The sequence below is a fragment of the Malaclemys terrapin genome, chromosome 6 (genome assembly GCF_027887155.1).
Source record: "Malaclemys terrapin pileata isolate rMalTer1 chromosome 6, rMalTer1.hap1, whole genome shotgun sequence".
Taxonomy (NCBI): domain Eukaryota; kingdom Metazoa; phylum Chordata; order Testudines; family Emydidae; genus Malaclemys; species Malaclemys terrapin.
Window position 1 is genome coordinate 70,624,650 of NC_071510.1, and position 144,179 is coordinate 70,768,828.

Genomic DNA, 144,179 nt, shown 5'->3' on the forward strand with positions numbered 1-144,179 from the left:
CAATGCTTATACTCTTTCACGGTGAACAACACTATTCACATTACATAGCACATGTGATTTCGGTACAAGGTCACATTTTGCATCTTAATATTGAGTGCCTGTGGCTTTGGTGTTAGACATCAGACGCAGGTCTGGACAACAGAATTCGGCTTGCATACGGCCATGGTAAGCCATTGTCTTTTGGCTTCTGCAGCCTTAAAGCAGCGCCCTCCTTTCCCACATACCAAGCAAAGCCCATTGAGTGCTGCAGTTTTCCTGTTAACGTGCAGCAGCAGAAACCAAACTAACCCCCGCCCCCCATCCAATTCTCTGGGATGATCGCTTTATCCCTCTCCCCCCACTGCAGGGCTGGTATCAGGGAAGATCCCTGCTAGCCAAACGCGAAAACCTCAGCACCAATGTCCCCCCGCCCCCCTCCCGCTTGGCTAACTGCAGGGAAGGATTCCTTTTCAGACACAGGCAAACAGCCCAGTAGGAATGGCCACCTCAAAATGAGATGACGACTGAGTGTAATAAGATGCTAAAAAGGAACTTTAAGACTATTTACTCACCCAACTATTTTTAAGAGAACTTTGACCAAACTACATTCTGGCATTTAAAGAAAATGAACCATTAATGTATTCAAATCAAACAACTGACAAACATGTTAACAGTAAGGATTCCTCTCATCTTGTTTTTTATCATTATTAAATCATATTAAGGCTCAGTTGTGCAAATTCTTATGCACATGCTTAATTTTAATCAGTTGAGAGTAGTCCCATAAGAATATATTGATTATAAAGTATTTCTTTAAAATAAACTTTTTTCTTTCTTACATTTCAGAAAACAATCAATCAACCAACTAAAGCAACCACCCTAACAACAAGCCCAATGGGAAAGCAAGCAGCTTTTGATGCTTTAACTGAAACCTTACAAGCAACAATTTCAAACTGATCTGTAAAATATAATGTTCAAACCTAACTCCAAATTATTTTCTAGTTAGTTGACTCTGTGGGGAAATCTGCCTTGAATGACTAGTTCCTGGAGACAAAATTGCTCTTTTTATTGTTAAGATTTTTGCCGAGAAAAGTTGGTGTACGGGATTTGTTAAGCAAACAAATGCATTTGTCCTGAACAGTTTATAGAGCTTGAGAAAATTCAGTAATGGTTGTAATGGATTCCTTAGGCATGTGTTTGACAGGTATAAGAAACTAGCAACTACTGAACATTTCTTACACTTGACATCATCTGTTAATGGCAGTTCCCTGAAGCTTAGCTGCTGAAAAGCCATCCACTGTAGGCAATATGAAATTCAACAATTCCTGATAGAAATCTAAATGAAGCCTTTAATACTAAAGCCTGACTTAGCTCAGCTATTATTGGATGCTGCATCTGCTCTGATAAAATTTCATTTTGCAGTTTAGTCTCTCTTAAATGTGGGCAGCCAGTTTCAAAAATAGCAAATTTAGTGTTCATGACAGATGCTGATTTGACAGCCTGGAGGTCAAAAGGCCAAATTCTGCTTCATTATACCAATGTATATCGAGAGTAACTCCATTGACTGTGGTATAACTGTGAAGAGTTTGGCTCTCAACTATTTTGCATAGCCACAGCATAGATGCAGCATAGACAGTTTTTCTGCAGCTGCCTGCATGGTAGGTGTTTAATTGGTTAATGTTAAGTCTCCCTACAGCTAGAAGTAGTGCTGACTCTCTATTGATTTCAGGTTCTCTTCAATAAAGCACTTTTGCTAAAACTGCATTGTCTCTTCTTGCTCCTTGCTTCTGCTTGCAACCCAATATGCATCAGCCTGGTTTTGGGACATCATTTCTATGGGTGAGAAAGTTGTTAGTGAAATAGGCAGGAAAAAAGATGAGACATGAAGATTCTGGGTTAAATAGTGTCCAATGGAAGTGTGGTGCAGATGGGGTCCAGCTTTCTCAAGACAACAGGGAAGTCTCTTAACAATTGCAGGAGTTAATTGGAACCATGCAATTAGCGGGATGGGTTCACAAGGCATAATTTTGAGGTGGTCTTTCATAACTTTTACCAACACTTTCTGGAGTAGCAAGAAAAGAGAAATGGATCATTATCATAGCTTATTGTCCAAAAATGCAGCCAAGATCTGGTGTTACCACTTACCTCAAATATTCGTCAGGAGTACAGGATGTTGACACAGGGCACTATATAGTGTTCAAGTGTTTGCCTAGGCTCTCCACATTCACATTTGGGATCAATCCTCAGCTTCCACTTGGTCATATTTCACCAACCTTTGCAATCTCTGCTCTCATTTTTCATTTGAAGTCAGTGTCTGGAGGGACTTGTATTGAAGGAACCAGGTTATTCAAGATCATGGGCATTTCCTGCACTTTTGTTACTCTAGCTTTCATGGTGGTTTTTTGGAGTGAAGCATTTTCAGAGGCAAAGCTCTTTCTAGATTTCTGCCTCTTGGGTAGAGGAATGTGCTCATGTGATGAGTATCTTGGATCATGAGCCTGTATTTGAGGCAAATGGATATTGTGTTTGGGGATACTTCTAATGGACAGCGCAGTATGAAAGCCCCATATGGATCAGAACACCTCTAAATTTTGGGGAGATTTGGATCTGAATCCCAACTTTGCTGCCTGGGCCCATGTTTATCCCTATTGCAGTCTTGCATGACAATTCATAAAGTATTTCAGAGTCTTGTGCTTTAGAAGGGTAACAAGCATATCTAGCTCTCAATTTCCACGGAGATTAAAGTTTTTGAAAAAAATCTCTAGACTCACTGAAGCTTCTTGCACCTGCTTTTGTTCCTTGACAAACTATTGGCTACCACCTTCCTTATTCCCAAATCATGCTGAGCACTTAGAGACTTTGTACTTTGCATAGCATCCAAACTTTATGGGCAGATTAGTCCTCCACTCAGATATGGGTTCCCCATTTTGGTCAGGTTAAACCTGTATGGTACTGTTATGTGATAGAATCTGTGTGTGAGTGTTTTATATTACTTCAGTGGAATGGTAGCATCAGTAAAGTTTAAGGTTGCATCAGGTCGCCATTTTAAGAAGAGCTGAAAAAGGTCTGTAAAAAGGTCTATAAAAGTCTGTGTCTTGAATTAGAGGATCAATTCACATTTTTGTTATACTTCATGAACTACTTGTGTTTTCTATGGCAGTTCACGTTGGGGCATGGGGAACAAGGTTAATTATCATTGGTTTTAAAAGTGCCATAAAGAGATGTGTGTGAAATTAAACGTACCTCAAACTGTCCTGTACTAACAGATTGACACATCTGTTGCTTAGTCCTTTCTTTTGGAGAGTTATTCTGTTTTAACATTGCTGATATCACCATTAAAGTTTTTCATGATAAAGCAAATTGGATGAGATGAAGTAAATGTTCTTTTCGAGTATGTGTTGGAGATGTAAGTGAATAATTTTGAAGCGCATATCAACAATGTTGTAGTTGATGTGAAAGTTTTATTTAAAGTATTTGAATTGGTGAGGCTAGTCCTGATGCAATGGTCACTGTCATTAAACATAGCTGGCTGTTAATATATTGAGAGCTGTCCACAAGTTCTAGCTTGTTTCTGCTTAGTACAACCTCTGACAAATATTAACTACACTTCAACTAGTGAAAGGTTGCTTCCCAATTGTTCTCCCTGAATCTAGTAGGCACTTCTGGATGCCCTGTAATAAAGCATATTGTAGCGATAGGACAGTTTGTGACTGGTTTTGAGGCAATAATGGGATTATCTAAGTAAATATGCTTTTTTTTTTTTCATAGCTTGAGAATATTGATGAATAACTGATTTCAATACCATGATAAATATGTTTGGGAGACTGATAAATAAACTAAACACCATTATTTGCAACTGATACAATACTCTTTGGAAAAAGAAGAGTAGCAATTTTTGTAGTTTGGATGTATTGAATAATCAGACTTTTTTGAGGTCTGTTTTTTGCAAGGGTATATCCTGTGTAAATATGGCATTTAAAGATCTTTAGGTTGGCTCAAGGGATTATGACTAAAGCTGGTTGATATGATCATATGTTAAGACTGTAGTTAAGATTGCGTAAGCATTTATTCCAATGTGGAATGAAAACAAATGTCAAAACTTCAACAGTTGCTGTGAAATAGAATTATTGTTCTCTAGTTAGCTCCAGTTATAACTAGGAGTAATTAGATGAGATTAATGAATGGGAAAATTATGTTTAATGTCAAGGAAAAACACATTTCCAATAAGATGTACTAAACTCTAGAATATTCTGGACACTTCAGGGAAACTACTGTAGTGTTTACTCCTGCATTGTTAGAGAATGAACTGGATTACCTAATGTGGTAGGTCTCCTCTCTTTTATGTATGAGTATGAGATTGTATATAAAGCCTTTTGAGGTGGGCCAGTAAAGCAAGAGATCATAATATGGGTTAGTGGTTTGAGATCTTAAACTGATCAGTAACCCCCAATGGATATGGGGCCCACAACATTGAGCTTATCTAAAGACACCTGGGATGCCCAGATTTATTCCTCTTTTCTACTTTAATGTGAGTGGTAACAATTGCCATAGTTAAGATTGTGCAAATATTTCTATTCCTCTGCATTTAGTGGCTAAAATTTTTCATGCTTGGTCTCTGTCCAGAATCTTGAAAATGTATGTATTTAATAGGCCTGCATCCTAAATGTCTGGGGAATAATACTTCAAAGATGCCAGGGAAATGGAAGTTTTAGATTTTTGAACTTCAGTAAAATTTCAGTGAGCTCTGTTTTTTTTTTTTGTTTGTTTTTTTTTTTTTGGTTTGTGCTTGGCTCATAAAGTTAACAGCTAAATGGGAACTGTTGTGCTACCCTAGCATATACTTAAAACTTGTCTGAAGATGTACATGGGCTGAAGAAAGGTGCTTCATAAAAAAACAAAAATTTCTATCACAGAGGATCTGTTACTGTACTAGTCAATGTGAGATGTTGTTTGGGTGTGTTTAGATATCCAAACAGCATTTTCAGTATTAAGTGGATTCTCTGATTATTCAGTAGCATGGGTTTTTACAGGAAAACTGAGATTTCTACATTTTCTTCACATCCCAATGATCTTTAATTCTTAGGGCAGATTGTCAGCTGAAGTAAATTGGCATAGCTCCATTCTCTTTAATAGAAATACATTATTTAAAACAACTAAGAATCTGGCACAAGTTCTGTTCACCCTTAACAAAATAGGGCAAACAGCAAAGCTTCACCTTCAGGGCTTCTGCTAGAACAGCTGTGTCCCAACTCTTTTCACTTCAGCTCATTAGTGTGACTCTGCATATTGTGCATACTAAAGGTCCTGTGTTCAGGCCTGAAGCCACACCCTTGTACTCCAAATCCACACCTCCATGACCACATGATCTCCTGCATATAGAATCTACATAGTATGGAGAGTGCTGGTATGGGACTCTTATCCAGCTTGAAGGGGGGTTGAACACAACCTTAGCCATTTAGTTGGGTGTAGCTTCAGTAATCAGTTTGTCAAATACTGATGAAGTAAATCTGGTCAGGGATCTTCATGTAATGTGAGGCCTAGGAGTTCAAAGGGCTATATGGACTATGTGCCAGACAAGAATAGACTTTGGGGACAATGTGTGAAGAGGATTTCCTGGGGAAATAGCTAAGGAGAGATTGATGATGGGGAATTTGCATTAATTATGCCAAAATCCAGCTTTTTAAGCTATGCCCTGAGGAGTGGGCCATTGTCTGCTGATTACCTGTTCCCAAAAACTTAAAAAGGCCCGCTGTATAAAGAAGCAGCAAACTGCCCAGTTGGGGTTTTGGTTCTGAATCTGAGACCTTTATTAACTTGTAACCAAAGAGAGAACCTAGTTTCTGGGGATTTGAAGGACTGACACCTACCAGAGCCCAAGGTTGGAGTTGGGGCAATCTCTGGTAAACTTTCTAGCATGTGTTTAGGTTCTTTTATTGGTTTTTAATGTTTTTCTGTAATACTTTCACCTTAAGAATAAATATACTTGCTTAGAGAGAGCTGTGTGGTAACTGGTAACTACTGGAAAATTCGCTGTTCATAGCCTCTGGAGAGGGAGCAAAGCATAGACACTGGCCTGTCTCGGCAGCCTGGCTTGCCAGGGAATATCACAATGTAGGCAGAGGACTGTGCAGCCTAGAAAAACCTTAGTCAGGAGAGAGTGAGATGTGGATCTTTGCTCAAAAGATGGGAGTTGGAAACCTTTACCAGGTTGCCCTTGAGAGACCACAGAGGGGGAAATACAGGTGCAGTTACCCAGAATTGTTTCATATATGAAATTAGAGAGTCACCCACCCCAGAATAGCCAATAGCCTGTTGCTTATGGCCAAGTCCCTACTCTGCCTGATTCATTCTGTGGCAGTCTCTCACTGCTGTTGTTTGAGCTGATAGATTGCAGTGTAAACATACTCTTACATTCAGTCCTTTTAATGGCAGGTTTCATAGTAAATATTCATACCTCAAACAATACATTGTACTTTGCAGCCACTTCTGTCAGAATAGCTGAACAAAAATTTTTTTTTTTTTTTTTTTTTTGCTATTTTGGCATTGCTGATTCAACCAGGTGTTTTGGCATGCTCCACATCTTCAGTGGCAATGATATATCGAATTAATACTATGGAATTACAGGAACATGGATACATTCTTAAATTAGTAAAATTTCTCTGATTTCACTAGGTGTTTCCATGCTGCCTATCTTCTTCATTTGGATGCAAAACCTCCTCTTCCTGAAACAGTGTATTTTACCCACATAATGATAGACAAATACTTGTAAATATCTAATATTGATATTGCAAATAGATCATTTAAACAAAAGCTGTTTTTATTTTGGGTACAATTATTGAAAAGCAAAATATTTTAAGTTTGTGAGTAGCTCATCACTCAAACTGGCTTTAAATGAGTTGCATGACTAGTTTCTTTCAAACAGATTCCTACACTGATGGCTGTTTCGAGGGAACAAAGTGTAATTTTCTTAGACTGATTTGAGTTGCTTCTCTGCTTATATTGCACCATATCTTGTCTGCAAGATATGGCTATCAAAAACAATTTCTACCAATTTTACGTACTGCTTTCACTCTTCCTATTGCTGAGCAAACTTCACTGACATAAGAAACAGTTAAACAGGTACTAAAAAACTTTACACTAATTTGTTCTGCTTATACACGGATGGGATGCTGGAATACTTGAAGAAATATCTGAGATGATGTTGACTTGTTTAATGTTTTTCTTTGTCAAAATCAAGCAAAATACATAATTCAGAACTCTGGCAAGCAGTATGGTTATACCAGAAAATCTTCTATTCTTTAACAATATCAGCATCATTTCCTTAGCACACTTCAAAGACATTTCAGTTTATTATAGTGGATCCTAGTCTATGGATTCACTGAAAGGAGAAAGTAATTTTGCCCCCCATAATGCACTTAAGGATCATTACAAATGAAGAAGTGGCATTGAAAGATTCAGATTCTTTACAGAGTAAAGAACAGGCTTATGTTCTGACCCAATTGTAGCTTCTTTGGGTGAAAACAAATGCTGTAGAAAGATTGATCTGTAATATGTAGTATTGTCTCTTGATGTGAGGATTACCTGATCTGCTGCATTTATATTCACATTTTTCTAAATAAACAATTCAAAGGATTGCTTTATCAAACTGAAAAACATCTAAATAGTTTTGCTTAATTCATAAGTTTACAAGTGAGGTACTCAAAACATATAATAGCATGCTATGTCTAACTAAGCAAAAGATGAAGATAAAAAAATTGGTACAGACAACTGGAGGGAGAATAACTAGATCTGTTCCTATGGAATGGCCCATATGAAGTTAAAACATTCATAGAACACCAGACCAGAGTTCTCAACCATCTTCCTCATTGTTAGATTTCAAAATACCGGCTAGTGTCACTACTACTTGTTAGTCTGATAACCACCTCAAATATGAAAATAATTTCAAAATCTCGATGGTCTCAAATTCAAAAACATATTAACCAGTTTTGCTCAAATTTCCCAAATGTATTCTTTTTGGCTGAAATAAAAGTATGGATTCCCCCCCCCCCCAAAAGAAAAAGGAGTTACTTTGAAAAAACTATAAGTAACTGAAAAGGAGTTGAAAGGGATGTTGGAGTTCAATTTAATTGCATTGTGTGCTACCACACCAACTATAATTATTTTAAAGTGGAGGACAATAGTTTCCTCCTCCCTCCTTTGCAAAGAGTTAGAAAGTTATAATAAGAGTGTATAGCTTTCAATCAGTTTGAGGCTTTATTGTAGAAGGGGAAATGGAAACTGAAAATGCATAAAGGATTTCTTTCAGTGTCTATCAATCCTGCATATTCATTAAATATGAACAGAGACATCACATTTGTCTTGTGTTAGGAGTGTTGATGTCAATCACATCTGTCACTATGTTGTACAAAGAGCAATATAGTCCTTCCATTGCCACATGACAGGTGATATGTAAGAAGTAAAACTTTATTGGGTGCCCTTGGATTCTGTTAATGTCCATTGCCTCCAAACACATACAGATGTAGTGCAAGATGTGGAACAGCAGCAATTAGTAATTTGTGCATTTGTTAAAGTTCCCATCAGACAACTTAAACATCTTTTGAAGCAGATGTATCTTTGTCAATTCAAATATTTCATGGGAACTATCAACAGTTCTACAGTGTTCTTGCGGACCTTTGGGTTTTTTGGTTTTTTTTTTTTTTTTTTTTTAAAGTAGATGAAGGTTCTAAACCAAACAGAAAACTTCCTGGGTTTTTATTTTGTTAAAGGTTTTTAAATCCGGCACTTGCTAGAAAAATGCTTAATTGAAAATCTCACTTTTTTTTCTTTTTCTCTTTGCTTCCTAAATAACAAAATTAGTCATTTCATTTATGGCTGTAACACTTCATGATTTATGCTCTCTGGTGATAACTGTTACTTAAACAAAATAGTATACCAAGCATCTTCTATTTTTTTTCTTTGTGCTCAACACTACCATATTTTTTATATGTGCACATTAAAACTTCTAATAGTTTCTTAACAGAAACACCATATGGCTACCAGCATTTCCGAAGAAGCAATAAATCATTAGGCAAGGAAGCACTTGAGAGCATTTTTAATATTGATGGATACATACATCTTGTACTATTTTAACTATAAACCCCATTAACATAGCAGACCACAGATCTAATACTATTGCAAAAGAAAACTTTAAAAGCAACATCCATTTAATAACAATTTATAAACATCTGTCATTCATTTGATATCATTTGGAAAACAGACATGTTTATGGGTGGCATTTAAAGGCTTCTGCGTTGTGATGTATGAAGGGGGGTAGGGGAAATTAGAAAGGGAAAACAATTTATGTACTTGTGACTGGTATTTTCCACAGCTGCCTCTTCAACACAAAAAGTTGCACAAGATTTGTTTCAATAGAATTATTGAGCTACAAAACAGCAGACAACATCTCAATAAATCCTCAGCATAAATCAGATTCCTTTTAAAAAACAATTGATTTACTAGAAAATCCAACAAAAGCTTATTTAAACTAGGTGGAAAAACTCTATTTTGGTAGAGACAGGAAGGAAATAATCTCCCACTGCATGTGCATTTGTGTGTTTATGTGCACACAGGTGCATGTATTCAGAAACTGCTTTAGTTAAAAATCTGACTGGGTTTTATATTGCTGAGGCAAACTAGTTCCAAAGAGAGAGGTTCTCATTGTACATGGTTCTGTACTAAAACTGAAATGTACAGGTCCCTGTCCTCACAAACCAAGTTTAATAGGACATACAGTGTTATACAGTATAAACACAGAATGGAGTATGGCAGAAGCCAATATGGAGAGCTGGGAAAAATGGAAGAAAGTGACAATTGTCAATTGTTGTTTGGATGTATTGGATGAGGGAAAGATAGTAGAGGGGGATTCTGTAAAGAAGGTCAAAAAGGGAAATTAGGGCATAGAAAGAGGACTGGAGAGGAAGGGTTACTGTGTGTGTGTGTGTGTGTGTGTGCGCGCACGCGCAGGGGTGGGGATGAGGAGCAGCAGAAGAACAATAGGTTTTTCTACATTTGGCGTCTGTCAAATATTTTGACTTGAATTTTAAAAAAACACACAGGCAGTCTCTAACTTCTGAGAAGTTTGGATTAGAGCAACTTCTCGTCTCACAGTGGCAGTCTGACTTCCTAATGGCACACTGACCTCACCAGGAGCATGGAATGGAATACCGACCTGACCAGAAGAGCTGAAGTGAACCTTTAAATCTGATCGTTAAAGGTTGACGGGTTAAGAAGAAATCTACCGTGTGATGTTTATATAAGTTGTAAATTACACGTCTTTTAAAAAGAAACAGGCTCCCTTCTGTTTCTGTGAGTGGAGGGGTGACACCAGTCTGAGCTCCTACAATGGGAAGGGTAAGGTGGTGGAGTTTGCCACCTTCATTGTTGCATTCCCTGACCCTATGCAAGACTGTCTAGGTGTCCTGTGGTGTTCTCAGTGCCTGGAAGGGGAGCAGGCAGAACAGGGGTGGGAGAGGCTGGAGGACTACCAGAGCTCTGCAGAATCCTCTGCCCCAAACCCAGAAGGGAAACCCCAGTGCCAAATTATTGTAGACAGCAGTAACTGATACTCCTTTTCTCTCCATGCACTGGAACCCTCCGGCCTTCACCAAGTGGGGTTCCAAGGGAGTCTGACAGCAATAGGAAGAGGCCATGTTAACAGCTCCAGCAAGAGTTGTGGGATCCAGGGGCCACAACATACCAGGAAAGCATCTGTACTGCTGTTCCTTGACTGCAGTGGGGATCCCCTGTGTTTCATATGGATCTCAATTTTCCCCAGATCCATACGAATCTAAGGAAATCCATGGGGACAAACTTCTTTCCCCAATGGAAGAATTACCAAGACATGCATTTTGTCCTCCTCTATAGAGATTATTCACCCCCTGTGAAGGAGGCCCAAAGGAGGATCTTTCAGTGCATATGAGAGACAAACTGCATGTGTCACTGATTTTTGTTATGATGTGGCAGAAAGAAATTCTGTGTGCGTTTATTCAAGAGTGTTTGTCTGGTTTTACCCACATAGGCATCAAATGACCTAACAACAACTATCACAACATGTGCATGTGGTGTACTTCGACCAGTGCATCAAATGCACCAACAACCATGTGGGTGAAAGATGGCAATCACTTTGTTTTCTAAAAACTGATGAAAGACAAAAACACCCTGTTACCTGTAGGTGAACTGTTTTCACAAAACAATCACTCCATATCTGATCTCTGTCCTCGTCCTCAAAGGAAACTTGCACAACACCTTAGAAAGGCAAGCCTGGGACCTTAAATTCATAAGGATGCTGCTGGATGTTAAAAGCCATGCGCTTAACAGGGATACTGGTTTCAAGGCTTATTACAACAATCTGCCTGTCCACTTCAAACCCCTTTGCATAACAATCTAACCCTTACTGCCCACTCCTCTCAAGTGACCTTCTACAACGTTTGTTACTCCTTATGCTTAGCTATCTGTCCCAATTGTATTTCTTTCCCCAGCTCGGAAGAATCCTGTGTAGTTCTAAAGCTTGTCTCTGTCCCCAACAGAAGTTGGGACAATTAAAAAAAAAAAAAAAAAAAAAAAAAAATTACTGTACCTACATTATACCTCTTGTATGGCTGGGACCAACATGGCTACAACAACACCGCAAATAATTTTTATACTATCACTTGTGCACGCATAACATTTAAACCCCATTTGTGCATGCAAATTGAGTGCAGCCTTTTGTTTGCATATATGACTTATAACTTAAAGTACCCTGTGAAGGAGCAGAGAGACTTCAGCTGGGCACAGCAAGGGTTAAAGAACACCTGTGGGTTCAGCTAGCCCCACCCTGTTATACTTGCAGCCAATGCCAGGTCTGGAGGGGGGGAGAAAAGAAGGGAGCCTGGCTCAGTCAAGGGCTGACTGGTGAAGAGGCAGGAGCTCTCTGTATGCCTGCCTAAAGGCACAGACCAGCAACCTGCCTGCCAGCGCAGCCACTGGAGGCAAGTAAGTCTTCCCCTGCCAAGGGGAGCCTTCAGACAAGCCCCAACTGTGGGGAAACTGGACTAGCAGCACTACGCCCCAAACTAAAAGGACTTGCATAGTGAGGAGCCCAGGAAAACAGGTCTTAAAGCCCATGTCATGGCTGGGAGCAAGGTCCATCTCCCCTGTTTAGGGGTGAGTGACACAGGACACGGTGCCAGGACCTGAGGGAGAAGGAGAGGTCAGGTCCCCCTTCAGCCCTCCCTAACCAACAATCTAGCCACTAGGCTTCCCGACCACTGAAAGCCATATCACATGCCCCTTCATCATTTAGCAAAAACTCTACACATTTTAATTTTGTGTCCCTAATTTATCTCTCTCTCTCTCTTGAGTACAATCCCACAGTACACAAAATATCACATGGAGCACAATATCACAATACAGTAATCGTTCTTGAATATTTCCTTTTGTTTCAGGGTCTTTCAATGTGAAGCATAACTTTTGCCAGCTCAGTGTTACATCTTTATCTCTTTTGGGTTTTGTCTTCATTGAAAATTTAATATGGTTATTCGACCTTGCAAATAAAAGTGAGCTGATAGTTGGTAAACTTGGAGGGGTTGGGTCACTTGAGGTTATTGGTGGATGTGACAGAAGATTTTGTTCCTAATTTATAGATTTTTAAGGAAAACTCTGCTTAGCTGTCTCTCACTTTCTGTGGAAAATAACTGTATTTAAGAATACTGAACAATTACTTATAAACCAGTAGATAGCTGCATAGCTAAACTGGAGGGTGGAGGAATGAAGGTGTGTAGAATACCCCTTTCTGTTTACCATCTTCTAAAAGATGGTCCAAAGCTGAATAAGGAATAGCTCCCTATATCAGCAATAATGCAAGGATTCAAATATTCCGAATATGAATAACTTATCCTTGCAACTTTTGATGTTTTAGGTGGTATTCCATATTTAAACAGTGAACTTCTATCCCTCCTAGTGGTATTTATAGCAATGTTATTGAGAGGTGTGTGTATGCTTAACTTCATGTTCTCTGAATCTTTCATGTTTTACTGAGAAGGCTTCCTTTTAATTTCAACCTGAATTGGGTACTAGTAACTGTTAAGTCCTTCTGTACTCAGGGTGGGAGCAGAAATTGAAGAGTAGCTAGTGTAGGCTCTTTGTCAAAGGCCAGGTTTATAGTAAGGGGAGTTTAAGAAAGTGCCCTTTCCTCATGCTTCAGGGAGTTTTGCTCCCCTAGAATTCTCTGACCTCAACATACAACAGTCCCATCTATCCAGCGTATGGAGATCTGAGGTTAGCACTTTCTCTTATTGGATGTGAGCAGAAGCAGAGTGATTGCTCAGGTTCCCTCTCAGGCACTGCTTAAAGCAGTGGTCCCCAACGCAGTGCCCGTGGGAACCATGGCGCCCGCTGGGGCATCTATATGCGCCCGCGTACTGGCCAGCGGACAAGCATCTGCCGAAATGCCACCGACAAGCAGCGTCATCCATAGGTGTCGCCACCTCTGGATAAAGCTGCTTGTCGGCGGCATTTCGGCGGTGACGCCTATTGACGTTGCCGCTTCTCAGCGTCATTTCGACGGATGCTCGTCCACTGGCCATGGTCCGCGGTGGCTCATCATCTGGCGCCCGCCAGACGAAAATGGTTGGGACCACTAGCTTAGAGGATTACAAAACAAACGCCAAGTTCCCACCTGGAGGGAAGAGATCATTAAACTGTACTCCTCCCGAGTGATACTGTCTGCAAACAGTTCTAGGTCACTCTAACTATCAAATGCTATAGCATTCTAGTTCTCATACATAAAGAAAACTGGGGCAATAAATGGTTTCCTTTCATGCTATTGGTCTTTATATATTAAAATGGATAAATAGGGCATGTTCATCCGCACTCTGAAGTGGTACATCAAAAGAGTTTATTAGAATATTATTAAATGTCAAGTTGAGGACACTAAACCAATCAAGAATTTGAAATTCCAATGAATTTAGACTCTGACAACTTTGAGATGCATTAGACAGGAAGGCATAAAGGTTTCTTTCTGGAAGGAGACCTCTTCTAGCAGGGACTCAGCCCTGAAGAGTTATTGATGTAACCCTTGAATGATATCAAAGTAAAATTGAACAAGATATAGCATCTTGTTGGATATTTCCATATAAGTATCATTATAATAAAATGTGTTTTTTATCTGGCTTGCCACAGAATAACTTTTCTGATGTAATAGATCTGTTTCTTACTGCACCACAAAGCTTGTGACCAATAGATGTGTAAGTGACCTTGGTCTTTCAAATCTATCAAATAAGGATCAAGAGTCATTCAGGTTGCTTGTTTGTCTTGTGGAACTTACCTGAGCATGTGCTTTTACCAAGCCCATAGATGGTGTGAGAGTGTCAGTTACTTTTTCTTTTGATTATTTTTTTTTGGTGGAAATATACAAAATTTGCAATTTTGCAGAGCCAGTAACAACAACTCCAAAATTGCAATGCGAAAGGTGAACGATACAGGCATGCACTCCATATTATACGAGGCATTGAAGAGAGGGAAATGGGATTTTCAAGGCAGAATAACCACAACTAGTGCATGATTTATTGGCTGGCCAACCCCCAGCCTGTGCAAGGGTAGGGAGGGGGCAAATTTCCATGGAAAGAAAGAGGTGCAGATATCTTGTGGGCTTCCCCCAAACTTCCCCCTGCAGAATAAAACCACTTTGTTTCCATTGTGGTCACAGCCCTCTGTGGCTAGTGAAAAAGTGGCAGGTGTACAAACTCCCTTATAAAATACAAAATTACCAGCAGAAAGGCACCAGCTCTAATATGCAGGAGGCCTTCCTATATGATGATGTGCATATTATCCGTTGTCTGAGTCCCTTAGTTAGCTTTTATTCTATGTGAAAGAGTTCCTATCTGAGCCAACTGGAGTTAATTTTGGGAGCACATTTTTGTAACGTGATACTAAATGCTTTCCTGAAATGAAAATATATGACATCTACTTCATTCCCTTCATTAAATGGATTAAAAGCTGACTCACTGATAAATGTCAAAATGTAATTATAAATGGGGAATCATTGAATGGGTGTGTTTCTAGTGGAGTCTCGCTGGGATTGGTTCTTGGCCCTACACTATGTAACATTTTTATTAATGACCTAGAAAAAAACATAATCACTGATAAAATTGTCAGATAACCCCAAAACAGGGGGAGTGGTAAATAATGAAGGGGACAGGTCACTGGTAGAGGTTTGGATTGCTTGGTAATGTGGGCACAAGCAAACAATACGTGTTTTAGTATGGCTAAATGTATACATCTAGGAACAAAGAATGTAGACCATATTTACAGGATGGAGGACTCTAGACTGGGAAGCAATGATTCTAAAAAAAAAAAAAAAAAAAAGATATGGGGTTATGGTGGATAACAAGCTGAACCGGAGCTTCTAGTGTGAACCTGTGGCCTAAAATGTGATCTTGGGATGCATAAACAGGGGAATATAGAGTTGGAGCAGAGAGACTATTTTACCTCCATATTTGGCAGTGGTACGACCACTGCTGGAATACTGTGTCCAGTTCTGGTCTACACTTCAAGAAGGCCCCCCACAGATATAGGCAGAGGATGAGCTAGGAGTGGTGTTGGTGGTGTACTGTTTTCCTCAAGGTTCTTGTTTCCGGAAGGTTCTTCCTTCATGCAAGTCAATGGGAAAAACCCCACCTTTCTTCACTGATGAACTGAGCCAGCTCATTCTCTAAATCTCCCAGCTGCCTTCATCTCTCCAGCAATGTGTCTTACCAGCCTCTAGGAGCCCACATGCTTTTTAAAGTTTGGGACGCTCAGACAGCTAAAATGGGTGAGTTATCCCCGCTTACTCAGCAACTTCTAATTACTCAAAACCTGTACTGGTCTGACTTCAAAGGGCCCTGTTTGAGTTCAGGCTAACCCACCTAGCTGAAGGGGAATCTTGCCCAGACAGTCAGCAACCAAGCCTATGCTTCAAACCGTGCAAACCATCCCAGAGTCCTAACAAACTTGATAGTGAGTTCCCAGTACAGAAAAGTGCTTTCTTCTTACCCCTCAAGGTTAGTCAATAGCAAAAAGGCATAATTATCCCAGAGATACTCACCCATTGGCTCGCTCCCTGTGTCTGGCAATATTTATTCTTTGTAACCTCAGTCTGCTCATTTATTCATGGTTCTCTTATCTTCTAGGACCAACTTCAGGCTACTCCTGCAAATGGAGGAGAAAGTACATGCACTTCTTTTCTCCTCCTTCTCAAGGGAATGACAAAAATCCTATGCTCCCTAATTCTCACTCCCAGTAAAGCTGAGACTGCACTAAAACAGAGGAGGGCAAAGATGGCTGTAGTTAGAGCAACCTACTGTAACTTACTGTGCTGCAATTGTATTCTATGGGCCTTTGCAGCAGCCTGGAATAGCTGGAACTAACATATCCGTGATCTTAAAGCCAAGATACAGGCCTTTAGTTGTCTATAGATTCAGGACTCTAAGGCCAAAAATAAATGGTTGGTTTACGATTTAGAGTCAGAAGACATTACAGTACTCAGGTGTAAGTTATAGAACAGAATGCAGATGCTTTAGAAAAATCATTGCAGCTTTCCAAAGATAAAATGGATTTTAAAAAAAGCTATTGTATGTCACTGATCATGGAAACTGCTTCCTTCTTAGGAAAGAGGAAAACTCTATGGCCAATAAGAACATATGGATATTTAGGTTATAGAGAGGAACAGACAATTTTCAAATAAAAAAGATATTGAAATGTTGATGTCTGAGGACTTTGTCTTAATCTAGAGATACCTGTTCATTATGAAAAGACATTATGCATTCCAAATAAGCAGCCTTCGTTGTCAAGTACATACATTACTTAATCAGGATTATTTGCTCACTGAACCAAACATGTGACTCTGAAGCACCAATTACAAACCAGAAACCTCTGCCTAGTAAGCAGCTTAATTGTATCTTGCATTTCAGCTACAGAAAAGAGAGGATTAAGGATGTGGCTAGGAGGAAAAAAGATATTTATTCCAGAGCAAAGAGATTAATTTTTTTCTTTACTAAACCTAAGGTGAGCAACTCAGAATATATATGGCAACATTTTGTCTTTCTGAGGAATAAACTGAGATGTGTATGAGCAGAAGTGTCAATTCTATATCTTGCAAGTTAAGTGTGATCTGTAAGCCAGATGAAATATATCTGCTGTGACTTTGATCAGGTCCTACTTAAGGGTATGTAAGCAACTGGGAGAAACTTGACTCCAATATTTATGTGCCTAGAGGGAGTATTCAGAACTCCACTTAATTTTAATAGAGACTTTTTAGAATTAGATATGGTACTTATTGTCTCCCTCCTTTGATTATCTCACTGACATCTTGAAGGAGCTGAAAGTTTGTTTCTGTAGGACATTGCATTGCACTAATTGATAAAATTTACCAAAATATCAAACTATTATTTATCTTTTCCCTCAATCCTCATTTTATTTTCTTATTTTTTTTGCTCCTTATTTCCTTTTCTAGGGGTTTAGAACACATGATTATATGTTCTATTTCTGTTCACTTCTGCTCTTCTACTTCTCATCTGTTAAAAGAACAAGTTTAACATGTTGATGTGTATTTCATCATTTAAAAAAAAACATTGGTCCTCCAAGATTCACCAGTTAAAGCTATGACAAGTTTGTAGGAAAAGCTTTGCAGCATTATTAAATGTAAGATGCACGATAAACAACCAACAACAATTCTGAGTCACTCTTGGCCTTTGGTAATAAATTTACTTTCTTCTGTTAAGGCAATCACTTGACACTGACAGACTCCTGAGCTAAGCTTGAGAGTATTTTAAAAAAAATTTCTATGCAACAGTAGTGATAGGGGACCCCAGTCAGCATTGAGTCCTCATCTTGGTTGCTGTACTAATATAAAATAAAGACAGTCTGTGCTCCAAAGAACTAATAACCTAAATCGGAACAAAATCTGATAGGTTTATGACTGTTCAAGCCTCTTTGGAAACAAACCTTGGTCAAGGAAAGTTCTGGTCATGACAGGCTGAGTATGCAGCACCTGCATTGGGAAAAGAAATGGCCCAAACATTGAAGATGCATCTTTTTCACAGCACAGTGGAATGACAGCCAGCTACTGTGGTCTCCTGTAACAAATAGTACCTACTGATAACTACCTTAATCTTAATCATCTTGAAAAGAACTCTCTTTTAAACAAAGCTATTTAGGTAATATTTACAAACAGGATTTGACACTACTTTGGCTATTCATGCCTTGATGGCCATCCCCTGGATGAAACTGTAGCAAATAAATCCAAATGTAGGGTAAAATTCATTCTGTTTTACTCCATGTATATGAAGTATGTAAGCAAGCTTCTATAGCCTGCTGAGTAAGGATCTTGTGGTTCATAGGGTGGGTGAGGTCACAAGTTAGGCAGGAACTAAAATCTCTTAGGGCTTGTTTACCCAGTACTGCAAGTGAAAACTAGACGGGTGGGAATTGAAGAAAGGTCTAACATGCTGTGCTTTAACTGCCCCATGTAGACCCTGCTTGCATGAATTAAAAGGTAACTAGTGTGTATTAACGTAATCCTGTTTGAAACTGCCCCGCAATCCAGGTAGAATGATAACCGAGCAAGGAGCTTGGTGGGATGGTAGACACCAGAAAATGAATACACATGCCAGAAGAATAATTCCTTCCGCTTTACTGGCTAAATTCATTGGCCCCTGTTATGCAGGAGATCGGTCTAAATGACCATAGTGGCACCTATAATCTAAGAATTATAAACATGCAACATTTTTAAAATTTGTTTTCTCATTTAACTATAATAATTGGTTTAACAGTGAAATAAGAACATAGAGATGTGTGTGTATAGATTAAATTAAGTTTCTATACATGGTATATGTATTCAGAAGTACCCAAATCTCCTCTGCCCACTTCAGATTCTCACCCTGACACATTTTAAAATCCATGCATTTAATCTACCTTCACCATTCTCCAATATGTTAAAAAATTCCCTTCATTATCCTTAATGAACATATCCATTAACTACTTCCTAGCATCATTATACTCCCTGAGCAAGACTGTAGCATAAATTAGGTCTAGCTACTGGTTCAAATGATTGTGTTCAAGAGCTTACAGGACCAGGAGCTTCTAGCATCTGTATTCAGTTTATATTTATTGGAACAAAACACTTTGTATGTGAAAGGGCAAATGTAAATGATTAGTCATGCTTGTTTTATAGCATACACACTTCAGTTTTGTTGCCCTGCTTTGACAGTTCACTTGCTTTACGGAGTAATGCAGCCAAATCAGAGCTCTCTGTCTAGTCTCTGCAGGGGTCTTTCTTGTTTCACACAATGTGGAGCATTATGCCAAAAGGGAATTTTATCACGATTCAATTTTTATTACCAGCAGGTATTTCCTATGATGTGGATTTTAGAGAAATAAGCTAAGGGAATTTAAGCACAGTGAAATTTTCAGAGGTATCTGTTAGCCAGGATAGAAATAGACCGATAAAGGAGGAGGTTTTGAAGATGGACTTTTATCTTTATTCGTGTTTCTTTAGGGACACATTCTGTAGGATGCTTGCTTACTTTTTACAGTCCATCATGTGCCTAAGTATAATGTCCACAGTGAAACATTGGTTTCTGTTTTTTTCCTGAAACTATTATGTTATCTGGGTAGGTCCATTGAGAGACTATTCCATGACACAATAATGGAGGTGTCTGGCTTGCTGGAGCAACTCCACCAAAAACATGAAATATCATTTCAGGGACATCATGAGTTATAAAGAGAGTAAATCCAAGGCTAAACTATTTAAATTTTATTAACAAGGGACCTGGCTTGGTACCAGATTACATCCTTCTCACAAAACATATAAAAATAAACACAAAAACCTTTAGAAATCTCCTTTTTTCCTTCAGTTGGAGCCATTTCTGTGGCTATATTGTTATGTGTGTCTTGTTGTTCTGTGAGGGTTTGGTATTATGCCTATTTTTCCTCATTAAAAAGAGCCAAGAGCCACTGTTTCATTAAATTAACTGGAAAAATGTACAGTATTTCAGAAAACAGAAGATGTACCAGATCATCTCAAACAGAACATGATCCTTAAGCTTTCTGTTAGAAGATCGTTAATCAAAACAAGCCGGTTTTTGTTTTGTTTGTTTTTGTTTTTTCTTACTTAGCCTTTCTGTACAAATAGTTTTTGTGATGCCTTAACAGATTATTCACATATGGCCCTTGGTATTTTTACTTTAAAAAATTGTTTTTTGCTACCATTACGCTGAAAAGCAAATGGAAATCTTTGCAATCAGTTCTCATAAAGTTAGAAACAGAGCATTTGGTCCTCTTCAGCCCCCGTCACCTGTTCCTTCTCCTTGTTACAGCAATGGTTTGTTTTTGAGATTAAGCTTGTGGAGGAATAGAGGTCAACTTGGGTAATGCTCATAACTGAAAGGCAAATTTGGTATTACATTAGCAACTTCAGCAAAATTCAGGATAAATATTTCATATTGGCACCAGCCCTATGAGCATGGAGAGAGGAAGGGGGAAATATATCCAGAATGGGAAATAATTGCTAAAATATGTAATGCAATTGTTCTTCTAGAGACAGATCCTGTTACCTCTTCAACTCACAGTTCCATCTAAAGGTAACTTCCTTGATACTATCTTAAAGTAATAAAATCATGACAAGGAATAAGCACCACAACATTGAGACATTATGGGCCATTCAGACGCAGCCAAATGCCAGTTTATGGAATAGCCAGGGCTCTGGATTTCCTCCTCTCCAAAGGCAGTTAATCACTCCAACAACTGAAAAAGAAACTGCCAATTCTACTGACAGGGTTTCCGCTATGAGGCTCAGAGAAACTATGTAATAAATAAATCAAAATACACCTGTTCAGTTTGACAGTATTTATAGTCAAAATGGATCTAACCTGCAAAATTTTGGATCCAGATCTGCATTTCAAAGTTTGGTAGAGTTTGGATTTAAGGTTTTGGTTTGATCCACTGTAAAGAGATGGGGGCCATTGGCAAAAGTGGACTTGGAGCACTTGGTTCAAATTTCAAACCCATGTCCCCCATTTCCCCAAAGTGTTCAGATTGAGATTTTGGTTCCATGCCATTTCTCATTTTACAGGAGGAATATTCTATAGTCCAGGTATCAGAAAGTAGCTGCAGTTGCACTCTTACTAACCCTGAACACAGGTAAGATTCTGCTAGGAGTTTCTTCTTTGCAGTTTGAGGGATTTTCCCAGAACTTCTTTGGAAACCAAGCATGAAGCATCTCCTTTAAGCATCTCCCATTTATGATACTTCACAGATTTTCCCATTCCAAAGCATTGCAATTTTTTTTATTTTGTACTGTTAGTTCTGTAGCTCCATCTGATGATCTCAAAGTTCTTGACAATTAATTAAACTTCACAACATTACATGAGGTAGGGAAGAATTATCATTCCCAAACTATAGCACAGAGAGGTCAGTGATTCACTCAGTGGTGTGCAGCAAGACAGGTAGCAAGGCTGTGTTTACACTTAAAATGCTACAGCGGCACAGCTGGAATACTGCTGTATAGATACTCACTACAGTGACAGGACGGGTTCTCCCATGGCTGTAGTTAATCCATCTCCCTAAGAGACTGTAGCGCTGTGTACAATGGGGATTAGGTTGGCTTAACTATGTGGCTCAGGGCTGTAGACTTTTCAAACCCCTGACTGACATTGCTATTCTGATGTAAGTTTTCATTGTTGACCAGCACTAAAAATAGAACACATCTCCTAACTCCCAGTCCCATTCTTGAACCATTAGACCCTCTTTGCTTGTTACTAGAGTATACTCAGAGCTATTTTCAAATCTATCATGCTTCCTGCTCTGCCTCAACTATGCCTTTGTTGCTGTTAATATCCATGAAAAAGCATAAGCAATCCAGTGATAAACGAAAGTGCCCAATACAGTGAAGTGCCGAGCCGCTCCTGCAAAGTGCCCAGTGCTCTCAGCACCTGGCTGTAGGTGCTCATTATCTTAGCAACACACTCCAAAGTGCCTCCAATCCTGCAAACTTTACTCCATCTGACTAGTCCTTTCTCACATGAGCAGTCATTTTTGCTTCAGCCCCTTCAATTGGAATTTGGATCCTGAATTTCAAACTGTAAATCACTTTCTACTGAATGTATTAGAAGTATCAGGGAGAGACTGAAATAAATTCACTTTAAGATCTGAGAACTCTGACTGAAGTACAATAAATGATTTTACTGGAGACAACTTACGCAGTTTAAGTTGGAAGAAGCATATTTACAGGACACCCAGATTCTGACATCTAGTCTCATTGGGTTCTTTGCATTTATTCTAATACATCTAAAGTGCCTAGGTGAGCACCAGTGCAGCTCTTAACTCAACAATAATTTCAGTAACTTTGATAGGATAGACGGTGTGATCAAGTGGAGGGAGCACCAGAGTGGGAGTCAGGAAACTTGGATTTTATTTTAAAAGAAGCTTGAATGTTTTCTAAAAGATATGCTCTGGTTCAAACAGGAATTTTTGGCCTGTTATTGCAGGAGGTCTGACTGACTAGGATCAAAATAGTCCCTTCTTGCTTTATAATTTACCAAATTCATGTCCATAAAAAATGCGTCATTGACACTGAAATCTGGTCTTTTGTGTGCTTTTACTCTATACTACACAGATTTCACAGGGGAGACCAGCATTTCTCAAATTGGGGTTCCTGACCCAAAAGGGAGTTGCAGGAGGATCACAAGGTCATTTTAGGGGTTCACGGTGTTGCCACCCTCACTTCTGCGCTGCCTACAGAGCTGGGCACGCCATCCTTACTTCTGCACTACTGCTGGCAGTGGCTCTGCCTTCAGAGCTGAGCTCCCAGCCAGCAGCCGCCGCTATCTAGCTGCCCAGCTCTGAAGGCAGCGTTGCCGCCAGCAGCAGCGCAGAAGTAAAGGTAGCAGTACCGCAACCCCCCTACAATAACCTTGCAACCACCTCACAACTCCTTTTTGGATCAGGACCCCTACAATTACAACACTATGAAATTTCAGATTTAAATAGCTGAAATCATGAAATTTACAATTTTTAAAATCCTAAAATCATGAAATTGACCAAAATGGACCATGAATTTGGTAGGAGCCTATTTATAATCTATTCCCAGCTCCATCATTGTCTTGCTGTATGATCTTGGAGAAAGTTACTCCATTCTCAGTGCCTCAGCTTCTCCATCTGTAATACGGGGATAATAATGCTTAATCACCAGCCAACCAAAAGGAGCTGAATGTCTTTCCTCTTTCTGACAGTAATATGCTTCAGGTACAGTGATTTTATCATTACACTGAGTGACTGTGTTGCTGTGGGCTGCTGTTAGCGCACAGGATGTGGGATGGCAGACTGACTGCCAAAGTGGATAGGACCACGAGTGATTGGATAGATCCCAGTCACATGCAGGAAAAATAAATCAGTCCTCGTAACAGAGTCTCTCCCAATGATACCCTCTGGGATATGCTGCATATGAGTTCCCTCTCCTTTATTACTGAATATGAAGCATATGATGCAGGAGTCAATACAATCTCACAATACTCTTAGCTTCTTGTAGAAGTATGAAACTGAACTCATGTTTGCCTCTGTGTGTGTGTGTGTGTGTGTGTGTGTGTGCACGAGGGAGATCTGTATGTACATATAATGCCCATCTTTGTAGACATCAATATACGCACAGTATCCTCACACTTATAGAATATTGCATTATTTAAATAGGAGTCAATGAAGACAAAAACTTCCTAATCTGTGTTTACATGTCCATCATTATATCTTGTAATGTGAACTTCAGAGAATTGAGAAGAGTGCACTCAATAGCTTAATTCATCTAAAAATATCCCCATTTAATATGATTTTGCTGTAAGTCTACCCTACAGAAGCAGCTAAGATTCAAGAGAGACAGAAATGAAATAGAAGCTTATATGCATACTTCACATTTTTCTATAAAAATGAAACAGAAAATTGTAAACAACGCTGTATTATACATAATTACATCTGGGTTCTGATGACTTCATAAAACAACAAAGCTTTGATCTTGTGGTTGATTAAGATCATAACCCTTCCCTGTAGTCCCAGCTACCACTCATTTATTGTAGTGTTGCTCTTGCAGCAATATTGTTTATAGCTCAGGTGGCAGTATCATTATAAGCCCTCATTATAGGTACTTATAAATGTTTTATTAATTTTTTTTTAATTACTGAAATTACTCATTTGTGTGTTCAGCCCAAAGATGTGTTATCTTTTGTTTTTAGAGAGTGTGGTAAAATTCATTTGACTCTTTTTCAGTCCTTTGAGATGCAGGATGGTGGTGGTTTTTTAACTGTTATAAAACATTTTTCAAGAGCTGCACTGTGCTTTGTTAACTCGGAAATGGACTATTTTTAAAAATTCAAATGTAGTGGTTTTAATATCATGAAAATACAATGGTTGAAAAATAAGTTTTGCCTTTGAATGTATATTATTGTTGGCAGTCTTCGGGATATTACAGTGTTTGTTTGTTTTTTCTACAGACAGCATGCACTTTTAAAAATTATTTCCAGCTTCAAAATCCTGAAACACCATTAGGTAAAGCTTTAGGTAGTAATCCTACAACCCTAACTCATGTGAACAGTTCATGTGGGTTGAGATTATCCACAAGAGTAACAGATATAGAACTGAGGCTTTATTTTGTACCATACTGGAATCAATCATCCAACAAAGTTTTTCTCCTGTGCAATTAGGTCTAATGGATTTCCACTGTACTTTGTTTGACATTGTATGCAGCTGGGAACGGTTTTTTTTTTTGCCACAAATTAATGGTATCCTGTAATTCTTCTATGGCTTTCACAGTTCAAAACTACAGAAATGGTTGCATTAGTTATCTTGTAAGTTCTCATCAGATTAATGTGCTGTGAAATATTTTTTTCGCTATTTTGTGAAATGCTCCTGTGAATTTTGGGTCCAATGTGAGCTCTTCCTACATTTATTTAAATCGGAAGTAGTATTTCTGAGCCTGAACAAGTTAGGGTGGCAGGACAGATCTTTGGCTTCAGTTGAGTTAGGCAGGAGAGTAATACTGTACAATGTTTTATTATATATGTAATATATATTAAATATGTAGAAACAATATTTTCTAGTCAGTCTTCTCTATGTACTTCCTATAGCCTGAGAATCCTCTAGTACAACCTAACAGATACTGTGGGGGAAATGTATTGAGAGAAAAAAAACAAAACAAAAGAATCAGCAAATTCCAGTGTTGAGGTTACCTTCAAGCTCCACTACCTCTTCTTCTGTTATCTGACACTTTTCAAGTTTACTTGATGCATAATTCTTGAAAAATCGTGTTCATCTTTTGACACTGCTACTAAAAATCAAGTATGACGAAGCAAAACATCTTTCATGTTGCAAATTCCCCAGGTAGAGTCTAACCTCTCTTCTTTCCTTATTTCTAAATTTGGCTTATACCTTTTAAAACTATTATGGACAAAATCTTTATTAAAAAGAAAATACACAAAATATTATGAAGAAATATACAGAACAAAAAATATATAACATGATCTACTGAGGCATCAACTATTGGAGACACTCATTAAATTGAGATGGAGAGGAGGGTGAGGAGAAAAAAATTCCAATAATTATATAATATGACATGCTCAAAAAATGAGGAAAATAGGAATTCAAATTATTCTAAGATTCTATCTGCATTGTCATTACAATTAACAATATATGTTCAGGCCAGGTTGTGGCTCATCCTATATGACAGTAGAAGGGACAGGAAGGGAGCATAAGTGATCTCATATGTACCTTGTGCTCACTAATCATACCATGGGTAGCTCTGCACAGAATAGAGCAGCACTATGTGCCTCTCTACCCTAAGAGGACAGGGGGGGAAGGACAGGAAGTGAGCTGATCCCTGACTTGACTCTCTCCAAGGCCTCAAGAGACATACATTGTGGCAGGGATAGGGCTGGGGCAGAGACAATCCCCCATAGAGCGGGAGGGAATCGGGTCCCAGATTGTGGGGTCTGCTTCTCCAGGCACCCTCACAGGGTAGCACAACTATACACTGCCCTATACATCGGGCAGAATGTACAGTGACAATCTTGCCCTTTACTATGAGGAATCATTTTATACAAATCTACTGAAGAAGAGTGGAACATGGTGCCACATAGTTTTAGCCAACTTCTTTTTCTATCCAAAGACAAGTAGGAGCTTTGTAACATTTATTTTATGTACTCATACCATATCTGTGCATAGCACTTTGAAGTAATTTTATTTGATTAATGGGAACTTTGGAAGTTTAAGAATACCATTATGTTACTGTGGACTGCTTAGATGAGTAAAAGTTTACAGGATCAGACCATTGGCACATAAATCAAATGTATTATCCATTCTCTCCTATTTGGTTTCTGTAGTTGCCATACATGTTTTCAAACAGATCTCTAGTAACAATACATTAGAAGCAAGAGGAAGACCAAGGAGATCCACTGCTCAGTGAGGAGGGAGAAACAGTAACAGGAAACTTGGAAATGGCAGAGATGCTTAATGACTTCTTTGTTTCAGTCTTCACCGAGAAGTCTGAAGGAATGCCTAACATAGTGAATGCTAATGGGAAGGGGTAGGTTTAGAAGATTAAAAAAAAAAAGTTAGTTAGATGCCTGCAAGTCACCAGGGCTTGATGAAATGCATCCTAGAATACTCAAGGAGCTAATAGAGGAGGTATCTGAGCCTCTAGCTACTATCTTTGGAAAATCATGGGAGACGGGAGAGATTCCAGAAGACTGCAAAAGGGCAAATATAGTGCCCATCTATAAAAAGGGAAATAAAAACAACCCAGGAAACTACAAACCAGTTAGTTTAACTTCTGTGCCAGGAAAGATAATGGAGCAAGTGGTTAAGGAAATCATCTGCAAACACTTGGAATGTGGAAAGGTGATAGGGAATAGCCAGCATGGATTTGTAAAGAACAAATCATGTCAAATCAATCTGATAGCTTTCTTTGATAGGATAACGAGTCTTGTGGATAAGGGAGAAGCAGTGGATGTGGTACACCTAGACTTTAGTAAGGCATTTGATATGGTCTCACATGATATTCTTACCAATAAACTAGGCAAATGCAACTTAGATGGGGCTACTATAAGGTGGGTGAATAACTGGCTGGATAACCATACTCAGAGAGTAGTTATAAATGGTTCCTAATCCTGCTGGAAAGGTATAACAAGGTGGGGTTCCACAGGGGTCTGTTTTGGGACCGGCTCTGTTCAATATCTTCATCAACGACTTAGATATTGGCATAGAAAGTACGCTTAATAAGTTTGCAGACGATACCAAACTGGAAGGGATTGCAACTGCTTTGGAGGACAGGATCATCAAAATGATCTGGACAAATTGGAGAAATGGTCTGAGGTAAACAGGATGAAATTTAATAAAGACAAATGCAAAGTGCTCCACTTAGGAAGGAACAATCTGTTTCACACACACAGAATGGGAAAAGACTGTCTAGGAAGGAGTACGGCAGAAAGGGATCTAGGGGTTATAGTGGACCACAAGCTAAATATGAGTCAACAGTGTGATGTTGTTGCAAAAAAAGCAAACGTGATTCTGGGATGCATTAACAAGTGTGTGGTGAACAAGACACGAGAAGTCATTCTTCCGCTCTACTCTGTGCTGGTTAAGTCTCAACTGGAATATTGTGCCCAGTTCTGGACACCGCATTTCAAGAAAGATGTGGAGAAATTGGAGAGGGTCCAGGGAAGAGCAACAAGAATGATTAAAGGTCTTGAGAACATGACCTATGAAGGAAGGCTGAAAGAATTAGGTTTGTTTAGTTTGGAAAAGAGAAGACTGAGAAGGGGACATGATAGCAGTTTAAAAGTATCTAAAAGGGTGTCATGAGGAGGAGGGAGAAAACTTGTTCACCTTAGCCTCTAAGGATAGAACAAGAAGCAATGGGCTTAAACTGCAGCAAGGGAGGTTTAGGTTGGACATTAGGAAAAAGTTCCTAACTGTCAGGGTGGTTAAACACTGGAATAAATTGCCTAGGGAGGTTGTGGAATCTCCATCTCTGGAGATATTTAAGAGTATGTTAGATAAATGTCTATCAGGGATGGTCTAGACAGTATTTGGAACTGCCATGAGGGCACGGGACTGGACTTGATGACCTCTCGAGGTCCCTTCCAGTCCTAGAATCTATGAATCTATAACTTGAGAATAGTTGTCCCCGCTCCCTCCCTAAGAATATTTGGCCCTGTGTGTTTAAGAAAGATGAGCAGTGGTATTCACACCTGGCTTCCCTCCAAGTCTACCTGTCTTATGTTTCAATATATATAAATATTTTAGGTTCTGTTATTGCTGCTCTTGTTTTTGTTCGACTCTTATTTGGTGTTCTGTAATAGTATTTTATTTTAGTTTACTATTCTGCTGTGCATCACTGTAGTAACTGAGCATATATAATTCAGTTTTATAATAATCTGCCATATGATCTAGGCCTTTAGTAGCCATCAATATTACATTTTGTTTTTTTCCTCCTACCTAATAGTTCTGAATGGCCAGAGAAGATTGACCTGGAATCTAAAGATTCAGCTGGATTAAGAGACCAGAGACTTCAGCTGTGGTATTCTCTTCCTGAGGAGATATGACTTATAGTCCATGATATAAAGCCTCCTTATTTATTGGGCTTGCCACTGACCATTTCTTGGCTCTGTTTTTTGTTCCCACTTTATTTATTACTGACACAATGGTGAAGAATGCCAGAGGTCACCAGAGCTTTGTCTGTGCTCGGGCTACCACTGGTTCATCTTACTGGTGGTAGCTTGTGGGGGTATTTTTTTTCTAAAAATCACCACTGCAAACAGTCAGTGGTGGGACAACTGAGAAAAACACAGGTGACTTTTTCTATTTCAAGTTAAATTTTGATTGGCAAATTTAACTTGTGTTCTTTAACAACACAGAATGCAGCAACAGAAATCAAGATAGAAGAAACTAAAAATATATATTATTCCAAAAGTGCAGTCTGCAATATATTTTTTACTTCTCTTGTACAGTTGCAGATGACAACTTGATGAGTTTTCATTATAGCTGAAACTGAAGAAGTGCAGAGTCAGTGCATATAGAACTGTATGATTAGAATACATAATTTGATACTATGTTTCCTCTGAATAAATACAGTAGTTTTTTTTTTCTTGAGTGAAGGTGAAGACAGCAGCTCATTCTGCGTTAGCTTGTTCAGTAGTTAAACAAAGGTAAAACCCAAGTTAAGGGCCACAAACTTCCCCACTCCCCCCCCTTCACATGAATCAAGAGCTACAACTTTTAAGAGTATGTAATTGATGACTTGTCTACCAGGGGATTGCTGGAATGCATTTTCAGCTGCATACTCTATTTATAGGCAATAAATAAAGCCCACAAAGAACCCTATTTGTTGATATTAAACCCATGTTTCTCCTCCGGTATGTTAAAAGAAAACAAAAAAATCTCAGTCAATAATTCTCTTTATCCTGAACAAATTGATGTGTAACAACTCATAACACATGGTTGCCTGCAGATAAAAGTCCAAATACTTTCTTGAAGAGTGAGGGAATAAACTGATAATGATAACATCTAGTTAGCCTGATATTCATGAAATTTCAAGAGAAACATAAGATAATTAAACAGGCATCTCTTTTCTCTACTGTTTTTGGTGTTGTTTACTAAAACTTAGGGCCCTACCAAATTCACAGCCATGAAAAATGCATCACAGACCATGAAATCTGTCTCCTCCTGTCAAATCTGGTCTTTTGTGTGCCTTTACCTTATACTATACAGATTTCATGGGGGAGACCAACATTTCTCACATTGCAGGTCCTGACCCAAAAGGGAGTTGCAGGGGGCGGTTACAATGTTATTTTAGGGGTGTCATGGCATTGCCACCTTTACTTCTGTGCTGCCTTCAGAGCTGGGAAGCTGGAGAGTGGCATCTGTGGGCCAGGCACCCAGCTATGAAGGCAGCACCCCGCTAGCAGCAGTGCAGAAGTAAGGGTGGCAATACCATATCATGCCATCCTTACTTCTGTGCTGCTGCCTTCAGAGCTGGGCAGCAGGAGCATGGCGGCTGCTGACTGAGGACCCAGCTCTTCAGGCAGCAGCGCAGAAGTAAGAGTGGGGGAGAGGGATAGCTCAGTGGTTTGAGCATTGGTCTGCTAAACCCAGGGTTGTGAATTCAATCCTTGAGGGGGCCATCTAGGGATTTGGGGATTTAGTTGGGGATTGGTCCTGCTTTGAGCAGGGGGTTGGACTAGATGACCTTCTGAGGTCCCTTCCAACCCTAATAATCTATGATTCTATACCTTGCCATTCTTACTGCTGGTGATGGCTCTGCCTTCAGAGCTGGGCACCCAGCCAGCAGATGCCACTCTCCAGGTGCCCAGCTCTGAAGGCAATTCCACTATCAGCAGCAGCAGCACAGAAGTAAGGGTAGCAGTACTGCAACTCCCCCTACAATACCCTTGTGACCCACCCCCAATTCCTTCTTGGGTCAGGACCCCTACAATTACAACACAGTGAAATTTCAGATTTAAATAGTTGAAATAATGACATTTATTATTTTTAAAACCCTATGACCGAAAATTGACCAAAATGGACCACGAATTTGGTAGAGCCCTCTTAATACTTGTTATCACCATGAGAAATCTGTACTATGGTTTTGGTTTAATTTACGCAATTGTCCCTATATTGTTCTATTTTTTTTTCATATTATTTAGTATCAGTTACTTGTTTGTTGATTCCTAAATGTCACTTGACAATAATGAATTATTATTGCAAAAAATCACTTGTATTCAAGGGCAGATGCATTAAGAAACATATTTAATATCCTTGGAAAATAATTCAGAATGAACGGAGAGACTTCAATGGCAGATGGAATGATTAAAGTTATAGTGGCAGTTGAGTTCTTACGAATCAGTAAGAGGATGCACTGAAAAAAAAAACACACCTGTGTCTTATGTGAGACAATTATATTGTCTAGTATAAGACAAAAACAAAGTTTAAGTACCTTCTATGACAACAAAACACTCGATCTACTGTTCATCTTGCTTTAAGATTGTGTATTTTTATCCTCTTATTTATATTTTTTTAACAGTGGAATAATACTGTGCTGAATTATAGTGATGTTGTGATGCAGCATGCTTCAAAAAAAGAGAGGTGACTCAATTAAGTTGGTGGTTTATAAAACAACTTCCAAATAAGTTAACTACTTCCCATTCTCATTACTCTCTTTCTCTCAAGAGAAAGATTTTAGAATTTGTGTTTCATTGCTTTTTGAATTATTGAGCTATTTTGACCCTCTTTTATTGTGTTTGAATCTTATAATTAAATTTTCTTTGCAATTTGATTTTCTTTCATGTGGAAATCTCCATTAAAGTGAAGCAGTAGTTAAGATAAAAAGAAACAGTTATGAAGAGTTGTACTGAATAAGTTTGGTATAATGCTCTCAGATAATAATGTGATAAACCTATGCAAACATCCGGATTCTGCACCACAAACTCTGGAAAAGCATTTGGTCAAACATAAATGTAGCTCTAGAAAGAAATGAAAAAATCCCATTCAATATGTATATTATCACAAAAGAGCCTCACTGAACCATGATTTGTATAAGCTAACAAAATTGTAACTACTTTTCAAAATGAAAGCTTGTATCTATTTCAAGCTTTGACACTTAAAAAATACCAACTCCCGCCCTTAGAATAATTGATGTAAATACTGATTCATCTAATAACTTGAAAACTATGTCTGCATTTTGGACCTCATTCAGCAAGGTACTTAAACATTCGTGTAACTTTAGACATCTGAGTAGTTCCACTGACTAAAGTATCTTGATGAATCAAAGCTGTGCTTAAGGATTTTGCTGAGGAGACACTTTCAGGGAAGAATAGAGGTGAAGGTGGGGAGTTGTTTTTCTACCTGGTACTATGCAGTCAATATTTTAGCAAGAGACTCCCACGAAGCTATACTGTCTGAGCCTGCCATAAACACCCCATCTCAGGGGTTTGTGTGCTGCACAGAATAGGGATGCATGACTGAGAATCTATTTCTTGGTGCCTTATTAAAATGAGTCACTTTTTCACATAATCTGTAACCAAGTGTTTCTGGTATTGAAAACTGGAGTATATGGATAGTATTGAACAGTCTTCTGCTTGCATAATTTGAAGGGATGTGGGTTGGGTGCCTAAGGTGAATAGAAATCCAGGGATATCTTCCACTGTGAATGTATTTGAAATTCTTGTCATTTGGTGCAATCTTCTCTTGACAAGAAGCAACATTTTTGCTCCTTTAAAGTATTTTCATGACTCCCAAGGATAAGTCATCTCTGGCAAGCTGACAAGGATGATTTAGCAACATCAGAGAGGGGTGAACTGACATACATTTGAGGCAGAGAAATCATCACAGCCTGCCTTTCAATTGGGCGGTAGAATTTTAATAAGGGGCTCTTCTGAGGATCACCAACATCCCCCTCCAACACATCCCTGTTTCCTCAACAAAAGCTGTGAGGCAAAAGAGCGAACAGTACAAATATGTGCTGCAAGTACTGACCTACTAATTTTTTTTTTAAGTGCAAAAAACCCTTCTGCACACTCCATCTCACTGAAAATGTAAAGGCTCACAACCAACGGAACATGATTGAAACTGCTCTAACAAGCCATTTCTCTTTCTTCCTGCTACAGGCATCCACATCAGTTACTGTGTGAAATGAAAAACATGTAATGCAGTTCTGGGTTTCATTTGCTCAGTTGCCTATATTAAATATGAATTCATTATGAAATGTCAGGGATGATTGCCTTGTCTTACAGGAATTCAGCTTTTCTTTCTTTCTTAGACTAAACCCATTATCAATGATGCTAAGCATGAAAGTGAGACATTAATAGAAATCCTAGAATCTTAAAAAACCCAATACATTCTTAATAGTAGGAGGAATCTTGGGATGGATTGTTTCTGCATGCATACCTACTTATGTCATTTGCAGTAAATTTCAACTACATTTTCATATTTAGTTGAGTCAAGGGGAAAATTATATCTCAAAGATGACAAAGTTAGGTCACTCTGAAAGGGTCACCATAGATTAGAACCGGGAATAGACCAAGAATGATAGCAATGTCAAAAAGGAATAAGTCTCTCTCCAAGAAATAATAAGAATAATACAGATCCATGGAGACAACCAGGCAGTTAAAAGCAAAAGGGTCAATTCACAAATATAATATACTGCTGGCTGTTGCTGTTTATGCTTTACATTAAAGTTGCTTTGCTGACAGTCCAATAAACATGGCAACCTAGAGTGGCTAATTGCTATATACATTTTCTTTACCTCAGTGTTAACTATTTTGTTACTATTACTCAAAATGTGACGCTTTTGTAAGAGTGACTAAAACTCATTATTATCTTGTTGGCTGTTTAGTACCTTTGGTGAAACAAATTGGTCTAGGTCCACATCACAAAAGCCACTACCATATGTGGCACTCTGCTGCATAGTCTCAACAGAGATGTTAAGGACTGAATAAGCATCAAATTGCTCCCTGGAAAGAGATCAGTCTGGAGGATAAATGGCTGGGCAGCTTGTACTGCTGCTGCCTGTGTTGTGTTGGTTCTGTGAGTACATAAGGGCTTCTTTTTCTAAGACTGCCAGTCTGGCACCTCTCATGAACACTAAATCTGCTTAACAAACATAGAAACATTAAAATTAAAGTCTGGCCTTCTGATTTTTCTCACAATGCATCTCCCACCCTTGGTTACAGAGGGTGAACCCTCTAATGGTTCAGATCCTCCTTTCTTAAACTTAAACAACAAAAAGTTGGTCTAGCCCTTTGAATCAATCCTTTGGATGGTAGTGGTTTGCAGAATTTGAGGATCTTAAACATTTGTCATACCATTGAAAGCAAGAGGTACTATATTATTCATACACTCAGTGCTTTCCCCTTTAAACCCTGAACATCTGAGCTGAGAAACAAAGATTTATACTAAATTGCTTCCAATAATTCTAAAAGTTCTGTAAATCTCAGAGAGGCTATTATGCAAATTGTATTTGTTTATCTCTCTGTGTAGATATTTCTGAGTTCTGGCCAAGGTAGTATTTCTATTTTGTGACTACTCCTAGAAAGTGCTTCATCAGAAGCCACCAATTTAGCAATATTTTCTAAAAGTTAGCCTGCTTCTAATATGAGCTTTCTTCTTCCATGAACTGAAAATGATTGTATTATCCACTATATATATATTTCCACTATGCAGAAAAATGGCACCAAAACATTTCATTCAATAACATATCAACAAAAGAGACTAGAAGATTGGCTTAATTAATGCCATATTAGTGTATGGAGCAATAATTAAACCCAACAGCAAAGTCAGATATTAAAGTCCTTACATATAAATACTATGAGCAGGGATATACATATATCAGTGGTTGCCATTTTCCCCATAGTTACCACACAGTAGTACATGAGATTGCTGTATTGTCCTATCCTTAATAAAGGCCTGTTCCTGCCCCCCTGCTAGATCAATATGGTAGATTAGACTGAAGCCAAAAGGAGTTTTGATATTATCCTTGCTCTTTATTTGAACACTGATGCCGTGCTTAGCACTGTACAAGACACACACTCTCATTCCCCCATTGTGAGACCTATGGAGGAGTGTCTGACCTTTATTAGCATCGTGTGGGATTACAATTGTCGGATAATTAAATTAGCACAAACCGGATAATAATTAAGCTTTAATGGCAATATCTCCAATACCACCATGTGTTAGCTATGGGTATATATTAAATCTTTCATGGCAACTGAACCATTCTCCATTCTTTTGATACACGTGAAATTTTTAACGTTACTAGATCTTTATGTAAATAGATTCAGGGTGAGTATATCTTTATATCTGCTTGGGTGGCACAACGCATGCAGATTGTGGAAGGGAAGGAAGGTATTGGCAATCCAACTAGTTCAACCCACAGTTATTGTGCACTCTAATGGCCGGTCTTACATTTCAATGAAACTGGTGACAGTGTGACAGAATTCTCTTGAATTTCCTGCCATAACCTCACAGTGTTTCATCACTGATTTAGGAAATCATTGGGCTTAATATCATTCTGACTGTCATCTTTCCTCCCTAAGAGTGCATCGACAGGAATAGTGATTCACAATCAATGGGAAATTCTGTAATGAAAGGTTTTTTTTTTTTGTTTTTTTTTTTGGATGAGGCTAGAAAACTCTGCTCCAATGAAGCAATCATATCTGTCCTTAGATGTCCTTAACATGGTCTCAACAGAGAGAGCAGAAGAATTGCATTTAAAAAAAATTCCATTTTTATCTTCATTCTGGTAGGTAATGCACTGAAATATAATTAAACACTTTCAGGTGCTTTTCGTTATACAGCACACAATGTGTTCATGGAAACAGCACTTGTATGAACCCACTGACATAATCACAAAGAGGATGTGATGTCCTTCAAGATGCTGCAACAGTGATTTTACCATTTCTAAGGCTACATTTCTCCACTCCCTGCTCTTAAGAAGTTACAAAATGTTAAAAAATATGAATTAACACGAAAGCTATTTTTTCTAATACAATTTTCTAACACAATCAACTACTCAGAAGAATGCCTAGATCTTTTCACGATTTCCTGTTTGCTATGACTTTGGAATGTTTTTACTGAGTGTTTTTTTTCTCTAATATGTGGGGTTTATTTAATCCAAAAAGATTCTATTCATATCAGTCCATCTCCTGTGGCAATGTTCTTGTCATATTCTTTACATGCTCTAGTAAGCTATTCTCTTTCTGATTTTGTGCCCTGATAGATAACTTGTCCTTGTATTTTTTTAATTTTTTTATTGAGTTATTGAATGCCTAGAGTGTATTTATTCTGTATGCCAAATTTACCACTGATCAGTGAATGTGACGCTGTGTGGTGTTTCTGTAACAACAAACACACTTCTAAGTACTTTTATACCCAGCAATATATTCCTTTCAAAACTGGATATCCGATCGGAGATTTGTATGAGACACAATCTTCAGAAATCACAGGCTTGTGTCTATTTACATTCTCATCTTCAAATTTTTATGAGCTAAAAATCTGCTTCTAGACATGCCTTGGGACTACTGGAATTACTCCTATTGACTTCAGTGGGTAGTAGATCAGATTCTCTTTGAATATTTAGGAAAAAACATGTTCTTGCCGTATGCAAATGGAAGGACAGATTCTCCAGGTCAGATGAGTTGACCTCAGTGCCAGACTGGGAATTGAGGGTGGGGATGAGGCAGTAAAGGAAGCTTCAATCTACTTTTGCATTCCTGCAGTCCTGAGCGCAGCACTAGTTGTAGTGATATGCAGATATGATAGGAGAATTTTGGCTGTCTTTTGGATAATACCAAGAATTAGGTCTCCTTTGTATTTGCACTCTCTTTTCATGTAAGGACTATTTTTTGAGAGGAAAGCAAACTTACCTTTCTATTTAAAATGATCTTGGACCAAAAAAAAAAAAGTCTTTCTATGGATTGATTTGAGTGATTCCAGCTCATTCTTTCATTTGACCAGGCTTATGGTTGTGGGCTTTCTTGAAGCAGTGGGCTCAATTGATTAATTGAGGGGGAGGGATAGCTCAGTGGTTTGAGCATTGGCTTACTAAGCCCAGAGTTGTGAGTTCAATCCTTGAGGGGGCCACTTAGGAATCTGGGGCAAAATCAGTACTTGATTCTGCTAGTGAAGGCAGGGGGCTGGACTTGATGGCCTTTCAAGGTCCCTTCCACTTCTAGAAGATAGGATATCTCCATTGATTTATTTCTATAAAGACAGAATTGTGGCATGTAAAATGAAATGACAACACATATGAGACACTAGCCAGATGACAAGTCACTGGTTCAACTTGGCAAAACATTTAAAATACAAATGGATTGAAAATACTGACTGTCTTTTCCAAGCAATGGTTATCAAGCACCTTATTTCTTTCAGTGCCAGAGGTTTTATGAATATGAACCAAGCATACCCTGTTACTGGTTGACCTGTGGGGATTTAGTAGCTGGTATGATCATCCATATACTGTAACAAAGAATTATGTTGAAGAGCATCCGTGTCTGAGGCTTTATATATTTTTGACTTTCCCTACACTGTATCTGATGTTTATATCAGGGAACAATTATATTAAAAATTGTAGATCTCATCTTGCCTGCTAGGGGTTATTTTTTTTTAATTAAATAAAAGAATCCGATTTATGTCTAACTTGGTATTGGAGGTTGACGGTGTTAGTTATAAAATACCAACTCTCTCCAAATTGTATAAATTATAAAATACCAACTCTCTCTTCAAACACACTTTTGCTAGAATGGTCAGAATTACCTCTTTACCATACAAGTTCATTTCCTGCTGGTTAATAACGTTTGTGTGTGTGTGTGTACATACATGCATGTGCATGGGAGACAGAATTTTTGTTTTTATCTTCTGGTTTTGTGTATGGCATCTTTACTACTATTACAGTGTTACCTGCAGGTTTAGGGACATCTTGATAAGGAATAATTCCACTCATATCAATGGAAGACACAGAAGTGTAAAATGGATGTAAGGGACAGCAGAACTGAGCCCCTTCAAATAAAACTCCAAAGAAAATAGTATTTGTTTTTTTCCTTTATATTAAGCATATGACCACCATTTTGTTTGTATTCTGAAGTCTTTTACTGGCATGATATAATAATTTGTTTACTTCAATTTTTATGGAATTGAAATATGCCTACTACTGAACTGAAAAATTACCTGTGCATCAACCCTTCAGAGTACCCAGAAAGGAACTCTGTCAGGTATTTGTTGATATCACTGTGCCTCCAGTCCCAGTTGGAAGCTGAAAATTAAAAATTTTATCCAGATACTTCAGAATTTCAAGAAGGGTTTGGGGTTTGAGTTTGGTTCTAAAAAGTGAAGATTCAAGGAGGAAAGGGGAAGGATCTTATATTTACTTACCGCCTAATAAGTGAACTGCTATAAAGTAGATTAGTATTTTTACATATTTCCTCTCAAAGCACCTCTGCAGACACCCAGAAGCAGTACAGCATTAGCATTCATTACTGTCCATGGCTTGTTCCTCCATTAAGTCCAGCCTGATCATGTCTCTGTATACAATGATCTGTCATCTAGCTGGTGGTCAGCCTTTAGCTCAGACTGAACTTGGCATCTTATCACCTGTTTGTCTTCTGCAGTGTCTCCACCATCATAATCTTTTCGATTGTTGCCAATTCCACACCGTGATTTCACATTCTGCTTTTTTTTCATTTATCTTTAAATCATTCTACTTTACACTTGCCATCTGTCAGTGCTCTCATCTCTACTTCCTCCAGTGTTCTAATGTCTATTTTATTTGATGCAGCTGCTTCCAGAGGATGGAGAAATATTATTAGTACACAGGCTTGCTAAATTTTCACCTTGGTACACTATATAATGCTTTTCAGTCAATAGTTTCATCAATTTCTTTGCAGCACTTGCAGCTAAGACACATCTCCTTTCAACCTCATCTTTGATGGAACCATTGGCATTCATATCTCCCATTATCAGAATCGTATCATGTTTAGGAATCTCATCTGTCATCCAGATGTTGATAAAATCTGTTCTCTTCCTATTCTGCTGCTTCTATTGGTGCATAACAGCAGATCAGTTAGGCATAGCTTATTGTAGGCAGTAGTAAACCTGGATATGATAACCTACTCAGACAGCGGTTTCCAGCTGTTCATTGAAGTAACTGTTCTCTTGTATACTGCTATAGCAATCCCAACTCTATGCTTTGCTTGTTCACTTGAATGTCTGGAGTAAAGAAAGTGTAACATCCATCTATCAACTCTCCTGTACCCAACCAATCTGTCTCCTGTATGGCAGCAAGGAAAAATAACTCCCTTAATTCCTCAGCTACTAACTTAGTGTGGCCTAGAGCAAAGAGCGTTCTAACACTCTAGCTTGTAATATGTATAATGTGTTCAGCTGTTATCCGAAATCTATGACCTTTTCCATTTGCTAGGCCTGATAGGCCTTGATCATAATCCATGTAAATCAGTTTGGTTTGCTGTACTGTTTCTATAACAACTGAGTTTTGGATGTAATGGCTTGTTAGGCCAATCTCCCCTATCTGACTCATAAGAATGCCATGTCATAGCCTGCTGGCCTGCTAGGAACTGGTATCAGCAGTTCCACCCTAGTCCGCTTGTATTCTAAGGCTAACAAACTTGGGCTGATTGGACTAAAATCAGAGTTTTCCTTCTCCTAGATATTGTTGGTTCATGGCATCTTATTTCATAATATTCAGTGCAACCCTTCTGGGTTTCCCCAAGATGGGCTACCCCCATCCAGGGCCAGAGGGTATGCCTCTATGTAATTGTATTCAAGCACAAGGGGATATACATATACAGCTATACATATCTTGCACACAAAGGCTGGAATTTGAAGCTCCAGGTTAGTTAAAAATGATAGAGAATTTTGGGGGAGATTTCCATATCGTATCATAGAAATACAGACAAATCCTCATTTATTTTTCCAACTCCCCCATGGAGTCTTCCAAGTCCAGGGCTTCATTTGTAACATCTGTAATTCTTTCTTTATTTCCTTCTATCATTACCGCAGAAAGGCCATTTATATTGACGGAGTTAATCATTTGTGTCATTTGTTTCCTCTTTTTACCAAACAGGAATGATAGCTAGCTGGGTTTTTTTCTGAAGACGTTTAGCTGGACAGCACCCTGGGGACACTTGACGTGGGGCAGTGGTAGTAGAGTGGGAACTGGTGTGTGATTTGGAGATAGACGATTGTAGCCCAAAGGGCACAGTTGTGCCATCCCTGTGTGGGCATACAGGGGAAGGAGGAGAGTGCAAGAACCTGACCTCTCCACATAGGACACAATCCGAATCTCTTCATTTGGGAGTTCACAAAATATTCTTGTCAGATGCCTCTGAAACCAGCTGGCAGGGGGGTAGGGTGACTGTATATTTTCTGTATTGGTGCATTGGGCTGCCTGTGTGCACTAAGAGGAGCTGATTCAGTAACTTCAGGGATGATGCAACATGTATTCATCCCCTGTACATCAGGGGCTTTCCTGCTGAGGCATAAACCCTCCTCAATCCTCTCCTTGTATCGGTGCAGTGTGTTAAATGGACAATCCAGTTCTTTGTGTGGGAGTTTGGCAATATTTTTTCTTAGGAAAAGTTTTTGAAATCTGGTGCATTTCAAAGGCAAATTTATACTTTTCAGAGTTGACTCTCATCCCTTGCTTATGAAAGTATCTCTAGGAGGTTTGGTTAAGCAGGATCCAGAACGGTGCATGAACTCCACCAGAATTCTGATGTATAGTGCTTTTCACCCATTTTCTACAACACTGGGACAAGTTAGTGAGGAATTAGGCCCTCATTGTTTAAAAAAAAAAAAAAGAAGGCCAAATTCTAAATTCTTTAGTCAGGTAAAATACTTATTGAATTGAGTATTTGTATCTGAAAGAGAATTTTGCTTGACTAAGGATTGAGCAAGAACGTGCGTATTTAGCCCGTATCTAATACTTCATCATGAACATGGTACTACTGTGACTTAATGAAATAGAAAATCCCCATAAAAAATAATTGATATGCTACAGTATATACAATGTGCTAGCTCAGGATTTAGCCAATGTTGAGCCTAGGGAGAGAAATGAATCCAGTAAATCTCATAGCAAGAAGATTGCTCACTGTCTTCAACTAGAAAAGAACACTTTTTAAAAATCTGTTTATAGTTTTCTATATTTTTCTTTTTCTCCTATGCTTTCAGTCAGACATTTCTCCTTAAGTGCTAGCAATGAGGAAAGAGAGAAACTTACCCCAAGTCATTAGTGAAATTGGATTTTGCATTTTCCTTACTCATACGTGAGGTGCAATTTATATTTTCTGTACTTGCCTGTATTGTACTCTTCTGCCCCTATATAGAACTCACAAAAGTAAGTGGCTATTGCCATTCTGTTGGGTCATGGGAATTCATTCATCCCAGTCACAGGCAACTGAGCACACCGGATGGCATTCACTCTACTGTGGAGGGCCTGCACCCTTAAGCCCTGCATTGAGGATCCAAAATGGAGCTGCTGTCTGAATTGCCTCAGAGGTAGGCCTCTGCTACCTGCTGTGACATCAGTTAGGAAGGCACAAAGGACAGCATTGGAGAAGTCTTTAGGGAGGTTCAGGGATCCATGTTTTCATAGAAATTTGTGACCTATCATATTGGAAATAAGGCATGGAGGATCCTTTACTCTCATCCTGAAAGATGATCCTTTACTCTCACAGATCTTGGGAGACAGACCTATCCTCGCTTACAGACAACCCCCCCAACCTAAAGCAAATACTCACCAGCAACCACACATCACTGAACAAAACCACTAACCCAGGAACCTATCCTTGTAACAAACCCCGATGCCAACTCTGTCCACATATCTATTCAAGTGACATCATCATAGGACCTAATCACATCAGCCATACCATCAGGGGCTCGTTCACCTGCACATCTACCAATGTGATATATGCCATCATGTGCCAGCAATGCCCCCCTGCCATGTACATTGGCCAAACCGGACAGTCTCTACGCAAAAGAATTAATGGACACAAATCTGACATCAGGAATCAAAATACTCAAAAACCAGTGGGAGAACACTTTAACCTGTCTGGTCATTCAGTGACAGACCTGCGGGTGGCTATCTTACAACAGAAAAACTTCAAAAACAGACTCCAAAGAGAGACTGCTGAGCTAGAATTGATATGCAAACTAGACACAATCAACTCCAGTTTGAATAAGGACTGGGAATGGCTGAGCCATTACAAACATTGAATCTATCTCCCCTTGTAAGTACTCTTACACTTCTTAACTGTCTGTACTGGGCTAGCTTGATTATCACTTCAAAAGTTTTTTTTCTCTTAATTAATTGGCCTCTCAGAGTTGGTAAGACAACTCCCACCTGTTTATGCTCTCTGTATGTGTGTATATATATCTCCTCAATATATGTTCCATTCTATATGCATCCGAAGAAGTGGGCTGTAGTCCACGAAAGCTTATGCTCTAATAAATTTGTTAGTCTCTAAGGTGCCACAAGTACTCCTGTTCTTCTTTTTATTATTTCCAAAAACACAGAGACAAAATGAAAAGTAGCAATAGGCTTTTACACAGAAAAGTGCTGTAAAACCACCAGAGCTAGGGTAGTTTGCAGTATTAGCTTAGATGTAAATGGATTCTCTCCTCTGATTTGTGCAGAACAGGATAACTACCACATGCACTGGCAGGAAACCGCATAATGATGTGATAACATCGATTCAGGGGGACTTTGTCTCAGGTGTTTGGGAGGAAGAATTAATTGGCTGTCACTCAAGAGGAATAGATTTATTAGAGGGAAGAAATAACTGTTAACAGCTATCTAAAGGAATCTCCTGAAATCAGGATATTTGCCACCAATTAATGCTGACTGAATCACAAAGGGAATACTGGTATTTATAGGAGCTGTTACTGTTCCCTACTTCTCAAAGAGGAAGTGGTGCATATCACATAATGATGAAATCTAAGATATGGGGAGGAAGATCTCTTAGTAAATAAAGGGTAAAAATTGTGTGTGTTAATTGTAGCTGCATGCCTCAGTACTTTACCACGCATATCATTCGATTTTATTTATCTTTATGCCATAAACAAAGACCACTTCCTATACAGCGTAGACTTCAAATATAACACACAAGTCTGTAAAAATAAGCTGGACAGAGAATAATCAGTTAGCTTTCTTTAGTCTGATATTTTAAAATTAGACCAAAAGCACAGGGATAAACCTGTGCTTGGCGGCTTGTTTTTAGTAGACCCAGGCAAAAACCACTTTTCCCAACCCAGGCACATTTTTGAGATTTCAAAAGATTTCTCCTTATCCATGAGGATCCACCCAAGACTTTTCAGAAATTTTCACAAGAAATGGAGACCAACAGTTTGGGCACTCATCTGATACCCAGGTTAAACTGCCTGCTCTGTTTCATTCAGAGCATAGATTTGAAGCTGGGTATCTCATATAAGAACAATGTTTAAATTAATTATCTGAACCTGAAGTGAATAGTCACAAAAATATTTTATGCAGTTTTTACTCAGCTCTCTTGTAATTGGGGGCAGAATTAATTTGTGTCATTGACCAGAGTGGTGGTAGAAAAGTATAGACCAGCAAATCACATAGGTAAGCTTTAAATGGGATGAGATTGAAGCAGGGGGCTAGTGCCCCTCTATCCCCTCAACAGAGCCCAGAAAAGAGGTTAAACTAGACAGCCACGTTTCTGCAAAGTGAGCTCTTTCCTCATTTTTTCTTCTTCATTTAATGCTACAACCTTCCTCATCACCTGTTCTTGAACATTAGTGGGATTTTAGACTTCTTTCTCCACCTATCTGGACAGTCACCAATTCCTGCCAGCTATTTTTTATAACATCTTAAAAAAAACAAAACAAACAACAACAAAAAAACTCAACACCACCAAAACCCTCTGCTCCTTTCTCTGTCCATGAGGCTAAAATGCTAGTCTATGATTTGGTAATCTCTTGTACTCTCCATTAATCTCCTGTAATCTCCATTACTGCAAACCCTTCCTCTCTGGTCTTTCTGATTCCCATCTTGCTCCTTTCCAGTCTATTGAGTATGCAGTGGCTAAAATAATCTTCTCTGTGTGCCACTTGGAGCATGGCATTCCTCTCTTTGTATTCATCTCTTGCCTCCTGTATCAAGGGATCCTGTCTTCTCTTGCCTTCTGTATCAAGGGATCCTGTCTTCTGTGTCCTGTTTTCTGTGTTCATGCTATCAGTGTGTAACAAACAGTAACTGAAGCTGTGATGATGAGGATGGTAACTGATGATAAGTGTTGTCCCCCAAAAATAACTATTAGGAAAGCTTTATGGAGCTGTGTAGGTGAGGGGAGTTACGTCAGATTGTACTGGAAAAGTCAGAAGTAGCGCGAAACTTGGGTAACAGCAGACCCTTAAAATCTGGTTTCAGCCTCAACCCATAGACTCATAGACTCATAGACATTAAGGTCAGAAGGGACCATTATGATCATCTGGTCTGACCCCCTGCATGCTGCAGGCCGCAAGACCCTTCCCTGGACTCTACCATTGAAGTCCCCAATCCTGTGTTTTAGTGACTTCAATCGGCTGAGACCCTCCTGCTAGTGATCCCTGCCCCATGCTGCGGAGGAAGGCGAAAAACCTCCAGAGGCTCAGCCAATCTACCCTGGAGGAAAATTCCTTCCCGACCCCAAATACGGCGATCAGTAATACCCCGAGCATATAGGCAAGAGTCTCTAGCCTGACCCTTGTTGGCCATTATGCTGTTCATGTACCATTGCTTGGTTTTCCTTGGCTACTATGTTTTATCATTAAACCATTCCCTCCATAAACTTATCCAACTTAATCTTAAAACCAGACAGGTCCGTCGCCCCCACCGTTTCCCTCGGAAGGCCGTTCCAATATTTCACCCCTCTGATGGTCAGAAACCTTCGTCTAATTTCAAGCCTAAACTTCCCCCCGGCCAGTTTGTATCCATTCGTTCTCGTGTCCACATTAGTACTAAACTGGAATAATTCCTCTCCCTCCCTTGTATTAACCCCTCTGATATATTTAAAGATAGCAATCATATCCCCCCTCAGCCTTCGCTTTGTCAGACTAAACAACCCAAGCTCCTCTAATCTCTTTTCATACGACAGGTTTTCCATTCCTCTGATCATCTTAGTCGCCCTTCTCTGCACCCGTTCCAGTTTGAGTTCATCTTTTTTAAACATTGGAGACCAGAACTGCACACAGTACTCCAAATGAGGTCTCACCAGCGCCTTATACAACGGAAGCAGGACCTCCCTATCTCTACTAGATATACCTCGCCTAATACATCCCAAGACCGCATTGGCTTTTTTCACCGCCACGTCACATTGCCGACTCATAGTCATCCTGCGGTCCACAAGGACCCCTAGGTCCTTCTCCTCTTCCGTTACTTCTAACCAATGCGTCCCCATCTTGTAACTAAAATTGTTATTATTCGTCCCCAAGTGCATCACCTTACACTTTTTACTATTAAATTTCATCCTATTTCTGATACTCCAATTCACAAGCTCATTCAAGTCTCCCTGCAGAGTATCCCTATCCTCCTCCGAGTTTGCAACTCCTCCCACCTTCGTATCATCCGCAAACTTTATCAGCCCACTCTTGCAATCGGTCCCAAGGTCAGTTATAAATAGATTAAATAAGATGGGTCCCAAAACCGAACCTTGAGGCACTCCACTAGTAACCTCCCTCCAACCCGACAATTCACCCTTTAATACGACCCGCTGCATTCTCCCCATTAACCAATTCCCTATCCACCTCTGGATTTTCATATCGATCCCCATGTTTTTCATTTTAACCAATAGTTCCTCATGGGGTACTGTATCAAACGCTTTACTGAAATCCAGGTATATTAGGTCCACCGCATTTCCCTTATCTAATAAGTCCGTTACTTTCTCAAAGAAGGAGATCAGATTCGTTTGGCACGATCTGCCCTTCGTAAAACCATGCTGTAATTTATCGCATTTGCCATTAACTTCAAGGTCCTCAACTAGTTTCTCTTTCAGAATCTTCTCCAGCACCTTGCACACTACTGATGTTAAACTAACAGGCCTATAGTTACCCGGGTCACTTTTTTTCCCTTTCTTGAAAATAGGAACCACATTGGCTATTCTCCAGTCTAACGGGACTACCCCCGAGTTTACAGATTCATTAAATATAGTCGCTAATGGGCCTGCTATTTCCCGCGCCAATTCCTTCAATATTCTCTGATGAAGATCGTCCGGTCCACCCGACTTAGTCCCATTAAGGCGTTCTAGTTTTGTTTCTACCTCGGATGCGGTAATCCCCCATCCCGTATGCCCCTCTGTAACGGTGCTAGTATCCCTAATACCTTCATTGGCCTCATTAAACACCGATGCAAAATATTCATTGAGATATTGCGCCATGCCTAGATTATCTTTAATCTCCTCTCCGGCTATAGTCTTCAGCGGTCCCACTTCTTCTTTCTTTGCTTTCTTCCTATTTATATGGCTGTAAAACCTCTTACTATTACTTTTAATTCCCCTCGCTAAGTCCAACTCTTCCCGGCCTTTGGCCTTTCTCACTCTATCTCTACATTCTCTGACTTCACTAAGGTAAGTTTCCTTACTGATCCCTCCCCTCTTCCACTCTTTATACGCTTTTTGTTTTTTCCTAATCGCCCCTTTCAGCCGGTCGCTCATCCAGCTCGGTCTAAGTCTCTTGCTTAGTAATCTTTTTCCCTTTTTGGGGATACAGGCCTCTGACAGCTCTTGCATCTTTAACTTAAAGTAATCCCAGGCTTCTTCTGCCTTTAGGTCCCTTAATACGTTTGCCCAATCCACTTCCCTTACCAGTCCCCTTAATTTGTTAAAATTGCCATTTTTAAAATTATAAACCCTAGTCTTTGACTTAATTCTGGTACTCTTTCCATTTAGTTTAAAGCGAATTAGCTCATGATCACTGGAGCCCAAGTTGTCCCCCACTACCACTTCCTCAACAAGGTCCTCACTACTTACCAGAATCAAATCTAAAATGGCCTCCCCCCTCGTCGGCTCAGCTACCACTTGATAAAGGAATTGATCCGCAAGCACATCTAGGAACATCTGAGCCCTATTATTGCTACTAGCGTTTGTTCCCCAATCTATATCCGGGAAGTTAAAGTCCCCCATAATTACACAGTTTCTATTAGTATTTACCTCCCTTAATACATTAAACAATTCCTTATCCATATCCTGGGTCGATCCCGGTGGTCTATAGCACACCCCAAGCACTATCCCCGGAGAGGCTCTAGTAGTACTTTTACCCAGCTTGAGTATCGCCCAGACGGACTCTGTGTTATCTATTCCATCCACTATTATTTCTTTACAGCTTATTTCACTATTGACATACAATGCCACCCCCCCACCTTTACCTTTATCCCGGTCTTTCCTAAACAGCGCATACCCCTCCATACCTGCGTTCCAGTCGTGACCGCCATTCCACCACGTTTCAGTTATTCCTATGATATCCGGTTTCAATTCTCGGACCAAGAGCTCCAATTCCTCCATTTTATTACCTAGGCTTCTCGCATTGGTGTACAAACAGCCTAATGTATGTCGTTTAGCCTGTCTCCCATTACTAGCACTGTATGTTGCGGGCCTCTTTGTGTTCGTCCCCCCTGTCCCTCCTATGTCCAATCTCATCTCCCCGGCTATGTCTCCTCTTATTACACTCAGCTTTTCAATACCGGAAACTAGCGTGGAGATTAACTGTGCATCTCCCAACCATCTCCCCAAACTTCCTAGTTTAAAGCTCTTTTGATAAGATGAGCCAGCCTCCCTCCCAGAAGTCTATTACAACCATATTTGTAAATCAGGAATGAACTTTTAAACAAATGAATCAGGTCAGTTAAGTAGTCCCCTCCAAGGTACACCACACTCCCACAACTAGCTGGCAATTCAGCCTTCCCTACACTTGTGCCATATAGAATCCCAGTAAAAACTGTGGTGTGAGTTGCCAACTTCAGTCCCCTCCCTCTCTGTGAAGCACTTCTCCAATCTCTGGTTCCCTTTAGTTTTAAAGATAAGCTGAGGAGTCACTTGCAATTCTCATTTGAACTGTCACATGGTCTAATGGTTTACAATGGTTAGTGCATCCCAGACTGCAATAGGCACTGGACACTATTATGAATGGATTTATATTGAGGCAAATATGTATGTATAGAGCCACAATCGCTATGATACCTAGAGACCAAAAAACAAAGCTTTAGGATTATCCTAGTAGGATAGAATATTTTTATCTACCCTCAGAAGAGTTTAATTGCATTCAGGGTGTGGGGAGGATATAGGGCTTCCTGTCCAGTGTGCTGCTACCTTTTTTGAAGAAAGTCTTTTGTAAACAGATGAATTGTACTAGAAATGACTGAACTGCCCCGATGAGCCTGATAAGCAACATATTAGAATCTTTTCTCACAGTTGCATACCTTCACCCTGCCTTTGGGGGAGAAACTCATGTGACACATGCACCAGAGCCTGACCTTGACATGATTTAACTCAGTGACTTGTAATCTAAAATCAGACTTGCTACTGTTGGCACCACAAGGCTTGCTCCTGAAAGGGCAAGTTTTTGGGCAGGAGTCTGGGAGGTCACAATGACTGTCCTTCTTGTTGCACAAGTAAGGGCCCATGATCCCCACCCAACCTGATCTCACTGTCAAGCCAGGAGATCAAAAGAGGCCCTTTTAAGATGGGATGGGAACCACACCCAGGGGCCTGAGAAGCAACCCTTCAGGCTCTTTCCTCATGGAAACAGGCTCCTGATCATATGTGCGTTGACCTGGTGGCTGTAGTTTTCCCAAGCCATGCTTGCACATCCTTCAGCCCCGGCTTCAGAGCAGGAAGGGGCTTAATGCTTCACCCAAAACAGCATGTTTCTCAGCAAGCTGCTCCTGGCCCCTCACCAGTGCTCCTCAAAAGTAAGAAAGGGGCAAAGAGCACCTGACAAGAGGCTCCCTCAAGCACCTCAGGGGCATCAGAGTCTTAGGCCTGGGGTTAGCTTGTGAGCCAGCAACACCTGCAGCAGAAGAGCTGGGATCCCGGGTAGAGAGGTGCTATACTGGTTGGGAATTGAATCTAGGCCTCCCACGTGGCAGGGGAGAGTTCTACCACTGAACCACCAATGCCCTGCTCAATCTGCTCCTCAGCAACTGCAACTAGTCCATGAGCTTTCCAACAATGTCTTCAGTCAACAACAGCCAGGTCCTTCTGCCCCTTCCCCCGGCCAGCTGCTGCAGCCTTTTTGGCATCCAAATTGGGGCTCTCCATCCTGGCACCAGCGGCCAGCTGTCCCTCAGTTTCTGTAGTGTGGCACTTATCACTTTGACCTCACATGCAGAAGGTCCCTGCTTTGAAGCTAGGCAGAAACAGCCCTGCTTTGCTCTCGGTCCCAAAGAGGCTGAGAAAGGCAGGCTTTGACAAGGTGTACAGGCATTTGCCACCCAGCCATAGAATTCCCCATTCCTCATCTTTGCCCACCGCTGCCTTTTCTCTTTCATTCTCTTCTGGTTTTCTGGGAGAGGAAAATGGGATTGATAGCTACCTTTCCACCTTACTTAGCTGTCACAGCCATCCTGGGAGAAAGCTCTGGGCACAGGGGACAATGGCACAACACATTTGATAATGGATCAGGAAACTGCAGCTTCAACTCCTGCCTGGCTTGTGGCACATTCCTGTAATTGCCTGATGGGGCAGGATGCCTTTTGAGTGCCCCTTTGACCTCTTTCAAGCAAAAGCTAGCTCATTGCACTCTTCAAGGGGCCACAAAAGGAAACAGATGCACACCCTCACCTGAGCGTTTGGGAGAGAAGCTCTCACCAAAGGGACACACTGGGATGAAGGTGCCAAGGCCAACAGCCTTACCCCAATGTAATTTGGGCACACAACCTTCTAAAGTGGAGTCAGATGTGCTATTGATGCACCATGAGGCCTGCTGCTTAAAGGCTAGGCAGGATGCAGGAGGTTGCAACAGAAGAACAGTAATGTGATTGAGAATGGGGAAGCAGTGGTCAAAGTGGTACCTAGAGGCAAGCTGGCAGGCAAACTAGAGGGTGATTGGGGTTGGAATCAGTACAGGGGTCACTGGTGAAATTTAAGGGCCTGTGATATAGAGGAGGTCAGATTAGATGATCCAATGGTCAGTTCTGGCCTTAAACACTATGAAGCAGGGGTCTTGTGGGTAGGTGACACCTGTATGAATTGGGGTTTCAATTAGGATTTGAATATCCATCTGAACAGGTCATATGAACCTTCTGAAGTTTTCCCACTTCTAGATAGATTTTTTTGAAGAATATTAGTACTAGTATGGGGTTAAATGATGTAATCAAAGGGCAAACATAATTTTGTAGGCATTTTGTAGGCATGTATTCTGTCACTTACGGCATTATTTGTTACCTAAAACTTTACAGTTAACCTTTGTTCTAACTGCTTACATAATTCAATATAGAGACTAAATATAATTTAATCTTAAAGCTATAATAGGATTGTAAAAGTGGATAAGAAAAGCAGATCTGTAGAGAAGTTAACTCAGTTTATAATACATAATATATAGAGTATATCTATATTTCATTTAAATATCACTTAGAGTAAGAACCAAATTGTTACCATCACTTTCTATTTTAGGTACGTTGTTGGAGATAAGAAGAAAAAGAAGAGAGCTGGGGAATAAAATATATAGGGCATGAATAAATGTATCCGGTATCAAAAGTAGTCAATGTATTGGCAGATTTTGACTAGATGAAAGGTACTTTTATCTTCTATTTGAATGAGGGTTTAGAAAAGTAATATAAAGTTGTAGTAGAATTATTCCCCATGCACCTTCCTAAGGACAACTCTGACTTAATAAAATGTTCTGTTCATTCTCACAGGTGAATACTTAGCTCCTTACCACAATGCAGAATGAACCATGTTTGAAAGCTATGTTTAAAACATGTGAACTGATTCTGCAAACACTTATTCATGTAAAGAAATGTATTCACATGAAAAAAGAACAGGAGTACTTGTGGCACCTTAGAGACTAACAAATTTATTTTAGCATAAGCTTTCGTGGGCTATGCATCTGAAGAAGTGAGCTGCAGCCCACGAAAGCTTATGCTGAAATAAATTTGTTAGTCTCTAAGGTGCCACAAGTACTCCTGTTCTTTTTGCAGATACAGACTAACACGGCTGCTACTTTGTAACCTGTCAGTATTCACATGAGTAGCCCCACTGAAGAATTATTTGTGGGACACAGCCCACTTCTGTAAAAAGTCATGAGTCAGACCCCTTAAAGTTATTAAATTTAAAAATTAAACATGTTGCATTCCCTCCTCCGTTTCTGGCTTCTGAACCCTTAGGGTACACTTGGGTCATCCTTTCAAACTTTTCTGTGCATCTGTGAGGATTGGAAACTTAAAAAAGAAAAAGAAAGCTGAGATGCTCATGTAATCACTTGTCTCCAGAAGTTGGGCTCTTAAAAACCAAAACCAAGCCCCACCACTCCCAAATATTGCAAGACTTGTGATAACATCACAAGAATTGACATCACTACCCTTGTTTGGACATGGGCGTGTAACATTGAGCTTGTCCATAAATTCATGCACAAAAGGGGGCCCTGCATACAGCTTTCTGCCCCTCTCTTGCATGGAATCAAGGATGGGGAAACTCAGCAACATTCACCTCTATTGATTGAGGGGGGTACAGAGCAAGCCAAAGTCAGAAGTGATTGTGGGGGGCACACTATATGATATAATGTGTATGGTTTGTTTTTACAATCTATTTACAAACGTTGTAGAAAAATATCAGACTGCTTCACACCTGATAACAATTTATACATGTAAATACAAGTAAACGGCAGAGACATTTACATGGCATAGCCAAAAGGCATAGATATACAGACTGAACTTGTATTGACTTCAGTGAGAGTTCTGGATGATTGAGGAGTAAAGTGTGAGGCCCATTGTATGGCAAAAATGCAACAATAATCAAGTTTCTAACAGAATAATTGAGCATAGGGAAACTGTAATTAGCAAATTTTGATTGTTTTATTCTTGTGAGGAACAGAAATCCTGATTAAATTTTGCTAATCAATAGCTTTTTATGTAAACTGTGAAATTTGCAATTAAGTTATTTCCTTTTATAATACTTGTGGAAACTTCTGTAAGAAGTTGGCCAGAAAACTGTCTTTGGTAGCTGTGGAGCAGAGAGCTATCAGTATCTTTTATTTAATTTATTTATTTATATATATATATATATATATATATATATATATATATATAAAGTAAGATCTTCCAAAGATACTGCAGGAAATTGTGTGTGTATATATATATTTTACAGATGTGACAATTTCCTGCAGTATCTTTGGAAGATCTTACTTTATTAAGTTTATGTATCATTGCGGACCAGGGATGGCCCATGGGAAAGGGGACCACAGCCCTCCAGGAACTAAGAACTGTATGGGTGATTAGGCAAATTCACTTAGATACCACCACCTGGAGTGCCTGCATATATTGGTTCAAACTGTATTCTCTAGATAGAGACAAAGAAAGAACTTTTGGATAAATAGCCTGAGATTAAACTGACTTGGGGCCTGCTTTCTGATTCAGAAACACAGAGGAACTTCTATTCAAGGGAGGCCCCAATTCTTTCTGAGAAGAGTTGGAAGGACTTATTCATGGGGGTTCTTAGTGTGACCAAAAGGTGTTAGGAACTTGTAATAACAGGAAAAATCATTTGGTGGGGTTTTTGTTGGAGTTGGGTGATCTCCGGTAAGCGTATTAACATGCGTGTAGATTTTTTAAAATGTTCTCTCTATAATGCTTTCACCTTAAGAATAAATGTGCTTGCTTATAGTGATCTGTGTGGTAATTTAACTGAGGGCAATTATGGTATTTGTAACCTCTGAGGAGAAAGCAAAGCAGGTCTGTGTAGGCAGTCTGACTTGCTGGGGAAATCACAGTGTAGGCAGAGAACTGTGCAGTCTGGAGAGAAACACAGCCCTCCACCCAGAGAGGTGATCACTTGTGAGCCAGAAGCTTAAGAGTGGGTGCTCTTGCTGGATCACAGAGAGGGACTACTGGTGCAATTGCCCTGAACTGTGACAGAAAGTACCCCAGTTTACCTGCTTGATAGTATTCTGGTTCACTGCATGGAGTTAAACCAAAGGAGGCTGTATGGGGGGAATTATCGGGAAACAAAACAATGACAGAGGTAAGGTATTTCTAAGGAGAATAACGAGCCCTTAAGAGAGCAGTGGGTGAGCTAGTCACTGGGAAATATCACCCTGTCTGTCGCCAGTCAGGTTTACAGGCCAGTCTTTCCAACGCTATAGCCTATGATCAAAAGAACACTAAGCCATTGAAATACCCTGCCTAGAGAGAAAAGAGGGCGAGTGGACAACAGCAGCTCAGAGAAACAAGCTGTGGAAGACAGAAAGAGAGGGAGAGAAACAGCAGAAGGAGAATCTCTCTCCCTGCCCAGGTATAGGCAGAGCCTGCTGGGTCATGGAGCTAAAGGGGGACTCAGCAATGTCAGAGGCATCTGAGCTTTGAAAGAGGTGATCAACTGTAGGCAAGACCCCAAAGTGTGACCCTTGGGTGGCTTTAATCTTTTTCTCTGCTTGCTGGATACCTTTGGGCCAATGGCAATCCATATGTTTGCAAGGAGATGCTTCTGAGTCACTTCAATCAATTGTTGGTCACAGCACCTGAATAGGAGTGTCTTGCAGGTACTAATTGTAGTTGGGACTGTTGGATTAACATGGTAAGAAACAAGGGAGCTGCCACCCCAGGATCTAGTCTAAGGCTACTCTACACTTGGAGTTAGGGGTGTGATTCCCAGCTTGAGTAGACATACTCGTACTACCTGTTAGTGTGCTAAAATTAGTAGTGTAGCTGCATTAGCACAGGCAGTGCGGGGGCTAGCCATCCTGGTTACAAACCTACCTTGGGGCAGCTAGTCTGTGTCGCTGCTCACTGCTGCCTGTGCTATTGCAGCTACTCTACTACTTTTAGCTTACTATCTTGATTAGAGCTAGTACGAGTCTGTCTGTTCCCGCTGGGAATCACACCCTTAGGGCAAAGTGCAGACTTAGCCAAAGAGTGGTAAAACCATTGGGTTACATCCAGAGAGAAGTGAAGATAGGGGGACCTGTCAGTTGAGGGTGCGCTGCTGAGGGACTATGTCAAAGGGTGGCTGGCCTGTTTTACGGAAAAGTGAGGCCTCAATCCCACCTGTGAGAAGATCTGCTCACTTCTCCAGGTGGATAATAATGAGGTCCTATGACAACCTCAGGTCAGACCTGGGGACAAAAGGAGGAATGGACAGACTGCTGGGAACAGTCCCTGGGAAAGGGTACTCAAGTGGGAGCCTAACACTCCAGCTAGGCAGAGTGTGCCAGGAAGGAGAGAAGCCTACAAAGCTGCAGTTGGCCTGCGCTGTAGGTGAGTGCTGCAGGGAGGAAGACTGGTTCCTGCAGGGAATAAAAGGGTCTATTTGACAATAACCCAGCTCTGGGAAGGAGGGCCAAGGAGAGAGAGTGAAGTGCTTGATTGACAGCCAGAGAGGAGAAGGCAAAAAAGACAGAGCAGAACTTGTATCTTTTCCAGAGGCTCACTGATCAGGAAGAGGAGACACTGAATCCAGCTGGAAACTGGGCAGAAGAAAGGCCCTAATTTTGGGTTTGTTTGGCCTCAATGTACAACCCTAGCAGAGGACTTCTCTTACACCTTTTGGAGTATGAGGTGTTCTTAAGGGGGAACTGAGGTAGGGGCCTGAAGAGCCACCCCAGGTCACAGGAGAACACTCTTGAGTCAGTCAGCCCTGCTACAGACTGCAATGGGGTCTGAGTCACAGCTACATTGTAACTGTGGTAGGATATTGATAAGGCCTTCCCAAATTTATGGTCCATTTTGGTCCATTTAATGGTCAAAAGATTTTAAAAATTATAAATGTCATGATTTCGGCTATTTAAATCTGAAATTTCACAGCGTTGTAATTGTAGGGGTCCTGACCCCAAAAGGAGTTGGGGGGGGGGGCACAAGGTCATTGTAGGGGGTCTGTGGTACTACTACCCTTACTTCTACGCTGCTGCTGGTGGCAGCTGGAGATTGGCAGCTGCTGGCTGGGACCCCAGCTCTGAAGGCAGCGCCACCACCAGCAGTAGTGCAGAAGTAAAGATGGCATGGGATAGTATCGTCACCCTTACTTCTGTGCTGCTGTCTGTAGAGCTGGGCCCTCAGTCAGCAGCCGCCGCTTTCTGGCTGCCCAGTTCTGAAGACAGCAGCGCAGAAGTAAGGGTGGCATGGTATGGTATTGCCACCTTACTTCTGCACTGCTGCTGGCGGGGGTGCTGCCTTTGTAGCTGAGTGCCCGGCCAACAGATTGCTCTCTGGCTTCCCAGCTCTGAAGGCAGCACAAAAGTAAAGGTGGCAATACCGTGACACCCCCCTGCAATTCCCTTTTGGATCAGGACTCCCAATTTGAGAAATGCTGGTCTCCTCCATAAAATCTGTGTAGCATAGGATAAAATCACACAAAATACCAGATTTTACAGGGGGAAACCAGATTTTATAGTCCGTGATGCATTTTTCATGGCTGTGAATTTAGTGGGGCCCTAGATATTGGGAATAGGGGGTGCTGTAGCTTGGTGATCCCATTTAAATGGACAGTGACCAAAGGAATTTCACTCTGAGAAGAGTGCAGGCAGAGAAGTCTGTCACTTGGAAAGAATGCCCATGCAAGAGAGAGTGCCCATGCAAAGATGGGAAGAAAGATTTCATGTGTGGCTTACCCCTGTACTGTTACAGCAGTTATCTTTGGAAGATTGAAAATAGCAGCTCTGATTAGTTAGCTTTAGATTTGTCGAGTTATAGCAGTTTCCTAGCTACTTAATAAAGAAACTTTAACTTTGATGTGATAAGGTTTGCCTTCCCAACTGTGCAAGTCTCTATCAAAGCTCTCCCCATTATAAATGTGAGTGATGATCTTGTGCTTATGAAGTGAAATGCATTACAGCAAGTGGAATTTACCTCTTACTGGAGCTGAAGGTTGTGACAGTCCAGGCCATTTTGCTTCTGGAAAAAAGGATTAAGATTGGACTAATAAACAGGAAAAGCCACCAGTTGCATTGCATGTGCTAAATTTGCTGCATAAACACACACATATATAGATATAGATATCTATCACATCTGCCATCTGAGGTCTCAGTCCAATGCAAATGAAAACTGCTGAATTATAACACTGCAAAAATAGGACTTCTGTGTGTAGTTCTGTTACAGTTATGCTCTGAAAGTGATGAGATTTCCATCTGGCAATTGTCCTCTGTTTAGGATTACAGATTGATGGGGAAGTGGGGGGAGGGATATATAGAGAGATTTTTCTATCCACAGTATTACATGTAATTGATTTCCCTGCTTTTTTGACATTTATAATTGTCTTTTTATGACAGTAGAATGTCCAGCTACAGTAGGAAAGTAATAAAAATAATTTAGGAACAAAGGAAGCAGAACTGAAAATGAATGAAAAGATTTCCAGGACATTTAGACCATTAATTACTATATAGAACAAGAGGAAAGACATGAGGTCCAAATCCTGCTTCCTGCTCAAAGAGAACAGGTTCTGTACTGGGGAGGTTTGCAGGAGTGCAAGTGGGGAAAGAATTCTTTCCCTTCACACCATGGAGTAGCAACAGAATCATTAGGTGGCTGCTAGAAGAGCCTGAAAGCAGTAGTAGCCCCAGGGGAATCTTCATAATGGTGAATCCATTGGCACTGCTCCACAAGGAAAACCCTTTCACATTAGCCTGTTTGGACCCTCAGCACAACTGTGCTCCACAGCATGCAGAGAAAGTAGGCCACGCATAGGTGGTCCTCTAATTTTCCTCTGCATGCCCTCTACATAGCAATTGAGTACTGCTGCCCACAGAGTCTCCCCAACCACATTGCTAGGTGTAGTAGCGATGGGTTTGCCCACTGAGGAGGTAACCACTTAAAAGTAAAAAGTAGGAAATAAAAAGCATCACTCTAAGATCTCTGAAATGCTGAGATAAAAAGCAGATTAACACAGCAGTAACAGAAAATGAATTTAAGATGAAAGGAGCAATAATACAGTGGCTGCTTAGGGAAAAAAAATCTAATAAGCATCAGTGTAACAGGGCAAGATGAAACTACACAATTTCCTCTCACTCCAGCAAAGAATCTGAGCCAGAAAGTTGTTAATCATAACTGGACACTTTCCCTGCTGTTATATGGAATTGTTCTAAACACTTTCTGGTTAAAATGATGTTATATCTGGAGATTTATGTAATGTGCCAACTGGAGGTCGCAGCTCAAATGTTCCTTTAAGAGGCCTAGTCATACTTCTTACTCAGGCAAAATTCCCAGTGAAATCAATAGGAGTAAAGAATGCAGTTCTAGCTTAGATTGGCCAATTTTATCTCTGGTGTAGCCTAGTGATTTTGAGTGGCACTTCACCAGATATGAATCTGACCTAAGCTCTTCAGTAACTTCAGCAAATTGGTTTGAGGAGAATATTCTGTTTATTTGAGTGGGATTTTAGCTGTTCATTTCTCAGCTAGCTGCAATAAATGAGAAAGTAGAACTAGCTGTCGATTTTAAGCAAATCAGAAGCAAGACAGAAAAGAAAGAAACCTAATAAACAGACTGACTCCCTACCTAAACCTATTTCATTTCAGACTTACTGTAAGTTGATTAGGCCAGTGGGAATGTGTAAGAGATCAATAGTAAATTAAAGGTCTGTTATGGAGAAGCAGGAAAATCACATACAAAATAACAATGTTTAAATGCTACAGATAAGCACAGTTGACAGGAAGCCTTAGTATGCCCTGATTCTGAAGCTTTAAATCCAAGAGATGTGCTGACTCAGCCTTACGGGAATAGTTTTACTAGGAAACTTATCTATACTATATTTGTTTTGTAACTTAAGCCACTAGCCTATTGTATCCCATGCATTTTTATAATATATTCCATTTCACAGTATTATAATCCTTCACTTTCACCATAGAATTGAATTTCTTTTCTTACACATCTTCTAACTGTATCAAGGTTAGTAATGATGTTTAGAATTTAAAAGTGTACCCAAGTTTCTAACATTTTTTTTATTCCCTTTCCTATCTCTTGCTGCTCTTTCATTTTTCAACACAGACAGAAATAAAGTGCACAGACAGTAGACCATTTGATGGTTTTGTGGGTGCCCTGGATTCACATATGTGCTCTGAATTGATTGTGTTGCAGGTTTTCTTGCAGTTGGATGTGCTCCCAGCCTCAAAATAATCTCAAAATAACATCTCTGGGTACTAGAGGCCCTAACTTGTTCTCCTCTTTCTCCTGATAACTTTCTCCTTTCATCTGGCCAAAAAATTTGAATAACCCTTTGAAATAAATTATCTACAGGCAGGCACACTTAATAACAACTCACTTGGGTTAACAGTAGTTATTTGTATTACTCTAGGGCTCAAAGTCCAAGGCAGATCTGGAGCCCATTTTTTATAATTCTTTTGTAAATGATTTTTTAATTTCTCTCTGCATAGCCCTCTTTCTATGACAGGCCAGAGATCTGCTTTGAAGGGGACATTGGAGAGTTGCCAGTGAATCTTCAGCCATTACTGCAGCCCAAGACCAGAATAGCTTCACACTGTGCCTACTTATTTGTGAGGAATTCCTTCCTATAACCTTAGTGATCCCCCAGTCAGAGTTGGTTTAATTCCCCTTTGCATGAGGAAAAAGTTTCACCCCATTAGCTGCACAGAAAATTTGTCTTAATGGGAATGTTTTTCATTGCACTGATTTCATGAAAACCTGTTTATCTATTAGAAATAGACATTAAATGACTTCCCAGTGTAAAGTCAATTGAAATTCATGGTCTTCCAGCTCTAAAAGTGATGTCATTGAAAGCCCATGATGTAATCTGGGTTTAAATATTAAACAGAATTTTTACACACAAACTGCTTTTACAGTTTTGTATGTGCCAAAAAGATATGGGGGAAAATGGCCAGGAGCAGAATGGAATTGTGATCTTAATCTTGAGAATTAATGATTTAAATAGATGCCTCTGCTGTCATGATCTCATTTTCAGCTCACACTGGTCAGATACCTTGGCAAATCCTACATAATGGAACCAATGGCATGGCAAACTGATGTTGACAGTTAGTGGGAGTTATCTGGAAATCACCAAGGCCTGTTATTTGCCATTATTAGGGGAACTTGTGAAAAGGGGACCACAAACAGGGAAGTTTGAGGTGGGAGAAGGAGATCCCCCTGCTGAACAAACAAGGTGTGAGTACTAACTTTGGGGTGAGTGAGTTTGTTTGGCTGTTGGTGTTTTTCTTTCTCTTTCAGGTTATTTCAGTTATTTCAGTTACTGGGTCAGTTGGGATTGCGTGTCTGGGGACTGTTTGAACCTTTGTTCCCAGGATCATCCTTGATCAGCTTCAATCACCTTTTGATCACCCTACCACTGTGTGATTAATGAGGGGGTAGGGCTGACTAGGAGAGAAGACCTTAAAAGCCAGAGGCTAAGCGTCCCAGGGGAGCTAGCAAACAGGGGAGTTTGTAAGAGGGAATTGTAATATAATTTCTATGGTTAGGAAGGGCCATATTGCCAATGCCAATGCTGCTCCTGTTTCCTCCACTTGCGCCTGTATCCCAACAGACCACCTAACCATAGATGCCTCTACCCAATCCTGGTGTGGAGTTGCAGAGACTGGCCTGCATTTCCCACTCACAGAAAGCCAGGCTGTGAGGACCATCCTGTGTGAAAGGTTCCTGCTGGTGGAATCTCTCATGAAGCAGGTGGGAGAGCTACAGGAGGAGGTGGCTAGGCTGAGGACGATCCATGCCCACAAGGAATTCCTCAAGAGTATTCATATGGAGACATCCAGCTGAGGAAGCTATTCAGCTACAGAGGATTGCTATCACACTACCTGGGGAGGAGGATATGGCTCTGTCACAGGGAGGACACTGGCATCTGGTTACTTCTTGCAGCAGGCAGTGCTCCACCCCTGCTCCCAAACCACCAACCATGGTGATGGAAAACAGATATGCTGCCCTGGCAACAAACAATGAGGAATCAGCCCAAAGGTGGTGGAGGAGGAGTCATGTACAGGGCTGCCCAGAGGATTCAGGGGGCCTGGGGCAAAGCAATTTCGGGGGCCCCTTCCATTAAAAAAAGTTGTAGTAATATAGAATACTATATTCTCGTGGGGGCCCCTGTGGGACCCGGGGCCTGGGGCAAATTGTCCCACTTGCTCCCCCCCCCCCCCCCGGGCAGCCCTGGTCATGTACCCCCAAGGCTGGGAGAATCACAGCCACCATTCCTAGGAGGAAATGTAGGGTAGTGGTGGTTTGTGACTCTCTTCTGAGAGGGACAGAGGCACCCATCTGTCGCCCTGACATGGCATCCTGGGAGGTATGCTGCCTGCCAGGGGCCCGTGTTCGAGACATTATGGAGGATCATCTGGCCCTCTGACTACTACCCCATTCTATTCGTCCATGTGGATACTGCAAGGTATGACCCTCAGCAGATCAGAAGTGACTACAGGGCTCTGGGAGTATGGATGAAGGAGTTCAGAACACAGGTGGTGTTCTCTTCGATCCTTCTAGTCAAACATAGGGGCCCATGCAGAGGCAGATGCATTCTGGAGGTGAATGCCTGGCTGCAAAGATGGTGTCGCCAGGTGGGCTTCAGCTTCCTTGACCACGGGATGCTGTTCCAGGAGGAAGGACTGCTAAGCAGAGATGGGATCCACCTATCGAGGAAGGAGAAGAGAATATTTGGATACAGACTAGCTAACCTAGTGAGGAGGGCTTTAAACTAGGTTCGAAGGAGGCAGGTGACCAAAGCCCATAGATAAGTCAAGAACATGGAGACATGGGAGAAGGGTTGGAATTCAGGGGGAGCATGGGCTGTTGTTATAGCAGGGATAAGGGAGAGACAAGACAGAATGGGGGGGGGAGAATCAAATCAGTATCTTAGATATCTCTATACTAATATAGAGTATGGGGAATAACCAGGAAGAACTCAAAATACTAGTAAATAAACACAACCATGACGTAGTTGGCATCTAGGGTGACCAGATGTCCCGATTTTATAGGGACAGTCATGATTTTGGGGTATTTTTCTTATATAGGATCCTATTACCCTCCACCCCCTGTCCCAATTTTTCACATTTGCTGTCTGGTCACCCTGTTGGCATCACAGAGACCTGGTGGGACAATACGCATGACTGGAATATTGGTTTAGAAGGGTACAGCTTGCTCAGGAAGGACAGGAAGGGAAAAAAGGGAGGAGGTATTGCCTTGTATATTAAAAATATATACACTTGGACTGAGGTTGAGATGGAAATAGGAGACAGACTTGTTGAAAGTCTCTGGCTAAGGATAAAATGGGTAAAAAAACAGGGAGTTGTCATGGTAGATATCTGAATAATTGAAATCTGCCATCACCACCAAGTCCTGTGCTTTGGATGATTTTGTTAGTTGTTAAAAAAAAAAAGCATTATCCACCTCTTCTTCTTGGTTAGGTGGTCTGTAGTAGATGAAGAAGCGGATAATGCTTTTTTTTTTTTTTAAACCACTAACAAAATCATCCACAGCACAGGACTTGGTGGTGATGGAAGATTTCAATTACTCAGACATCTGTTGGGAAAATAACACAGCAGGGCACAGATTATCCAGTAAATTCTTGGAATGTATTGGAGACAATTTTTTTTTATTTCATAAGATGGAGAAGGCTACTAGGGAAAGGCTGTTCTAGATTTGATTTTGACAAATAGGGAGGAACTGGTTGAGAATTTGAAAGTGGAAGGCAGCTTGGGTGAAAGTGATCATGAAATGGTAGAGTTCATGATTCTAAGGTATGGTAGGAGGGAGAACAGCAAAATAAAGAGAATGGATTTCAAGAAGGCAGACTTTAGCAAATTCAGGGAGTTGGTAGGTAAGATCCCATGGGATGCAAGTCTAAGGGAAAAAACAATTGAAGACAGTTGGCAGTTTTTCAGAGAGACCTTATTAAGGGCACAAGATCAAACTATCCCACTGTGGAGGTGTCAAGGCTGATTCCTCACTCTGGCACTTTGAATGCAGAAGGTGGGAGCCCACAAGGATTCTAAAAATGAATAGTGGCCACTCCAGGCTTGTATTAAACTCCCAAGGTTACAGCTTCTCTCTGACCTTGGATGGGTAGATGCTGCCACCACCCAAGTGCAAAAAGCCCCTTCAGAACCCCGGAAGGCGCACTTGGGAATTCCTTCCTGTGGGATACCCTCAAGCCCCTTCACCCCCCCTCTGGGGAAGAGCTGAGAAAGAAAACAAAGGAAATCCGCTGTTGTCACCAGCTAATTAACCAACATGTGCACAAACCTTTAAGGACACAAAATCCAATCCTATTCTTAAAAAAGGTAAATTTTATTAAAAACAAAAAGAAAGAAAATACATTTGAAAACTCAGGCTATTGCTAGATTTTAAAAACCCACTTACAAAAATTAAGCATCAAAAAGAACCTTCTTGAGGCCCAGCTTAAAGGTTACAAGCAAAACAAAAGCATTTGGGGTTAGCACAGAGGAGTCCACAAGCCATAAAGAAATAAACAGAGATAAAGCCAATCACGTCTTCCTAAACAGGGGTTTCAAGTGAGTAGTTTCTAGGTATGATTTGATGATTTTTCATATCTGGCCCAAGCTCTTACAGCATAGCTTCAGCCCTGTCTCTGCTTCTCCCGAGAACAACAGACAGACAAAAGGGAAGTTTTTCCCCAATTTTAAAAAGTTCTAGCCTTTCCATTGGCTCTTTTGGTCAGGTGCCCACTCCTTTCCTTTTACCTATGCAGGGAGACTTTTTAACCCTTTACAGCTAAAGCAAGTAGAGAACAACTACTAAGAGGGATTTTATAGTTAACTGGCTGCCTAGATGCCCATAAAAGGGAGCTCCCCCCGCCCTTTCATTTATCACAGTAGGAAAGATAGGAAGTATGGCAATGATCTAAAAATAAGAGTCCTACAAAAAGTGTAAACTAGGTCAAATTACAAAGGATAAATATAAACAAATAACACAAGTATGTAGCTGCAAAATTAGAAAGGCCAAGGCACAAAACAAGATCAAACTAGCTAGAGACGTAAAGGGTAACAAGAAAACATTCTACAAATATATTAAAAGCAAGAGGAAGATCAAAGACAGGGTAGGCCTGTCTCAATGATGGGGGGGAAATAATAACAGAAAATGTGGAAATGTCAGAAGTGCTTAATAATTTCTTTGTTTCGGTTTTCACCAAGAAATGGTGGTGATTGGATGCCTAACATAAAATAGGGAAAGAACAAGTTAAAAATTACTTAGACAAATTAGATGTCTTCAAGTTATCAGGGCATAATGAAATGCATCTTAGAATACTCAAGGAGCTGACTGAGGAGATATCTGAACCATTAGTGATTATCTTTGAGAAGTCATGGAAGACGGGAAAGATTCCAGAAGACTGGAAAAGGGCAAATATAGTGCTCATCTATAAAAAGTGAAATAAGGACGACCCAGGGAATTACAGAGCAGTCAGATTAACTTCTGTACCCGGAAAGATAATGGAGCAACTAATTAAGCAATCAATTTGTAAACATCTAGAAGATGATAAGGTGATAAGTAACAGTAAGCATGCATTTGTCAAGAAAAAATCATGTCAAACCAACCTGATAGCTTTCTTTGACAGAGTAACAAGCCTTGTGGATGGGGGGGGGGGGGGGGGGAAGCAGTAGACGTGGTATATCTTGACTTTAGTAAAGCTTTTGATATTGTCTTGCATGACCTCATAAACAAACTAAGGAAATGCAACCTAGATGGAGCTACTATAAGGTGGGTGCAAAACTTGATGGAAAACCATTCCCAGAGAGTAGTTATCAGTGGTTCACAGTCATGCTGGAAGCACGTAATGAATGGGGCCCTCAGGGATCAGTTCTGGGTCTGGTTCTGTTCAATATCTTCATCAATGATTTAGATAATGGCATAGAGAGTACACTTGTAAAGCTTGGGTACTATACCAAGCTTGGAGGGGTTGCAAGTGCTTTGGAGGATAGGATTAAAATTCAAAATGATCTGGACAAACTGGAGAAATGGTCTGAAGGAAATAGGATGAAATTCAATAAGGACCAGTACAAAGTACTCCATCCCTTAGGAAGGAACAATCAGTTGCATGCATACAAAATGGGAAATGACTGCCTAGGAAGGAGTACTGTGGAAAGGGATCTGAGGGTCATAGTAGACCACAAGCTAAATATGAGTCTACAGTGTAATGCTGTTGCAAAAAAAGCGAACATTATTCTGGGATGTATTAGCAGGAGTGTTGTAAGCAAGACACAAGAAGGAATTCTTCCAGTCCTATGATTCTATGATTCGAGAACTTTAACCATTATGATGGAAAAGATTATTATGTCATCGAACCCACCACCCTTGATGAGGGGTTGGTTCCCTATAAAGTGTCTTCTAGTGTGCCAGAGTGTGTATTTGAGTTACTATATTAAGAAAGCATGAAATAAATGGATACTCGCTTTACTTTTCTCTAGACTACTTGCCCATCCCCTTCAGAATTTCAGTTCATTGTTTTCCCGATGATTAACAGCACATGCAGGACTTAGTATTGTGGGCCCCAGTAATGACCACTAGAGTACAGCTAACGTTCGAAGTAATTTCTATTATATGATTTGTTGTTTTAATAGGCTTGTATATTTCTGAAATGTACACCATAAAACATATGGGGTAGGCAACACTGTCAAGGTAACACAATACTTGAGCTCTGTGGAGCAGGTGTGTCTGTATTTGTTGAGGCAGAGGTGAGCACGACGGTGCCCTGGACTCTTACTGGGGCCCTGAGTCATACTGCAATATAAGCAAAAAACATTCACACATTTTTGTCTATGGTAGCAATAATAATATAACAGCAGCTATCAACAGATTGTTCAGCCATTTAACTGCTGTGTTATTGAGGGTGGCAAAGTGAGGCACATGTAGTGTTGGTAGATAGGTCTACTGCCTTCTCGTGGGGTCCCCTGTGAGTAAAATAGGCAAATGGCTGAACACAGGGTTGCATTCTAAATGCACCACAACTGAGAATCAGTAGTTTTTCAAGATCTAACTGCCTAGAGTCAATTAAACAAAACTTATAAGATCATCTGCATTAGTGCCATCTGGTGACTCCCAATAATATTGTGTCCCTTTCTAAGAGAGGAAAAAGAAAATGTGTCAGTTTACTATTACCATAGCCTTGAAATTTGTTCTAACTAAATATTTGAGGACATTGCTATTTAATTTCATACAGTGTTATTCAAATGCTAACTTCTGAACACATGAACCTAGAATTTATAGAATAAACATTTCAAGTGGTTTCAAAATCAAGTCAGCACTGATGCACACAATTAATGGTATTTGGGGTTTCTCTAAATTCTGGCCACACAACTTCAGGTTTGGTCAAAGATATTGTGGAAGATGCAAGGGACCTTCTTTTCAGGGGACAATGGAAGGGGGGTTGGGAACAATTATAGTCCCTGCTAGCCCACTTGGGGTGCCAGTCATCTCAAAGGGGGCAGAGATGAGGAGATATCATAGCACCACCTCAATCTACACTGGCCAGTGGCAGGCCATGGATAGGAGATCACAAGCAAAATACTGAACTAATGTAGCCTGGGCAAGGCTATTCTTGGCATATTCCTTAACCTCATTCTCATGAGAGTTTCAGGCATCAGATTACTGTGAGATTATGATAAGAATCTGAACTATATAGTGCTTACCTGGATCAAATCTTCTGAAGCTTTTGGGAGTCACCTTTGAAAACCTGTGATACTGGATTATGCTCTCCCTTCTGCAAAAGGCACAGAATCAAAGATTCTCCTATTTCTAAAGCAGTCTTTCATGGTGCCCTGAATGAGGTTATAGACTCTACTGAGATGGCATTACTGAGAATTGTTATCTCTGATTTCTTATTGTGGGCACATCCCATGATCCTCAGACTTTCACTGTGCACTTTACTTACTGCAATCAGCCTTTTTATTAACCTCTAAGGGGTATTTCCTTTGATCAAGTACCCCAGGTCAAGTGTATTTTGGATTCTCTGTCTCATTATATATGAAGATAATTTACCTCATCAGAAATAATGGCTTGTAGTACAATATCCCAAAGAAAAAAGCTAATAGCAAAAAGTGCTGAGATGTTTTAAATAAGATTGATTTCATTTTGATTTCGTCCCCTAATTTTTAACAAAGTATAAGAAAAAAGCATACCTAGGTATGAGACTCCCCAGCATCAAGTAAGTCAGTCCAACCCTTGAAATTGAAGAAAGAAAACTTGATGCTCTTATTCTTAGATTTTGGCCTCGCTCCAGTTGTCAGAGTTCTTGTTTGACCCTAACATTGCAGTGTGTCAGAGCTCCAGGTCCTGGTATCAGTGAGCAGCTGCACACTGTCCCTCATTGTGTTCCTCAGGCCTGGCAATTCTGGTCTAAGATGTCTTTGAAGTGGATTGGTGTGAGCTTGCATTCACTTATGAGCTATGGAATATGCATAAACACACTATTGGACAGGTGTAATATCTCGGCAGTGCTTTAATCTCTTGCAATTTTGTTCACTGTTATGTACATCTCTGTTTACTCTGACTAAACAGGTGACTGTCCCTTAATTTTAAGAGATTCTTTGAACTTGCATATACTGCTCCCTGCACATAGAATTTTCTTAGTGGAATCTTCTTTAAAAGAGCTTGCTTTTTTTTTTTGTTTTTTTGTTTTTTTTGTTTCAAACAAATGTGAATCTTTTAAGCCAGGTTAACATTCTTACCCCCAACCCTATTGTAGCTCTGCATCTTCTGATTTGATTGTTAGACAATGGCTCAGTTTCTCTTAACCATAGCTTTAAAATCCCTATACAATGTATTGCAGGGAAGTGTGTTCAGTAGTCTTCAATAATACTAATTTATAGCAAATATGGTTTCTCAGTATCTGGTGTGCCATCTGTTACAGCATCTGTGTTTTGTTTGTTTGTATTTGCTTTTCAGTAGAGTATACAGTCAAAAGAAGCGAGGAGAGCTTGCTCTGAAAGAGGAGAAAGGAGGCAGACAAAAAGGGAGACACAAGTGGGAAGTACTTGGTTGTGGGGGTGGGGGAGTGCTCTCTCTGAAAGATTAGATTAGATGCAAGACTCTTTCCTTTGTGTAACCTCTTAATTGCCTCAACAAAATGTCTCAAAATGGATACAATTACAAATTTTCAATGGGTCTGTAAAAATGACACATTTGCACATGGAAAATGGGTATTCCATGTGAGAAACTGGCAGTTAATGTGTAATTACCTGTTTTATGCATGCAAATACAAAATTTTGAGGCCTATTGAAAAATTGACTTTATATATGCAGCAGAATAGCTGACTTTCTAATAAACATACCCTTTAAAAATGTGCACAACTGAGACTGCTTTTATGCATTCCCTTTTAAATATATCCTGTCTTTCTCTATTATGTTATTTCAATCCCATAAGAATGTGTTAGAAAAGGTAATGGTTTCTCTGCTCCACTGAACTGCATTTTCAGCTGTAAACTAGAATTATAAAAGAGGAGATTGATTTTAATAGTTAATTGATATGTATTTTCCATGGGGCTTTTCCTAATAATCTTTTTATGCAATGCAATTAGTTGTGGTCTTCATTTTGTTACCACTTTGCAGTATTAAGCACACATATTTTCCTATTCCTTTTTTTGGGGGTGTGTGGGGGGGTATGTGTGGCTACATAAAACTAACCTTAAAAGCACTCAGTTTTTTGGATGTATTGCTATCATCAGTCAAGATGGTCCACAGCTCTCTACTGTGCTGAGGAGGGTATCAAGCAATAATAAAATTATGGGAAACCTAATAGAATATGCTTTCTTACTGCTCATCCACTTGTAGAGGGCCCTGGGATTATTCTGCTCCATTAATTTCCTAGACATATTGTTCTCTCTGCCTCTCATTTCACATGTGGGAATCACAGAATGGCTCCGATACCTTCTCTAGGTACTGGAGTAATGAAACAAAATAACAGAAAATTCTGAATTTTATACTATGTCCCAATACTACAAAAGAGGTGTGGAGATGATTACTGTATACTGCAGATGCAATTTACAGAGAGATGGCACTAGTAATAAAAACAAATCATTCTATACTTTGTGAGCAGTGGCTATACCTAATTAGCTGCAACTACTATACCTTTTCACCCTTCAAAAAAAAAAAATCTCTTTAAAAAGCCAGATCAGGGGATTATGCAGTAACATCTTCACTGACTCAGTGGTGACATAAAAAGCTTGTTAAATCTGGCACAAATATGCCATTATCATGCTCTTCTAATTGCAGGAATGATTCTATGAACTTTTTTTTACCTTCCAGGGAGACAGTTGCCTTTATCCATTTTAGGAGGTCTCTGAATAATAAAAAGTAAGAACGATACAAATGTGATCATTACCTTTGATGTACTCCATTAGCTTCTCTCTGTTCAGCTTCCATGCTGCATCATAGCATTGTTTGAAAGATAAACTCTCTTTTTATTTAAAAATAAATTAACAGTGAACTATCCTTCAAGTTATATGCCCACCGGTCTAGTTTTCCTTATACTAACTTACTGTTGTATCCACAGACTCCGCTATCCACTTATCTCAAATGCAGTCTTGCTTTATTGCTGGCCTTCCTAACAAAGAAGGGGAATGGCAAAAGCCACCATGTTGTTTATGTGATTTCCCCCTCAACAATCTCTTGTGGAATAATCTTTATCTGATTTTCATAATGTACTGGGACACTTTTTTCTCTTTTAAATTGAATTTAGTGCTTATTAATCCTTCCAGTCCATCTGGTAAGGTTACCAGCAAATGGGCTGATTACTGCCAGCTGTGGTCATGGTTTCTACACTATGATAACCTGTCTCCTGGAAACTGGACTGAGTTCACTAAACTTATTTCATATAGCTACAAGAGTTATGTGGTAAGAATTTTCAGTCATTACCAGTGTAAGCCCTGTAAACCTAGATCTTGCTGGGCATCAGTAAATTTGCATATAGCTTGATTTGCATGCAAGGTTCAACTGTAAACAAGGGTGTGACAAGCTGTGTGCTGGAGACGTCGTTTTGGGGCTAGTTGAGATAAGTAGAAACGCCCTGAACTGATGAGCTTGAAATATTGATAAGCTGTGGATATAAGCAGCGGACATAAGCAATTGGTCCATGCATGATCAGTTAAGCAATTGGTCCTTATGTGAACCATATGATGTCCAAACCAATTAGGCACGGTCTACACCAGTGCTGAATGAAAGCAAAGCAACTGCACTGGGCATATCAGAAGACCAGAGAAACCATGCCAATGGACCTGCTGCTTTTACAAAAGAGCTGCATGCCATACCTGGCGGAGACCCCATCACCACCCCGCACACCATTGTGGATACCTCTGAGGACCCTGAGCCACAGGCCCCTGGCATGAACAATGAAGACAAGGAGAAGGTGAAGAAGGAAGATGAGAAGGTCTTGCATGATATTCTTATCGATAAACTAGGCAAATAGAATTTAGATGGGGCTACTATAAGGTGGGTGCATAGCTGGCTGGATAACCTTACTCAGAGAGTTGTTATTAAGGGTTCCCAATCCTGCTGGAAAGGCATAACAAGTGGGGTTCTGCAGGGGTCTGTTTTGGGACCGACTCTGTTCAATATCTTCATTAATGACTTAGATATTGGCATAGAAAGTAAGCTTAATAAGTTTGCAGATGATACCAAACTGGAAGGGATTGCAACTGCTTTGGAGGACAGGGTCATAATTCAAAATGATCTGGACAAATTGGAGAAACGGTCTGAGGTAAACAGGATGAACTTTAACAAAGACAAATGCAAAGTGCTCCACTTAGGAAGGAAAAATCAGTTTCACACATACAGAATGGGAAGAGACTGTCTAGGAAGGAGTACGGCAGAAAGGGATCTAGGGGTTATAGTGGACCACAAGCTAAATATGAGTCAACAGTGTGATGATGTTGCAAAAAAAGCAAACATGATTCTGGGATGTATTAACAGGTGTGTTGTGAGCAAGACATGAGAAGTCATTCTTCCGCTCTACTCTGCGCTGGTTAGGCCTCAACTGGAGTATTGTGTCCAGTTCTGGGCACCGCATTTCAAGAAAGATGTGGAGAAATTGGAGAGGGTCCAGGGAAGATCAACAAGAATGATTAAAGGTCTAGAGAACATGACCTATGAAGGAAGGCTGAAAGAATTAGGTTTGTTTAGTTTGGAAAAGAGAAGACTGAGAGGGGACATGATAGCAGTTTTCAGGTATCTAAAAGGGTGTCATAAGGAGGAGGGACAAAACTTGTTCACCTTAGCCTCTAAGGATAGAACAAGAAGCAATGGGCTTAAACTGCAGGAAGGGAGGTTTAGGCTGGATATTAGGAAAAAGTTCCTAACTGTCAGGATGGTTAAACACTGGAATAAATTGCCTAGGGAGGTTGTGGAATCTCCATCTCTAGAGATATTTAAGAGTAGGTTAGATAAATGTCTATCAGCGATTGTCTAGACAGTATTTGGTCCTGCCATGAGGGCAGGGGACTGGACTGATGACCTCTTGAGGTCCCTTCCAGTCCTAGAATCTATGAATCTATAAGGATGGGGGATGTGCAACTGGGGCAGCCCAGCTATGTTGTGAGCAAGGACCTGTTTGCACTGCAATGGAGTCTCAATCAGTCCTAGCATTCAAACATGGGTGAGCTCGATGCAGGGGAAGGAACTCAGGTAAGTGTGTAATTGTATTTCCCATTATCTTGAGGTCCTGATAGCACTCCTGACTTAACAGGACACAGCTAGTAACTTTTCATTAATTTACTCGTACTACAAGAGGTAGCATTATCTGATTGCTGTTCCCCTGCAGAGTTAGGCAAGGGAGGCCATTTGGAGCTGTTTGTTATGTACACAGGGATATCCTTTGAATCCTCCTCAGAGATCTCAATGAAATTCCATGGAGGTACTCTGCAATCCTCTCCTGAATGTTTCTAGGGATTGTTGGCTTATTTCTTCCTCTGCGGTAGGATGCTTCCCCATGCCAGTTAGCGATAACTTCAGCAGGCACCACTGCAATACACAGACCAGCAGCATACTGTCCTTGGTGGCTTTGTGACGCCAGCAGCAGCTATGCTCACTGTGCCAATCAGTAGTGAAACATCAGCTAAAATCACCACCACCTGCTGAAAACAGTTCTGGTATTCAGAACCACTGCCTTATACTCACAGTTTCCCTCCTTATTTCCCCCATAGTTTCCCTCCTTATTTCCCTCACCTCTGGCAGGCAGTACTCACCATGGCCGTTCCCCCTCCACACTCATGGAATACCTTAGCTAGATACAGAGGAGAAAGAAAAGGTCTCAGGATGATTTGTTCAATGAGATCCTGCACTCCTCTGCTGCATCAGGCTATAATCAAAGGTCCAAATAGTGAATGCTGCAGGCAGACTGGAGAAGGGACTTTCTCCTGTCCACTCTTTCCAGCAGGAAAAAGAAAGGGATGCACCAGGACATACTGTGGTTTCTCTGACAGCAAACACAGATGCTGCAGGCTCGTGTGGATGTATAGGTTCAACAATCCTGGGCTCACTTCTCCTTGCAGTCCATGGAGCACTCCATTACAGATCCTCCTTCTACCAGCCCCATCAACATCCCATGTGGTATTAGGCGCCTTCTACTTACCCCTCGCAATCCACCCTAGGGGAAATTAAGACAACCACAGGTTCACATACAGCAACTGTGGTTTTCACAGATCAGTGTATCTGAGGTAAAATTGACATAAATTTTCATTTCCCTTAAGTTCTGTTACATTAATTTATAAAGTTTTAAATATATTTGCTTTTAAATTGTACAGATTTTTCTCTGCACTGGTTTTGTTACTGAAAAATATTTGGAAAATAATTATCTTAAATAGGTCACAACTTATGCTGCAGAGTGCTTAGCCATTCTGAAAGCCCCTTCTTACTTGTTACTCTATGCTGTGACACAACTCATAAGAGCAGTGACAAACACAGTGTAATAATCATAAATGTACAGCAAGCACCACCAAATTAGTAGGTTCACTGACAGTGTTTATATAACAGCTCCTAACAGGACCCAAAATAGCAGGGCTAGATTCGGCACAGTTCTCACAACACATTACTGTGGCGCATTGAAGTGTTCTTTCAAAGCCTCCCTGAGCTGTATAGCTCCACACTGAGCTCTTCTAATAGCCCTTCTGTCTGGCTATTATACTCAGTAGACAGCTGCTCCACCTCTGTTCCCCATCCTGTGGGCAACATTTCCACTTTTCTTCACAGATATTATGAAGAACACAGCAGGCTGCTATTGGGATGTTTCTTTTCACGGAGATTCAATCTAGTGAGTAAACAACACCAGTGACTCTCAAACTTCCAAAAGTGCATTAAGCTGTTATTCTGCACCTGCTCAGCTGGTAGTTCAATCTTTCCTTGGTGCTGTTGAAGTGGCCGGTGTACAGCTTCATGAGCCAGGGAAGCAACAAGCAGGCTGGGTTCCCCAGGATCACAACAGGCATTTCAACGTTACCAATGGTAATCCATTGGTTGGGGCAGGGGAAGGCCCTGCTTATAGCTTTCTGAACAGTTTGGTGTTCTGAAAGAGGTGTGTGTCATGCACCTTCCCTGCCTGCCCAACATTGATGTCTGTGAAGCATCCCAAATGATCAGCAAATATTTGAATAACCATAGAAAAGTATCCTTTCCAGTTGATGTACGCTGTGGCAAGGTGATCTGGTTACAAAATAGGGATATGTGTGCTGTGTACTGCTCCACTGCAGTTCAGGGGCTCCATAGCTACAAATCCATCCCTTATGTCCTGCATGTTGCCAAGAGTCACAGTCCTACCTAGCCAGAGACAATTAATGGCCCTGCATGACAATGGCCACTGCAATGGAATTTCCAAATGACTGGTAGCAATCTGGCATTCCAAACTTCCACGGGGTGACCAGCAATCACCTTTCCACTATCAGTGCAGGTCTCATTTTGGTATTCCTGTGCTGGAAGGCTGGGGTGAGCTCAGTGCACAGATCCAGGAATCTGGCCTTGTGCATCTGAAAGTTCTGCAGCCACTGCTAGTCATCCCAAGTCTGCATTATGATATGAACCCACCAGTCAGTGCTCATTTCTTGAGCCCAGGAGAAGTGCTCCATCATCCGCATCTTCTCCGTGAACACCATCAACAAATCCGAATGGATTCACAGCAATCTGTCTTCCAAGAAATCATCATGTTCTCTGATTTCAGTTCTTCTTACATCTCTGTAATGACCAGAGGACTGTATGTATTGTGCTTGGAATCCTCATGACAATAGTGCAGAGCTGTGCAGGCTCCAGGCTTCTGTCAGAGATGGCAGATAGTGAGGAGGGCTGCATGAGTTAATGGGATTTGAATGAACATTATGGGATATAGATGACATTATGTGATGGAGACAGCTGTAGCTGGGAAGTTGACCCCTTGCTCCCAGTCACCTCTGCTCAAGTTGTTTCTGCCCCACCATGCTGTCTTTTGGGAAGTTTTGACAATGCATGCTTGATGGTGGTGGGTTGCACTCTGGGATACCTACACTGTACATCAACACAATACTCCTGGTAAGCATGCACAATCCTGGTGCAAGTGCACAAGTGATATACCAACTGATGTGGCTTTATGCTGACATAACTTGCATTGACCAAAGTTTGTAGTCTAGACATGGCCTTAGATTTAAGAGGTATAGATGTTAGTAGCTAGAAAAAATGTGTAGTGTGAGACATGATATAGAATTGTGGTATTCCCCCTGTACCTACATCTCCTGTGTCTGGGCCAGGACAGTATGGGCATAGAACTGTTACATACCTAATGAAGTAACCTGAGTGATGAACTGGAGTTGAATTGAATTTTTGGATCCAAGAGAACTGAATTAAGTGTTCTCCAAGAACTGGATGAGGTGTTTTGGATATGCGGAGTGGAAAAGGTCTTGGAGAGAATCCAACAAGCCCCAGGGATAGAAAACCTATAGGGGTGGAGCTCTCTAATGCTTGTACTGGGGAGAAGGGGAAAATCCAGCTCTTATTAGCTTAATTTGCATGAATTACAATTTTTACCCATAATTCCACCCTCTGAGTTTTGTTGCTTTGGTTGGAATTTGTCTTTGATGTTTATAATAGTACCCATTAAACAGATTAACTGTACTTATTTATTCATGGGAAGGCATAGGAATTGTGCAGGATAAGCCCTGGTGAGGGGTGACCCTGGCCTTTCAAGAAACAGACTCTGGTTGGGTAATGAAGCTCAGTTCTCAGCAGAAAAAGGGGAGAGAGACCCCTATGCAGAGTGAACCTGGCCTTTATTTTTGACATCTGGCAAAAGGGTTCCTCTAGTCTAGATTGGATTTGAACTGCTATCTTGGGGCAAAAATTTCTGTACTGTATTCCATTACCAATTCCTTGTGCCAAGCAATCCTCCACCTTTTGAAACTATTGTAACTTTAACAAAGATATATTGATTGCTGGTTTTTTTTAATATGGAAAGAAGAATGAAAAGTTCACAGCATGCTCAGACTGATTGCACTGAAGAAACCTCTTTAATTCCCTATCGGTATTTTAGAAACAAGTGAAAGGCCAGTGTACTTTCTCACATCTACTGACTGTGCTGTTTTTCATGCTTGTTCAGGAGCAAACATCCTGCCTTACACCGTGGGGCAAGGATCAAAGACCATGGAATATACAATTTTAGTTATAGTTTATCTAAGAATTATCTGTCAGAGGCAGACCATCACTTGGCTATCTGTCCACAATTTTGTAAACTGAATTGTTCATAACTGGCCCCCGCTCTTTGCTGTGTTCCAAAGTGATGGTGTAACTATTATAGCACTGGGCAAAACAATACCATGTTTTCATAATGGGCAGATATAGAGGTGAAAAAAATGCCTAAATAAAGCTTATTTGCTGTTGTTTAAGTCAGAGTTTTAACTACATTTTCAGAACTGAATAGGTTGTTAGTTACTCAAGAATATTACTTGTACTTTTTAAATTCTCCTTGTTGTATGGTAAATGTTTGCACTAATCTGTACTGAGAAGAGTAATCTGACAAATAAGTAGAAAGTACTATTTTTGGAACTATATTCTAATGAATGCACTATAGTTGGCTCAATCACCGTCTTCCTTAATTTTTAGGTAATTTTACTTCATCGTAGGAATGGTTTTAATGGGCAATATTGGTTTTGTAGTAGAAAACAAGGACATCTACTAAACCTAGTAATGGATTTATGCCTTCATCCAGCTCCTATTGAAACTGAAAAGAGTTGTTCCATTGATTTAGCTGGACATTAGATTAGAGCCCTTAGAGCAGGCCACAATGTGTACTATGGAAAGCTAATGACACGATACTGACGTAGCGGTGATCCAGGTAGCTATGCCTATAGTTAAGGTTGCCCAACATTTCCATTATAAGTCCCTGTTTTCAGTTGCTTATAACTGCCAGATTTAAACCATTTAGGTTAATAGAGCTATACTGGAGCTGCAATAACTTGTAAACCATTTTTACTAACATGTTTCCTTACTTACTTACTTTGTGCACACCACAGTCTGTTTCTAAGCATTGCCCTCAGCTAGTATCTTCAGTATCACTTTTCAGTGCAGTCTGGGAATTCAGGTGAAGGAGATGCTTGGCTTGTAATACCTGTAGAGACTGAGTATAATTCAAGTAATTCTCATTCTTGACTGGCAGCTTAGAATGAGAATTAAAAACAAAACAGGAAAAGATTAAAACTGTAATAAAACATATGGTTTAATCTTACATCATTGAAACTTTCTTGTCTTTCTATCAACATAATCTCCTCTTTCACCTTGGAGTTCAAATGACAAACTTCTGCCTCTTAAAACAAATGAGTGTTCTTCCATTTGCTTGAATTGTCAGTAGGGAAAATACATTCCCTGGGTGAATGCAGCCTTTGAAGACATGACTCAGAACGGTTTTCTGCTTTATTGTGATGCTGTGGCACTTTAAGGTTCTAATCCTGCAATGTGTGGAGATCACTCAATCTCAACTGAAGTTAGGGTCAGAATCCAAGGGAGCAGGATGGAGACACACATAGTCTTGAGTCTTCTGCTGATGCTTCTAGAGTAACTCCATCAAAGTCAGTGAAATGACAGCCAGGTAAAACTGGTGTAACTCAGAGAATGGAGCCCTATGTTTTTGGATGACTATTACTACAAAACTAAAAGGATGTTTTGAAAATTCATCATACAATGTATTATTGTTCTGTTAACTAAACATGATGATTTTTCTAGATTTGTAGCAATAGTTTCCAAAGCTGAAACCTCCTCTATTCTTCTCTTTTTGAAATGCTGTAATATCACAGCAGATAGCATTCTGGGAAAAGTGTGGTCCAAAATGCCCTCTCCTCTGCTGTAGTGTATCAAAGAACTAATACCAATAACAAAGACTGTCTAGAAGGATAAATATAAATATAAATATAAATAACTGTTATAGTTGTTATAGCAGAACTTCACTGCTAAACCTATGTAATCCAAGGTCAGCATAAATTGTTGTAATTAGTTTATTTACCTGGCATCATGTGAAACTGCTCAAGTTATTTTGCAGTGACTGAAACTGAGGGTAGCCTTTAGCTTTAAATGTTAGGTTTAAACCTAATGGAATAATAATCAGATTTCCATTATAATCAAAATGAAATGCCATACAATAAATGGCAGGGCTTAAACAGTAAACAAAAACCCTGGAGGATAATATTTCTGACCTTTATATTCATCCATATGAACACATCACATTTTTATGTATTATATTCCTGGAGTCTCAAGGAATGTACATCACTGGATGTAATGTTTAATGCGATTAGTAATTTTATTGAAGACATTTTCACAGAGATTACTTGCTCTTAGTAAACATGGAGCTAAAGAATGCAAGGGAAAGAATCAGTTGTGTTGAAACTGAGATGGATGGGTGCTGTGGCAACCTTCCATCTCTAGCCTAAAAAAAAAAAAAAGGCGTTTTGCTAGTGTTGATAATAAGAATACCAACATGTTAGTAGATGAAGCAAAATACGTAGCTGTTCTAAAATCAGCCATTCCCTTTGAAGAATTACAGTAGTTCTTGTATACTCATGACAATCTAAGAGGGGCCCCAATTTTGCCACCCTCATATTGGGTAGTACCTCAGTGTGACTACTGCCTTGCTGAGGTACTTCTCAGCATGAGTAAGGATGGAAGAATTGGGCCCTAAATTATTTCCATTGGAAAAGAATCCAAAAGGAGGTGGTATCTACAAAATGAATACACAGTGGAAAGTTGCAGTATAACTCCATTTCTCCAAGAGGTTTTAGGCACAGGGCCTGTGCAGGGGTTTGGATGATTCATGGATTCACATTGGGATGCACACACATAATTTGGGGTTTAGATAAGCGGGGTTTAGTTTAAGTAAGTGGGGTTTAATTGCTCAGTTGTTACATGAGAGATCACACAGATCACTACAAAGAATGGCTGGTCGAAAAACGTTCTCTAAAAGCAGTGAAAATATGTTGTTGTTGCATAGATAGGCAAATCAGCATTATGTCACACAAATAGGCAAGCTCAGGGGACCCTTGTGTGCTGAAGATCAGTGCAGGATGTACTGTTGTTTTGTAGTCTGGTTCTCCTATCAAACTCCTTACTGTGAGCACTTTCCAAGGAAATGTGAATATCTCGTCACAAATGCCTTTCTCTCCGGGTGGAATAACCGTGGCTGCAAAAGGACGAGGAAGAGGGGAAAAGTGGTTGTGTTAGCCAGAACCAGGACACAATCCATGGCCAAACACCACAGAGCAGGCCCAAAGTGAGAGGTGGCATTTATTACTTCCCTGGATATCAAGCAGGGGCCAGCAGTGAGTAAGCTGCATGGATACCCTTGCCTGCAATATCTCTGGGCCGAGGATTCCAAATCACCTTTCAACCCCACAAGTTTGCATTTTGTTCAGGCTTTGTTTCCACTTTTGAGAATTTGCCTCTACAATGGGTATGTCTACACAGCCCGCAGCAGTGAGCCTCCCAGTATGGATCCTAGCATCCCTTTATGCCAGTCCAGTTCCCAAATGCAAATTAAAGCAATTTCCAAGAACTAGATACCTCTGATTCCCAAGGGGCCAATATGAGAGCCGAGGATGATCAGGACACAAGGGTATCATAGCTACTCACCCTTTTTCAAACTGTGACACTGCACGTTGTACAGGTGGATGAGGGAAAATCATTTAGCTCCACTCAAGATCTTCCTGTAGCTGGATCCATTGTGTTTATGGAAGCTTTGTGCCAGTGAGTTGGCACAAATATGCTCTGAGGGTACTAAAGGATATGATCTAATGCAGTTTACAATCAGATTAGTTTTACCTGTAAATTTAATTAAATAATGTTTGTAAAATACTTATGAGCATGCAAAACACTATATAAATACATAGTATTCTTATTATTATAGAGTGACCAGATGTCCCGATTTTATAGGGACAGTCCCAATTTTTTTCCTTATATGGACTCCTATTACCCCCCACCCCCTGTCCCTCTTTTTCACACTTGCTGTCTGGTCACCCTATATTATTATTCATATTTGGATTTATTTACATAATTGCTTTATATTATGTAAATAGACAAAATATCATATTACTTCTACTAGTTAAAAAGAGAGAAATCTCCATTTATTAAATTGTCCAGAATGTTGCAGTCATAAGATATTATAAGATAGCACAATAATTTTGCATGCATAATGAGCACCTAAAATTGTTGGAATTATTCTTAATCCTCGGTATCAAATTTGTATCCAGGTCATTCAGTCGATTAAATTATCATTGAAAGCTAAATCAGCAATATAAGCATAAGGTTCATAAAATTACAATATTAGAAGGCTAATTAACTGGACAGAGTTGGGTCATAACTTTTAATATGGCATTTGGAACAATAGCTTTCCAATTATGCATTTTAATCTGTTTTTTACTGAGCAGAGCTTTTCCATCTGATAGGTCATGTGGCAAAAACTATGAAAGCAGTGACCTTATACTTACCATCCTACAATTCCTTTAGTATAAAGGCTACATGAAATATACTCAGTGATTAACTTAAGTATAGAAAAAAAAATTCAGCATTACTCTTGCCAGATGAGAAAATGCTAAAGGAACACATTTATCTACCTATTTTGTACTAGATTGAGGTCTCATCCCAAACTCATTGAAGGCAATGGAAACAATCCTATTGTATTTTGTGGCTTTGTCTGTTTGCTAGCAGTCATATAGGGAGGGGCTGCACTGAAGCTGGAGTCCCCAGAAGGGACTAGTAGTTACAATCATAGAAATGTAGAGCTGGAAGAGACCAAAAGGTCATCCAGTCCATTCCTCCTGCTGAACCAAGATTAAGTATATGTGAGGGGATCCCCCTGGATGCAGCCTGGGACTGTGGGGCCGCTGTGCCCCCTGAACTCTCTCCAGCCTGGGCTGTCTCTCAAAATGCCTTGCTAGTGACCACCAGTAAACCCCTCCAGGTGGTGTGATCACTCAGTACAACAGCATGTGGAGCCCCACACCCAGCTATATTGCATGAATGCTCTCAGAGCCACTCATGAATCACACAGAGAAAGGCACCAACCCAGTCCCCCCGAGCTCTGTACGCCAGGAATATACCATCTTACAGTGTTCAAGATGGCATGCTTTATATGTAAGATCACAATTATATAAAAATGAGGAATATGGGGGTGCCAGGATGCTCCCCCAAGGTCTAGAATGTCACAGTATACTTAGACCATCCCTGACAAGTCTTTGTCTAACCTGTCCTTAAAAAAACTAGGCAACCTGTTTCAGTGCTGAACTACCCTTATAATTAGAAAGTTTTTCTTTAAAAAACCCAAATCTCTGTTGCTACAAACTAAGCTGATTACTTCTTGTTCTGCCTTCAGTGGATGTGGAGAACAGTTGATCACCATCCTCTTTAAAACAGCCTTTAACATATTCTGTCCCTCCTCAGCCTTCTTTTAACTCTGGGCTAATTCTTTCAACCTTTCCTACTATGTCATGTTTTCTAAACCTTTTATCATTTGTTTTGCTCTCCTCTGGACTCTCTCTTCAATTTATTCACATCTGAAAGAGTGGCACTCAAAACTGGATACAGTATTCCATCTGAGGCCTCATCAGTGCTGAGTAGAACAGAACAATTACCTGCCTTATCTTACATATGATATTCCTTTTAGTATACTCCAGAATGACATTGGCCATTTTCACAACAGCATCACACTGTTAACTCATATTTTCTTCATTACTCCTCCTAGCCAGTTACTCCCCTTTTTATATCTGTGCACTTAATTTTTCCTGCCTAAGTGAAGTACTTTGCACTTGTCTTTATTGAATTTCAATTTGTTGATTTCAGACCTATCCTCACTTGATCAAGAGAATTTGGGATCATAATTCTGTCCTCTAAAGTGCTTGCAACCCCTCCCAGCCTGGTGTCATCTGCAAATTTTATAAGCATACTCTCCACTTCATCATCCAAGTTATTAGTTAAAATATTGAACAGTACCAGACCCAGGACAGAATCCTGTATAATGCAGTAAATACACCTTACCAGTTTGATAGCAAACCATTCATGACTACTGTTTCGGTATGGTCTTTCAACCATTTGTGTAGCCACTTTAGTATAATTTCATCTAGATCATATTTCCCTAGTTTCCTTTATGAGCATGTCTTGTGGGACAGTGCCAAAAGTCTTACTAAAATCCATATATATCACATCTACAGCTTCCCCCTATCCACTAGTCCAGATGCCATATAAAAAATGGGGCTTTGATTATGACTGAAGCCACTAGGTATTGCCATAATACAAAATCATAATACTTTGTTTTATTATTGAGCTTCATCAATATGGATCACATTTTACAGTACAGATAAAGATAGATTCCCTTTCCTCGAGAGTTTGAATTCTAATGCCCCAGTCCTGCAGCTGACTCCATATGCATTGTACCAACCCAGAGCCTTGTACCAACCCAAAGCCCTTTTTAACTCAGTAGAGATGTGCATGCGTGCCCATTAAGTCAGTTGCAGTGTGGATGACTGCTCTCCTACAGATTCCTTTTGCCTTCAAGGGGATTCTGCATGGATGTGGGGGTCTGTGCTAATGGATACTAATGTAGGATTGTGACTGAAATTAAGATGAGAGCAGGAGTTAATACAAAGAGGACAGGTGTAAGTGGGGTCCTAGGGGAGCCAACTGAGGTCACTCAATTAGGGTGAACTGCAAAGAATGGGGCAGACAATCCCCAAAGCTGATGGATATTCCAATACTTAGATTTACCAAGCCAGCACAAAACAGCTTCTACAACACCTTACTGACTACCCAGAAGCCAACAACACAGTTCCCTTAAAGTAACCCAGCCCCAGGCCTGCTCCCAGACACCCAAGTCAAATATGATGAAGATTACTGAAAATCTTATTCATCATATAAAAAATTTCAACCAATCCCAAAGGATCGGACACATTACCTCCCAGGTTAATGAATATTCCATATCTTATCCAAATACATGGTTCAAGCCAATTCTTATTAACTAAACTAACATTTATGAAAAAAGAAAAGAGAGAGAGTGTTGGTTAAAAGATCAGTGTACATACAGACACAAGTACAATTCTTGAGCTTCAGATTCAAAGCAGAGATGGAGAGCTTTGTAAATGCAAAGAGTTCTTTCAGAAATAGTTCACATTTTCTATACAGTTTCAGGCCTTCTTTGGCAGCTCGGAGTCTCTCAGTGAAAAATAGACACTCATTTCCTAAGCAACACCGGTAATTATTCACACAGATTAACATAAGGCAATTACCTGTTTTTCCACCATTCGCAGATTATTTGCTATACATTTCAAAGAGAGAGGAACACAGCGATATCCTATGTTTACAGGTCATTTAAATGTCAAGATGTTCTTTTGATCTCTGAATTAACAGAATACAGCATAGACAAGGACTGTTTGACTACATTGTGGACCACTACCAATATATATGTAAATACACAAAAACACAAACATTATCTCCCCATGACAGGTTTCAGAGTAATGTCTTTAAGGGTTGAATTTGAGTCATTTATCCTTCAGGATGCTTAACTCTTTCCAGTCATGTGTCACAGTAGGAAAAGGTTTTCAGCCAAAATTCCTCTGAGAATTTCCCAGGCAGGGAGCAATGGTGTATCACCCATGCACCACCTTTGGAGAGGTATTGAACAGTTCAAAGTAGAATGAGCTGTCTACCATCAGGTCCCTGACCAGGCCAGCTCTAGTAACAGCAACACATTAGCATCCTTACACATAATGTAGCCAACCAAGAGTGTTGGGTGAGTGTCATACATTTCTTGGAGAGGCTGTCTTTCAAAACTTTCAATGCTTCCTCATTTCGGCCTGATCAGTGATCTTTTCTGGCTCACACTATTTGAGTATTTCCCTTCTGGTCCTGGCAAGTCCAGTAGCAAGAGAGAGATGTGACTACCTATCTGTTGTGTGTTTGTTCTTCCATCCTCTCCTCCGAAGAAGAAGTGTAGAAGTGTGTTCAGCAGAGTGTCTTGTTTAGGTAGGTTGTGTCTATACATAATACACCTTTTGTTAAATGTTTATACTGATCCTTGTAGAACTCCATTAGTCTAGTGGTGGAGGTGCAATTTCCCATCACTACTTGTTGGGAGCATTCTTCCAGAAAGGACTCAAATCATTTTAGCACATTACCCTGCACCACTGCCTCCTCTCTCAGGTGAGACAACAAGACTTTCATGGTCAACAGTGTTTAATACTGTACAGTGGTACAGCAGGATGAGAATAGATGTCTGTCCTCTATCTATCATCCATCAGTGCCAATAAGGCAGTCTTAGTTCCATTTCCTGGTCTGAAACCAGATGATGCTGGATCTAGAATGTCAGCTTCAGTTAGATGAGCTTGGCCTTTGACTAGCTGAGATGTCCTTTGACTAGCTTCTCTGAGCTTTCTCAGGAGTAGGAGGTTTGACCCTGGATGGTAGTTAGCTAGGACAGAAGAGTCCAGGTGGGTTTCTTCAGTTTTGTTCAGACTATTGCATGCTTGAAGAAGAAAGGGGAGATTACTTCTTTGAATGACCTGTGAATCCAACCCAAGCCAGAAAGGGCATGCGTTGGATTCACAGGTCTGTATTTGAGACTCTTTTGAAGTGTCCAGAACTTCTTGATGAGTGAATGTACTGAATTCTGGGAATGCAAGTGGGCTGTTGGGTGGAGGCTGAGCAGAATCATGCTGTTCAGAATGATGCTTATTTTTTTCTGAATTGGTTTCCTTGACCCTTCTTGTCAACACTTTAACATATACCAGTTTTCTGACTGTGGAATAAAATATGTGCTTTTAATTGTACTTTGCAGTGAGAGATGAGACATTCTTCTTGGCTGCTTTATATTGAATTTCAGACAGCACTATGATTCTTAATTTATGTATAGAATCACCTTTGAATTTGGCCTCAAATATTGAGTAAATTCTTGCAACAAAATTAGACCATTTTCCTAGAGCAGAGATAACAAATCACAAAAAAATTATGAGTAGAGCAGGTCAGAAGACAATAATTCCATTTCACCATGACTTTTGAGGTTTTAAAATTTGTTTTCTTTCTGCATTGGACCAAAACCAAACCTTTGAAACAGTTTTGTAAAACTGAATTATATCAAAATGGTTGTTTTTTGGATCAAAAAGGTCAGGTTTTAAATTCAGGGTGTTCCTTCTCTCTTTTACTGTGGAAGTGACAAGAATGTCCACCTTCAAACTAAGAAACCTTACTGTCAAAAACTTTTCCAGAATTTATGTTTCTGTTAAAAGTTTCAGCTTCAACAAAACTTATTTCCCCACCCCCCGCCAAAAGCTCTAATTATGAGTCTAAGTATCAGAGGGGTAGCCGTGTTAGTCTGTATCCACAAAAACAATGAAAGTCTGGTGGCACCTTAAAGACTAACGGATTTATTTGGGCATAAGCTTTTGTGGGTAAAAAAAACCACTTCTTCAGATGCCTCTGTTAGTCTTTAAGGCGCCACCAGACTCCTCGTTGTAATTATGAGTCTGATACTTATTTCTGCATCACTGTATCTGTAAATTTACCTGTCAGATAATATTTAGTACTGATAAAGCTGTTTGATCAAAGTATAGAATAAACATTAACTAATTATTCCTTATAAAAGGCCTGTGAATTGGGCACTCTATTAGCAGATGGGAAAACTGAGGCAGAAATTTGAAGTGACTTGCCCAAGTCCACCCAATGAAGCAGTGAGCACTGACTAAGGCCCAAAATGTGCAAGGTGTTTTGCATTGGTGGGCTCCTGTGTGTGCACATAATCCCTTGACTTCAGGGGTCCATCCATACGGAGCAGCTTGCAGGATCAGGGCATGTTTACTTTTGGCTTTTCTGACTTCCAGCTCATGCTCATTCTTCCAGACCAAGCTGCCTTGAAGAATAAAAAGAATAAAAATAAAAAGTCTCTTAATGTGACAACTAGCTTTTACTCATTGGCATCTTTGTACTTCAGTACTGGGAAATTATACTTGAAACTCAGAAAGGTCTCAAATAAAGCTCTGGCTGGCTATAGCTTTTCTTAACTACTTTGGATTTCCCTGGGCATCTGCAGCTTACTACTCTTGATTTTTCAGTCCACCGTGAGACTGGAAAAACAAGAGAATGGCAGAGCAATGATTTTTGCTTGATATAAACATTATCTGGAGTAAATACTTTACAATAAGCAGTTGTTTCAACATGACATTAAACTGAATGCTAATTTATGATGCCGTTGTTATCATGTTTATATGAATTAATTACATGGCAGATAAAACTGGTAAACAACTCAATTTTATGCATCCATTCTTTTTGCTGAGACACCAAACCCCACTATGACACCCTTGAAGTTCACAAAACAAAACAAAAAAACCATTTTAGCATTTCAGTCCAGGTGCTAGAATTCAAAAACTGTGTGACTTTACTTGACATTAGAAATTATCAGTAAAACAAATATTCTATTTATTATTTGGATCTGGGAAATGAGATGCTAGTGTGCTGGAATGTGGAAATCAGAACGCATATATTGTACTTTTTGCTGTGCACCAAGGAACTGCAACAGCAAGAGAATAATAGCACTCAAAGGAATAACCAGGGTAAACCTTCACACTCAGGATCTCCATATTATTTTTTCTGTAATAACTTAACATGACTTAATTAGCACAGAATGGAAAAGAGGAGAGTTCTGCAGCTAAAGAGAAGATAATCTTTTGGTTCTGTTGGTACATAGTCCAACACAATGGAGTCCTGATCCATAACGAGGCTTCTAGGTGCTACAATAATATAAACAATTAATAATCAACTGTGGGAGAGAAGGGGGAAATGCAGTAGAGAGAAAAACATAAAGCCAGAAAAGACCTTGAGCTAAATCTGTACAGTTATCAGATGATGCACTTTTTTAGGGGCATGTTGCAGGGGAGCTGTTAAATCCCTCCACGTTCTTCAACAAAATGCTGTTTTGTTGGGTCCCAAAAGTCTGGAAATAGAGATTGGGGAGGGAGATCTTGCCACAATTATACATAAACTTAATACAGTATGATCTCCCAAAAATATTTTAGGAAATTGTCGCATCTATCATAAGGAACATTGCTTTAGATTTTGCTATGATAATATACAATGTAAAAATGTGAAAAACATTTTCATTCATATTTTCACATTGTAATCAGCTTGGAGCTTTATTATAAATAGGGATCAGTAAGTCAGTCCTGTGATAGAATTTACTAGTAACAGCGCTAGGGAAAAAAAGGACTGAACAAACTGCAATCCTGTTTCATATTGTATGTATTGAACAGATATTGTCCTCAAAATACAGTGTCTCCTTCTTACTGAGTTACCCAAACTTCTTGTGGCAAGTAGATACTTGTATAATTGTTTCTACACAGGCTTGTGACATCTGAAAATGAGTAGGTGAGGATGGGCATAAAGATGCACTCAAAGCCAATTTACAGCAGCAGCAGATAAAGATCATGTATCTGATTGAAAACAGGGGAGGCAAGTCTCTACCTTGCCTTCCATGATGCATTTTAATGTAGGTGGCAAAGAGGACTCTTATTCAGGGATAATCTGTGTGATGTTCTTATTTACCTCTCTCCCACTTCTCCGACTTCAGTAAAGCCCACAGCATGCACTGAAACAAATACACAGCTATGTTTCAAAGTTCAACATTGTGTTACCTTTAGGCATGGAAAGATTACATTTTTATTGGTAAATGCCAATAAATATTAGGGCTGTCAAGTGATTTAAAAAAAAAGTAATCGTGATTAATTGTGTGATTTAAGAAATTGCAATAAATTATGCAATTAATTGTATTGTTAAACAATAGAATACTTTATATAAATATTTTTGTATGTTTTTGACATTTTCAAAAATATTGATTTCAGTTATAATGCAGAATACAAAGTGTACAGTGCTCATTTTATATTTATTTTTATTATATATAACACTGGTCTACAATTTTTGAGAAGTCGTCTGCTTCAGAGATAAAATGTGCTATTTATTATGTATTTTGATGTGCTGAATTCAAATATGACAATTAAAACAACTGATTGGCTACTGTTTCTAAGATATTTGAGTTTTTACATTTTATGTCTATGTATATTGTGTAGATAGTAGAGTTTTAATTATAAATTGTAAACCTAGGTCTTCTCATGTGTTTATGGTTGCTTTACATGATAATATTTCACCTGTCCTGTTTATGTAACACTTTAAAAATCAGCAAAAGTGTTATATAAATTAAATTTATTATGCAACAAAAGGCAAAAAACTATTATGTACATAGTTTAATCCTATTCAGTGTCTACTCGGCGCTTCTTGCCTTGTCTCTTGTATTCATTAAATGGAGCATCTCTTGTCACTGTCCAGCAATAGTCTGCAAGCATTGAGGGACACCCTTTGCCCTGATAGCATTTCTCCATTGTTGCAATGTCCTGGTGAAATCGCTCGCCGTGCTCGTCGCTCACTGCTCCGCAGTTCAGTGGAAAAAAATCTAGATGAGAGTGCAAAAAATGTATCTTTAGTGACATGTTGCAACCAAGGCTCTTGTATGCCTTGAGGAGGTTTTCTACCAACAACCTGTAGTTGTCTGCCTGGTTGTTTCCGAGAAAATTTATTGCCACTAACTGGAAGGCTTTCCATGCCGTCTTTTCCTTGCCACGCAGTGCATGGTCAAATGCATCATCTCAAAGAAGTTCACAAATCTGAGGACCAACAAAGACACCTTCCTTTATCTTAGCTTCACTTAACCTTGGAAATTTTCCACGGAGGTACTTGAAAGCTGCTTGTGTTTTGTCAATGGCCTTGACAAAGTTCTTCATCAGACCCAGCTTGATGTGTAAGGGTGGTAACAAAATCTTCCTTGATTCAACAAGTGGTGGATGCTGAACACTTTTCCTCCCAGGCTCCAATGACAGTCGGAGTGGCCAATCTTTCTTGATGTAGTGGGAATCTCTTGCACGACTATCCCATTCGCAGAGAAAACAGCAGTACTTTGTGTATCCAGTCTGTAGACCAAGCAAGAGAGCAACAACCTTCAAATCACCACAAAGCTGCCACTGATGTTGGTCATAGTTTATGCACCTCCAAAGTTGTTTCATGTTGTCATAGGTTTCCTTCATATGGACTGCATGACCAACTGGAATTGATGGCAAAACTTTGTCATTATGCAGTAAAACAGCTTTAAGATTCGTCTTCGATGAATCAATTAACATTCTCCTCTCATCTGGATTGTGAACGATGTTGAGGGCTGCCATCACACCATCGTTGTTGTTGCAGGCTACAAGATCACCTTCCATGAAGAAGAATGGGACAAGATCCTTTTGACGGTCATGGAACATGGAAACCCTAACATCACTTGCCAGGAGATTCCACTGCTGTAGTCTGGAGCCCAACAGCTCTGCCTTACTCTTGGGTAGTTCCAAATCCCTGACAAGGTCATTCAGTTCACCTTGTGTTATGAGGTGTGGTTCAGAGGAGGAGGATGGGAGAAAATGTGGGTCCTGTGGCATTGATGGTTCAGGACCAGAAGTTTCATCCTCCTTCCTCTTTCTCGTCTGACTCAAGTGAGAATGATTCTGGTGCATCAGGAACCAGCAGTCCTTCTCTGTGGGGTACTGGGCGTATAGCTGATGGAATGTTTGGATAATGCACAGTCCACTTTTTCTTCTTTGACACACCTTTCCCAACTGGAGGCACCATGCAGAAGTAACAATTGCTGGTATGATCTGTTGGCTCTCTCCAAATCATTGGCACTGCAAAAGGCATAGATTTCCTTTTCCTGTTCAACCACTGGCGAAGATTTGTTGCACAAGTGTTGCAGCATATGTGTGGGGCCCACCTCTTGTCCTGATCTCCAGTTTTGCAGCCAAAATAAAGGTGATAGGCTTTCTTAACCCCTGACTTAAGGGAGAGCAGAATTTAGTCCTTAGATTATTAACAATATCAGCTGATAGCTGTATTACAAACATGGAAGAACTCCCCCTCCTGAATACTCACCAGGTTGATGTACTAGACCAAATCTTGGGTCCCATATGCTCTTGGCTTGCAGGGGCTAGGCAGAGTTTAGGCATATGTCTCTGGCTCTGTAGCAACACACTCCAGGTGTAGATCTGTGTCAGACACCCCTCTTGGCTGTGGAGATCCTGCAGCCCAATTACCTAGGGCCTGAAACTAGTGCCAGTTCCCCCAAGCCTCCCCAGTGGCTGTTGCATTCTCCCAGAATTGCACTGAAGCTGTGGAACTTCTGGTTTACTGTTTCCCACTTTGGAGAATAAGTGACATTGTAAGCTGGTAACACGGCCTCTGTATAAGAATTTCTAAACACATACACAAACACACACTTTACTCATAGAGGACCCACATCTATGGAAAAACAAATCCTGCCTCAGTTTCCTTCCCACTTCCAAGTGAACTTTAGGATTTGGTCAGTATTTTTTCAGGGTTCCAGGACTCTCCTCCTCTTCTCCTGCTCAGTCTTGTCTACTTCTCATTTCTTTTCTCAGTAGTGGCTAGAGAGAGCCCTCCTTTTGTTTGCAGTCCCCGTTCTCAGGTGAACACCCTCAATGACTTCAAGACCCTTGTCAGGTGATGTGGAGCTTGGTTAGCAGCTCATCTGGAAGAATGGGTTTCTCTGGGCATTGGCTAACTCATTGTCCAAGGCTGCTTCTGTTTTGAAAAGGACATGGTCCAGGTTAACAATCCTCAATTGCTCTGCATTTTTCACCCTCTGTAAACTTCTCCAGTAATCCAGGAGAAGGTATAGTACAGTCAAAATGATGTTCACCAAAAAAAATGGAGTTTGTAGTTTGATATAGATACATATAGACATACTGTGATCTGTCATATTAAAAAATGGATTGTTTGATTGTCCCCAGTTTACCAAGTGATTCTTTACCACTCTCCCAATCTGTGTCATCTGCAAACTTTATCAGTCATGATTTTCTGTTATCTTCCAGATAAAATGCTAAGTAGTGTAGGCCAAGAGCCAATCCCTGCAGGAGCCTGCTAGAAGCACACCTGCTCAATAATGATTTCCCTTTTACAATGGCATGTTTAGACCTATCAGTTAACCAGTTTTTAATCTATTTAATATGTTCCATATTGATTTTGTGTTGTAGTTTCTTAATCAAAATGTGTCATAAAAAGTCAAATGCCATACAGAAGTCTAAGTATGTACTAAGGATGGTTTCTTTCTCTATCTCTGTCTTTAATGGATAGAGTTCTCCATGAGAGTCCTCATCCTGAGTTCTAGTACAACTTCAGACAAACAAGTGGCATGGTTTGTGGTGTCAGGGGCAATGTTCATGCAGCATTCTATATCTGGCACAGACACTAGCTTTTGTATTTACCAACTAACAAGCCAACCACAATACAACTGTCCTTGCCTTTGCATCCACCTTTTTCTCAGTTTGTTCTTAAAAAGAATCAGACTCTCCTTTTGTATCTACCAAAGGACCAGTTGTTTGTTTTTATAGTGGTGTTTTGTGTTTAGTGAGGGAGATTATTAGGAGGAATATTTCCCAATGCTTCAGAGAAATCATAGAAATAAGAGCTGAAGAAGACCTATTAGGTGATTCTAGGCCAGGGGTTCCCAAACTTGTTCCGCCGCTTGTGCAGGGAAAGCCCCTGGTGGGCCGGGCCGGTTTGTTTACCTGCCGCATCTGCAGGTTTGGCCAATTGCGGCTCCCACTGGCCGTGGTTCACCAATGGGAGCTGCTGGAAGCGGCGGCCAGTACGTCCCTCGGCCCGCACCACTTCCAGCAGCTCCCATTGGCCTGGAGCAGCGAACTGCGGCCACTGGGAACTGCGATCGGCCGAACCTGTGGATGCAGCAGGTAAACAAACCGGTCCGGCCTGCCAGGGGCTTTCCCTGCACAAGCGGCAGAACAAGTTTGGCAACCAGTGTTCTAGGCCATACCCTATCGAACACCTCTGTGTCCACTCTTGTAGGACTGAATACACCCTGCCAATGGACAACTACAGAAGAATGTAGGAATATGGACCCCCATTAGACCTGGGTTTTAAATTGAGTTTGGATATTAACATGAGTGATGGGGCCAAAAGCATGTGAGCAACAAGAATGAACTCATGAGAAAGAAGGATTTTTTGTTGTTGTTGTTGTTAAACTTTAGTGACCCTTGGAACACCAGCAGGATTTTATTTAGGGTTTGGGTTGAGGTAATAGAAATAAAGAAAACATGATTAATTGGTATGAGTTGTAGTAAAAAATTGGTTTGTTTAGTTTATTTTAAATAAATGCTTAATCCAGTAATATGGCAAAGTAAGATAAGAAGAAAACCTTGACAAGAGCAGGATTCAGCCCTAAACTGCGTATCTGGCTTCAGCTAAGGTCCAATAATTAGCAATGTCATCACTTGTTCTAGTGTATAAAAAGCAAGCATTTTCTAGGGGTTTCTTTGTCAGAACTTTTCCTTGCCCCTCTGGAGTCATGCCATGATAGGAAGGTATCACCTAAGCCTGATCCTTGTTTACTTTGACCTTTTTCCAGCTTCTCCTGAAGTTGCTGTTTGAGATAAGTATAATGATATTATAAGCAGTATATGACTGAAGTTGATGTTTTGCTTAGTAGTTTGAAACATGCATGGGGCAAGTAGGCAAGTAATTGGGTTATCAGGCTTGCTATGCTAAGGATTTGTTGTATTAGTATGAGGCCTATTGGAAGTAGTTAAATGAAACCCAGCCTTTAGCATAAAACAGTACAGGCCTGAAGGAATATAACTATAGGTCATAATTTTGCACTTTCATTCATGGAAGGTAAACAAGAGACTACAAATGGGACAGGACACTGAAATATTCCGTAAGAAGTGAATTTGGGGATTTATTTACAGTTAGGTTGCTAGACAATTGGTAAGAAGTTAGACCACATTGACTCATAGGAATCATTAGGAAATGATTTGAGAGAGGATTTATGATTATGATTAATTATGGACACCCAGAATGCCACAGGTGGAATAGGAGCAGGCATCGACCATATGATAACTGGGGAACCAGAACAAATATAGATAAGCATCTGTGACATCTGCATAATGTGGGATATAAAACACCACACCTAGTTCTCTTTCTTGGGTTCTCTTTGAACTGGTGTCAGGATCGTGGCCTTCTGAGGTTCTTCACTCGCTAATTTTCGTCCCTGTATTATGCCCATGTTTTAAAGCGTAAACATGAAATGTGTTTTAGCTTGCCTTACTGGGGGCACTGGTTGCTTGTTTTTTGTTTATGCTGTTTAATTATTATAGGTAGTACAAATATTTGATTTTTTTTATCTTATTCTTTACTACTCCACTGCCAGTCACTTCAATCTCTGAAAAAAAGAGGAATTTCTAAGGGAAACTTGTGTGTAGCCCATTTTGGGAAAGGATCTGTGATTGATTATTCATAATAAACATAAGTGTGGCAACTCAGTTACATTATTTTTAAGGGCTACATCCTGCTGTAAGTATTTTTGGACAATGCTTATAACTGTATTGTTGCTAGTATACTGAGTAGAAGTGTGCATATGCTTATATTGGTATTTTTCATATAACCAAGATCAAGTGGCCTTCCAACTAATAAAGGAATGCTTGTATGGAAACTGAGTCGTGATAAACCTTAATAAACTTATTAGGAAAGTTATTTCCAAAAGCTGCCCAGACTTGTTTTAAGAGACCAAATAATGGGGCTTTCTTCACTTCTGGGACTATTCTACTTTCTATTACATTTTACTTCTAATTTTTCCTTTAAATGTAGCTGAAACTTTCAATTTCTTAATGTATATTCCCTAAATACTTAATATCTGTTTGGTACCATGCTAAATATCCCCTCTTCTCTACCTTTTATCTGTACAGTATTTGCACTCTTCAGGTATTAGCCATGTCTCTCATAGTTAATATTCAGCCAACTGCATTTAGTATTTTAATCCCTCCTCAAAAATTAATCCGTCCTGTCCCTTAATCATTTTTGTTGCTCTTTTCTGACTTCTCCACAGTGTGTCTACATCTATTGGTGATGTAGTGCCTAGAATAAAATTCAGCATTCTAGATGTATCATCAACTTGAGTAGAAAAGTAATATTATCCTATCTGGATGCCTCTGTATAGGGACAGTTTACCAGTATATGGGATGGGATGCAACAAAATGTCAGTCTCCCTTAAGGTCTTTTCTTACAGGCCTCAATCCCAACCAGCTACCTCCATTCACATGAATCTGTAGCTGCCTTTCTGACAGCTAGAAGGCAGGAGGAGGATGGTCTGTGATTGGTGGGCTACAATGTAGTGGTATTCATAGGGGCTTAGTGTTCCCTCAGACAGGATCTTTTCGTTCTCCCCCTGTCTAGGAGCTCCTTTCTCTAATGTGGTAGTGGCTGTGTGTGAGAGAGGGGGGAGAACTGCAGATGAAATGATTTGGCTTGCATTGGAGAGTCTAAAGACACTTTCCATTTTTCTTTATCATGGCATTTACAGGCAAAAAGGTACATTGAAATATAACTGCTCCTCCTGATTAAATTAAATATGGATTTATGCCAGTTATAAAGGTAAAAAAGTAGATCTGGTCCTGCTAAGCTAATGAATAAGGAAGGAAGGAAGACTGATACAAGAATATGGAAAACGTAAGTTATATTCAGTGTAAAACGAGAAAATCACCTAATATCTACACTAACACTATCTTAAGACTCCTTTATGTATTTCCAGGAAACCCTTTGTTGACAAAGGCAGTGGTTTTCACTAGTCATTGGCTTCTGAGAACATATAATACAGGATGTGTATATTCATTAATAATGGACAGAAAAATGGCATCCTGCAAGAGTTATATTAAGGATGGCATTAAATCAATATGTTGGTTTCCTTTCCTGAGAACTCATTGTTAGGAGCTATGTAACTATACAGGTGAAAAATAAGTTGTACTTAAACTATAAGGTGATAAATATGTTTCAGCTCAAAACTAGATCTCAGTGTAGAATCTAAGAGAACCTTAGTATAGGCTACCAGCAATAAGGATTATTTTCTTAGATACCAAATGTTAATTTCCAGTTGGACTCAAATACCTTTTTAATAATAGCATGGACCATTATCATTGTGTGAGATCTATTGGAGAAATGGAAAGGCATAACATATGGGCTCGTTTTTTAGCCTTTCCTTATAAGTGTGCAATATTGGAAGGTGCTGTTCAGTCAACCAAAGGTTTTTCACGAAATGGTGTTTGTTTTTTTCTATGACTAAAAGTCCATATGTTTTCATGAAAAGCTAAACAAAAGGTAGCATTTGGAGTGCATGGCAGGATACTGCTTTTTTAAAAAATAAAAGGTAATGTGTACAAATCATCATATTTTATCCAGCAGGTCAATTAATAATCCCAGGTAAATGGACTGTTTGATTTACTTTTCTTGTTTAATTCACTTATTTTTTACTTTGCAAATATAGACTGGCAGTGATGTAATAAGCCATAACTGTAAATATAGTCTCATGCTAGGGTAATTTATACAGTGACAAAAATACAGGTATTAGATTCCAAGGAATACCATTTCAGCATACCCCCAAGGGCTAATTAAACATTTGAGAAATGATCAAGGCTTCTTTTAGGAATTTTTAAAAAATATCCAGCCAAATATGGTTCTTTCTTATGATGGTACAAGAATAAATCTGAAGTATTTCCCTTTGGTTTGATTGTGCCCCCCCCCCACCCAGATGTACACCAGTGTAACTTGCAGTAGAATTTGTCCCACTATACATAATAAAAGAATTTGTTGCTGACAATAACCAGTAATTATTCTATTGAAATTCAGAGCAGTACATAAAGTCATTTAAAAATCCAGACTTGGTGATTAGAGGCACACTGGTTATATCATGAATAAATGGGAGGGAGATGGTAAAAAAGAAAGAAAGAAAGAAATCCTTAACAATGCTGTAGAATAAAATTTAAAACTACTTCGAAATTGAACAGAACTGGATCAAGCACAGGATACAGGTTTTAAATCAATGTGTTTATTCTATCCCATTAAAGAATATATGAAATATTTTAAATATAGAAAACTTGATTGACCAACCCTAATTGTTTAATACCATGTAAAGTACATGTGGTGCTTACAAGATACCATTCTCTTATTTTAGCTCATAGTACTTTGAATAAGAAGTGCTCTGAAGTTTTAGAGACTGTGCAATATTTGTATTAATCATACCTGCTTGAATGAATATAGCCATGTAATGTAACATTAAAGATGAGCACTGATTTCAGTTCACTGTGTAGTAGCTGCAGTGATCATATGAGAGTGTGTGCTTAATAGTGTTACGGCTACAAATTGGAAGTCACAAGGGAGGCTTAGGCACCTAAAGTGGCAGTTAGACACAATGTCCAATATTTAGGTGCCATTGGCATTCACAAAATCCCTTCTCAGCTACTGCCTAACCCATAGGTGCCTAAACTCCCAGGGCACCCAAGTTTCCACCATTAAAATCCCCCAAGGCACCTAAACCTGCAGTTTGAGGCATGTCTAAGCCCCACAGAATTTGCAAACTAAACATTCCCCTGCCATCTTGCCATTCAGGCCTGATCTGGTAGACATTCTTTGCACACAGCTAACCCAACACAAAATGACTGGAGGACAAGAAGATGATCATAGTAACTGTCTTTATAGCTCTTAGCCCGTGACTAGGGCACTCACCCAGGATGTGAGAGACCCAGGTTCAATTCTCTCCTCTGCCTATTGTGGGGAAGCAATTGAACATGGGTCTCCTTCCTTACAGGAGAGTGGCTTATATCACACCCCACTCCTTGGCATTTCCTAAAGGCTAGTTTAGGAGGCTCTGGAGGTTGGCTTTTGGGAATCCCTTTAAGTGCCTAACTCTCCCCATGCATTGTATAGTGGATGCCTAACTCAAGGTTGTGAATTCCATTAGGTGGTAGAATGTTCAGCATTAAGGCCTTGAGTCCCCCTTGAGAATTCCATTCATAGCAACAGCTTTCAATAAGTAAGTAGTGACCAGATTTTCAAAAATGTTCACCAGTATCCAACATTATTCCCTGAGGAGTCTGCTGGATGCTGATCATGTAAGAAAATCTGACCACTTCATGGTGGTGCCAAAGGCCTAGCCAAAACTGGAAAATAGATTGTCTTGAAAAATATGTTTAAATGAGTGACTCTTATCCTGTGGAGATTGAATAGGCCCCTAGAACTTAAAAGTGCCAGATTTAAATAATAATAATTAATAATAAAAACAATCCCAGGTGTTTGGCTCTACTTTGGGACTTGTCCTAGCCAGTACAAAGCATCTTATTTTCTGTCCTATGAAAAAACTAGACTTAAAAAATTCTACTTTTCTCATAAGTTAGCAACTGCCCTTTAAAACATCTACCAGTATCTAAAAGATGTGAGATAAATAAAATTGCAATAGTGCTATGTTTTCCAAGGCTCTCATTCTCTTTCATTTTGGTATGGCATTTTTTGGATCTCTCAAGAGTTCCTCATAGAGCTCTAGTAATATTTATGGAGAAATTGTAGCATTCAATCTATACTAGAGACCAACTCCTGGAGTTCTTACACATATGAGTACCTACCTACTTATATGGCCTTTATCACCAAAGTCTCTGATTGCCCTATGGTGTTCCCTTTAATGGATTTTATCCTGACAAAACCCTTGAGATGTAGGGGAAGCATTATTCCCATTTTACAGGTGAAAAACTTGATATATTCTATGAATTATTTTGGGAAGGTTTCTGTGTTACACAGGAAATCAGAGTAGATAATCAGAATGGTTCTGTCTAGCCTTGGCCTCTATGAATTAATGAACAACTGAGTCACAGGGCAGACACAGTGGCTTTCTCAAGCTCTTATTAGTAGTGTGTGATTGAACTGGCAAAGTAATTCAGATCTCTGTGACCTATCCACTAGACCATCCATGCTATTTGGGTAACTACATGCATGAGTAAGTTGTTTCAAAATAGTGCCCTAGAACTTGTGTGTGTGTGTGTGTGCGGCTATTGTCACATAGGGAGAGAGAGAATACATGTGATTTTTCACTTTCTTTGCTATTTATACTGTTGATATGTTGTGAACACTGTACAGACATTAAATGATACATCAGGTTTCACTAGCATGAATACTTACAAGAATACTGTAAACATGAGCAATGATACTGTGTGGTGTTTCTCCTATTCCTGTATTATCTGTTAAACTTATAAAAATGAGTAGCTCTGACTAGCTTTTCCTCACAATCTTTTCATGTTTTTAATAATCCACTGCAATGCCATTATTCTTGTCAATCAAAATGAATCTCCTGAGTTTCTCATGGGTGTGTGTAGGGGATTCCATTTTGTTTCAACCTAAGCACATTTTTGTTCTAATTGCTACTTCTTATGCTAAAGCACTTTCACCATTACAGCTTAAATAAGAGATGAAAGTCTTGATGTGACTTGCAAGGAGAGAGGGCTAATGATGAAGAGCTGATGGAATTCATTCTGGGATTGGTCAGAACGCTGTGTTCAGATGCTGTGAATGTTGCACCAAATGGTTCATCAGGATCTCCTTGGCATCACTTGTCAGAGAGGTGGACACACTTTACTCATCATTGTCAAACTTTGAATACCTAATTTGTTTTCAATGAGCTTGGGGAGTTATTTTAGTTCTGTTGTGCAATAGTGCAGAAGAGCATACGTTTTAGTTTCTGAGGGTAAGTTTCTGCACTGTGACCAACCTCACAACTTCTTTAGTATTCTTCCACTGAAGCATCATAACATAAATAAAAGGAGGATTTTTTTTAATGTCCTTACATATCACTACGCTTCAGTGAATGTCAAAACCCCTTTAGAAGTGCAGAACTAGATGGCCACTGTCTTTCTTTTCAGTGCATGGGGCCATCTGTTTCTTCCTTTGGAAAATCTGTCTTCAGGAAAGCAAATTCTGCTGGCATTCGCTACATCTTGTAGATGAACTTTTAACTCTTCAAGGTGAATCTGGCCCTACTAAAGTCAATGGAAATTTTTCATTTACTTCAGTTGGGCCAGGATTTCATCCTAATTTTTTCACATTTCCAGTATTTTTTTTAAGTTTTTCCACACACAAATTTAATATGAGAGCAGTAATATGCAAAATACATGTAATAAGATATTAAACATATCTTTTATATGACTACTACTCCTCACTATATGTTTTTAAAGATATTTGGTATTGCCACGACTCAAGTCTCATTAATTCTAAAAATACGTTGAGATATTATGGTGCTGGGTGCTATACAAAACCCTAAGGTAGATACTTAAGGTTTAATTGTGGAAGCCTGATTCACATTGGGGAACTCTTATTCTGAGTACCATTGAGGCCAATTAACCTATTCATGTGATTCAGCAAAAAAGAAGGTTACACAATATAGCTTATAAAAATTTGATGGCCATTTAAGTAACTAAATGACTTTATTCTGATATTCCTGAATTATACAGGTAGGATAACTCTATTGAAGTAAATGGAATTGTGCAAGGCGTAAAAAAGAGGGGAGATCAGAATAAGGCCCTATCTACTCTCTCTCTGATCTCTTAGTCTTTCCAAAAAAACCTGCAACACATACTTTCCTCCATTAGTTAATTCTTGTTCTCTTCTCCTCTCCCCTGCCCCATCCCTGCACTGTGCCTGTTAGACCAGCTGGTATATGAATAAACGCCCACATGCTTTGCTTTTTTCAGACACTTCTTCACTGTTATTTTACTATTTATTTATAGACTTGGTTTTGCTCTTTTTACAGTCCCATTGAGATCAGTGAGAATTTAGGTTGTGTAAGGACTATTGCAACATCAGGCTGTCTATTAAGGTTTCACCTTGCTACTTCATACTACCCTTTAGTGACTGGTATAAATATTTTTCAGCTGAGTGAGAGTTTGCAATGCCTCACTCTGAGAAAACTAACTACTTTTTCTTAATTATTTCAGGGGTTCACCAAATGATCTGTAAAGAATTTCCCTGGGAAAATTAAAAATACATACTTTCCATAAGAGCAGCATTTCTAAAACAATGACAGTGCAGTGTCAGCCTTATTATAAATGTAACTTGGGAACCAAGCAGATGGCATGGTATGGTGGCATACAGAAGGTAATAAGTATTTGGTTATGGAAAGGGACTGATCAAGCCGGGCTAAACAGGATAATCTCATAATGGAGAGTCTTTTAATTAGTGGTTATTAGGTCAAATTTCTTAGCTCCATGAGAATGAGTTAAGATTGAATCAAATGAGCTATTTCAAATGATTCAAAGCTACCAGAGATTTAGGATAAGCCAGTCTATTCTGTTTGGTTTTATTTATTTTCTTATTGGATGAAGCATATTAAATATTTGTTTAAGAGTTTCATAGGTTGGAAGGATAAACTATATTTTATGACTGAAAGATTGTTGGCTTTAACTGAATAAATACTCACAAGTATATGGATGGTCTCAATCTGGTACTTAGTGGACATCACAAAAACAACAGCAAAATTGGCAGGATTATTAGTGGTTTCAGCCAAGAACCAAAGAGGCATGAATTGCTCTTCATCCCTAGAAGTAGTTCATCTACGTCAAGGTTGAGGCACATTGGGGAAGTTTGCTGCTGCCCATGCTGTATATGTTCTGTAGATGAAACAGAGGACTGTTCTTCCAGAAACCGTACCTGGCACCGTAAAGGAAGTCCAGTGTTCAGCAGGGCTGGCCTTACCATGAGGTGAACTGAGGCGGCCGCCTCAGGTGCCAGACTGTGGGGGGGGTGCCACTAGGACCCAGAGTGTAGAAAATTATGTCTGCTGCTGGTGCATATATATTCTTTTTGCTTTAGATGCACAGAGATGGTGGAGTGCTGTGCAGGAGGAAGAAGGGAACAAGAGACATAATAGGCAGGCAGGAGAAAAGGTGAGAGGCAATAAGAGAAAGCAGCAAGAGCTGCAGGCAGAAAGAGGAGAAGGAGCCTTTTACGTACCTCTCTAGCACCCCTAGGAGCCTGGACTGATTAACACCAGCTTCTCAGAGAGTTTCCTGTTTACTGCTGCGTCCCTGAACCCACCTGAGGAGAACAGGAACTCAACTGAAGTAGTAGGAGCCAGTTAGGCCCTTAAGATACTGATATCTTCCCTCACCCAGGCCTTGCTACCAGCCTGCTTATTTGTCCCCTTCAACTGAATGTTGAGAGACACTATAGCTGGCACAGAACAGCAGTCATGAGTGAAAGAAGAAAACGCCCCTCTGGGGCAGCATTCAGAAAAAGAAAGAAAGCAAAGGAAGCGTTTCTATCTAAGCAGGAAGGAGCTCTCCTGAGATACATAGACACAAATGTTCACAGTGAGCCTTCCAGCCCCAGTGAGGATGTGAGTGGTGAGGAGATGCCTGAGCTTCCAGTTAGTCAGAGTGCAGGTGACCTGGCAGCTACTTCAGCATCCATATCTCCATCTCAAATGGATGTAACCATGCACATTCCTGAAGAAAAGTGTAGATCAGAGAAGAGTGTGGTGGAGGCACAAGAAACAGCTGCTGCTGAGTTTAGTTCCTTAAGTCTAGATGATCCAGGACTATGGACCCACTTGAGCAGTAGCCTGAGGGACTTCCTTGTACTGCATAGGCCACAGCAAGTGATAAACTTCATGTTTCCCAAAGACAATGAAAATAAAAGTTTCCATCCAACACATTACTGGCGTGAAATCCCCAATGGTGACAAAGTGGAGAGGCCATGGCTTATGTACTCAAAAACCCAGAATGCTGCATACTGTTTTTGTTGCAAACTCTTCTAGTCTAATGTTCCAGCCACATTGGGTTCTACAGGAACAAAGGACTGGAAAAATCTGGTTAGAAATCTGGCATGCCAAGAGAAGGCAGCAAATCACCAGAGAGCATTCCATAGGTGGAAAGAGCTTGAGATGAGACTAAGGTTAAAGGCCACCATAGATGATGAGCATCAAGAGAAGATTGCATCAGAATCTCTTTACTGGCAACATGTTCTGAAAAGGCTCATTGCCATTGTGAGAATGCTTACTACCCAAAACCTAGCACTGCGTGGCACTTCAGATCAGCTGTATGTGCCAAACAATGGAAACTTCCTTAAAATTGTGGAGCTGATGGCTGAGTTTGATGCTATACTCCAGGAGCATCTAAGAAGAGTCACCACCCAAGAAATGTACACACATCACTACCTTGGAAAAACAATTCAAAATGAGATCATACGGTTACTGGCAACAAAAGTCAAACAGAAGATTGTGGCCGATCTGAAGTCAGCAAGATATTACTCTGTTATTCTGGACTGCAGACCTGACATCAGCCATATGGAACAAATAACTTTAATGGTGCATTTTGTAACAACAACAGAACCTAGTGAAAATGTCCCTGCAATGGTGACTGTCAGAGAGCATTTTCTAGAATTTATTGACATTGATGATACTACAGGAGCTGGTATGACAAATGTGCTTCTTAAAAAGCTGGAAGATATGGGAATTGTGATAGCTGACATGAGAGATCAGGGCTATGATAATGGTGCCAACATGAGAGGAAAGAACAGAGGAGTGTAGACACAGATCTGAGAGTTAAACCCTCGAGCTTTTTTTGTCCCATGCAGTTCTTGTTCATTGAACTTAGTGGTCAGTGATGCAGCATCAGCTTCTAGTGAGGCTACTGAATTTTTTAATGTAATTCAAACATCTATGTATTTTTCTCTGCATCAACTCATCGATGGCAAATTTTGAAGCAACATCTGGGAACATCCTCTCTGACACTGGAATCACTGAGTGCCACTCGATGGGAAAGTCGAGTGGAGGCGATAAAGCCTATCAAACACCAAATTGGAAAGATAGATGATGCCATAGTTGCCATTGTGGAGGATAATGTTATGACAGGAACTGTTTGCGGGAGAACAGTGGCACAGGGGAAATGGAATCAACAGAAACATACATAATTTCAAATTTCTGTGTGGCTTAGTGTTGTGGCATGACATCCTGTTTGAAATAAATGTTGTAAGCAAGAGATTCCAAGGTGTTGACCTTGATATATCTGGAGCAATGGAACAACTGGACAAAGCAAAGTCATACCTACAGTCTTACTGGTCAGATGAGGGATTTCAAAACGTTCTGAAGAGTGCACAGAAGTTGGCAGAGGAACTTCACACTGAAGCTAATTTCCCACCCATTCAAGAATACAAGAGTCACTGAAGAAGAAGACATTTTGATTACGAGGCACAGGATAATCCCATAAGAGACCCCAAACAACAATTCAAAGTTGAATTCTTTAATTTAATTTAATTCAGGTGCTAGATTGTGCAATACAGTCAGTTGAAGAATGTTTCATGCAGCTCAAGGAACCCAGCAGTATATTTGGGATGTTGTATGATATTACAAGACCTACACCAGCTATGCAGGGCACTAGAGATAGTGTTGACAGATGATGACATGCGCAATATTGATGCAAGTGATTTAGGTGATGAACTGAAAGCCCTTTCAAGATACATTTCAGCAGGATCAACTCCAAAGGCTGTTCTGGAATATATATGCACAAATAAGATGACCACACTCTTTCCAAATGCTTTTGTTGCTCTGTGAATACTTCTAACACTTCCTGTAACAGTTGCCACTGGAGAACGCAGCTTCTCCAAGCTGAAGTTAATAAAACCACATCTATGCTCCACAATGACACAGGAGAGGCTGGTTGGCCTTGTAGCCATCTCAATAGAGCATGAGCTGGCCCAGACTGTGGACCTTCAGGAAGCAGTTCAAATCTTTGCAACCAAGAAGGCACGGAAAGCACCACTTTGATTATTCAAACAGATAAAAATGCCAGTGTTTACTATGCAGACAAGAAAAGTTACATTTGCTGTTCAGGCGTTTGGAAGTTAAGTGTTACTTAAAATTTTTGAACAAGGCACTTTAAGTTAGTTCTCCTTTATTGGGGTAGGAAACCGAGCAGTATTATGAGAGGAGTAGAATGGGAAGAAGGCAAAATTGAGACCTTTCAAAGTTTTGACCCAAGCAAGGGAGCATGGGGGTATCATTTGAGCTCCCCACCTCAGGTGCCAAAATGTTGTGGCCTGGCCTTGGTGTTCATTTATGCATCTGATTGGTGAGCAAATCTGTTTCTTATTACTGGAAAATGGGACATGTCAATTCTCATTAGAGATGGGTGAAACTCTAAATATTCTACCTCAAAAACGAACAGAAAAAAAATCTTGTATGAAGTGCTGTCACTTTAAAAGTTTGACAGACTTGAGGCTGTGCTAAGATCCACCATGCTGATTTGTGCCTGCTATTTTAGCTTTGTTACTAAAAATGAATGACTCCCTCTGGGTGTTTGGAATCTCTGTTAAAAATACAAAGTACACACACTATGACAGCATTGTTAATGACACACTGACGATACTCAAAGATGTCCACTGAAATGAAAAATATTCTAAAGGCAGAAGGTGCTTAATCTTTTTGCAAATCAAAAGTGTCCTATCTTCCATCAAGGACACTAAGTTTATCACACGGGTCTGCCATACTTTCCAAGTGGTGGACCAGTAGTCACAAACGTACAAGGGTACCAAAACGCTTTGAGTAAATATACTATAAAGAAACATTAACCATCAGCTTTATCTGATCATGTGGTGCACATGTTTGACTTCATGGTAGTCCATACGTAAAATGACACAGAAAAAAAACCCTACAGAGATAGAGAAACTGACCATCTGTAATTATAAAATATTTGATTTTAACTCTTCATAGTCTGCAAGAAAATACATTGCCACCAAACCAACAAACAGAGGCACAGCAAGAATAGTGGGATGCCCTCACAAAAATAGGTGAGTGACATATAGCATGAGGAGGGAAGTGGTTTTGTATCACTGTTGTGATTTCTAAGATAACACTTGTGACTTATTTATTGTATTAATCCAATGTCATAAATTCAGTTATCTCCTTTATTAACTCACTGGCTTCTGCTAAGGCTTCTCTCTAGGCTCCCACTCCTAAAATGTATAAGAAATGCTAGCTGCCTTCAAATCAGCCAGCCTGCAGCACAAGGTGATTAAATAAAAAATTCCTGGTCTCCCTTAAATTGATCCTACAAGGGTGAGATAAGAGTTGTAGGAGGACTAGACTCAATCACTTGAAGTTTTAAATCAAGATTTCAGTAGATTCACATACCTATGATGTAGCTGCGATGGCGTGTAGAATGGACTTCAACCTTGAATGGTCCCTTGCAAGTCTTCGTTCAGCAAGAGTCAGTGTGGGAGGATTTAGGATTCTTATATCCCTCATAATTGCATTTTACAACCTCATTTGTGGTTGGCTTCATGATCAACTTCCTTCCCATACTGTTCCATCACTGATTATGATCATTCTGACAGGCCCTCTTGACTGCTTGTTGAAGACATTTTTTTCTATTGCCCTGCAGCGATGCGATGACTCACCGGCGCAGCGCCTCCTGCCAGTTGTCCTGGGAATTAGCTTGATTCCAGCTTCAGAGCACCCTCTGTAGGGCGGTGTCTTGCCTGCCGCTGGCCCTGTGTCCCTCCCGGACCCCAATGCCCTTTAGCTCGGGGTTCTGCCCCAGCAGTACCCCCACATTCTGGGTCTCCCCTCCCAGGGGAACCCCCAACCCTTGCCTCAGTGGCTACTGGCAGTCATCATCTAGCCCCCCTCATTGGGGCAAACTGCAGTCTGTAAAGGCCACTCATCATTGGCAAGGAGGTTTGGACCAGCTGCCTCTGCCTAACCTCAGTACCTTTCTTTAGGCCTTGCACAAGGCCTTCAGCCTGGGGGTTTACCAGGCTGGAGGTCCCCATCTCCTCTTGCATTATTCCCCAGCACTGCTCCAGTTCAGGTACCCTTTTCTCCTAGGCAGGCCAGCTCTTCTCCATCCAGGGCTAAGAGAGACTCCCCTATCTCCTGGCCCTCCAGCCCTCTTATCAGGGCCAGCTGGGCCCTGATTGGGCACAGTCACAGCCATGGCTGTTTCCCCAATCAGCCTACTTTTGCTGCTTCTACTCCTCTATTCCAGCCACAGGTGTTGCTATTAGGAGTACATGATCAGATTCCAGAGCAGGATCAGCATTCTTAAATACATGTACAACCTGGATTAGTTTATTCAAGGGTTTCCAAACTAGAATGTGATCCAAGACTCCATAGTCACTTGATGGATATCAAAATGTATACATACGGTAATTTTTCTGCTGAAACCAGGTAGCCATTAAAAATAGATTATGTGTGGATGTACACAACTATCTGTCCTCTCTTTCAGTAAGCTGTGTGATTTCAGTACTAGTTCAAATCCAGTTCTATCATGGCCAATTCTTGCATTCATATCTCCTAAAATGACCATCTAAGATGGAATAAAAAGCATCTTTTTCAGCATCAGGTCTTGCATCATGTGGAGCATATGCACTAATAACTACTGCATGTCCTACCTTCAAACTGAAAATGGCAGCTATCAGGCATGAGATGAGCCTGCCAAATCACTAGTGAACCGTGTACTCCTGGGGACAAAACCAGAGTAACAGCAGCATGCTCATCAGATGCATCATAGGAAGGGTCTAATCGCTAAGAGTCTGAGCTGTGCTGTTGTTCAAATTCCACCATCTCTCCTGCACTCTGCATATATCAACATACACCTTTTCAGTTCTTCAGCCACGAGAGTCATTTTTCTGATGGCTCTTATTGATCAAACATTCCACGATCCCATCTGCAGATACTGTCATCACTGCAGAAGCAGATATTCCATCTTTATATTAGATGTTTCCCCCTATTTCTGGTTTATAGAAGAACCATCAAACTTCTCTGCAGATAGTAGAAGTTTTAGATGAATTCTGAAACTTGGTTCTTCATGAATAGCAGATGAAAATGCCAAAGCAGATGGATCAAGACTGGATGCCTTTCAGAAGGAGGTGTTCTAGCTCAGACAGAATTTATGGCCCTGATGCAGGAATCACTTGGTGAAATTCTATGGTCTGTCACACTAAGTGATCAGTGGTCCCATCTGTCCTTAAAATCAGTAAAACTAAGTGAAGATATAGAGATGAAAAATCATGATAGCATAAGACAGAGTTTGATCAAATCTGATTTTTTAAATTAAAATTTGCCATGACTCATCAGATTTCTCCAGGTATTTGCAGGACAAATACTGCTTGAGTATGAGATGATAGAGTAAGTTTTTAGCCTTTTGAACTTTCTCTCATATGTCATTGAGATAAGTAACATTTTAGTAAGGATGATACAGCACTGTCTATTGACCTTGAGCAATTCACTCAATCTCTGTGTGTCTCATTTTCCTCATCTGTAAAATGGGAACAATAGAATTTAAGAAATCTCACTAGTGATGTGAGGCAAAGTTCATTGGGTCAAATGCTGAAATCCTTGCTCTTGAATGTCAATGCAAGTTTTGCCTGTGTAAAACCTGAATAAAATACTGGGATTTGGCCCATTATTTGCTTTGATGTAAGGTTGATTTTTTTTTTTAAATGTAGACATTACAAAATATTATGTATAGAAATATTTATTGTAGTTATAAAACAAATGACTTGATCCAACCTTATTCAATGGCTGTGTGATGTGGGAAGAGAAAAATACTTACAGTGGTAATCCTAATTCCTGGAGGCAATTTGGTCTGACCTATTTTTAAAAAAAAACTTAAGAAGTTTTGACTTAACAAACCAAAACCAAAGATTCAATTTTGAGCCTGTTTCCACATCTACAATTAACTAAAAAGTTAAGATCACCAACAAAAAAATAGTGCTGCTATGATAGCTGAATATTTAAGTTATACTACAATGATCCTTTCATATTGGAGGGTAGAATCGGGCCCTAATATCTAGCTTCAGTTAGTGGTCATGATGACAAGAAATGTGTAGTTTTTGATTATTACAAAATTGTAGCAATGTTGGAAAAAGCTAAAAGTTTGTGAGAGTGGATAAGCGAGGTGTAGAAGTGAAACCTGGAAGGATGCCACATTGCTGTAAATCAAACAGTAGACTCTCTTGTAAGATGCTATTTGAAAGCATGTGTACTCTTGTAATTGCATGAAATGACCCTAAGGAAATCCCATTACACTGCCATCACCTTGGGATCAAAAACCCATGTCACACAGACTGCCTTTTCCTTCTGTTTCATAAAGTCCTATTTTTCAGACTGCAGATGCTTATGTGCTGTTACAATTCTTGCAATTTTTTTAAATAACACTTGCATTTTCCAATTTAATAGCTATATTTCCTTTACATATATTTAAGCAGCAAAGTATCTTGTGTTTGAAGTGAAAAAATGTGTGAACTCGTCTATCCTCTAAGTTTTCTATGAACGTGACCTTGATAAATAATGTATTTGTTTTTTTTCATTTTCCAAAGAAATATGACAAATATTTTTACATTACCAGAAGACTGACTTCTGCCAAATATTTCTGATTAGAATTGACAGATGTCCTGTAATTCTTTTCTGTAGTCTTCAGTTAATCTACAGTTTTTCAGATATTGTAACCTTTAGGATTTTATTATCGAGCTAGCGCAGTTAAAGGAAAGGACAATATCTGGGATCAACATAGTGCCTCACTTATTTGTGACTTAGATAAAATCAAATAGTTCTTTTATATTCCCAGTTAAAGAATATCTGTGAAGAACATTTCTAGAAAAGGTAAAATCAAATCATTTAAAAGAGCAACTGCACTCTGTATAGAATCTCCTGGTAGTTGTGCTCCTAAAACAACCCAGCCATGGCACTTTTATGCCATAACATCGAGTGTCAACATTCCATTAAAAGGTCAGTCTTTTGCTACTAATTTTGCATAGAAAATTCATAGACTGTTTGGCAGGCTATGTGGCCACTAAGGTTACCTTCAGTTGCATTGGAAAACCAAGATTTAACTTCAAGCATGACCTTCTAATGAGCTGCACTGTGAACTTGACCAACAGATTGCAATGCCACCCACCCAAATCAGATGGCTGCTCCACCCCCCGATCATATTGTCCTATAAACGTGGACCTGGAAGGAACCATGAGAGGTCATCTAATCCAATCCCCTGCACTCCAGGCAGGAGTATGTAATAACTAGACCATTCCTGACAGGTGTTTGTCTAACCTGTTCTTAAAAACTTCCAATGATGGAGATTCCACAACCTCCCTATGCAATTTGTTCCAGTGCTTAGCTATTGGCAGGAAGTTTTTCCTAATGTCCAACCTAAACCTCCCTTGCTGCAGTTTAAGCCCATTGCTTCTTGTCCTGTCCTCAGAGGTTGAGAACAATTTGTCACTCTCCTCCTTGCAACAACCTTTTATGTACTTGAACACTATTACGTCCCATCCCTCCTGTCTTGTCTTCTCCAGACTAAACAAACTATTTTTTTTCAATATGTGCTTATAAGTCATGTTTTGTTGACCTTTAATCATTTTTGTTGCTTTCCTCTGGACTTTCTCCAATTTGTCCACATCTTTCCTGAAATGTGTGCTTAAAAACTGGACACAATACTCCAGCTGAGGCCTTCCTTATCAGCGCAGAGTAGCATGGAAGAATTACTTCTCATGTCTTGCCTACAACACTCCTGTTAATACATCCCAGAATGATGTTCACTTTTTTTGAAATAGTATTACACTGTTGACTCATATTTAGCTTGTGATCCACTATAACCCCAGATCCTTTTCCGTAGTACTGCTTCCTAGGCAGTCATTACCCATTTTGTATGTGTGCAACTGATTGTTCCTTCTTAAGTGCAGTACTTTGCATTTGTCCTTATTGTATGTCATCCTATTTACTTCAGACCATTACTCCAGTTGTCCATATCATTTTGAATTTTAATTCTATCCTCTAAATCACTTGCAACCCCTCCCAGCTTGGTATTGTCCGCAAACTTTATAAGTGTACTTTCTATGCCATTATCTAAATAATTAATAAAGATATTGACAGAACCAGACCCAGAACCGATCCCTGCAGGACCCCATTTGATATGACTTTCTAGCTTGACTGTGAACCACTGATAACGCTCTGGGAATGGTTTTCCAACCAGTTATGCACCCACTTTACAGTAGCTCCATCTAGGCTGTATTTCCTTAGTTGAGTGCCCTGTGCAAGAGCACCAACTGTGTACTGGTTAATCCAGGCCTGCCTGGCATAACTCCATTGATTTTGAGGGAAGAGCACATCAAGAGCGAAGTCACTAAAAGAGCTCTGGATATAGTGTTATGATTTGTTATTCACTCCCCCCAACCCCATGAGATGTGTGCCTTGAATCTTTCTTAAATTTTCTTTAATTTAGTTTTATCATCCAAAAAATATGTTCAGAACCACACTAAAATAATCAATAGACTGTGGACTCTCTGTGATATTAGACATTTAGCTCTAGCTGTGTTGCCACAGGAGATTCCTTTGTTGCCATTTCCCTCTTCTTCCTCATCACCAGATGATGCTACAGTGCTGGATTCTGCATCTCTGGTGCCTGGGGATTTAAAATTGTATCATGATCTCCTGAGATGAATGGCAAATAGATATTCAGGCTGAACACTCATAAATTAGTGGACATTCTACAGTCCTCCACTCCTGGCAGATCATTCTCCCTATAAATGAAGTGATATTACAGCCTGCCAAGGCTCTGTGGAATACCCCAGCATCTTTAATATCCATGTTCCTAATTCTCTTGTTATGGTGGCAAACAATAGATTATGGCAAGGCAGTTAGTGACCAAGATGTCTTTGCAGTCAGCATTGTATGTGGCAGATGCTTCATCCAGACTTATGGCTTCAGTTGTAATGATGAGAAGAGCCTCATGGTTACAAAAGTCCAGCATAGCTCCTGAGGTCCAATAGAACATAGAGGACTTAACTTTTGATGGTTAGTTTTTGTTTTGTGAAAAAATTGATTAGGCATTGCATTCTTTTAAGGACACTCATGCTATTTTGCAGTCATTGGGGGTTTATACTCAGACCACAAAGATATGTCATTATGAGGGTCACAGCAACACCAGAAACACTGTTCTCAGTGCTACTTCTAACAGTCATCCTACCTTGCTAGGCAGCAAGACTTCCCCAGAAAGGGGCATAAATCATGGAGGACAAGTCCTTCTGGATCCAGTTTTAATCAACCACCTCCTCCACCTTCTGGCAGACAGCATATTTGACTTTCTTATCAAAAGCAGCATAGCAGTTGTGAACTTATTGATCATGTCTCCACAGTTCTAGAGAAACAATAACTCAGACAAATTGGTCCTAAGTAGAATGGCATTTGGTTATGACATCCAATTTCTGTCCATTCCTTCCTCTTCCCATCCCTTTTCAGGGACCCTCTTCTTCAGCAGGTCCAGACTCTGTGTTTTCTGGGGCCTTCAGAGAAGATTCCTCATCATCATTTAGGAAAGAGATTCTGATCCCCAAGTCCAAGGGAGGCGTGAGACCTCTCCTCAATCTCTGTGGTCTCAACAAATACACCAAATGAATGAGATTCCTCATGGTTACTCTGGCTACTGTTCTCCCCACATTTTTTCACGATGACTGGTTTGCTGCTCTCGATCTTCAGAATCCTTACTTCTACGTGGTGATTTTCCCAGGTCTCAGATAATTTCTGAGATTTATAGTGGCAAGTCAGCATTATCAATATACAGAGCTCACTTTTGTCCTGTCCTCAGTCCCACGTGTGTTTACCGGTGCATGACTGTAGTGGCAGCCTATCTCAGGAAAATGGGAATTCACATCTTTCCTTACCTGGATGATTGGTTACTGAGGGGCAACTCTAAAGACGAGTTCTCTTCCATGGTACTGGGCTGGGGTTGCCATGTGGAGGGGAAGAGCCACAGTTAGGCAGTGAAAGCCTCTCTTGGTGAATAGTGAGCATTGCAGGGGAATTTGTAGATAATGATGGCATAAGTTACATGCAATGGGTAGGTCTACACAGCAGCTGGGAGGTGTAATTCTCATCTTGGGTAGATGTAGACGAGCTAGTTCTGCTTGAACTAGTGTCTAAAAATAGCAGTGCGACATCGGTGTCATGGGCAGTGGCTCAGCTACCGACCTGCACACAGTCCTGCTCAATACCCAACAAATGCAGGCGGTTAGTCCCAGCTGTCCCCATGCCACTGTGGACACATTGATATTTTTAGTGAGCTAGTTCAAGCACATTGTATTTCCATCTAAGTGGGAATTACACCTCCCAGCTTCTGTGTAGACATACCCAATGCAGTTTGCTCACCTGTACTCCCTTGCATGGGCTATTAGAATGGGAAGAGAAACCATTGCAGGGTGAGAGGGGCTTTAGTGTCAATATGGAGTGAGAAGTAGGCTGTGCCATGGATAGTGATGGGCAGTGTAGTTCTCCTTTTGGAACACAGAGACAGACCAAATTCTTACTACGAGTTGCAATTTGGTCCTTGATTTGGTCCTTAAGCAGTAAAACTACATGCTGCCCTTTACTCAGGTTTCATGGTAAGTCCATGATTTCTAGTCTTCATTGTTTTTTACAATGAGCATCACATCACATTATTTTGTTTTGGGTTTTTTGCTTGTATAATTTAAGAGATTTGGCTATCAATGCTGACAACAACTCATTAGTTATAACTTAATATATGGGAGTTGATTCCTTTCTCATCTGGAGAAACAATACGCTGTATATGTTAAAACAATGTTGAGGCAAAATATTAAATATAGACAGTGCATATGAAGAAATCTATTTATTTCATGATAGGCTGGAACAGGTCCAAGGGAGATTTTTTAGATTAGTCTTTACCATATATATTTACTTTTAAAAAGATACTAGGTGGGAATGGATAGAGCCTGGGGTGGGAGATGTGGCAGATAGGATAGGGTGTAATTATGTATTCAAATGAGAAACTAACTGTCTCTGAACAGAACTGTGGGCTTATTCCTTATGTATAATCCTAAATTTTCCCAACTCAGATAATAGATTTCTCAGGTTCCTTTTCTAATCAACATGCTGTTTCCCTAATCATCATCAGTTCCCTAAAACGGATAGTAGAAGGATATGAAAAAGTAATTTCCAATTATCAAAATATTCTTAAGTGTCTGTGCTCACAGTGCAGCATGGGATAGGGAAACAAATTGATAAATGTGCTGTTCATTCACCAAATTTTGGGGAGGCAAAGGATGGGGACTAGAGGGATTCAAAATCAACAGCACAGGATGCAGATTTTGCATTTGGTCTATAATAAACAGAAATAACCCCTTACACAACTGAATACCCTAGAGACTTCTGGCATTCAAAATCTAGGATGAAATCCTTGCCCCACTGAAGTCAGTGAGAATTTTGCTAATGACTTCAATGGGACCAGGATTTCACACCTAGATTCCAAATTTTGCCACTTAGAGCTCTCTCTGTTTTACTGCTGTATTTTATGCTTTAAAACAATAATCCAAAACATATGTATAACAAAGGAAAGTAATGAGGAAGAAAGTCAGAACTGCCTCTGTGACATGGTGTATTAAGATGTGACTTAAATTCTGAGCCAAACATCAACCAAGCTCTGATATTGTTTTCCCCATAATTCAAGCAAAGCCTCCCTTTCCTTCCCATTTTGAGGCAAACTCTTCTTTGGATCGAGTATAGAACTAGTTCAGGAGTCCTCCAGAGAAGCTATATATAAATGAATTTACAATCTGATGAATGTTGCTGCTATCTAAAAGCAAATGGTCACTGTACAAATGATATTACATACCATAATATAGACTGGATGTTTTGGATTCTGACAAAGGACCATAATGCCTTGGTATTTATATGTATACAGAAAAGAGGTGAGTTTAGATTGGAGATTCTCAAAATACATCAATACCTGCCACAGCAAACAATTGGAAGATGTTCTGAACCATCTGTGCTGGAAAAGCATTTACAGTGTGCAGGGATAGGAGTGGAGGATTACAGTTGAAGGGGGAAAAAATGCTTACTGTCTTTACTTGCCCCCATACAAACTCTCTCTCTTTCTCCCTCTTTGCCCAACAATATGCTCCATCCCTGTCCCAAAGGTACTGCCCCTAAACACATGAAGGGCAACTCAATCTCTTCCTGACCCCTGCCAGTGACCAGTTCAAAATGTGGTGCATGGACTTTAGAAACATAAGATATAAACCAGAAGTGAGCCCCAGGGCTTTTGAGCCCTGATCTGTATGTGCTATTTTTATTGCTTTGAATGATCTGTTTCCTTTGACCTATCAGGAAAAGTTAAAAGGATTGGTCATGTTTAGTCTTGAGAAGAGAAGACTTAGTGGGGATCTGATAACAGTCTTCAAATATGTTAAGGAGTGTTACATAGAGGACAGTGATCAATTGTTCTTCATGACTAATGAAGGTAGGATAAGAAACAATGGGCTTAATTTGTAGCAATGGAGATTTAGGTTAGATATTAACCTAACTATAAGGATGGCTTTGGTATGGTATGGTATTGCCTCCATTTCGTCTGCGCTGCTGCCTTCAGAGCTGGGTGGCTGGAGAGTGGCAGCTGCTGACTGAAGGCCCAGCTCTGCAGGCAGCAGCACAGAAACATAGGTGGCAATACCATACTATGCCATCCTTACTTCTGCACTGCTGCTGGCAGTGACTCTGCCTTCAGAGCTGGGCTCCCAGCCAACAGCCACCACTCTCCAGCTGCCCAGCTCTGAAGGCAGTGCTGCTGACAGCAGCAGCACAGAAGTAAGGGTAGCAGTACCACAACCCCCCCTACAATAACCTTGCAACCATCCTACAACTCCTTTTTGGATCAGGACCCCTACAATTACAACACCGTGAAATATCAGATTTAAATAGCTGAAATCATTAAATGTATGAGTTTTAAAATCCTATGACTGTGAAATTGACCAAAATGGACCGTGAATTTGGTAGGGCCCTATTTATAAATAATTAAGGCTAAGTGACATTTGTAAAAAGTAATATTTTTATGCAATATTTGTGGTATTTTTCTATTTATTTTTGTGCTAGTCCATAAAACATGGCACTCCACAGTGTGAATAGTGGTCATTAATATGCATGTTTTAGGTTCTGTAATAAGGTCACTCATCAGAACTTAAAATTCTTTGTTTCTTTTAGATGAATAAAATGCATAAAGGTCTGAAAGTTTGAAATTGTATGCAAATTTTGGTAAATTGCAGAAGGCATATTCACATTTTAATTGACACCTACTGATTTTGTAATGGTTTATATGTCCTTGATGTTAAGTAGCTTGAGTAAATTGTTGTCCATCCCCCAAACAAATTCAGAATGAATTTGAGGGGCAATACAATATAAGCAGAGAAGGAAATAGATTTGGGTGTCTGGCTATAAAGTGAGGTGCAGAAAGTTTGGCCAATCCCTTATTTCAGTGACCATACCAGTAGAGTGTGCCTTACATTTCAGCCTCAGAAGACAATGAAGGAAGAACAGCTGAATACCCAAACTGTGTTTAGTAGAGTAGGGAGCTCTAGTCCACTGGAAGTTAACAAGCTAGCAGCTTGGGAAGGCATGTAGTAACTCCAAGAGGCACTTACCTGAGAAATTCAGAAGAAGGGCAGTCCAACTCTTTGTCTGTTGAAGGGAAACATTGCTCGAGGAGCCAATGTGTTTCTTCACAGGGACAAGCCATAAGAAGTGAAGCCTTGCAGATCAAAAATCTGCTGCAGCCTGCATTCTCCAGACCTGGTGGTCTATAATGTTGGGAAAGTACATGCACTCTGCTTAGTGCAATCATCAATGCAACAGAAAGAGGATGAATTGTGCTGCTGCTGCACAGGCAGACTTAAAGTGACCAATGCTTGCTAAGAGGAAAAGCAGCAGTGTCTTGTGAAGGAACCAGAGAATTTAGAAGCAATATTCATCTGAAGCCTTATCATTGCAATGGAAAAGGTACTAGCCTACCAGAAAGGATCAGGAAAAAAGAGGCCGGATGGACAGTACTCAGTTCACTCTTCCCAACTGTCATAAAGAGATTCTGTGGTGGGTAAGAGTAGCTTGAAGGGGAGTCTAAAACCAGACCATAGGATTAAGAGTACATGTGGTTCTCACACAGAGTACCAGACTGGTCCAGACAGAAGTAATTTTTCAGGGGTAATCGAGAAGCTATGATCACAATCAGGCTACAGCAGGGTGTGTATTTGTGTGTGAGATGGGTTGACCTGCTGAACTAGTGGCAGGATCATTTAATCCAATTTCTGTGATTTTTTTTTTTTAAATTTACTGAATTAAAATAATTCACAAGAGACTGAATTTTGATATAAAGAGGTTTTATGGAAATTGTTTGAAAAGTGAGAAAAATGTATGGCTGAATCAGAATGTGTGAATGGAAGGAAATAATTACTCCCCAGTAGAAGAGAGAGGACTGAGTTGTTTGTTAAAGCATGATGCTGACCTCTTATAATGACTAGGGGCATGGGTGGTCAAGTGTAATGGTTAGAGTCCAGTGCCAATCCAAAGGTCAAAGTTGGAGACAGCATCAGATACCAACCCAAAAGTCAGAGTCAGCATGAGGGTAAGGTATAGGAACAGGGACCTGGAGTGCAGCAGTAAAGCAGGAACTGGGAACAGACAGATGTCTATGAGAATGACGGTACAAGCAGGCAGGAATGCAGGAGTCAGGTAAGAAGGAGCAGTCCATAATAGCAGCCAGCCAGAGATTCCTCTAGTTGCTCAACTTCTTGAGTCTCTTCCTGATTTAAATAGAGCTCCTCAGCCAGTCAAGGGTGCTGGATGTTTCCCCCCAATTAGGGGCTTCAGGTGTGAGGCCCTTTGCAAGCTAGCACTTGATTAGTTCCCTTTTTCAGTTGCTCAGGTGAGCTGCTGGGTGGTGGTCATGACCCAAGCACTACCTAGATACCCATTGGCCCAGGTTCAAAGCTTGTAATCCTTTATGCCTCTCCCTTATGGAATATTGTCTACATAAAATACAGAATTAAATATGTGCGCACTGTACTTGAATATATAGTTTTTAGCATCTTAAAATGTTAGGTTACCCGTTCCATCACTAGATGGGAGTATTGCTTATCTCTGTTCCTCTAGAAGAGAGAGCCATTTATACCAACATGCTCATTACCAAATAACATTGAGCCAAGTCTTGAAAGGCAAACCTCAATTAAGGCTAATGGGAGTTTGCCTAAGTAATTCAGGACTAAGCCATTGTGTGTGTGTATTTATTATTAGAATGCTAAACCGACCAGATTAAAAACACACCACTGTATCTGATAGCTGTCATGCCCCTAATACATTCCCTCCTGAAATTCCTTAAGGCCTGATCCTGCAGGGTGCTAAATACACTCAGTTGCTATTAATGTCAAGGGAACTGGGGGTGCTTAGCATCTCACATGTATCTAGCCTTATGTAAGGAGATGTGATGACCCCTTGTTCCATACTGAAGGGTAAAGAACTTCCCTTGGAGTACATATATACAAAGAGCTTTAGCTCTACAACAATATTGACCAAGCAAACACAATTCAGGCAAAATAGAGTACTTGCTATGCCTGAACACAAATCCCCTTGTGAGCATTACAAAGTTACCCATTTCCCCTTCAGATGTTCTGCAGCTTTTCTCCAGGGAGCCATCGTACACTTCACAGTATATGGATCTTCATCCCTTTGTGTCAGTTCATGATCAAATCAGAGCCCCCCCCACTGAACATGAAACATGATAGTTAGACTGTTTCTTCCAATATGAATGATGGTATCTTCAATTATAGCCATTCACAAATAGTTACCAGCCAACTACACCCAAATCAGGTCAGGGGCTGGGAAACATTGATGAGCATAATAGAGAATAGAAATTAATCCAGTTTTACAAGCCGATGACTTCAGTTTCTTGTGAGTACGTGCTTTTCTCTTTACTGTATTCCTTTCCTTCTCATTTGCTGCCTCCCACCCCTTTCCTTTGTTCTTCTCTCTGATCTCCTTTCTTTTTCTTTTTCAAAATCAATCCGGGATTGCACCTAAACATTAGGGTTGCTTGTGCACATTAGCAAACTCTGCCTTCTGAGGGACTTATTTCCAGAATACCTCTTTATTTTGATGCTGGCGTTAGAACTGGGCGATTTTTTTCAGATGAATAGTTTATTCGCCAAAAAATGCAGTTTCAGCTTGACCGAAATGATTTCCAAATTCTGGTTGAATTCAGCAAATAGTTTTGTCCAATAAAAGATTTTTTTTAAGAAATATTTTCATTTCAAAGTATTTCATTTAGACAGTTAGCTATATTTATTTCAAAAAATAAAAACAAATGGTAAAAAAATAACACCTGAAAACAAAACAAAAAATGAAGAAAATTTCATTTCAGGTAGAATTTTTTGTTCAACCAAAAACAGGTTTGAGTTTTTTTGGTTTGGTTGGTTTTTGTTTTGGCAAGAAAAAGTGAACTTTCCATTTCAGGTCAATCTGAAACAACATTTTTTCCCATATTTTTTGGTTCAGCCCTCAACTGAAGAATTAATTTGCTCAGCTGTAAATGGCGGAAGGAAGGAAGGAGACCTCAACTAAAAGTAGACTTTTAGAGCTCATGTTCATTGGACCTTCATTATTGTGCTCACAAAATATGGCATAGTTAGACTTTCAATGACCAAGTTTGAACACATATTTGGTCATTTACAGGTTTGTCTTGCACATAACTACATAACAGTTATGATTTTTCCTTTTCTCTGTAATATACCTTTTTGTCCCTAGGAGTTTGCTGCCTCTTGTGTGTGGCTGCCATTTGTGTTCAGTACTTATGCAGCTTGTTAAAGGGGAGAGACAATATGCTGTCTTGCATAGAGACATTCCTTTTGTTCATTCACATGATAAAAAAGTTTCGATTTAGACTAAAAGAATGTGGTCTTCTTTGAAGATGGAAAACACCGTATTTGTGTGTTCTCATAGGGTCATGCACAACATTTAAGACATTTTGCAAGTAGTGAACTTGTCAAAGCAGGAAAACTAGAGAGCACACTGTTTTCTAGTGCCGTAAGTTATAAGCCAAAATGATTTGGTAGGGTTGGTTAATATTTTTTTGCCAAAAGTGGAACCCATCATAATCTTTTGAATTCAATACATTTAATATCATCTGCCTTGTAGTTTTATGTATCTGTTTGGTCAGGGTTGGTTGCTGTAGCCTCTTCTGACCTTTCAACAGCTTTTCTCAATTACAGGAGTACATTAAGCTTGCTGATGATTTCCACAATCAGTCAAACTCTTGGCACATGCTGAACCAAGTAAAGTAAAAGAGGAATACAATTAAATATAAAACTAAAGCAGCAGATTTTTGCAAAGGGAAAAATTAGATTTTGAGTGTTCTAATGGTTATTTGCATTTGTAGAATAAGCCAGTGATCACTATTTATGTATTTATTATGTCTGTTAGAGATACATTGAATCCTTGTCTGTGTAATAAACATTAATTGTTCTGTTCAAAAGAATCAGTTAGATAAAATGTAACTCCCCACTCACCACTGGATGGGTGGTACCAGTGCTATACCAGGGTTTCTTTGCCCTCCCACCAATATGCTGTTTTAAAGTGACAGGTCTGATGCCTTATTGAAACACAATAACATTCACCTCTGCTTCATTCCGTTTCCTTCTTTTCATGTTGATTTTCAAAATTGGATTTGAAATTTGATTTTTTAATTCCCCTTGATAATATACAGTAAATCTTCATACACATGAGAATGCCTTTTTCTTCAGATTATGGTATGAAGAACAAAGTACTTTCCACTTTCTTTCACCTCTTACTCCAATGTTGCAGAACTATATTTTCAGATTGGGTTTTCCATGTATCAGCAGTTTTCCCCCCCTTTGGTAGGGGCAGGATGATAGGGTGTGGTCCCCACACCGGCCCTTGGTCCCCAAGAGCTGAATTAGGCCAGGTGGGCCCAATCAGCTAATTAGGCTGCAAATACAGGAGCTTTAGGCTGGAGGCACCTCACTTGTGAGGGACAGGTGGGGCTTCTACAAAAGACAAGAAATAGGAAGCAAAGGAGACAACAGGGAGAATTCTGTAGTTGCTCCTTTGGAGACAGGAGGGGGGCTGCAGAGATGAGTTGTCTAAAGTTACTCCATGGGAGGAAGGAGTGAAGAGACTGGCAAACCCACAGAAGAGGGGAAAGCCAGGAGTATGGAAACAGCTAAGAGAAAGATAGCAAGAAGCAGCAAATGGACATTGGCTGCTGCGTAGAGGTTCCCTGAGTCAGAACCCGGAGTAGAGTGTGAGCTTGGGTTTCCCTGCTAACAACTGTGGGAGTGGAACTGTGAGGCAGTGAAGCAGAAGATAGTCTGAGACAACTGGAGAGCTAGAACTTTGATGCACTCTCCCCGCCCAGAAGGTGAAACCACAATACTGACCTAGCCAGAAGGCTGAGTCACAAAGAGGATGCTGGATCGAGAGAGAGGTTGTAGAGGAGACACTGATGTAGTGTAACTGCTGGAAGAGCTGTTGGCCTGATTGAGCTAATCCTCCAGAACCACCAGGAGGTGGTGCCATCCAGTGGTGAGTAGATGAACCCTGTCACACAGGGATACAGATTTTTCATGTAAGTCAGTTTCCTAAACCATCACTGAAAAATAACTGAGCTCGTTTCTCCTTTAAATCTCTATATACACAGTCCTACAAAACACAGACTAATAAGTGTGTTCTTATTGTAGACCCTTTTTCTCACCCCCTGTGCATCCCCATGAGAATGTCACAAATTGGCCTTTAATTTGCAAGAACTCTAGGAACACTTCCCATTACTGTTAAGGGAAACTGCAATTTCCCCTCTTAACCCTTACGGCTAGATTGTGATAGGCCCTTCCATGCTTGTGCAGGTAAGAAGGGTACAAGCAGACTCATCCCCTTGCATAGCTCATTGAGGATATTTCTACAATGAGGTGGCAAAGATTGCAGACGATACTAACCTGCTCAAGATAGTTAAAACCAAAGCAGACTGTGAAGAACTTTAAAAGGATTTAACAAAACTAAGTGATTGGGCAACAAAATGGCAAATTAAATTTAATATGGATAAATGTAGAGTAATGCATATTGGAAAAAATAACCCCAACTAAACATACAATATGATGGGGGCTAATTTAGCTACAACTAATCAGGAAAGAGATCTTGGAGTCATCGTGGATAGTTCTCTGAAGACCTCCATGCAGTGTGCACTGGCAGTCAAAAAAGCAAACAGGATGTTAGGAATCATTAAAAAAGGGATAGAGAATAAGACGGAGAATATCTTATTGCCCTTTTATAAATCCATGGTATGCCCACATCTTGAATACTGCATACAGATGTGGTCTCCTCATCTCAAAAAAGATATGCTGGCATTGAAAACGGTTCAGAGAAGGGCAACTAAAATGATTAGGGGTTTGGAACAGGTCCCATATGAGGAGAGATTAAAGAGGCTAGGACTTTTCAGCTTGGAAAAGCGGAGACTAAGGGAGGATATGATAGAGGTATATAAAATCATAAGTGGTGTGGAGAAAGTGAATAAGGAAAAGTTATTTACTTGTTCCCATAATATAAGAACTAGGGGCCACCAAATGAAATTAATGGGCAGCAGGTTTAAAACAAATAAAAGGAAGTTCTTCACACAGAGCACAGTCAACCTGTGGAACTCCTTGCCTGAGGAGGTTGTAAAGGCTAGGACTATAACAGGGTTTAAAAGAGAACTAGATAAATTCATGGAGGTTAAGTCCATTAATGGCTGTTAGCCAGGATTGGTAAGAAACTGTGTCCCTAGCCTCTGTTTGTCAGAGGGTGGAGGTGGATGGCAGGAGAGAGATCACTGCATCATTACCTGTTAGGTTCACTCCGTCTGGGGCACCTGGCATTGGCCACTGTCGGCAGACAGCATACTGGACTGGATGGACCTTTGGTCTGACCCAGTATGGCCATTCTTATGTACATTGCAATTAGATACTCGTGGCTTGCCCATGACAGCTGACTCTGGCTAAGGGGCTCAGGTTAAGGGGCTGTTTAATTGTGGTGTAGAAGTTTGGGCTCAGGCTGCAGCCTGAGCTCTAGGACCCTCCCACCTTGGAGGATCCTAGAGCCCAGGCTCCAGTCAAAGCCCAAATCTCTACACTGCAATTAAACAACCCTTTACCCAGAGCCCAACTCAGCTGGTATGGGCCATCTGTGGTGTTTTAATTATAGTGTAGACCTACCTTTAGAGCCAGCCACAATTGCAGTCCCTGACCCCTCCCTACTGGCTGTGGGGCAGTTTCAGTGTGCTGGCAGGAGCAGGTTGCATGAACCTAGAGAAGGATATGGACTATGAATCCTGTTGGCACTAGCAAGCTCTGTGAGAAATTGTTCTTTCTAAGAAATTGTTCTCTCTCATTTTGCAGAGTTGTGTCTCCTCATTGCTCCCAGCACAGTCCTGTGCCTTAAGGGCACAATTTAGCACTTCATATTGTCCTGAAATTATTATAGATTCCATGCGACAATGATAAAGTATTGCAGACTTAGGGAAATGACATCTCTTGGGTCTCTTGGCTTCATTGTATAATTTGTGCCTGCAACCTTCTCCAGTCCTCTCCTACTTGGTACCAATTTGAACAAGTAATTCAGACAGTAGATTCAGTAGCTTTTAAATTTTAGCCTCAGAGACTGGATCACTATTTTATTTTCATTAATAGGAGATATTATTAGGGAGAGGTGATACCTTACTGTACGTTTATGTGCAAATGGAGAGGTAGGATTTCTGAAACCTCTAAGAGTGCTTGTTGTGCATCTGAGTCACAACTAGGAATTATTATCCATTTTACTGGGAATATTATCAATAAATTTTCAAATGTGTGTGCCCAACATGAACCTGTTACATCAGAATTATAGAGTCCATGGAAAAAAGTCCATGTACAAAAGTGTGTGTGTGTCAGTCTTACCAGATTGTAATGTAGAAATTGGAAATGCATGTACAAATGGATAGTTTGATTGCAAGTTCAGTTTTGTGCATCCACTTCAGACCTGCCATTTTAAAAATGTTGCGCATGGTCCTATATTTCTAAAGCATTATACAGAGTTTTAGCTATGCTATCTGTCTCCCTTTGATGTGACATCAGTAAATCATGCACCACTGAAAATAATAAGTGAAATTGCAGCCATAGAGAACCCTTTAATGGTGGAACTGGTGCAGTTTCACTGTGTGTGATGCTTTCTTGGGGCATCCCCCTCCCTTGTCATATCATATGGTGATGCTAAGATGTGGCTATAGGTGAGAAAACTGCTTTAGACAAAGATTAAAGCCTGCTAAAGTTGTGTTCCTGCTCTTAGAAGCACATTCTACTTTTATTTGTAACCATTTTCAGTTTCTACTATCTTTGCTTAGTTTCACTTAAATCTCTGTTCTTTATTAATACATTTATTCTTGGTTTTACTATAAGTTCATCTCAGTGTAATATATTAAAGAAAGCGTGAATCCTTAGCTAATCTAACAGGCTGGGTGGATATACTGTCTCTTTGGAGACAGTGGACTTGGCAATTTATGAGTGTCCAGTGACAGAAGATGGTTACTACAAGGGAATGTTCTTCAAGGAGGCTTGAAGTTTGGGGTGTATCTACAGTTACCTGCAAAGCAAGGATAGAGTCCTGAGGAGAGTGCGTGAGTGGTTAGAAGGCTGGTGTGTACTAAAGCTGATGCCCAACTAGCACAAGATAGACTTTCTTATGCTGGAGTTAAGGGGGTAACAAGGTTACCCATAGTACTGGGTGCCCTGAGAAAGCATCCCACACTGGGCAAAGGGCGAGGTCGAGAGTTAAGGATTTGGGCATTCCCCATGGGTTAGATATCCCCCATAGAGCATGGCACAGAGCTGAGTTCCACCGCAGCTCTCTGTTCACCATCCATCAATGGATGTCTTGATTCTCTTTTCTACTCTGCTGGGAGTGCATTAGAAGCAGGGGCTGCAGTAGTGCCCATAGAGCAGATCCTTTGGCTCCATGCCATGGGGGGAAGAATTTTTACCATCCTCCCAAGAACCAGCGCAGCTACTCATTGTGGGTACTAGGCTGAAAGTTATCCCTCTTTAAGAATAAACACAGTAGCTAATGTTATTTTAATGTGGCTTATTCTTTGCTAAATGTGGTTTTTATTTTTTGCCATACCATAAAACATATGTGGTGATATACTGTAACTGATGTACAGCACATTAAATGGCCTATTTATGTCCTTTGATTAAATCACAGTTAATTTGGCATGAAATATCATGTTTGGATGTCTTTAGTGCACAGGCCATGTTATAATTACCATTAACTTTGAATCATGAAAAGTACATCCATTAAACTTGTAAATAGGTCATTTCGCATTTTTATGGGGCTTCACAATGGAAGGGCAGCCACAATCATAGTTGCTGTATAGCAGTGCTATCCGATGCTTCCATAATCAATACATTGCACAAACAGGGACCTTTAAACATATTTCCAGCCAGCTACCAGCACTGATATTTAAATAAAAAAAAAACCAACCTGCAAATCATGTCCTTCTGATATTAAAAAGTAGCTTAAGCACTAGAAAAAGCTATTACATAATTTCTTCATATAACAGCAGTGGAAAGCAAGTTATGATGAATCAGCAAGCTTCTCTATATTGCTGCAGAATTATTGTTTTATGCTGTCCTTATAGAATATCTGTTAAGTTGAGGTTGTTTTTTGAAAGTTAAAACTAATAAGGCCTCTCACTGAGAAATACAGAATGGGAGGATCTTTGTTACAAATGTCTTGTTACTATGGAGGAATGAAAAGCAAATGAGCAGAAAAGAAATCACCTCTGTCAGCTTCTGTTTCTCATTTAGTTATGAGATCTGAGAGAATGGGACATTCTTCGGGACATGGCTGTAAAAGCATAAAGAGAACCTGTTGAGTATGTACATACAATCCGGGGTGGAGTAGTTAGTTGACAGACTTGCTAAAAGCACAAGCAACAACATGTGGATATTCCTGCTCTCCCTGTCCTCCACCCCAGACAGTTGCCACCACCCTCCTTTCCAGCCTCTCCGTGCAGCCACACATTTTAAGGGTTAATGTGGGGTGCACATAGGCAGGCTGAGTTTTCCTACCCTCTCTTGATTTTAAAGAGAGAAATCTCCATGTCAGGTGCTGCTTCCTGATATTCATGCCTAGTGGTCAGAGTGGAGGTTGAAGCCAGAAGTAGTGATGGGATTGGGCAAAGAGTAGCACTGAAACCAAGATCTGGTGACAGGCTGGAATCAGAACTGAGATCAGAGTCTGTAGACAAGCCAAAACGGTACAGTAGCTGGAGTCTAGGTGCAGGCCAAAGGTCATTGTCCGAGGGGATGGGAAGGAGGAGGAGACAAGGCTGGAGCAGGTCAGTAGCAGGGCTGAAGCAAGGTCAGACATGGGCAAGGAAAAGACTGGAACAAGGCTCGGGCAAGGCTGGGGCAGGAACAAGAACTAGATCAGGAGTAGGCTGGAATTCAAAAGAGTCTGGTACACTGTGAGGCAGGAGGGTTCCTGACCAGGTAGTACAGTTGTACAGACTGATCTGCAGCTCTGGTGGATTTGAGGAAATACCTGAGCCGGGAGGGCAGAGGGGGGTCATCTGACCTAGGCTCTTTTCAGAGATCGCCTTCAGGCTTGTAGCAGCAACCTGAGTCACTGCAGGCTCTGTGGGAAGGGTAAGTTAGTGCAGCTGGGTTTTGCCGACTACCTGAGTGGCGACTTACTCACTCAGGTGCCCATCTAGATCTGCAGTATCCCTAGTTTGGCCATGGGTTAGCCTAACACTCAAGGCCAAACTCAACTTTAATTTTTAAAAAGAAGTGAGTGTCTAGCATTTGTGGCTAGGACTCCATGCCTAAAAATTAAGGATTATTCACAGTTCATTTTGCAACTACCTAGGGTGATCCATAGCCACTCACCCCTCAGTTTTTGGGTGGGGACTCTGCCTGGGCCAATGTACAACTCGGGAGAAGGGGGTTGCTTTTTTTGGTCCATCACAAGCTCAGTCTGGCTGTTGGGTGACTGTCTGCAATTGATCTTACTCCTCTGCTGAGCAGCCAACATGGCCACAAGGAAAGGCAGTATGAGAGGCAGCTTGGTCTAGTGGACTAAGCACAGAACTGAGATCAAAGTATTCCTCTTTAATATGCAGACTGGCATTGTTTGATAACAGCAGCATATAACTCAAATTATTTCTCATAATCTGCTGGAAGTAGGAAACAAAGCTGAGTTAGTGACTTATGAAAGTATTGAGAAGCAGAACCTAACAGTAAGCACTGCCTAATATCTGAGCATACCAAACAGTCTCACAAATGGCCAGATTCTGAAAGTTTACCACCAGTATTTTGGACAATTTGTATGATTTCTGTAGTACACAGGGATGATGAATATTTAATTATATAGGCAGTTGTATAGGTGGTCCAAAAATTTTTGACGGAACAGTTTTCCATCAGAAAATTCAGTTTGGTCAAAACCAAAATGTTTCATAGACGTGTTAACTTCAGTGAAATTTTCAGGAGGAAAATTTCAAAATGATTCAGTCTGACTTCCTTCTTTTGATAGAGTCACTTTTGTTTTGACAATGTTGAAGCATTTTGTTTTGATTTATTATAATATATAAAATACTAAAATGAATTGTTTTGACATTATTTAAATGAAATATCTTGATGTTTCCAAATAGAATTTTTTTTTTCAGAATTTCCATTCCATAGGAAATAAATCCCAGACAGATGAAAATTCAAAATTTCAGGATGAACATTTTTTTTGAAATGTTGGCATTTCCTATGAAACAGAAATTCCATTTTCTGGCAAGCTTGAATAATAAGTTTTTAGATAAGGTCACAGTGAACTCAAAACAGGAAGGAGAACTCAGATGTCTGAATATGAAATTTTTACTGCTTACAGAGAATTCCAGAATCGCAGAGTGGCCAGAAATATTAAATTTTTGTAATAAAGAATACATTTCCAAAAAGTGAACACTACATTTTGCTGTGGGAGCCTGATTGCATGGTATTGTCTGACCACCTGAGCAAAAATGACCTTTGACATTATTTAAAGAATAAACGTAACAATAATAATGTTTTATACTGTTCCACACAATTGTGTTTTTGAAACACATGCGGAAAGGTGCTTGCAGAAATGTGGGTTAAAGTTTAATTGGATCTACAGATATGCTGAAAAGTTTGGTAGAAACATGAGTTCTTTCATATGTGAACTCACCTGTTATTGCTCTTCATTTGCATTGTTTCGGGTGGCAATTCAGATGGCTTTGTATTATGGTATAGCTGTTTTCCCCTTTTATTTAAATAGCCAAAATATATATCAGCAAAAAGAACGAGGAGTACTTGTGGCACCTTAGAGACTAACAAATTTATTTGGGCATAAGCTTTCATGGGCTAAAACCCACTTCATTGGATGCATACAGTAGGAAGATATCTATACACAGAGAACATGAAAAAATGGGTGTTGCCATACCAGCTCTAACGACACTAATCAATTAAGGTGGGCTATTATCAGCAGGAGAAAAAAAACTTTTGTAGTGATAATCAGGATGGCCCATTTCAAACAGTTGACAAAAAGGTGTGAGTGACAGTAGGGGAAAAATTAGCATGGGGAAATACTTTTTACTTTGTGTAATGTCCCATCCACTTCCAGTCTTTATTCAAGCCTAATTTAATGGTGTCCAATTTGCAAATTAATTTCAGTTCTGCAGTTTCTCCCTGCAGAACTCCAAGACTCCTTGGGGTCTGTTTTTGAAGTTTTTTTGTTGGAGAATTGCAACTTTTAGATCTGTAATTGAGTGCCCACGGAGGTTGAAGTGTTCTCCGACTGGTTTTTGAATGTTATAATTCTTGATGTCTGATTTGTGTCCATTTATTCTTTTGCATAGAGACTTTCCGGTTTGGCCAATGTACATGGCCCTCTGCTGATAATAGCCACCTTAATTGATTAGTCTCGTTAGAGTTGATATGGCAACACCCATTTTTTTCATGTTCTCTGTTTATATATATCTTCCTACTGTATTTTCCACTGCATGCATCCAATAAAGTGGGTTTTAGCCCTCAAAAGCTTATGCCCAAATAAATTTGTTAGTCTCTAAGGTGTCACAAGTACTCCTCATTCTTTTTGCTGATATAGACTAACATGGCTACCACTCTGAAACCTGGCAAAATATAAATGCCACTCATAGATTTTTAAGGCTACAGTGAACCATTGCATCATCTAGTCTGACTTCTTGTATAACAAAGCCATAAACTTCATCATTAGTCCTGTAATAAGCCCAATATCTGACTGTGTTGGAATGTGTATTTTAAAGGGTAATAATAATGATCCAAAAGCAAATACACAAAAGCACTTTTTATAAACATTTAAAATTTATTTTTTTCACATTTTCTTTCCAAGGGTACAGTAGTTGCCTTTAGAAAGTCATAATTTCCCACATTCTGTTATTTGCGGTACTTCCCTACACTAAGAAGAGGAAATAACTGTGTTTTGATAAAATCTGTTAAATGCTGATTCTTCAATTGCGACCACTGTAATACAGAGCATTTACAAAAACTAGAGGAAAGGAATATTAAATATCTAGAAGAACTGCAACTGTATATTTTGTTTAACTTGTATTTTTTACAATGAAGATTGCTCCTGAAATCTTTACATCAGCCAAATTCTCACTGATGTTAATGGGAAGTTTTTTGCATGACAAGGATGGCAGGATTTGGTCTTATGTGTATTATAAACTTACAATTAAAATATTCAGGTGCTGAGGATGCTTCTTGCAACATACTGTGTTCTGAAGTTTGCTTCAACAGTCTTTTCATTCTGAAGATAAACTGGTTGTGATGAAAAATGGCGGTGGAGGGCCGGAATCATTGACTGAAATGAAGGGGAGGCATGTGATTATAAATTTAGTTTAAAACAAACCAACATCTGGTCAATGTACCAAATAACCAGGGGGCAGGGAATTCAGCACATTTCTCTTCTATAACATGTAACATTGCCTGCAAAAACCAACTTTGCTTCGTTACTTTATCAATGCAAGTTTCCTTTTTGTCATCTTTTATATTTAGCACATACAACAGAGGCAAAATATATTTTAAAGATGCTACGGTGATAAATATGAGACCATGCAGAAGCTGTATAAATCCTGAAGTCACTACTGAGTTTTTATTCTTTCAAAACTTCCACTGAATTCAATGGAAGTTTTACCTTGCCAAGAATTGGTTCAGATGCAATCCATCCACAGTAGAAAGAGTACAAGTAAACAACTAGTGCAGCCTTGATTCTTAATTCTAGCTAGCTCATATCTAAAGAGGGCTGAGTAAGGATTTCAGGATATAGCCCTTGTAGAGTAGCTCACATAAGAGAACAAGGATACAAAACCAGCTATAGACCTCCTATACTGCCTCACAGCAATGGAAGGCATTGCTAATAGGCATCAGATGTGCACCAGAGGGGAAAATGCAATTGTGATGAATGAGAGTTTCTATAGTCATAATGTATTAGTTGAAAAGGGGCAGTTGTGCATCTGTGATATTAAAATAGAGTCCCTAAATATTTCTGGTAATTTAAATAATATTGAGGAGGGAAATAGAGTAAACCTTAAATAACATAAAATGGGGGGAAATGAACAAATTGGGTCAGGGATGATAAGATAAGAGACAAAATTTGTCTCTTAATTAAGGCAAATCCCAGGAATGGGGTAAGTTTTGGACACTAACTTGTGAGTATTACATTAGTGTTAGTCTGTATCCGCAAAAAGAACAGGAGTACTTGTGGCACCTTAGAGACTAACAAATGTATTTGAGCATAAGCTTTCGTGGCTATAGCCCACTTCTTTGGATGCATCCAAAGAAGTGGTCTGTAGCCCACGAAAGCTTATGCTCAGATAAATTTGTTAGTCTCTAAGGTTACATTAGAGAGTGAGGGATGCACTTTAGTCAAGTAATCACTGAAGAGTAAATGTGCATGCATGGGGGAGTGGGTTGACAGTATCCTCTAAAATGCTTACACTGGGCACTATTGTTCCAGTCTCATGTCCTGTAATATGGCAAAACTGTTTCTATGTAGCAGATGTGGCTTGAGAAAACCCTGCTCCAGTTTTGAAGCTTATGTGCTCTGACAATATTGGTTATGGAGATTCTAGAAACCAGGTTGCTTTATTGATACAGTGATTTGCAGTCAGTCTGCCTAATGTATCTAGATAGGTTACATAATATAGTTTAGATTATCTTCTAGTTCATGGTATGCAATCTCTGTAGGCATTAATCACCTCAGACTCATCACCTTCTGATCTGATTTAATTCCCAGAATACTGTCTTCCAGTTTACAGCTTCTTGATGTGTCTTGATGAACAAACCTAAACATGTGGGCAGTGACTGGGTTTGTACCAAGCTCTCTTCTGCAGAGTTTTGTTGATAATGGAAATGTGGAATCTTAAGACTAACCATAAAGTAAAGGACTTAAGATCTGTGGGTGAACTTATTTATTTTCTTTCTTTTTAAATGAGCTTCTCAATGTTTCTGGAAATCACAGCATTCTTTTGTCAATATCAGTGCCACCTGCAGTATAGTGTATAGCAGAATTATGAGAAGATAGCAGCACAACATGACAAAAATATATGTGCTCTTTATTTAAACATTTCAAGGTTCTGTGCATAAAAGAGCTCAATAAAAAAATCTTTAAAGATAATGTACTGCCTAGCAGGAAGACTATAGAAAGGAAGCAAGTGTGGAGTCATGACCTTGACTCTCGCTATGACACCAGGTAGTGAATTGCCTTCTTGAGTAGTCTGTGAAAGCAAAGAATTACTTGACTAGTAATGATATGGTATGGATCATAGGAGTTTAGCTTCATCTGCTTCATTCCAAAGAAAAAGGCATTTAATCCAATGAGGGGTGAAGGTTGTGGTGAATATGGTGACACCCATGAATAGGTTCATAAATATAAGGCGATTGGTTCCACAAGCAGCTAGCAACAATGTCTTGAGAGGGAGAATAATCTTTTAGTTAAAGGCACTGGGATTCAGAAAATCTGTTTTCTTTATTCTTGCTAAACTACAGATTTCTTATTATTATCTTGAGTAAGTCACTTAATCCTTTGGTACCACTATCCCTCCTCTGTACAATGAGGATAAAACCTCTTTATCTGACAGTAGTATTGCAAAGATGAATTAACTAATATTTGGAGCCCTTAGGCACTATAGTGATAAGCACTATAGAAAAGTCTATAAACATATATATCATGCTGTCAAGATATAAGCAGTTAATAAATTTTTGTTTAGAAGATCAAAATTAATTTTAGAGCATTTCGAATTTACAGAGTGTTTTACAAACAGTGTCAGATGTTCCCTCTCTTGATGAGTGTTTAAATGCTATGATGATAGGTGCCTTGGAAATGTCATCAACTGATAGGATAGCAAGTTACAAATATCTAATCGGGAGCTTTTGTAGATGAACACACTGTCTCATATACTTACTCACATTTGTACACAATTTCCTTTGAACTCTGTGCCTGATCGTCCCTAGTAACTTGCATATTGGGCAACCATTTATTTGTGCAAAGTGGGTCAAAAAAGCTACCATACTGATCTGGTAGTATTTATACCCACTTTGAAGAAACTTAATTTATTGCAAGATGCAAGGCAGCAGAAAAACAGGCTCTTCTTACCCCTGTACAACACCCATACTCTTTTTGTAACTTTAAATTGGAGGTGGGCCTGAATCACAACTACAGAACTGACCATCTCCAGACTTCAAGGAAATGGAGACATAGATCCTAATTTTGCAACTGGCCCAACTTTATAATCAGCTAAAACAACACCAGACCTGAATTTTGTAATCCAGGCTGCTTTCATCTTTGAATAGATGCAGCCATGTATTCTACTGAGGTGCATGCACATCCAGTGGACCAGAGTCAGAGAATTTTGCCTAGCAGTACCTGTGAGAGGGGGGGCATTCAGACCTTCTGGCCATAGCTCCTCCCCTGGCTATATGAGGTGGCACCACCCTGACTCCTTTTAGCCACAGGTGGTAGGAAGGAACTGGAGTCAGAGCTCTGTGTGGTTCTTAACCTCACAATCTCTCACTATTTTAGTGTATTTTTTCTAGTTGTTCGTAGTTAGTAATAACCTTAGTATTAGTGTTTGTTAGTTATCTTTAGTTAAGTAGTGAGGGAATCACAGGAGAATAGAGTATGACCATTGTCTATCATGTGGGAGAGCGATCCCCAACAACAATCCCCACACGCAGCATTTGCTGTGCTTACACAAGGCCTGCATCAAGGAGTGGTGTGCGATATATACAGGGCCAGCGCTACCATTTAGGCAAACTAGGCGGTTGCCTAGGACGCCAAGATTTGGGGGTGCCAAAAAGCGGTGCCCCCAATTTTTTTTTACAGCGTTCCTACGCCCCCTCCCCGAGAGCACAGTCGCCGCTCCACTTCTCCCGCCTCCCAGGCTTGCAGTGCCAATCAGCTGTTTGGCGCCGCAAGCCTGGAAGGGGAGGAGAATTAGAGCAGGGGCGGCGTGCTTGGGGAGAAGGTGGAGCAGAGGTGAGCTGGGGTGGGGAGCTGCCGCACAGCTACTGAGGGGAGGGAGCTGCCGCAGGGGGGGTGCCTCAGGGTGGGGGGGAGGCGGGGAGCTGCCGCAGGGCTGGGGGAGGGGGGGCGGCGCGCAAGGTGGAAGTTTCGCCTAGGGCACGAAACTTCCTTGCACCGGCCCTGGATATATAGGTTATTCATGACACGGACTCAGGTGGCGAAGGAAATTTGCCTAAAGCAGCACCTGCTCAAACAGGCCACACAGCCTGCTTCGACACCAAGACCTTTGTTGGATCAGAGGTCGCTCTCAGGTTCAGAAAGTGCTGCTGCTTCACGCTCTGGAGCTGGTGTCTCTCCAAAGAGACGGAGGAGTCATTCTCCCATGAAGTATGCCAAGGAAAAGATTCCATATGACCAATGAAGACCATTCCAGGTCTTGTGGGGACTCTTTTGCCTCCCCCAGGAGGAGCACAGACCGGTATGATGCAAGTGCCAGAGCTCAGGATGGTGCAGGCACAACTCCCCAGTACAGTGCAGGGAGATACTGTTGACTCTGGTTCTGGCCCTGGGGCATTCATTGAGTCCAGGACTGATGAGGGCAATGCCAGCACTGGCTGTTTCCATGCTGGCATTGTACCAGGCAGCAATGGACCTTCTCTGCCTTTCTGTCCCAACCTTTCCCTTGGTCCAGGACTTCGCCAGGGCTATGTCGTTTATAGCCCCATCGGCTGGATGGGCTGTTGAACCTTCGGGTCTCTTGGCACAATACCTCAATGTTCCCTGTCCACAGTTTGTGGAAGCAGGGCCAATAGCAGGTTTGGTGCAAGGGACCTCCTTGTCTCTGGGGACCTCCTTAGCCCCATTGCATTCAGCACCACCGATGTTACTGTTATGGCTCTTACCGCCCTCCATTTTGGCACTGTCTGCTGCTTTGGTACTGCTGCTGACTTTGGAGATGATGCCGCTCTTGGCACTGTTGGTATCATTTCCACTGTGAGTGCCAGGCTCTCCTTGTTTTGGGGCAATGGATGACTCAGACTGATTACTTCTCCCCTCAGGGCTGGCTCCAACTTTATCCCCAGAAACCTGAGGTTCCTCAATGTTGAGGTCAGAGGCTTCCTCCTCCTGCTCACACATGTCTGATTCACATCAGGAACTGTTTATGGAGCACCGTGGGCACCAGGATTGGCACTCAACTTACAGTTGGAATGGGGGCACCCTGTGTACTGGCCACCAGTGCCTTTCCTTATGCCCATGGCCTCCCTGGGATCTATGGGACACCCACTCAGTCATGGGTGACACACTCCTCAGCTCGCTCTAAGGAAAGATCACTGGGCACATGGGTATCAGGAATCCACTCCAGGTTCAGGCATCAAGTGAGCCATCCCTGTGCAGAACCTATGAAGTAGCCTCTTCCAGCTCCATCAGTCCAGGAGTGGGAGCCAGCCTTGGTGCAGTTAACTGCCTCTACTTCAGCTTTGGTTGATTCAACAGTGCCTGACTCTCTTCCTCTCCTTCAGTACTAGAGGATTTCAAAGCCTATCAGGAGCTTTTGTGGTGTGTGGCTGCTTCCCTGGGAATTCAGATGGAGTTCCTGGAGGAGAATACCCATAAGTTGTTGGGCCTTAGATGGAGTTTACCACCAGCTTTGGGCTGCATTCCCAAGTAACCTGACTCCAAGAATACCCAGTCCCAGCGTGCCGAGGGCCGCTACCGGCCTCACACCATCCATGGGCACCTCTTAATGGTTTCACGCCCTCTTCAACTCTCTCTTCAAAATTCTTTTCCACTTTCCCTTACAGTACTTGTTGACTATTGGTCTCGTGCCAGTATTTAGCCTTAGATGGAGTTTACCAGCAGCTTTGGGCTGCATTCCCAAAGGTCGGGTTGCTTGGGAATGCAGCCCAAAGCTGCTGGTAAACTCCATCTAAGGCTAAATACTGGCACAAGACCAATAGTCAACAAGTACCATAAGGAAAAGTGGAAAAGAACTTTGAAGAGTGAGTTCATAAGTTGTTGGATATCCTGCAAGCATCAGGCCCTGGAAGAGTCGCCTCCCTGTTAACAATGTCTTCCTACACTCTGCTAAGGTTCTCTGGACCAACAACCACAAAGCAAATGGAGAAATGCTCCATTGTTCTGTTGCAAGGATTTGAGATTTTTTTTCTTTTTTTTTTTTACTTACATCTGCCCCCAGATTCCCTGGTTATAACTGTGGTAAATGATAGAGCCCATCAGGACAGATTTAAGTCCACTTCCAAGGATAAGGACTCTAAATGGATGGACTAGATGGACAGGAAGATTTACACCTCTCCTTCTTTGCAGATGCGCATTGCTAACCAGCAGGCATTGCTATTCAACTTTGTGAAATGAATGGCTGTGTCTGAGTTTGCAGACTAGCTGCCTGAAAACTCCAGAGAGGAATTTTGAAATTCATCACTGAATGTTGCTTGGTGGCCAACACATCAATGCACACTGGACATTCACACTGGACGTCGCAGACACTCCAGCCGGAGTTATGGCCTCAGCAGTGACCATGAGAACGGCATCCTGGCTGCACAATTTGTGCACTGCTCCAGATGTACAGCTGGCAATAAAGGATTTTCCCTTCAATGGCTGAGTGCTATTTTTGGACAGGACTAATGACTCTACTCTCCCTCAAGGATTCTAGAGCACCCTGTGTTCCCTGGGGGTGTATACACTGGCAGTGCGGAGGTGCAGCAATGCCATCTGCAACACACCTTTGGAGCAGCCTTTTCCCCCTTGAGACAGTGGGACTACACCAGAAAGGGGGTGTGGGTCCTAGAGGACGAGACAGTCAGTCAGTCTTGGGTTTGGTCAGTTGACATGCCTGCCCCCTTACGTCCCCCGACAAGTGCCCATTTTGATTTTTTGGTCCAGAGCAGTGGTCCAGTCATCAATCCCTTTACTGTGCCTCCATTCAGGGACAGGTTGGCTCACTTTTACAATGTTTGGGGCTCAATTACAACCAATAGCTGCATCCTAAGCACTGTCAGATTGGGCTATGCTATCCAGATCCTCTCCACTCCTCCCCACTCTCCCTCTCGATCCCTCTTCAGGAACCCCTCTCACGAGATACTTTCTCCTTGAGCAGGTCCACTCTTTACTGACTCTTGGAGAAATAGAGGAAATTCCTCTGGAACACCAGAGTCAGGTCTTTTATAAGTACTTTTTTGTTCCCAAATCCAACGGAGGGGTAAGATCTACTCTTGACCTCCACAACCTCAACAAATATATCAGATACATGAAGTTTCGAATGGTCAACCTATCAACTACTCTCCCCGTGTTGACTCAGAATGACTGGTTTGCTGCTCTGGATGTTCAGGATGCTTATTTCCATGTGACAATTCTCCCAAGCCACAGAAGATTTCTCCAGTTTATCATGGCAAACCTTCAGTACATGGTTCTCCCTTTCAGTCAGTCTTCCACATCCTGGGCCTTTACCAAATGTGAGGGCATGTTGACGGTGTACCTCAGGAGGAAGTCCAGTTTCTGGAAGACATAAGAAAGGCCATACTGCATCAGACCAAAGGTCCATTTAGCCCAGTATCCTGTCTTCTGACAGTGGCCAATGCCAGGTGTCCCAGAGGGAATGAACAGAACAAGTAATCATCAAATGATCCATCCCCTGTTGCCCACTTCTGGCAAACAGAGTCTAGGGACACCATCCCTGCCCATCCTGGCTAACAGCCATTGATTGACCTATCCTTCTTGAATGTATCTAATTCTTTTTTTGAACACTGTTATAGTCTTGGACTTCACAACATCTTCTGGCAAAGAGTTCCACAGGTTAACTGTGCATTGTGTGAAGTAATACTTCCTTTTGTTTGTTTTTAAACCTGCTGCCTTTCTCACACATGCATTACACTGCGCTTACTCACTTGTCTGGGTTTCATCAAAAACACCGGAAAGTCAACATTGATCCATGCTCAGAAAATTGAGTTTAGTGGGGCCCTAATAGACTCTGAATTTTTGAGAGCATTTTTGCTGACCAATCATTTGCAGAAAATGTATTGCCTTTGTCTCAGTCTGCAGTGTCAACTTCCATAACAGTTTGCATATATCTGAGGCTCTTGGCCCATGTGTCTGCACACATGCAGGTAGTTCAATTTGCAAAGTTGTGCCTTTGCCCTCTTCAATTGTGGCTCAGGACAGTTTACCATCTGACTCTTCACCTCCATTTATCCGGAACTCCTTACACTGGTGGACAGATCAGAGGAATGTATGTCAAGCATTTATTTTGCATGGCTCTTAGCAACCCGGACCTGGGGTTGCTGGAGGTTCAGGGACTACAGTCAGAGCAGGAAGCTTCACTACATATCAATGTCCTGGGGCTTCGAGCTATCTGCAGTACTTGTCATGTTTCCCTGGACTGCATCAAGTGTTCAGAGGTTCACATATTTACCAACAATGCACCCGTGATATATTATGTGAATAGGCAAAGGGGTGGGGGGCATTCGCCAGCGTGCTCTGCCAAGAAGCAGTCAGGTTGTGGCAGTTCTGCATCAAAGAGGTTATCATACCAAAAGCCAATCACTTGCCCAGGATCCAGAATCCTCTCATAATCCATCTCAGCTGGAATTTTTCCTGAGTCACAAGTGATCTCTGAAGCCCTGTGTTCTGCAAGTTCTCTTTGCAGCTTTGGGGCATCCTGACAATAGACCTGTTAGCTACAAGGGAAAACAGGAAATACCATCTGTTCTGCTCTTGAGGGTGCCTCAGTCTGAGCTCCCTGATTGATGCCTTCCATCTCAGCTGGCAATCTGTTTTCCTGTACACATTTCCTCCAATCCCGCTAGTTCCACAGGTCATCCTCAAATTGAAAGCTCATTGGGCCAAGGTCATCCTCATTGCCCCAGCATGTCTGAGTCAGTGTTGGTTTTCTGACCTTCTTACACTATTGATTTATCCTTCCATATCCCTTCCTCTCCATCCTGACCTCACAATCACAGTCACACCTTGTATTCCACATTCAGCTCTCTGCGTGTCATGGTGTGACTGCTCCATGGCTGAATGAAGAGGAAGAGCAATGTTTGGTGACTGTTTGACAAGTTCTATTCAGTAGTGGAAAACCTTCTACCATGATGGCCTATTCAACAAAGTGGAAACATTTTTCAATATGTCCATTGGCCTGTGGTGTTCAGCCAACGCTGGCTAGTATCCAGGACATCTTAGAGTATTTGCATCTTCAGTCATTGGAACTTGCGACTTAGCTCATTGAGGGCCCATCTTGCAGCAATCGCAGCCTTTCGTCCATCCATTCATGGATGATTGTTTTCCAATGTCATGGTGGTATTCTTGAAAGGAATGCTTTGTCTCCATCCACCTGTGACCTTGTGGGACCTTAACATGGTCTTAGCCACTCTGATGGGACCTCTGTTCAAGCCTCTGGCATCCTGCCCCTTTCCTCTCTTGTCAAAACTGCTTTCCTGGTGGCAATAATGTCTGTGAGGAGAGTGAGAGTTGCAGGCTTTTATGGCAGAACCTCCTTACACACAATTCTCCAAAGACAAATTGACATTGCAGTTGCCTCTGAAACTTTTTGTCTAAAGTGGTCTCTCAGTTTCATTTAAACCAGATGGCATATTTGCCTGGGGTTTTTTATTTATTTATTTATTTATTTATTTGCCTCCCTCCCTAAGCCATACTCCTCTCCAGAGCAGCAGAATCTTCACACATTACACTGTTTGGCCTTTCATCAGGACAGTCTAAATCGTTTCAGGCTTCACCTCACCTGTTTGTGTTATATACAGAGGTATGAAGGTACTGGCAGTCTCCTCATAGACTATCTGTAAGTGAATAACTTCCTGCATCAAGACGGCATACAAAACAGCTTCAGCCATCGCCGGGGGAGGGCCTATGGCCATGTGATATGAGCGCTACCCCTTTACAGGTACTGCAGCTTCAGTGCACTAGGCACACACATGCCTAAGTGGAATACATACCTCCATCACTTCTTGAAGATCAACAGTTATAGTAAGTAACCATTTCTTCCACTCCAAATACAACAATAGTCAAGATACCTCAAGAATTTTAGAAAAATGCTCTTCCTCACCTAATTTGACCAGTATAGGCTGGCATTCATTCACATCCTTCTAGTCTAGGAAGTGCCAAATTGCAAACAGGATTTTAATTTAAATATCTTGCATCGCAATGCAATGAATTAACTAAGTTGACCTATTTAGAAATTTCATTTGTTCCCATAACTTGCTGAAGTAGTTTTAATAGAATAATCAGCTAGGACTGATTTAGGCTAATGGTTTTATTTCCTGTGGCCAGTATATGAAGTTATTGATGAGATGAGAGAGGAAAGCAAAGGAAACCAGTTTGCAAGAGATGAGATGAGAGAGACTGGATAACTACATGACAGAATTGGGCTGTGTTGTTGAAGTAGTATAAAAGTACAAAAGAAATCCTGTTGACTGTATGTACGAAGGAAATCACAAACATTTCAAAAGGTGCAATAGATTTTGGTTTTGAGATTGAGTGGGAGTTTTTTTCCAAATGAACTACTGCATATATGTACCTTGAGGGGAAAAAGGTAATAGTGCAATGAGGAATCTGTTACTGTCCATACTTATTGTCTTAAACTGGACATATTCAATGCATATAAGAGCCAGCACAGAATCTATGAATGGGGCTTTCATTCAGAGAAGATAAAGTGACTCAATCCCATATGGACAGAAATGCAAGGATAATGCAGGGATAAATTATTCAAGGCATGGGAGGAGCTATATGCCTTGACTTATGCATGGCTTGAGTTTAGTATGAAAAGGTTTAACCATTCAAGGTTTAATGCTGGGATGATGACTAATCAAGGACACTTGCATATTCCATGCATAATGCTGCCATCCATGCATAAAGCAAATGTAATCCTTGTGCTTTTGCCAATAAGCGATGTTCCTTTCCTGATCATGCCTTTGTAAAGAGAAAAAAGGTCAACCTGGTATCCTGATACCTTATTTCAGGGCCTGTAGAAATTCTTTAGTCATAGAAACTGCCATGGAAATGGCTTAGGCTGCAACATTTGGAAATGGATGAAGTATTTTCTGGCACTGTAGTACATATTCTTTCACAATTGCCATTGAATCTGCATGACTTCAGAATCAATGCCACAATATTGATTGGACTCAGATACCAACATGGACTTGAAGGCACTGTGTACACAGACTTGCATCTGAAGAAGTGAGGTTCTTACCCACGAAAGCTTATGCTCCCAATACTTCTGTTAGTCTCAAAGGTGCCACAGGACCCTCTGTTGCTGTGTACACAGAGTTCTCTAGGCCTCAGTGTGCATAGGGGTAGAGCTCTGCGTTGCATGTGGAAATGTACCACTTGAAACCAGAACTTCGATTGTTGCTCAGAGCATTGTTGAAGATGGGAGGTGGAAAGTTGAGTCTTTACCTTCTCAGCCAGAATTCAGAAAGAAGCCAATGCTGCTGGATTCCAAGGAAATTCCAGTGCCAGGGAAGAAAAACAGGGCAAATTTTTGGTCCTCCTTGTGAAATGCACTTAGCCAGACTTAAATGGGGAGTGTTGAGAAATGCCACTGCCAAGAAACTAATTATGGAAAAAATTAGTGGTAAGGCAACTGACCACACATAAAAGGCATATATATAATGTGTGTATGCATGGCCTAACCCTGATATGGGGCAAATTTGCATTGTCCCCCAGGGAAGGATATTGCATACCAGGCACAATCTGTAGGTAGTAGGTAACCATATTAACATAGTCTGCTAGCCTCTGATCTATTCTAACACTTAAGAATTTAGGTCTATACTTCATCCCTCCTTTCAGTGTTCTGCCATCTGCACATTTTGTTACCTTATTGAATGTTCCTCTTTTTTTCCTGAGTCAATGAGAGATCAATTAAATAGAATTCACTTCTCACCTTCGTGGCTTGTCACCCCCAGCCATCCATCCTCAAATATTTTCACTCCCTAATACCATTTATTTTCCATCTGCAAGTCAGTTTTGCCCTCAAACAGCTTGCTCTTTGATATCAGATTTGCTGACCTTGTAGATTAGTCTTGTGTGTTGTACAATATTGAAAGCTTTCTTGAAGTTTTGGTAAATTATGTCCTCATCCCCCTGCCCCTGTCAACTTTGTATTATCTCTTCAAAGCTGTTTGTCAGATTTATTAGGCATGCTCTTTCTTTTGAGTGTCCATGCTGTGACTTCTCTTTAATCCAACTATTTCTTATTAAATGCTTCTCAGTCATGTTTCTGATTAGGACTTCTGGTATTTCTCTCCATTATTAAAAAGCAGTCTTACAGGCAGTGGTACAAGTACAGTGGTATGGTAAGATATTTATAGTGGTATGGCATACTGGAAAGACAGAGGAGGAGCCCGCCTCCAGCCCCGCCCCAGCCCTTCCACGGAGCTGCATCTCCTCTGTTTGTACAGCAGCCCCGCCAGAGGACAGGGTGGGGGTGGTACAGCAGCCATGCCGGAAGAACTGCCAGTGTTCTGTTTCTTTCCCCACTGTGGTTCCTGGGAGAGCTCTGTACTGCCTTCAGCCCTGTCCTCTGGCGGGGCTGCTGTACAGACAGAGGAGATGCAGCTCCATGGAAGGACAGGGAGCGGTGCTGGGGGTTCTGCTCCTCTCCCCACTGTGGCTCCCGAGAGAGCCCGGAACCAGGACCCCAGGCCAGCAACTCCTCTGGCACAGCTGAACCACCACCAGCCCTTCCACACAGCTGCGTATCTTGAGCCCTCCTGCCTGAAGTCTATACAGCAGAAGTCTCCAGCGCAGCAGGAGGAGGACAGAACCCACCCTGCCCAGGTAACTTGGGATGGATGTGGCTCATGGGAAGGAGCCGAGGAGAGAGCGGGAGCCCTGGCTGGGGGCAAGGCAGAGAGGAGTCACGTGGTGAGGTCACATGCCCCTCCTTTGTGTCCCTCCCATGAGTGCAGTGTACTGGCAAGAAATGATTCCTACTTGCACCATTGCTTACAGGTCTGTGGTTTCCAAGGTCATTTCTTTCACTGTGATTCTTAGGTTTCTCCCTGTTTTCAATGAAACTTTAAATATCTGTTATGAAGGAGCCCCTTCTTCCTTTGCTATTTCCTTCAGAATTCTGGGATGATGTGTGTCTGGTTCAGTCAGGGCCGGTGCAAGGATGTTTCGCGCCCCAGGCAAAACTTCCACCTTGCGCCCTCTCCCCTCCCCAAGCCCTGCGGCAGCTCCTCGCCCCACCCTCCGCCCTGAGGCACCCCCCCGTGGCAGCTCCCCACCTCTCCCCCGGCCCGGGGAGCTGTGTGGCAGCTCCCCACCCCAGCTCACCTCTGCTCCACCCCCTCCCCGAGCCCCGCAGCACCTCACCACCCCCTCCTCTGCCCTGAGGCATCTCCCCCGCGGCAGCTCCCCATCCCCCCTAACCTGAGGCGCCTTCCCTGTGGCAGCTCTCCCGCCCCGCCCGGGGAGCCGTGCGGCAGCTCCCTACCCCAGGTCACCTCTGCTCTGTCCCCCCGCCCCAGCCCTGCGACAGCTCCCCACCCCCCTCCACCCTGAGGTGCCCACACCCCCATGCCAACTCCACCCCTGCCCAGGGAGCCGTGCGACAGTTCCCCACCCCAGCTCACCTCTGCTCCGCCTCCTCCCCGAGGACGCCATCGCTGCTTCACTTCTCCTGCCTCCCAGGCTTGCGGCGCCAATCAGCTGTTTGGCGCTGCAAGCCTGGGAGGGAGAGAAGCAGAGCAGGGCGGCGTGCTCAGGGGAGGAGGTAGAGCAGAGGTGAGCTGGGGCAGGGAGTTCCCCTCCGTGCCGCCCCCCCCACCCTTTAGTTGCTGCAGGCGGCCCTCCCCGTGCTCCCCTGCCCCAGCTCCCTCCGCCTAAATGCTGACAATGACCGGGGCGGCCGAAGAGCCAGCTGCCGCAGTCGCCGCCGAAGAAAATGCCGCCCCCCAAATGCTAGCACTTTAGGCAATCACCTAGGTCACCTAATAGGTTGCACCGGCCCTGGGTTTAGTCAATGGTGCCTAACAGACAGCAACTTTTCTAGAATGACCCAGAGTTATTTCAGAATTTGTTTGTCCTCTCCTATAAAATGTATTTTGACCTATTCTGCTGGTTCCCTTGATATTCTGAGAAGCTGTAAACACCATGAAAGTATTCACAACAGATGTTACTTCCCATGCCACAGAAGTATTCTCTTATGAATGAGGAGCCATATACACTTCACAGTAGGAGTCCAGTGAACTTCTAGCAGCTTCTACGGGAAACTAAAAGGGATTTGCTTTAGATAAAAGGAACTGAACTCCCAACTTGTACATTTAGCTTTATTTTACAGTTTGCCATACCTTTTTGAAGTCTGTGAAGTAAAGAATAATATTTTTTTTCTACAAGGTGGTCTACATCATTTTCTGTTTTTAAACAGATTACCCTGATGGCCTTTACTGACTCCTAGAATGAGCCTTGGAAAATAATGTTTGAAAACTGTACATTATCCTTTCATTTAAATTCTCAATATTCTTTTTCTTGAGTTGTTACTGTTTTTGTACTTAGAAAGCAGAAAAAAATCTGTCAGACATTTTTTTCTCCTCTTGAAGTGGAAAAAATCAATAAGCAGAACAAAGAATGGATGTGTCAGGTGATAAGAAAGCGGAGGTTGGGTGTAGAGCCAAACAGTGAGTGGTGGGGTTAGAGTAAGGAATAAGATATAAAGGGAGAATTTAGAAGATGGAACATATAATTGCAAAGATTGTGGTTTCCATTAAAAATCAATATTTAGTTTCTACACAACTGTAAGTGAGATACAAGTTATTTCGCTTTTATACAGAGAGGGACCTCTATCTCATAAACCTCTAACTCATAAACACTGTTGGTCAATGTTGATGTTTTAATGATGAGCACTCTAAGAAAATCATGTTCTCTATCTAAGTCACTTCTTTAGTGTTAGGAATTTGTATCCTACAATAATTTCCCCTCCAAATTCAAGTGTGACCCATTCCTTTTTAAAAATGATCATGGAATTATAGATGTTAGAAAAGCAAAAGACCTGTAGATCATTAAGCCCCAAACTGACATAGTTCCCTATTATGATAACTGTCTCCTTCTCTGCCCTTGTACGTCTGTTCCACTTTCTGTGACCAGAAATTCAACCTAAATTCCTTGTTCTTGTCCCCTTGTTCTTCTATTTTTATTTTGTTTAAAATAGCCATATAGCATCTATCCTCTCTGTTCGCTTAAACATAGTTTTACTTCTTGATTGAGGATCTTTGCTTTCTCTTTTTCAAAGAGCTAGTAGGTTTTTCCCCGCACACCACCTTTCTGAATTGCTAAGATCACTGTAGCACTCTGTCATTTTGGTTGCTCTGAGCAGTGTGTTCTCTTATAGCAAGGTGACTGGAATGTCATATTATTCTAAATTAGCCTCACTAATCCCTTACTTAGTACTAGAATCAATAATTTCATGCAGTTTATATCTAATACTACTGTGCAATCCAGTATTTCTATTAATTGCTGTGTACGATATTTCAGAGTTTATCAAGGGACTCCAGATCCTCCTCAGGCTCAGTGTTTTTTATAGCAAGTACCTTTCATTTGAGAGATTCCCTTCTGGACCTAGTTTGCCTTTCCAATTTATCTTCCAGTGAATGTTGCTATTATCAGAGATGTTATAATTCCTATAATGACTACTAGTAGTCATACTTTGATAGCACCCAGAGACTTTGACCAGAACTGGGGTCCTGGTCCACTAGGCAATGTACAAACAGAAGTAGACCTGTTCCCCTGTCCCAGGGTGCTTACAGTAGAGTTTATGTAGTTGCTATTTCTAAAATAATCATTCTTACATAGAGCCTCAGACAAAACAGATTTATTTATCTTCACTAGGACCTAGTTTCCAGGAGTATTACCTTATAGCAGGGGTGCTGAGACCCACTGAACTAAACTGTATATGATGGAAACAACTTCAAGCCAGGACTGCAGCAGCACCCCTAGTTCCAGCACCTATGCTTTTATATTCCAAAGAGTTACTGCTTCTAACCTAGAAAGATGGTGATCTCCTTCAGGGTAAGGAAGTTATGCAGAAATTCATTGGAATTCAGGGAGTAGTCATTGCTACTTTGGACCATTTCTGTGACCGTATTGCTGCTGCTGCTGAAAAATTATGAGAAAAGACACAGTGGTAGTTGCTATTTCACGATTACAATATGAAACTAAGAAGAGCAAGACTCAAGACGAAATTAATCTCCCTTTATCAGGAATGATTTCAGGATACGAAGATGTCAGTCAAGATTCTTGAGAGTATGGGCTTTATAAGGCTTTGTTTGTTTGTTTTTTCTGTCCACATTTCCTCAAGTTAATGGATTGTAACAGGACAGATACTAAATGCAGCCTTTATAATACAATAGTTTGCTTTAGGCAGTCTCCTCAGTTCAAACTGGAAAATCACTATGCCTAGGATTTTTACTGGCTTACCTGATTTTAGTGATATTTACCAACAGTATGTACTCATCTATGTCCTAGAAGTCTTGTGAGGATGGTGTGTAAAATGTAGGTGAAAAGCTTAAGTATCATTGTTTATTAAAACAGCCACTTTGCATATTACCTCAGTTCAAAGAAGAACTTGTAGATATCCAGACAAAGTGATAAAATAGGTTTAATGTGATAGACCCATAAGGCCTGAACCTGCTTTGCACCTTCTGGAAAGTTTTTTAATTGGAGTGTGCTCAACACCTTGTTCAATCAGGCCCTTAAGTAACACTGTGCGAGTTCTTCAGTGCTAAATAGACACCAATTGACTTTACATGTCAATCTATTTCAGTTTTCAGGAGTGATATTATGGTGTCAAGATAATCTAACACAGTGGTTCTCAAATTTTGGACTGGTGACCTCTTTCACATAGCAAGCCTCTGAGTGCGACCCTCCTTACATATTAAAAAGTGTTTTAAATTTATAACACCATTATAAATGCTGGATGTAAAGTGCGGTTTGGGGTGAAGGCTGACAGTTCGCAACTCCCCATGTTATAAGCTGGTGACCCCCCTAGGGGTCCCGATCCCCAGTTTGAAAATCCCTGATCTAACAATACTTTCTTCATTGCTAATTAAATGTCACCTCAAATTCTTTCTTTAATTTCCTTCCATACAGATTCCTGTGCACTGATGATCATAGGCATATTTACCATTAGCCAGTGGGGACCACATTTTACAGTGATGTGTTTTGGGGTAAATTGTCCTCTGTCCACCTTTAATGGCTTAGAGGGAAGCTACTCTAAAAGCAATCTATTTTTGCTTGAGATTACAAGATCTAGACAATCTTGGATTTCACTGGTTTTATAACATGCCTGACACAAATGTCACAACTTTTCAGGCCCACCCTGTAAACATGAAATAATCTGTCATTTCAAATGAATAATTATTCAGCTGCAATAGCTAGCAATCAAATATGCAAATGATTTATAGAATTCAATATTCTGTGCCTTCAACTAATGTTTAAACCTTTTTCATAAGTTGTTTTTAACCTGTTTTGATGTAGCCACTTAGGTGCCATGAAAATTTAACTTCCTTACCATGTCATGCTTTTTCTTTTATTTCTAAAGCTATTCAACATACTGTAGTGCTCTAGAGCAAATGAATAAACATTGTTGATTCTTTATATCTGCTTCGATTCTGGAAAATTCTCTTTAACTTGATAGGCTATTTTTTTTTCTTTTAGATAAGATGTTAATTTGCATCCTTTACTAAACCCAGAAAACGTTAAAGTTATAAATGCTCATTACACTTGTGATTTC